General features: G+C 42.7%; 2 protein-coding genes across 3 annotated transcripts; one reads left to right on the top strand and one right to left on the bottom strand.

Moving 5' to 3' along the window:
- The first annotated feature begins 312 nt into the window (after positions 1 to 312).
- Positions 313 to 68,295, top strand: PPIL2 (peptidylprolyl isomerase like 2). The gene is made up of 20 exons (XM_039724491.1): positions 313 to 422; positions 515 to 564; positions 925 to 970; positions 1,595 to 1,657; positions 1,819 to 1,870; positions 14,912 to 14,963; positions 17,125 to 17,216; positions 18,675 to 18,764; positions 27,247 to 27,322; positions 28,114 to 28,274; positions 29,813 to 29,888; positions 31,082 to 31,188; positions 42,751 to 42,840; positions 44,222 to 44,255; positions 52,285 to 52,402; positions 54,874 to 54,930; positions 64,388 to 64,460; positions 64,599 to 64,661; positions 65,142 to 65,281; positions 66,926 to 68,295. Exons 1-20 carry the CDS (start codon positions 391 to 393, stop codon positions 67,017 to 67,019), a joined length of 1,566 nt encoding a protein of 521 aa, XP_039580425.1. The 5' UTR covers positions 313 to 390; the 3' UTR covers positions 67,020 to 68,295.
- Positions 68,296 to 84,670: 16,375 nt separating this feature from the next.
- Positions 84,671 to 106,693, bottom strand: YPEL1 (yippee like 1). 2 transcript variants are annotated; one of them, XM_039724265.1, is made up of 5 exons: positions 106,254 to 106,693; positions 102,541 to 102,823; positions 91,528 to 91,571; positions 90,022 to 90,130; positions 84,671 to 89,089 (listed from the first exon to the last, which is right to left on the bottom strand). In XM_039724265.1, the coding sequence occupies exons 2-5, from the start codon at positions 102,655 to 102,657 to the stop codon at positions 89,000 to 89,002; spliced, it is 360 nt and encodes a 119-aa protein (XP_039580199.1). In that variant the 5' UTR covers positions 102,658 to 102,823; positions 106,254 to 106,693; the 3' UTR covers positions 84,671 to 88,999. The 2 variants fall into 2 exon arrangements, with proteins under 2 accessions (XP_039580199.1, XP_039580200.1); XM_039724266.1 differs by lacking the exon at positions 106,254 to 106,693 and adding an exon at positions 105,247 to 105,270.
- Positions 106,694 to 121,896: the final 15,203 nt, after the last annotated feature.

The raw sequence follows: 121,896 nt of genomic DNA, 5'->3' as shown, positions 1-121,896 counted from the left end.
AGGGACAGTAAATTCTATGTCGTTAAGTCTTTGGAGAGACACTGAAGTGCTTTTTTTGTGAAGAGCTGTACCCATATTAATACACCAAGTATGTTTTTCTACCCATTTTTTCTTGGGAGGTTCCGTCACTGCCCAACAGACCAGACACACAAAGATTTTTAAATTCCAGGCACGAAAACACGTTTTAGTGAAGCGGCAGCCCTGCACGGCTGCTCTGAGGACTCGCCATTCTCGAGGCTGAGCGTGCCCGGCCTGCGGGCCCGGAACGCGCCTGCCGCCGCCGGTGTTTCCGCGCCGCGGCCGTTCCGCGGCGCACCGGCGGAAGGCGCGGGCGGGCCTGAGGCGCGGCGCGGGCCGGGCGGGCCGAGCCGGGCAGGCCGAGCCGCCGCCATGGGCAAGCGGCAGCACCAGAAGGACAAAATGTGAGCGGGGAACAGCGCGGGGGAGAGCGCGGGGGGCCGGGCCGCGCGGGGCCGTGTGTGGGCCGCGCCTCAGTGACCGCTCTGTCTCGCAGGTACATCACGTGCGCCGAGTACACGCAGTTCTACGGCGGCAAGAAAGCAGGTACGGGGGGACGGCCCGCCCTCAGAGCGCCGGGTGCCGGGCTCCGAGCCCCTGGGCAGGGGTGGCGCAGCCCTGGGCCGGGACTGTGCCCGCTGCTGGGGCAGAGCCGGAGCCTTGATTCTCGCATTTAAACTCAGCGCTGGCGGGCTGTCAGAGTTCTGTTTTGAGCTTTTCCCGGCAGTATAACATCAGTTCGGAAGTGTTAGTTACAGTTTTGCAAGCTTTAGCGTATTTATCCTTGTCATCAGTAACTTGCCATCGGTTATGTAGCAATATGTAACTTTCAAATGTTTCTTGATTACTTAGAATACCATGTGTTTATTAAAATCCGTTGTGTGGGTTTTCTTGTTCCGTAAACAGACCTTCCACGAACCAATTTTAGACGTTTATCATTTGATCACTGCAGGTAAGACAACAAATTTACGTTATCATTATTTAATGACACATCTATTTATCAGGCTGTTGACACTGAACTAAAGCCGTGTTCTTTCTAAAGTAACTAAAGCAGTTACTTACATTGCCTTACGCCTGCTGTGGCAGTAGTGTAGCAAGAAAAAAGTTGAATGAGAGGTAAAACAGAGTCTGCATGACCTGTGATCAGTGTCTGCAGAGGTTGGAGCTGATGGCTGAAGGATACACAAGTGCTGAAATAATGCAGAACAATTACTGTGTACGTCCCAGTCTTTCAAATCTGTGTCCTCAGGGCTCAAATCTGCTTGTCCCTGCTCAGAATATGCTTGGTCAGTCGCTCATCTTGCTAAGATAGAGATTAATAGATTGAAGAATATTTCTGCTCTTTTCTTCTGTTTAGAGTTTACTGCTTGAAGTGCAGGAGTGAAGGACAAGAGTTGGTAGAAGTGGGTTAGAAATCCTTGTAAGTTGGGTAGTTGAGGAAGTTGCCTCCATACCTATGAGCTGGGAGGTGCCAGGATTGTGGAAGCATCCCTAACAGGGGATGCTGGGTGTGATTGCCAGTCACATCGTGATTTCCACCTGGTTTTGCTAACAAGGTTTGTTCTCTTTTTTCTAGTTTGTCTCTGCAGCCGTTTGAATACCCAGTTTGCACACCAGATGGGACAGTCTTTGACATCCTGTAAGTTCCTGTCTGTACTTAGCTTTATTTTCGTGTTGTTGAACAGGTTACAGCTATGTAATCATCATTTAGTCTTAGCAATTTGTCAAAAACAGTCATGGCCATCAGTAGAGGTTTCTGATGGTGCTTGTCATGAATTACTTTATCCCTTCTCTTTTCAGGAGCATTGTACCTTGGATAAAGAAATATGGAACCAATCCAATCACAGGAGAAGTAAGTAATGATGGGTGGATTCACATCATGTCTCTGTGCTCAGTTTTTTATCAGTTTTTTGTTTAATGTGTTAGAGAAACAAAAATAAAGACATGTGGAAGAAAGGAGAGCACTACCTCTATTTATTTTCTGTAATCTGATTGTAAATGGGGCAGAGGTGAGTGGTTCATTTACATGCACTCTCAGGGTATCCTGCCTGCCTTCCAGCTGTGGCATAATGAACATCTGCACAGATGGAAATACAGACTGTTGGTAATGCTGGTGCTGCCCAGAAAGCCTGACTGGTCATTGATGGAAAAGATTCTCCTGCTGCCTCATATAAGCACAATTCTGGTCCCTACAGGGCAAGGGGCTCACACCTCTCCATGTGGAATTAAACTTGCAGCAATGTTTCCTAGCCCAGAGGATATTTGGCATCATGCAGATTAAGGAGATTAATAGATGATGTTAGGGATGGTAAGCTTACACTACAAAATCTTTTGAGTTATCCTGGCAGCATATTTCAGAAAGCTTCTGTCATGATGGTTCACTGTGAAAGAAAGCTTTATGGGTTTCTCCTCCCTTTTTCTGCATAAATGATAATTATGAAGGGATTACTTTCTGTACCAGCATGAAATGCTAAAACACTGAATAAACATGAAGTACAGGAAGTATTTCCCTGTTGGAATTATCATTTTTGTAATGTCTTAAAGTGCATTGTTTATGAGGGTATAGAGGTGGAGCCGTTGCCCGAGCGACTGAAATTTCCTGTCCTTCAGTGTGTGCAGTCACTTTTGCAGGCACTGGGTGGCAGCCGTTGCCCAGGATTGGGGAGGTTTGCCGCTGCTCTGGCTGAGATTCCTTCTGAAATACCTTGCGTTCGATTAAAGATTTTCCCCTCACACGGGTACGAGGGAAAGCTAAATACAGATGCAACATTCCAAACTCTAAACATGAACAGCCTGTCTGAGACTTGATATCTTCCTGCAGGTGTGTTTGTGCAATGGTGGGGTGATTGAAGGTCTTTCTTCACACTTGATCAGGCCAGTGTGTTGTTGAGAAGGAAGTAAATTGCAGCTATTTCACTTGTTTTCACCAGCCTCTCACCACCTTGCTGCTCTCTGCATTGCTTGGGAGTTTTGGGGTGTTACCAGATCAATTTTTTTCACTCAGAGCAGCTCATTGCAGACTGTGAGCCATGATGTTGTTTAAAATTGCTTCAAGTAAATGCTAAGCAAGAAGTGTAATGTGGCTGTGTTGTGTAATGGAGAGAGAGGGAGACTGTGCATAATGTACTTGGTGAACCATAAATGCTTGAATGAAGTCAGGCCTTGAGACCTGTTAGTTCAGCAGACTTGTGCTTCTGTAGTTGATCTGCAGTGCTCTTCCAGCTCCTCAATGTGATACAGAGCAATGTGTTGCTCTGTATCAGTGTCTGGGGAGCCCTTTCTTCCCCCCCTCTTGTTCTGTGGTGGGCTGGTGCTGTACAGCTCTCTCCTCCACAGGACCAAGGTGTTCCAGATGAGCTGGAAGAGAAAGGAGACCCTTGTTCTCCAGAACAGCACACAGCCCTGCTGAATTCAGCTCTGTGGAGCTCGAAGTTGAAGAGTGGGGTTGAAAGAGGGATTGTAATTTAGACTTTGTTTCCCAGAAGGGTAGCTCAGGTTTTTGGAAGAGTAGAGTGACATTGGTCAGAATTGGGATAGGAGTGCTGGGTGGGTGGCAGAGGAAGTCAGTGAACTGAGCTTGTGCATCTCTGGACTGTTCTGTCCTCTGTTGAATCTGCCACTCTGTGTGCACCCTCTGTTCCCTGTGCAGCTTGTTCATGGAAACCAGAAAGAATCTTTTGTAATGAATTGGTGACTTGGTGAAACTCAGGACTCTGGGTTTATCTAGAAAGGAATTGAGCCAGATGAGCTGCAATGCCATGTTGTGTACACTAACTTGTGGAGTTACTTTGCACAGGTTGGTGATGAAGCTCTGGAGATTTTTTGCATTTATTTGAAGTACAAAATAGTAATGAAACCCTTTGTGGCTTGTACTTCTCTAATTGTGGTTTGCTACAGGACAGATGCTTTAGAGAACTCGGGAGACTACTTGGAAATGAGGGGTTAATGGTGCACTCCTGGCACTCACTAGTTCTGTCTAGCTGCCTTATTTCTGAGGTGGACCCCTCAGTGGAGAACTGGAGAGCCTTGCAGTCATTAAGATATTTATCTTTGCTGTGCTCCAGGGGATAGGACCGTTAGTCTTTTATTAATTGGAAGTCTGTGAACTGATCTACAAGGGACTTCTCTGATTCTTCTGAATACTGAATTATTGGACTAGTCTTTGTTTTTCAAGAAATGCTGCAATTCAAATCACTTGATCTTTGTCTAGAATTTACCATGAGCTATTCTAGAAAGTAACTTTAGATTTATTCCTACCCCCTCCCTTGTTAACAATGCATTGTGGTAAAAAATGCTTGTTTTACTGCTACACCAGTAATTTTGGAAGAAGTGTTGCATTTCTCACAGCCGAACTAGAGTCTGTCAGTTGGCATTGTCTCACTTACTTTTTCTGTCAGCTTTGTCAGGACACTGCCCTGGCTTATCCTTACACTAAAATTGCATAAAATAAAGTGGAAAGTGATAGTTAGTTCATTCCTTTTTACTGACAACAGCACTTTGGCTTCTTGGGCTTGCAGAGAGTTGCAGGCTTGCCAGGACGTTTCATCAGTGACGTTCTGACAGCCTGACCAGCATGGCACATGAGGCAGCCAGCTGGGCTCAGCATACCTGTTTCAAGGAGTGAGATTGGCCAGAGCATGTCTGCTTGGTTGGAATCTCAGATATGAACAGATGATAGATCAGCATGCCTTTTGACAGGAATTTCAAGGAAAATTGGTTGTCTTTGTTGCATGGATATGTTCTATGTGGGCTGAGCTATTTTTCCTCCTGTTCATTGTAATGTGTCTGATGTCAATACCTATTTTTTCCACTCTGGTTCAGTGACATTCTGACTGTGTGGGCAGGCCAGATTGTTGTGGCTGTACTTTCAGACCCTATCAAGGCTCTGTAACCTTGGGCAAATATCTCTGTTCCTTTGTCTCAGAAGTAGCTACTGTCTTTGTCCCTGCTTCCTTCTTTTCTGTGGGAATTTAACTCTTTTGGACAGTGGGAAGCCAGTTAATTTGATTCAGTTCAGTTAATTTAGCCTGGCCTATGAGTCAGGTTAGGAGACCTGAAGATGCCATGTGGTGGATTTATGAGACTGAGGGTCCCATTGGTGGTCTGAATGAGGCAGAGCAGAATTTGTGTTGTGCCCTGTCTTATGCAAGGTTGGGATCCAGACCTGCAGGCCAGAGAGGGCATTTTCTTAAGTGTCACAAGGTTTTAGCTTCTCACTATGTTAAGAAGGAAATTTTTTATGAATTCCTGGGGTGTTTTACAGGTTAGAAAAGCCTTTTGCTTGGTCTGCCTCTGAAGATAACCATAAAGAGGAGTCTGGTGCCTATGATGAAGTAATAGAAGGCAGAGCCACTGACATGGAAAATGAGAACCAGCTTTGGAGTCAGAAGGCTAAAAATCCATGACTTTTCCCAGTGAGACATCTGCCTTTTAAAAAGAGAGAGCTGGACACAGAGCAAAGCTCTGTGTACAATATAAATATTTGCTATTTTTCTCCCACACTTTAATCCTGTATTTACCAAATAAAGCTGACTTGGGGTGAAATTATGACTAACATGATCAAATAATGGCAGTACAGGTGCCTGGCTCCTGCAGTAAGCCTGTCTGATCCAGGCTTTGGAAGCACCAGAGAGCTTGTACCTGCAATGCCCTGCAGCAATGACAGCCTGCAGTGGACACCTCCTCCCTCCAGCAGTGCTCACGAGGAATGTAAACAGTGCCCTTTTTTTCAATCATTTGTTTGAAGTAAGGTCAGTGAGATGATGCTTGTCATAATAATTACAGGCACTTTCAAAACCTATAACTTCTTACCCACAAAAGAAAAAAATTGCAGCTACATCTGTTATTTCAAAACTTGGAAAAGCATTCTCAAATACATTCCTTAAATATATTTATCTTCCAAATGCTGATGGGTATTGTTACTTAATTTTGTTGTTGAAATCATGATTTTTTTTCAATTTGGACAAGTAGATTTCAGTGAGTTTCATAGATCCCATAGAAATCAGTTACTGGTTTTGCAGTGAAGCTCGCTGACCAGGTTTAATGAAGAGGATCTGAAGAAGATTACTTCTTTTACTTGTTGACTTGTTAATTCCACTTAAAAAGTGAACAAATAACCTCACAATGCTTTTTTTTTAATGCACTAAAAAAGTCTTTGGCTATCTAAGTAAGGGAAATCCTGTCTGAAAAGGATGCAGAAATTGGAGCAAAGGTGAAACTCCTTAAACAGAGAAGTGTTTTTACCATGTTTGTGTTTTGAAAACATAGAGATAGAAATAGAAAACATTGATAACTGTTTCTTCACCTGGGGAGTGAACATAATGAGAAACAGGGCTTAGGTATTTTTTCTATTTTGCAATATTCTGAATGAAGAAACTGTAGTGTGTGAGCAATGTGGGAAATACCAAGTAGGAACAGGTGTTAAACTAGAGTTTAAGTTCCAGCCAGGACTTTATGGTTCACTACAATTGCTTTCCAACTCTGTCACATAATCAGTGCAGGGTCCCTGTGTTTCAGGAGTGGATTCCTGAAAGTGGGTTGGATGAGCTTCACACATTACTGAGTCAGAGGTGTTGAGATCACATCACAGGCAAAACTCATCCAACCCTGAGTCAAGTGGGACGAATCTCAGGCCTGGGCTGGGAGGAGGAGAAGTTCCAATTTCACGTGGCCCTTACTGGCTAAATCAACAGTGACAATGGCTTTTAACTCAGTTCATATGGTCTGTGAGGTAATTTACTGCAGATTGCTGCTTTAATTGTGTTGTTCCAGGTGTGTTTCTAGATAATGAGCAGAAAATAATGGATGTCATTAGACAAAACCCTGTGGTTTGAAGGTGCCCTCTTTCAGGGCAGTGTAGCAGTGTACACTGTCAGGAAAATGCAATGGCCATAGATAATGTGCAGTGGGATGCATTTTCAGAGTGTTTGCTGAGACCTTCCTGTAACCTGGTGGTAATGTTACCTCACGACTCTGATGATCTAAAAATGGCACATTGAAGCAGGAGTCAAATTTTCCTTGTGCTTTCTCATCTTTTTGTCTTGAGAAGTTTTCTTTGCCTACTGCTTCCAAAGAGATTGTGCTTACTTTGAGCATTTTCATCTTTTGTCTGGGTACAAAATACCAGCAGGAAAATGCTGTGGAGACTTCCACAGGCAGGCTGTGTCCACATCAGTTTTCCATATTTAGAGTGCTGGGACTGTCTAATTAAGAGCTAAATAGTTTGACCAGTTGAGATAATTTTCATTATGTAGAGTTCAGGAGTGAGTCATATCCCTCTCACATTGTTTTTTCCTCAACATCAGAGCACAGCACCTGAAATCCAAGTAGTCTGCTGTGTTTCCTCCTCGGGGCTTAGGAAATGAGTGATCATTTAGGTGGATCGGTAACTTCAGGTCTCATTTGGATGTAATGTGAGTGATGTATAAATGAGAATTGTAATTTTTCTCTAGAGAACTCCTTTCATGTACATGTCACAAGAAGTCGGCACATCTTCAGCTTTGAAATTCAAAGTATATTTCTTAATTCGTCTGATGCAACTCAGTCAGGTCTTCAGATATTGCAGAAGTTTAAATGTCAATTGCCCCCTTTTTTCCCTTTTGTTTAACTTAGCATATTTTTCCTATATATTTGAAATGAGTTTTTTTTCCTTGTTTATTTGTAAGAAAAGTTTCAGTGTGGGGTGGGAATACAGTTTTGTTCTGGGTGAGTAATAGCTTATTACAGAACAGAGAACAAAGCTTACAGAAATAAAGCCAAGGGAAGCTTTGTTGTTGAAAAATGATTCAGACAAATCCATCTTGGTTTTTGTGTGCTGCAGAAAGAGGAGTGAAATGATCAGGAACAGAAAACTGGGAGACTGTCTGAGGTCTTCAATTCTCTCAGTCTGCTTTGCAAACTGCGTGCTCTGTCTTGAACCAGTGTTTGCTTTTTTCCTGCTATGGCTGCTGAGAGCTTCTGCTGATGGTTTTTCATCTGATACATATCTTCTGTAAATTTTGGGTTTGACCAGCTTAGTCTTGTTTGTATTGGTGCCAAAATTGCGCTTCTCTCTGTTAGTGTTTACAGCTGCGAGTTTTGCACGGAAGAATTTAATGCTTTCTTGACATTCTGTTGTTGAGATTTGTATTTTCCTCTCAGATGTTCTTCATGCCTTTAAGTTCTCCATACCCTACATGGTCACGGTTCTCCTCCACATCTGTTAAATTTTAATATATCTTCTTTGAACAGAGTTAATCTTAATCATGCACAGTAAATGCTGTGTGAATGCCTGGTACAGTGGTGGGAATATTTTCTAATCTCTTCCTGAAATACTTTGATAATATCTGATGTATTACACATGATAGTGTAAAACCAAAAACCATTTCAGTGTATGTGTTGAGACAGGAAGGGTGCTTTGAGAAAATGAGAATTTGTTGCATTTTCTTTTGTTAGGCTGGGTCATTTCAGAAGCAGGTGCAAGTTAGAGTTAGCCAGGATGAGCAGTAGTTCTTCCTTTTCTCTTTGTTTTGTTGTTTCCAGTTAGATGTTGCTGCCTGTATTTCTGTGGGCAGTAGCAGACTCCTTTCAGACACGGGTGGTTACAGCTGTTGTCATTAAGCATCTCTCTCCAGGTGCATTTTTGTCTGGGGCAGCAGACACAGGCTGCTGCTCAAATGCCCAGAATCCACTTTGGACGAGATGAACTCTTCAATATGCGTCAACTGAGCCGTGTCGTCTTACCTCACTGGCCTCAGAAATTATTAGCTTTTAGTCAACAGTCTAAATGAGTTAATATTTGACTAGTGATCATAAATTTTCAAGGTCCCTGGATAGAAACATATGAGGACATGGTTTCTGCCCTGAGGAATGACCACGAAGTCACGTGTCATAACGAAATGGTCATAAAACACAGGGGCGATCAAGGGGATGAAAATCCCTCTGAGTTGTATCCTGACAGATAACTCTTTCTTTTGGTGGGTTTTCTGAAAATTTCCCTCTCTCCTTTGTTGCTGACAAACATGGATGGCTGGTTCTTTCTTACCCAGAGGTGTTTGTGTGTTTTACAGTAGTGCACCCAGCACTACTAAGAGTTAGTAGCATTTATCTCTCCTAAAAAGGGGATTTATTTTTCAATTCTCTGTATCTTTGGGAAACAGTGAGGGCAAAGAAGATGAGATTTGCTTCTACTTACTGTTCAAGTGCTTTATCAAAAAAAGACATTTAAAACCCTGCAGTGTCATGAGTCACTGGCCAAGCTGCTGTTCCTCCTTCACACCTTGCTGACTGTGGTGGTGGTGGGCAGCGTTTGGTTCAGTAACCCACCTCTGGGCACAGGCAGATAAAGGGGTCTACCATTATTTCTAATGCATTATGTCCCTTACAGCAAAAAAGTATTTACATCTAGGTTTTACAGACTGAACAGATGGTCTCTTCTTTTCCTTTTCTGTGTTTTGGTGTAAGTGTGCACATTGGATGGGATTTTGTGACTGTGACACTTGAAAAACTAGCAGCTGTGAAGCGCTCTAGCCTTAAATGAGATGCAGCATGAGGTTTCCCACAGATCTTTACTTGCCTGTTTTTCACTAAAATTGGAGACTAGATTTTTGGTGCTTCTGCAAAGCTTTATTTTCCTTGAGCTGTGCTGTTTTTGGCTGTGGATCTCTGGATTGGTAGACTTTTGACTGCATTAAGACTGCAGGTTTGATCATGCAATGCAGCTACATGTCTTTTTCTCATGGTAATTTCTGTTAATGTGCTCTTTGATAGAGCAGTATTATTGCTGGTATCTGTGAACCATGTGTGTTTTCAAGCCTATCTTTATGGTTCTCTGGACAAGGCTTTGGTGACCATATGGTGTCAGTTTGATTAACTTTTAAATATGTAAATACAGTGGTTTAGAAGTGTGTAATGAAGGATCTTCTATGTCCATTTCCATTCTAGCTCAGCAGTACATGAAGACTGCTGTTAAACAGCAGCTTCATCCAAGAATGTGAATTGAGGGTATCTTTTTAGCATTAGGTAGGCAGCTGTGGTAAATATTGAGCATTTTTTTGTTGAATTAAACATAGAAATGATACCTGGAATTGTGAGACTGTTCAATTTGGCCTCTTGCTTGCTGAGCCCAAATTTTTCGTGGAGAGTTAAACTACATATAGATGGCTTATTTTGTTAAAACAGTGCTGCTGTTTCCAGTTGCAAACCCAAATTTTGGCTTGAGGATTTCCAATGCCCTTTATTGTAATTAAATCCATTTACCAAATCTGAAATAAGTAACATTATACATGGAATTATTCCAGTACTATTCATTGAACTCATGCCCTCATTTTTGGGGAAGATTTTATAGCAAGGAAAATTGTAAGAGGGCTTCTTAAAACGGGAAGTTGTATTTAAGGTTTATATGTAACAGGTCTCATCTTTAAAGGAACCAAGGAATGTAATACAAGATTCATTTGCTGTTGCTAAGCTGAGTTTGGTGCTTGGTAGGCAACACTGCATTTCAATATTAGTATTTGTTCTGCCTTTCTCTTCTGCTTGGGGTAGCTCTGTGCTTCTTGTTTTGGTGGAATGAAAAACCATCAAATGGCCATGCAAGCTCTGAATTATTTTTGACCTCATGTTATCAGCCAGTTCAGATGTGACAGGGTAATTTTTCCCCATGTAGTGCGTTGGTCCTGGCTGGACCCCAGGCAAAGCCCCTCTCTCACTGCCCTTCTCAACTGAACAGGGGAGAGAAAATGTCACTGGGGGTTCATGGGTTGAGATAAGGGCCAGGAGAGATTTTTTTTCCTAGATATGTTATCCCAGCTGCCTTACCCCATTTCTGATTGTCCCAGCCTTGGCCGGCAGCAAGTCCATCCTGGAGTCAGCTGGACACAGCAGAAGCTTCCAGCAGCTTCTCACAGAAACCACCCCTGTAGCCCCCCATGACCAAAACCTGGCCACAAAACCCCAACCCCAGCTTCCCTGGATTATTGTGTGTTCCTGACAGAGGCCATTCAGTGTGTCTGGTCAGGGGGTTCAATTCCCAAGTGCTGAACATTTGAACACTTACTCAGTTGTTGGTAGGGTGGGAAAGTCTGTCTTTACTAAACTCAGCTTTTGCCGCACGTCACCAACTCTGCCCATGTGTGGGCAGAGAATCAGTGGAGCCCTTTTTGATTGCTTTTCAGGCTGGTGCATATCCAACAGGCTCAGAGCCTTATTAACAAAGGAACGTGCAGCCACAGACCAAAGAGATCCAGCCAGTGTAACTAATTGCTGCGTGGGGATTGTAGGTCATATCTGCATGAGACACGCAGCGATGACAGAGAATGATTTAATTGGAAACAATCGGCGTGTTCCACCCGCGAGCTGCCACAGTGCCCCACTGACCTCCGTGGCGTCACCACCTCTGCCCGGGTAGCCGTGAAGGATGCTGCCCTTTGGGATCCCGCAGGAGCCAGTGCTGTCAGCTGACAGATCAGAGCACGCGGGGCGCTGGGGCTGCTCGCTGCCACAGGAAAGTAGGTCATGGCCAAAAGTAGCCTTGGCTGCCTTTGTGGAAGTGTGCCTGTGAGAGAGGAGTCAGCTGAGAAAAGAGCTCGCACGGTTTTAGCGTTTGTTTTTTTTTTTTAGCCCTTCCTTGCTGTGGAGCAGCTGGCACTACGTGCCATGAAATGCGTCTGCTTTCCAGTATTTCTGCATAAAATATTTTTAGAAGGGAATATGCGGCTCTTGTTTCTGCTTCAGGGAAGTGGCAGATGCTTGTGGCCTTTTCATTGTCATTAGGAATTTAGAATTTAATTAGATCAACTGTTTTTAATAAACACTTTTTTTCCCTCTTGCTTTCTTAACTGGAGCGTGGCTGAAACTGGATGGTGGGTGTGTGTCAGGGAAACTCAGGTTGAAAATAATTTTGAACTTGAGCTATGTATGCAATATTTGTTCTCTCTTTAGCATTATTAATAATAAAAATACATAAAAACAAGTACTTTAACTCATTTTAGGATTCATTCACTCCTGCTGTCTCTTCCCCTGAAGATTGGTGCCCATTTGTGGCGTAACGGTCATTTCCATGGCAACAAACTGTGTGATGGTGCTTGGAAAGCTCTGACTTCTGATGGAGAATAAATAAAAGGAGATTCACCCACATGCAAGATAATCCTGTTTTCATGTGAAATGAAGAACTTGAGAGGAAAAAAAATGATATTATACAGTTTGCCTCTATCCTGTCCTTTTACAGTTTCCTGGGTAATGTGTAGGTGTTTCAAAACTAAACCTCCTGGAAGTCCTGGCTGTGGACTCCCTCCTCTGTGGCTGCTCTGTGTGCAGTTGGCAGATCCTGTAGCCTGGTCTTGGGCACTGAGCAATCCTTTGTAGCACATCATCATCTGGTTTTGCTGTTCTGAGGCTCCAAAGATTTTCTTTGACAAAACACTAAATCCCCCTCTTACCTTGCCATGCAAGCTGAAGGAGCTGCTCCAAAGGGCATGAGGTGACATGCCAAGGTCACCTCTTCAAGAGAGGCCTGATAGAAGTCCAGCCTGTGGCCATAAAAGTTTGTAATATTCATACAGCACTTCACTAGGGTTGTCACTCCAGGCAGTATTTCAACTCCTGTATGACAATCACTGTTATTTTATTTACTTTCGTCACAAGACTGGTCTCTGTGGGGATCAGATCCAGCACGAGCAGCTGATGCACCATGAGTAACTGAGGCTGAAAAATAACCTTTTTCCGTGTTATGGAAAGATATGACCTGAAATACCATACTGTTTCCCTGGGCATGGAGTGAGAGTCCAAGGACTTGACAGCAGATGAAAAGTGCACTGCAGCTTTTGCTACCTTTAAAGTCTGCACAGCAGTTTAGTCTGTCTTTTCTGTGAATTTTCTGTCAAGGTATAAATCTGAATCTTCAGTCACACAGACCTGTTTCCATTTTTCTTTCAAGATGCTCATGTGTTTCAGGCATAGCTCAGATCTGCCAGGAGGATAATTTAAGGACCTTTCTTGAAATTATCAATGTTTCCAGTGGCTGTATTTCTAAAGAAGCTTTTTCTGAAACATTATTTTTGGGCTGTTGCACAACATGTGCACAGATGGATGCTGTTTTGTGTTAATAGTTGTTTAGGTTGAACAGATCTGTCCAGGATCAGATGTTCATTTTGGCAACTCTGCAGTTCCCCTACTACTTCTTTGATAAATTTGTTCTTTTAAGAAGATAAATAAATAAATAAACTCTGCATTCACTTAGTAATTTCAGACTGCCATTGCCTTTGTTGTCCTTCTTTGTACCCCAGCAGTGGGCAGATATTGGAGTGGTTTGTGTGGTTTTTTTTGAGAATCCACTTAAGGAAAAGCAGTGGTACTGGTCTTCATCACATCATTAAATATAACCGACCCTGGCCTCTTTTTTCCCTTCCCATCTTATTCCTACTACCTCTCATTGCTCTTCCTGCTGATGAGTTAGAGAGATGGGTACCTTTCTGCAGCAATGAGCCTGCTTGTTGGTTGAGAGCAACTTGAGAAGCGCCTTCCTATAAACGAATGAGTCCAGCTGTCATAACATGTACTCTGTAAAGCAGAATATGAATTTTGATTAGGCACAGAAAGCCCACTAACTTAGTTTCACACTTTATTGTTTCTTGCCATCATGATTGAAGCAGCAGTGTTGGCACCAGGGCTGGCAGATCTCTACTTGTAGCTGTTTATAAAGAGCTGTCTGTGTTATAAAAACCTCCCTAATCTCTTCAGGTGTGTGTTTTGAGAAGAGAACTGATTGTTTCTTTTAAAAGGCCTGTGCTGTGTGTGCTTTTAAGAATCCATTTGGCTGTGAAACTGTCTCTGACAGCTGATACAATCAAAGGCTTTGTTTTTTAGAAGTCTCAGCTCCCTACTCAGCCTTGCAGCTTGTTTCATCTCCAGCTGGGTGCCACAGTCAAGCACTGCCTGACCATCCCAGTGGGCTGTGCTGGTGAGGTCACCCAGGTTGTGATGTGTCCTGTCTTGCCAGTGATGTACCCAAATCACACACTGATCCCATGGGATGGCTGGGGGCCTGGCATGTTACTGAAGGCTCAGTTATTTTGGGTGTGTGTGCAGCTTCCATGTCTGAGGGAAGGCTGCAGGACAGGAGCAGCCTGATTGTCCAGAAATGTTTGCCAGCCCCACAACTCTTGTCTTCCCATGTCAGAAAGCCCTTCCAGAGAGAGGGCAGCAGAAGAATGCCATAGACATGCTTTGATGAACTGTGGGAAAGCAGGAGTAGCTTAGTTTGCAGTGTCCTCTCCAGAGCTGGAGAACACTGTCCCAGCCTTGGCTGTCACCTCGGTTCCCTGTTCAGTGGAATTGTTACCTGGGGGTTAAGTGGCTGAAAATCCCTCCTGGGAACTCCCTTTGTTACCCCAGGTGCCTCCAGAGAACTTGTGCCTCCATTTCTCTTTTTTATTGTGGCTGTCATGTGAGCTCTGCTGCACGTTTCCTGAGTAAAAGGAAAAGTACAGTTATTTCAGAAAAGGCATCAAGCTTGATTGCCAAAATGGTTTGCTGACTTTATGACTTTCATCAGAGGTCCCTGCTGAATTGTCCCTTCTGATCAGTGGCAATGATCTTTGCCTCTTAGCTTTTCATGCCAGCTCCCCGTTCAGTCTGTGCTGAGAGTTGTGCAACTCCTTGAACTGATTCCCCATGGTTAGCACCATCCTGTGTCAAACAGAGCCCTGTAAACAAATGTATCCCAGTTCTCAGGCTCCCTGAGCCTTGTTTTTGTGGCCTGTGACTTGAATTCCCAGGATTCTGATAATTCAGACAACCTGCAATAGATTATCAATAAATTATGTACTCTTGAAGTTGTAACAGTGATGTTACAGTTTCCTTTTATTTCCATGGTTACATTCTGTTGTGATTAATCTTTTTAATGCTTTATTTTCTTTAGAAACTAGATGCCAAATCACTTATAAAGCTGAATTTTGCTAAAAACAGTGAAGGTAAGTGCAGTCATTTTCTGTGATGGTGTTTTGTTGGGTTTTTTTCCTTAATGAGTGCTTTAATAAATTCTGGTTTGTCTTACTCATGGTGAACTTAAGTAGTTTGTGTTCTCTATCATGTTTTTTTTGAGTAGAATAATTGCTTCTTGTGAGTGATATGTTTACCTTCAAAGTTCCATTTCTGTTTTTCTTTACACTGGGGAGCTGTAAATTATTCAGCAATTTCACTTTACTATAGCTGCTACTGCACTAAGGTACTGTTTACTTTAAGGAAAGAATCAGAAAAAGTGGAATTTCTGTAATGTTATCTTATTTCCAACTTGCCTGTGGCAATATTTGCTGTTCACTTGGTTTTGAACAGCTTTTTGTTTATAAAAGGGATTAGACTTAAATAAACACGTGGGATTTTATGAATAGAAGCACACAAGACAGCTGCCTCGAGTTTTATTTTTGCAAGATATAAAATCAGCCTCCTAAGAGAGCATGGTAGCAACACAAGAGAAAAGTGGAGATGAATTTATCTTCTACAAAGCAGATAATGATTTCTTTGAAATGAAAATGGCTTAGGTTAGGTGGGAATAAAATTCTGGAGTGTCTGTCTCCTTATCTTACCAAAATCTATGGATTACAAGTTCTTTTCTGTAGCTGATGGATTTCTTCTGTGCCTTGTGTTCCATCTGTCTCAAGAGCAGGGTGTTAAAAATTGATCAATAGTCAGTGTGGCCACGGCTTTTGAAAGATACCACGACATTGTGCTTTCCCTAAAGAAGTCCAGCTCACAATGCTGGGGTGGAATGACAACAGCCATAGGGTGTTAGAAGCCTTTTCCTTAAATAGATTCATTCTGTGTCATTAACCAATCAAGGGAAAATGCAACAAAAGACAAAAATTAAATGTTGCATTTCTGTCTGTCAACAAGTTTTCTCTAAACATGGAATGGTTGTAGGATCCTCTCTGTTCACACATAAATGTGATATAAAAGATTTGGGCATTACAGTTTCTCACATTTAGTGATCAATTATGGGTTGAGTCCTTTCTATCCAGATCATCATGTGTGTGCCCTCAGCAGTTGTGCTTTTCCTAGGACTGGGAATAGGGTGACTTGTTCTTTTGTTCAAAACTGGAACAAGGCCTCACATTTTACCAGTGTGTTTATGTATCCAGCACTTGGGCACTTGCAAAAATCCCTTTCTAAACTTCTTGAGTTTCAGTCCCTTGTGGCAATGGCTTTCCTCCAGCCCTGGTGACACTAACACGTGTCCTCATTGATTGTGCAGGGGGGCAGAGCTGCCTCTGGTGGCACAGGGAGGGGTCAGTCTCTGCAGGTGTTTGTCTCCCCTGTCCCCACAGGTGCTGAGAGCAGCCTGTTCTGGCCTCCCTGCTGGTTTTGATTTTCAAATGGTAATTAAGAAAAAAAGAACTAAATAGGCCCAACTTATTTAAAAAATCTCACCCAAACCCCCAGGTCTAGCAAACTGATCAGGTATTAATAACCTTCTTCTAGCTGCTTTCTGTTGAGGTTATCCAGACTTTTTTTTCCTCCTGTCTTGCCTCCCATCAGTTTGCTTGCTGTTGACTTGCTTAATATTTATGCTGACCCTCCTGGGAAAATTCACAGCTTGATTAGAGCAGAAGCTGGGTTCCTTACTGAGTAACGTGCTCAGATTTAATGGCATTCTGCTTGCCACATTTGAATACAAAATGCTCTCCTCTGCTTCAAGCACAACAGCCGTTGTGTGTGTTTCTGTAGGCTATAAGCTAAACTTTTATTCCTGGGAACAAGAGTGATACAGAGCAATGGACACACTACAAGGTTCATGTTTTCAATAGATCTTTGATTACAATAGTAACAATTACATTGTGGTATTTCATAAATATCAAGCAAGTTGGACAAAGTTCTGTGTTAGGAAATTGAAGGCAGTAGATTTCAAAACTGCATTGTCCTTGCTTGGTTTTTAGCTCTCCTAACTGTTACTTTTTCTAGCACTTTTTCTGTCACTGTAAAATCAAAATATTATTAAAACACCATTAAATACCCACTGAAGTGGGTATTTTATATTAAAAATTAATGTAAATATCATCCACAGAAATTAGGGAAATTAGGTATTTCAAAACAGTTGCAGGTCTTCATGTGCAATGTATGCTTTTTCCCCTCTGTCAGGCAAGTACCACTGTCCAGTGCTGTTTACTGTATTTACCAATAACTCCCATATTGTGGCCATCAAGACTACTGGAAATGTGTTTGCCTATGAGGTAGGTTCTCTGTTGCATTTCATTATTAATATTTTGTACTTGATGTATTTCAGTCAAAATCACAAAATGTTTTAGAAAGACAAGTAAATTTTTTTCTTGTTTTACAGCCAGGGAAATTAAAGGACAGGAGATAGACTGACTTCATAAAGTGTTGTCCATCTTTAGCCTTCAAAATAGGAACAATTTTAGAATATGAATTAAATTGTATTTCTAAAACCTTTTCAAGTTAATCTGCATGTACTGAATCTTGTGTTTCAAAATTAGTAGCTTTTATATGCTTCTCAGTTGAATTAATAGATAAATTTTCTGTTGTCTTCCTTCTGATACAGTGTCATCACAAAAACACAAATTGACTCATTTCTATTCATATCAGTGAATAAAAAAGAGCATTTTAGCTGGAGCTGGAGGAATAGGTGAAAGAATGCCTTAATGGACACTTAAACTGCATTTTTATTCGTGTTTTGTGAACATTTATGTAAACCCAAGTGGAATTTTAATCATGACTTCTTTGCATAGTCCTTACTGTAAAAGCAAGATTTATTTATTTTTTCAGTAGCAAATAAATCCTTCAATTAATGAATCCATATCCAGTATTGTAAAAAGTGAACACTGGAACATCTTTTTGAATTCTGATGGGATATTCAGATACTGAGGGAGGAGCAGAGTGAAACCATTGCAATCAAGGAAGAGGTTGGATTCATCATGGTTTTGAAAACTTGCTCTGATGTAGTGGAGCTGTCCTTTCCTGTGACAGCAGTCTAGATCAGGTTAAAATAGAAAGTATTTTCTGTTCTTTCTGCAAGCAGGATTCTTTGCCTGCAGGGGTTACCAGGCAAGGATGAATTTAAGAGTGGTCTTTGTTAAACCCTGATCAGTACTGCAGAACTCTTCCTCTCTTTGCTGCAATTTGCAATTCTGAGCTTCCAGAATGGGCTGTGCCCGGAGGGTTTGTGGCCCATGTGGTACCACATGGAATAATTGCAGTTACTGGTTTGTTATAAGCATGCAATTAATTTATGGACTTCTGGAGGTTCTGGGACATTATCACTGCCTCTGAGAACAGAGGACATTTGGGTAAATAAGATAGATTATGGGGTTTTCTGCAGGTAAGAGCTTAGAAAACTGAAAGCAAGATTTATTTTTTTTTAACTTTGGCAGTACTTTTATGATTAATTTGGTTTGAATGATAGACATAACTATGGAATGGAGACTGCAAGGTTCTTCTTAAAAAACAACCCAGCAAACCACACAAAACTGTTAAGTTTTGTAGGGATGGGAGCCAAAAGCTTCTCATTTGTTAAAGCCCCCATTGAGAATATTGCAGCTGCCATTTGAGAATGAGAGTGAAATTGTTTTCTTTATGATTTGGTCTTCAGCATTTTATTGATATCACCTCTTTACTTGTAATAGTTATACACAAGAATCAGATTGTTGATATCTGTGTCTTTTGCCTGTTAGGCAGTTGAGCAGCTGAACATAAAACCAAAGAGCTACAAGGATCTCCTGACAGATGAGCCCTTCACTCGGCAAGACATCGTCACGCTGCAGGTGAACTTTTCTCTGCTACACCTTATCCCACACAGGGTTTTATTTTGCAGAGGGTGAAATGCTGCTGTGTACACTCTTCTAGCAGGAAACCAGAGTAGCTGAACAGAGAAACTTCACTGTATTGTCTTTGTTGTCCAGATGAGCCACAAAGATTCTATGTGACACAATCTGGATGAGTAGTAACACGTCTGTGGTATCAAAAGAAACAATGTTTAGAATGTAAAGTATTTAAACTTTTAGGAATTTGACATGTTACATTAAGACTGAAGTGGATTGTGCATCCTATTCTTCCAAATAGATATACAAGAGTCAAAGGTTCAGAAAGGTATTTTCCATGGAATGTTTCTCTAAATGTAGAGTAAGGCAGCAAATCAGAGACTTTCTCTAATTGCTTGTTTGGAATGTTTTGTTTCTTAGTAGATACCAATGTTGGTTCCTTGCTGATTTTAAGAAAATCAAAACCTAAATTAAAAGAGCATTGTGAATTTTACAGTGTAAAGATAGTTATTTACAGATGAAGTTTAGCATCAAAAGATCTAAAACTTTTGTTTAAAAGTAGGTGCTTTGAAGCTTACATAATTTCAAAACGGGGGGAAAAAGATTCCTGGTTCATTATTATTGAAATCATGGGTTAGTATGCATCTCATGAACACTTAATTGCCACTAGCCAAGACCAATACAGTCTAATTCAAATAGAAGAATATTTTTCATTTATGTCTAAATTTAAATAAAGTGTTACCCTTCTTCCCTACTCCCCAGTGCTTAACAGCATGTTTTTAAATATTTTTCCTCTGTTCCTTTGGGCTTGTTGGTGTTTAAGCTAATGCAACAAAGTAAAATGTTTTTATTCCAATGGATGCAAAAAATACAGCTTTTTTTCTGATTGAAAGCTCCCAACAGGATGTTATTTCTGTCTAACTGCATGGTTTATAATGGATTTGGAAAAGTAAAAAAAGACAAGTGTCTAAAAATGTGTCTGTGCACCCATATGGAAAACCAAGTTATTTTGAACAAACAATTGAAATGTGCAGTCACTAAAAAATATTTTGGTGTGTTTTGTAGGATTGGAATTGAATGTATGTATAAAAAGTGTGTTCTTGTTACTTGCCTAGCTTTGATTTTTCACAGCTGCTCTATTCTAAATCTCAAAGTGCAACATCTAAAAATTTAGTTGTTCCCTATGTGAGTTTTTATCAGTATTTTTCATCTTCATTCTTGACATGTTGCATTCCTGTCTTGCTTGGAGGAATATGTCTAATATGAAACTGAGTAGATTCTGATAGTTGTGCAGTCCAAGGTCACAGCCACACCTGCCCTGCACCTCTCCCACCTCCATTTAGGGTGGCATTCATAATGTGAGAGTAGATTTCATCCTCTTGAGTATGAAGTTCATTGTGGATGGGTGTTAACTGCTGCAGTGTACAGTCTTGTGCTACATTCAATGCTTTTCTTAAATAAGTTTAGAAATAGCAAGGACACCCCCATCTTGCAATTGGACTGCAAGAGATTTGACCATCTGAATGCTGTTGACCAGATACAGTTTGACCTTTTACCAGATCAGTTTATACATATTTTTAACAGTCTAAAATGGCTTCAGGCTGTTGAAGGAGAAGTAGGAGCCATTGGCTGCCCTGCACAACACCCACTGCAAAGCTGCACGTAGAGCTTGATTCCTCCTATTCAAATTCTGCCCTACCCTGGTTTGCTTTGTTGAGGCCAGGATTCAGCCTGAAGAGGCATGACTAGCCTGGGTTTTAGAATTGCTTAAGTAGATGTGGTAGAGAAATGAGTTGTTACTTTCTCAGAGTGTTTTCTTCATATCAATTATTGAAAGACAGAGCAATGTCTCCTCTATGAGCTCTCTTGTTGACAACACTGCAGGCGGCGTGGTGGCTTCAGGCTTCACACTGCCAAGCTCCACCACCTGTGGCTCTGTTTCTTAGCCAGAGTTCATGACTGCAATCTGTTGTGTTTCAGCTCTACCCCAATTCCTCCTTCTCTTAAAAACCTGTCAGTTCTGTGTTGAAATTTATCACTTTGTTGTTTTCTCATTCCCCCATGTAAATTGAGTGCTGTGGTATCCAAGAGAGCTGGAATTGAGACTGAGTTGGTATCACTGACCCTGCTGTTTGGCAAAAAAATAGATATAAAGGAAGTTGCTATAAAAAACATTCTTTGCTTTGCAAATAACAGCTGAATAGGGCTGTCTGTAAAAGCCATGTTCAGCAATAGAAAATAGCATTTCCAGAGGCTGACTGAGTGTCCTAGGAAGCAGAGGGGGTACCTGTGTTTGGAAGTGAAATACAACGTGATAAGTGGAAATTGTGTATGATGTATGTTTACAGATTATTTGTATGATCAGATTTTTCCTTATTGATACATAAAGGACAAGCCTACGTCTGCGTGGATTTTACCAGAATAGTAATTGACCTCAAACTTGGCTTCTCTCTCCTAACATATATAAATAAAAACAAAACAAGAAAGATTTGCTCTTTTCAGAGGAGGCAGAATTGCATAATATGCCTTTCCTGTTCTTGGTGCTAAGCATTATTCCAGCACAAGTTGTAATCCACCCTGTTATCTTTTCTGCTAAGCACCATCTCATCTGGTTGCTTTGAATCTAGTAGCAGTTATTTATGTGCTATTTACTTGACCAAAAGGACAACTTTTTTTTTTTTTTTTTTTTAATTCTAGACTAAAAAAAGCAGAATCACAACTTCAGTTGTTAATAATACTGTGTTAGGTCTATGATGTGCTTCTCTTTTAAAGGAATCCGCAGTGCTTCCTACACATAGTCCATATACAGCAATTACTTTTTCCCCTGTTGAAATGCAAATGTCCTGGGGTGGAGCATGGCAGTTTTTCATCAGCATATGGCCATATTATCCAGCCAGTCAGGGCAGGAGGTAAAGAGTAATACCATATCCTGGTGTGCAAGACACAGTAGCAATACTGGAATGGAGCTATTCAGGTGGAAGATGTCATGGATTCTAGTTTAGGATTTTGCTGATGATGACAGAAATGCACATGACATTATTCCATATGGTACCCTCCCTAGATACAGCACTCCCAGTATGACTGGGTTTTTAGACTGTAGCTCTTTACACTAAAGTTTAAATTTCCTTGTCTTAGCTTTGTGATCTTGCTACAAACTCAAGTCAAGTTTTCCATCTTCTGCAGTGCAGGTCTTATAGTTTTCTAAGGTTCTCTCTCCTTATCATTATTTCAGATAATTTCTCTCCCATCTGTACTGGTTGATGTCTCTTTTAAATAGAATTTGCTGTTGCATGTTGTCTATGTTTCTCAACTTTAAACCCACTTACATTCTTTTCCTTGATGATGATCAGCTCAGCCTAACTCAGCATCCCTTGAAATGTCATGAGTGTGTTCCCAGCTGACAAACAACTTGAGTACTGTAGGATTAATTAGTTACTCTTAATGGGAAAGGCAGGATGTAGAGCACTTGGAGATCTGGGGGACAGGGTGTGTGTAATGGAAAAGCTGATATTGTTAACACTTGTTTGCAGTGTTCTTACCTCCCTCTTCTGCTTGGTACATTGCTGTTCACCATTTCAATTGGTTCACCATTTTGCAATTGGTTTCAAGGTAGGACTGAGCACAGCTTTTGAAACAATAGTGCATTAGACCTCAATTCAGATCTAGGTAGTTCTTCCAGTCCTATGTTTTACAGGTTTGCAGCTAGTATTTAGTCTAAATGTTTAATCTAAATTGAGATTATCTTCCAAGTAAATCTTTGGGGGATTTACTGCTAGATCTCAATGTCTTCTGTCAAGTCTTTATGACAAAATCTGGTAGAAATTACTGTTAATTAGTCTGAATGTAAATTCCATGTGTTTTTCAATCCTATATTATGCAAATTATTCTTTGTGTAATAATGTGGAACTTAATGATGAGCACATAAATACCTGCATTCCCTCTTATAAGACCAGGCAGGCTGAAGCAAGTGTCTGCCCCAGCTCAAGGAGGAGAGAGGAGCAGGGTCAGGTAGTGCTTTAATGCTTTGCTGGATACAGTATGGACTTCCCATCCCAGCAAGTGTGAGAGGTCCTGAGGAGAGGAAAGTAAGAATGCTGAAATACCCAGCTTTCACATCCCCTTTGACAGCACCCTGTCCATTTATCATCCTCCACAGTGACTCTGTTCACAAACAAGAGACAAACTTCAGTTTGTGAGGATGCAGCAGAAATTACTCCTGCTCTGGAAACTCTTCAAAGCTACTGCTGAGCTGTGTGCTGGCAGGGGATTTAATGAGAAATGTGGCTGTGCTCAGTGGCAGTGCTGCAGGTGACGCAGAGGCACACGTGGGGGTTCCTCCTTGCCTAAGGAATGGCAATAAAGCCCTGCCCTGCTGTGCCAGGGGTAGCAGGCACAGTGCTCTGGTGGCAGCCTGCAGAGAGCCTTCCCTGGTAGATGCAGGCTAGCAAATGCATCTTTGCACTGCAGAAATGGAGGGGGGAAGAGAGGAAAACACCAAGTCTGGGTAAATGCTAACAGGTTTGCTGCTGTTAAAGGGGAAAAAAGCCTCGTAGTGTTATGTGCTTCCTTCTGTCAGTTTTATTGTTTCTATATAACCTAATCAGCTGTGGACAAGACATGGCTCCCAACAAGCTGTTAAACACTGCTGACATTTGTGGCAGGAAGCACAGCTAATGAGCAGAACTGGGGGTAGCTGAGCTGCACACTGTTAATTGATATTTCACTCCTCAGCTATTCCTCATTTGCTCTTTGCATGACAGAAGGTCAGAGCAGATTTCCTCACGGTTGTGGGTGAGGTCTCTGTGAGGGAGAATCCTGCACCAATGGACGTGCAGAGTAGCAGGTAAAAAGTGGGACATGGTTGGCATGTGAGGCTGACAGTCCTGAGCATAATTAGGGATGCAGCATGGCCAACCAAATGGTGAGAGAAATCAGAACTCAAAGAAATCACACAGTCTAAACCTGCTGGTTTTAACCTGCTTTTTGGGGGCTTCTATGTGGTGCATGAGTAACAGAGTTCAAGCTGTTTCCCTAAGTAGGTAAAACCAGAAAATGACTAGGAAAAAACAAGTGGAATAAAACTTGAGATTACCTGTTTTCAGAGCTCACCTTTCAGGAAAACATTAAAAACGAGATTTTTAATAGTGATGATAGTTAGCAACCCTTTGAAGTCTATAACTGTGCTAGTAATTTGCTAAACGTAAGTTTATGGTTTGTAACCTTAATAAGAAAAACCCTGAGACTGCCAGCCATGGTGTTTTGTGTACATATTTTTCAACATGCTAAGGCAAACAAAAGTAGGCCATGGTTCATCTTCCTTTCTGGTTTCTGTGCACTTAACAGAACTTATTTCTTTAGGTCTTTGGGCTCCAGGCCTTAATCTTAACAGGATTGGGAACATCCCCATGAGTCCAGCCTTTGTCTGACCAGGAGAGTCAATTAACTCATTAGAGCTTGAGGCTTTGACAATGTGTGTCTGTCTGCCCATCTCTGTGGCATCTTGTTTGGACTGCTCTGATTCTGTGCCCAGTAGCTGTCATGGATGCAATGAGAGGAGCTTGGCAGGCTAATTATTAGTGTTTAGACAGTTTTCTTCCTGAAGTGATATGTCTAAAGACTTAGAAAATTTTCATAATGTTACCTTTAAAAAATGTGTATCTTGTGTTGTAGGGCTCAGTACCACCAGTAAGGAAATGGTTTGTGTCTTCTGCAGCACAGGTTGGACTAGGCAGATGTGTTTCTCCTCTTGGGTGCAGGTAGAAGGAACAGAAGCAGGTGTCTTGTGTTTGACTTAGTATTCACTGCAGTATTTTCACAGTATGCTAATTCTGATTCACACTAACTCTAATGAAACTAATTATAATAGAACTTCTCTTAGTATATCAAGATGCAATATTTTACAGGCAGGAATAAACATGTCCTAGGGATCCTGTACAAGATGACACTCAAATTTCAATTTGAGGATCTAGTTTTGAGGAGCTATTCTACTGACAGAAGGAAATCTCTTCTAGGGTAGGAGTGTGAGTTGTCCCCCTTCTCAAAGTGTGCTGAGACTCTTGCTTTGCAGAATCAGGAATACGAGGGACAACACTGTGAACCAAACCTTTGTGAAGGTTTCCATTGAAAGAGATGGCCCACGTGGTTGTGATGGACAGAGGACCTGAGTTTGGGACCCTGGATCTGGGATTTGGAGTTCACATCTGCCAGAGGGCAGGTGGACAGCTGGGCTGCAAGGGGAGGGAGCTGCCCCATGGCCTCTGCTGTCCTGCACACAGTAATAGCTGCACTGCCAAAGAGGGGGCTGCTGGTGATTTGGAGAGCCCAGAGAAATCCCCTGCAAGAAGAGGCTGTCAGCATTTTGCTGGAGTTGCTCAATGCCTGTGATTAGGCTGGTTAAGCCACATAGATATTTGAATGGACTGTGGCTGTTAAACAGTGTGAACTAATCTGATTTGTGGTGCCCTGAGCACAAGGCCCTGGGTTTTGTAAGGCACTGGCAGCCGTGATGTCCTTTATTTATTTTTAAACAATCAATAAGTCAATAAATGAAGGTGCTTTATTTAGAGGAACATCATGAAGGTGTTTTCTGTTTCATTTTTACTGCTGCCTTCCCTCCTGTCTGTGAAAAATTGGTTTCAGGAGTCAGTCTTGCCCTTCACCTTTGTCATGAACTGCAGACATGGATTGCTATAAATCTATTATTTCTATTAATATTAATACACAGATTTCTTTTTTCCCTTTCCTGAAAGGGTAAGCAGTCCTTCCTTCCTTCACCTTTTGAGGTAGTACATTTGTGTGCAGAGCAATGATTGCAGTCTTGGAAAGCTGCAGCTCATGATTGCTGCAGAGTATTTCAGAGTGAAAATGTCTTGTGAAAACACACAAAGTTCTTTCTCCAGATTTTCTCCATGCATCTTGTTGACTGTCAGAAAGCAGGGCTCAAAATCATCTCTATTCACATATATAAATATGTATGTAAGGTAATAAATAGTACCTCTGAGTTCTGGTGTCAGAGGAAACAAAAATTACTAAAAACCAGATTGCAATTTCCTATTTTTTCCTTGTTTTATTTAAAGATTGTCTGTTTCTAAAACAAAACCTTAAAGATGTAACTTTTTGGGGCAGTTTTTTTGTCTCAATGAAGACCTGTTGGAGGGATATAGTGGGACAGAAAACAATAGAAAATTGTTATCTGGTGATTAGGAAAGGGGACAGCAGAAAGCCAGGAGGTCTCATTAAGGTGCAGAATTACACAGCTTGATTTCATAAATGTGTTTTGGTTTTACTACCAGCAATAAAACTAAAAATGCACTCTCTGGTGGAAGCATACCATTTCAGGGATGAATGAAAGGCATAATTAGATCCTTTTATAAATTGTGGAGCTAGCAGCTCTGCTTGTATTAAGCATTACTTCTGCCAGAGATGAAATTGTCAAACTTTTTGTCAACCATGGTGGTCTGAGAAGCTTTGTTAAATTTTTTATGATAATGTATTTATTACTGTTCATGTTAGGTCATAGTTTTTTGCATAATATGTTGCATTATTTTTATCCTGAACTAGAAAACATTGCATATTATTTTGTTAGTATGGTATTTTAAAGTTTGAATTGTTTTCTGTGAGATAGACTTTCCGTTTGTGACTGGGTGTCCTGGGCTGGTGTTTTGACCTTTCTGTGCTGCAGAGGAGCTTGAGGAGAAAGCCTTGAAGTCATTGTAAGGAGAGGATTAAAGACTGTTTAATAATAGTATGAAGTAACCTAGATCACCAGTGGGCATTCCTTGTCCCACTCTCTCTAACAAAAGGTCAGAGTTCTGCAGAAAGTTGCCTAGAGATAGCATAAAGGATCACAGTTAATGGACTGTGTGGTTTTGCTATTTTCCACCAGTGGTCACTAAATTGAATTTTCATAATAGCTTTTTTCTTTTCTTTTTTTTTTTTTTTCATAATTTTTAAACATAGTTCTGTAAGGACTAGTAAAAAAAAAACCAAAAAACAACTGTCAGTACAGTTCTTACTGCAGAGACTTGCTCTGAGGTTTTTGTATTTTGAGATGCATTGCAAAAGTTCACAGAGCATGTGCAAATCAGGCCTAGGATTATAAATAGCAGGATAGCTGATGTGCTTTTGCATAGATCTTAGACCACAGCTCAGAACAAAGGGGATTGCATTATTCTTCCTTCTCTAGGATAGGGGAGACTCAGCTGAGTTCTGGTCGTAACTTCTGTAGGTGATAAATGTGTAATATTGTGTTTGGAACTGAATTGCAGATCCCTGAGGAGTCTGCTGTGAACTGACTCGTTGCTGATGTTGGTTGGGGTTGATTGCTTTATATTTTTTTCATCTTTCTGTGGTTTGGGGAGTATGGAAGTTACTCTGTCTCCCTGTTTATTTATTATGGTGTCTGCCCTTCAGTCTAGTCTGTTGCTTGGAATATGTGCCTACTAAGGTCTCTGATATTAGTTTTTTAAATTATTTTTATTTTCAGGATCCAACAAACCTGGATAAGTTCAATGTCTCAAACTTCTTTCATGTTAAGAACAACATAAAAATAATTGATCCAGGTAAGGATGAATTGAAGGTAGGCTGAGAAAACACCAACCCAAACATGCAAAGTCTGAAGATGATTCCGTGCAGTTGACTCAGTTTTCTGGAAGGACATCTCTCAGTGCTTAGCTTATTATGCTCATATCTGAGTTTTGGGTTTTTAAAATCTACTGTTGTGCAAGCAAGCATCTCTTTTATTTACCCAATCAGAATAAGTGAGTATTATCTCAGATATTGAATATCTAATACCCAGCAAATAATAAGCATACCAAGACAGAGGATGAGTTAAACTTGTTAAAATTAAATATTAAATTAAAATATTAACTAAATCAAATTCCACAGTCCAGTCCAGCAACCTTCTTCCCCTACTGTCACATTAAATATCTGATCCTGGGATTTGTGTATCACAGGCCTGGCCATTAAATGAAGAGATGAAGGAGAGAAGTTTATATTGTACCCAACTGTATTTTGTCTTTATTGTTCTATAAAAATTTTACAAGACTTGAGTGGACTTAGATGATTTCTAGTGGTTACAAGTAAATTTTCATGATAGTTGGCTTGGGTTTTTGTTTTTCTTGTACATCATATTGGCATTTATTGTGCTATATGTTGGGTTTCACTGTCATTAGTGTTATGCTATTTGTCACTGTGTCTGGAGGAATATATATAGTTGCTAGACCTCTTATTAAAAAACAAAGTAGTATTAATAGCTGGAAAATTTTTGTGTAATTAGTTATGTAATAAACTGAAGGAGAACAAAATACAATGTTTCTTTCAATTCTGAGTGATTTAACTTTGTCTTACCTAGATGAAGAAAAAGCAAAATCAGATCCATCTTACTATTTGAAAAATACAAATACAGAGACCCGAGAGACTTTACTGGAGCTTTATAAGGAATTCAAAGGTGATGATATTTTAGCAGCTACTATGAAGGCTCCTGAAAAGAAGAAAGTGGATAAGCTGAATGCAGTAAGTTGATTTAATTTGTAGTTTGGTACTGATTGACTTCTTCAAGAATGGTAATAGTTGTTTTTCTTCTTAGAGGCCGTATTGCAATATAAACAGGCACTGCTCCTTCTGTTTCCTCTCACACAGAAATTTGTCATAGATTAAAAAATCAGATTCATATCAGGATTCCTTAGACATGCTCTGTATGTGCCAGTGAGTTTCTATTTGTTAAATCATTGCAAATGAACCTAAACATTTGAGAACTGAATGACAATGAGAAGGAGGAATCCTTCTGATGTGGTTATGCATGTGTTGGCAGAAACTTTTTCCCAGGTTATAATCTCTCATTTTGAGTTTGTTTATCATTGCTTCCTGCATTTATTGGCAGAGAGAGCACACCTTAAGGGTAGTGCAAGTGAATCATTTCTGGTGTGGACAAATGCATAAATCATCCACAGCTGCTCCTCCATTTTCTTTTTCCACTGGAATGCAGGTTTAGTGGGGTATTTTAAAGGATGTTCTTCCAGGTGCATGTTCATGGTTGTCAAGAGAAACAATCCATTTGCATCTAGATTTCCTACATCAAAGGCTGTTTCAAATGGGCAAGAGAGAGTATTCTTCTGCCCTTTAATAATTCTGGGATGTGTGTGCCTACTTGCTTTGATTACACTTACATGAAAACTAACAGCAGTGCAGCAAACAGCTTTTATGAGAGGGCTTAGAGACAGATTAGGGAGTGTTTGTGACCAAGGAGTAAGATCACAAATGCCCTCTTTTTTGGGACATTGTAGTGTTAAAAAAAAAAAAAGGAGAAGAAAAAAGAGGGCAGAGATAAGGATGAGCTCTACACATGTTGAGGAGTGGGATTGTCAGCTTATGACGTGGGTGGGCATAGCTGTAAACTTGCTTAGAATGCAGTGAAACCTTAGGGAATGAGCAATGACCTGGCTGGACTCTTTACAGGCATTTCCCTGGAACTGCTAAACATGTCTCTGGCTTTATTAGATCTTTGTAATTTACTACAAAATCCATGTGTGACGTTAACATTTCCCTTCTGCAGAATTACAGAGCTCAAAATAGACCTTGGGAGCCATGGGACAGTGCCTCTGCACACTGCAGGGCCAGCTGTGGGAGGGGCTGGCTTGCTCTCCCCTCCAGTATCTCTGTGATTCACTGGATTTTCCTTCCTCTCAGCAGCACTGGGGACTTCTACAGATGTCTTGGCAGAAGTACTCCTTGCCTGTCTGTACCCATGGCCATGCAAATAAATGGTGATAATAGAATCTCTGCACAGTGATGTATTAAACTGTACTGGAAGCATTAAGCCCCTTTGGCTCAGCACATGAGCAGCCTTAACTACAGCTTCATCAGAGCAAATGTGGGCAACAGATGGAGAATTATCACTGCACTGGGTATTTGTTTCCTTCAGTAGGAGCTAGAGCAGAAAGTCTGCCTTTAGAAGGATAGCATTTATGTGTTTTGAATGCTTATATAGTATCTTTGGTAGATAAATTCAAAGATCTAATTTTTTTTTCTCTTGCTTTTTCCTCTGCAAACAGGCTCACTATTCCACTGGAGCTGTAAGTGCTTCCTTCACCTCCACTGCAATGGTGCCTGAAACTACCCACGAAGCAGGTACCAGAACCACCTCCCTGCAAACCATTTCTTTATTTCTGAGTTTCAAAGTGTGCTCCTTAGCACACGTACATTTATGAGGACTGAAAGAATGCATTGGTAATTGGTCAGTGCAGTGCTGATGCCATGGAAATGTATTCCCTGACCAGATATATCCTTACTTTCCAGTGAGGTTGTTCTGGAAATACTGGGGCAATCATGATCAAGCTTTGGCTTTGAATGACTGTTACTTCTTTTGAACCAAAATTAATAAGACATTTTCTATGGCTAGAGATGACAAATTGACATATCCCCTTTTCTAAGTTAGGAATGAAATATAATCTCTCCTCAGATACCATACAAAACTTTGCCCACCTTTGTGACCTACCCCAGTATTAATTAGAACAACAGCAAATTTTGTGATGGTAACTTTTAGTTTACTGCTTCTCACACAAAAATACATTTTAATACAATAAAGTTTTCCTCTTATTCTCCAACATAAACACAAATGAGTAAGATTTCTTTTTTATTTTGGGTATGGATTAAATAGCTGAGTCATTAGTATTTCCAGTTGAGAAAGTTGAACACTAAAATTTAGGTTGCAATTACTTAGACAAAGATTGAAGGCATTGCTAGAACTATGTTTACCAAATTCAGTTCCTTTACTTGGTTAGTTACAGTGATATGAAGGTGACTGAGTACAGAAAATATCTGACTAACTGGACATTTTGACAAAATGGGAATGGAAACATCATCGATTGATCCTTTGGTTTGACTTACCAGTAATGTCCCCAGTAACAGCTCCAGTTGTTTTCTGAACTGGGTAGGTCTCTGCATGTCAGCACTTTGTGGTTGACTGATGACTACCTGCTTGGCTTCCAGGACTGACAAGAAGCAATTCGGGTTCAAAGTAATGTTTGTGGTTGGTAGACATTGCTTGAAAATTATAGTTTGTAATACTGAATGCTTCTGGGGTTTAAAATATACATTATTTGGTTGGTTCTCAAAGAGCTGGTGCTTTACTATAATGGAAAGTGTTTTGCACAGAGATTAATGCAAGGTTATCATACATGAATTGCAGAGTAGGATCCCTCACGACCCAGTACCATAGGAGAAGGGGTCAGACAGTAGGTTCTGTGAATTGTTTACTGATGAGTTCTAAGGATCAATGAGCAAGCTGGCAGATCTAATTACTGTCTTTTGCTTTGATGCAGCTGCTATTGAAGATGATGTTGTGAGGTACCAATACGTGAAGAAGAAAGGATATGTGCGACTTCACACTAATAAAGGAGACCTAAACTTGGAGCTGCACTGTGACATGGTACTGTGCCCCATAAGATGAATTTCTGTAGATGACAACCAGAATTGGAACTGGCAGTGGAAATGTTTATATGTATATATATACAGATTAATTAACTGTATATATTTACACTATAAGTGTAAGTGTTCTCTGTGAGTAGTGCCATCATTTTAGTGGACTACCTACAATATGCCAGGGTACATGTTTAGAACTGCAAAGGGTCAGGATTAGTGCCCAGGAAGGAAGAGAGCAAAGAAAGGCAGAACACAGGGACGAGGGAATAATCCAAGGTTCCACAGCAGCTTACTGACAGAACCAGGAAAAGAACCTCACTGAAACCAGGAGCAGTCTGTCAGTCTGAGTCCATCTAGTTAAGATGCCCAGAAATTGTTAGATTTGTTTCTAAAGCCTAAGCTTTATAGAACTAACCTAAATAAAAACCTTAGAATATTTTTGCTTCCTGTTGTCCCAGTTCTTAAAGCTCAAGTTTTCAAACACCTTCCTTTTGCCGTTAAGAGAAGTTGATTTTAAAGAACAACAGACTGGAGATTTTTATAGTCTATACAGTCTGATTCTGGGGGAAATCAGTGGCTCTTAAAATAATAAACATGGCAAGACTTCTGATAGACGAATGAGTTGTGGCGACAGTGATGTCTCAGACGTCACTGCTTGGGTAGTGTGTTTGCTTATTTATTTGTACAGCCACTTCTATAAAAGGAAAAAGGTTTTCAAAGCTTTGATGGCTTACTGAGATTTTTGTCTCAGGATATCATAGGCCTGAAAGTTGATATTTTAAAAAGTTGAAGGATGTGAATAGAGGTTTAAATGGTAAAACTTCTTTTTCTAGTGAGCCTCACAAAGCACAAGGGCAGTGGTACTGGGGTGCCTGGTGTGAAATCCTGATGTACTGGGAGAATGCATCCATTTTTGTGTGCAAGGAAGAAAAAGGAGCAAACAGCATAAGTCTTCTGGCTTTTTCTTCTCTTCCTTTCTCTCACATGAGTAAGAAGCAAGATATGTGTAAACATCTCAAGCTGATCTATGCAAACAGCATGAGAATCTCCACAGCAGTGCATCGTGTTAGTAATTCTGTAGGTCTCTGTCATCCCTACAGGTGTTTTCCATGCTATGAAATAGTAACACTGTAATAAGGCAAAAAGCAGAGGATGTGAGTACAGCAATATTTAGGGGAAGCAGCAGAACAAGCAGATTGCATTGAATCATTTGTTTTGCCATATGTTCTCAAACTGGCTCCTGGCTAAAGCAGGCTGACTGCAGCTATTCTTATCAGCGTGGGCTTTTTGGCCACATGTGTGACCAGTGCCACTCAGTCCTGAGGACCCAGGCTCAATTGCTCATTATAAACTTCCTGTATGATATCCATTATGTTTCCTTTTTTTTTTCCAGATGAATTTCTATTCATCCACCTTTCACACACAAAGCTTCTTCATGTGCACCCTGGAAGTGTGTGCAGTTTTACACAACCAGACATGCTCCAACGCTGGCCTCCAGCCATCTGTTCCTTCATCTCGATTAAATCTGTGTGAATTCAGCAGACCTTTGGCACTGCAGAGAGGAAAAAGATATATATTTAGAATAAATAAGAAAAACTTGCTGCTGTAGGGAGGTTTTCACAACATCCACCTTAGGTCATCATCCTAGGTCTGTGAAATCAGCTCTTTCCGGGAGGCACTTGTTTTTCTCCCTTTACTAAATAAGGAGTTTGTGCTTCTAACTTTGGTTTTCCTGAATCACACTGAGGTCAGCTCAGTGCAGACAGAGCAAACATCTTGAAAGCATATAGCACATACATAGGTCACAAACATATACACAAATCAGCTACAAGGAGTCTATTGAGACTGCAAAGATAAAAAAAAATCTAAGTATTGTTAAACACTTCCAGTTCACCCTGCTTGTGAATATGTGTGGCAATAGCCTTAATTAATCTATGCCAAGTTTTTATCAGCTTTTCTGCCTTATCCAGTGCACAGGCTGGACCATTCCTGGAAGCTATTTGGAGCTGGTTTATATACAGAATTTGGTTTTCCTGTCAAAGTGTGGGTAAGGTCCTTGAATGCAGTCAGGGGGAATAGGATTGCACCATAATGCTCTCCCAAATTAAACTGCACAAGGTTTTTTTAATTGCTGAGGGATATCCTGTGCATATCATTATGGAAGCCACCCTAGCAGTAATCATAATTTCACAGTAGTGCAAATATATGATTGTGAAATGTTTAAGGAAGCTTGAGGATGAAGTTGCTATATAAATATGACAGATAAATACCTGTGTCTGGAGGCAAGACTTGCAACATTTAAATTACATTTTAAAATAGTCTTATGGTTTAGGTTTCAATACATACTTTGAGGTGAAATGTTCTCACTAAAATAGAGAGCAGCAAGTGACATACTTGCTCCCTTAGATGGTATGTGTACTGACTCTTCAATTGGATTTTCATGCCTCTTGTCTGTATTTAAGCAAAATGTTCTTGCAGTTGTGCTGTCAGCACTCTGCACTGCCTCTGAAATCTGCCCAGTATCTCTTGCCTTCAGCACTCTCCTTGGGGGCTCACTCCCTGTCCCTTCACAGCTCTTTCCTTTCTTTCCCATTTTTTGAGAGCTATTTGCCAGTGTGGATTGTTTGTGGCTCAGTCTATATGTACATGTGGAAACCTTTGTTTAAAAATAAATATAGGGTGCTTCATATACTGGTACTTTAAGGTGCCAGTCAATAAGATTGATAGTGATGAAATTCTTCCTAGCACCAAAAACCTAATCAAGAAATGTTTTGTATTGATCCAGGGCAGGAAATCAGTGTTGCAGTGTGATTGAAGTCATCAGTTACTTTGTGACAAGATTCAGAAAGAGCATGATATAGGACTAGAATCCAGATAATTTCAGTGTTTGAAATCACTTGTTCAGAGCACCAGAAAACTTCACTCAGGTTCCAGAAGGATGGTGTGTGGTTTCAGTCACTGACCTGAAAAAAGCAATAAAAAGACTTTGGAAGATAAGCTGGATTTTCCCCCATCCTTTTGAAATTGTGCCTCAGATGAGCAAAGGTACTGTTCTCTCTTGGGATCATAGCAGTGTGCCTACTGCATTTTTTGGTCATTTGTTTTTCTCCCAATCCTCCTATTCAGATACAGTATGTTCCTCCTGATGGGGACTAATCAGATGGCCATTTGTAGGGATGTTTTCCAGGAAGCTGAGTTCAGCTGCACATAAGAAACATTTGTTGTATACACTAATTGGATAAAAATTTACAAAAATTCTACTTGCCAGAAGTAATTCTGGCAAGTACAGAAGATTTAACAATATCCAACAAGTGTTATTCTTTCAGTTCTAGTCCCATGCATGTCAAACACATAAATTCTGGAGAAATAACTGATGAAAGGCAATGAATATCACTAAATTTCTTGTATTTTAGTTACTGTGATTTTTCTGGTCTCCTCAAGTTCTTTTAGTTGTTTAATCAAGTTGCTGCTGGGAACAACTGCATATTATCCATGTGTATTCTGCTGCATTAGTCACTGTAGTGATGGAGTTTTACCTTGTAGGTGGTGGAGCAACCATTTTAAAATGAATATATATATATATTGATATACATATATATAGCTATACATAAATAGGTAAATATAATGCTCCAGAAGACCCTGTCAAATGTATGAACTCGTGGTTTGATGTTCTATCTCCCTTCTCTGCTGGGTGAGTCCTCTGCCTACAAGTGGTCACTGGGCTGATGATCTGGTGGTTCAGCACATGCCAGGAGCTGTAATCAAATACTAATCTGTAGCTGCCATGGCAGGTTTTATAAATTCACTTGTCTGTCTCAGGTTTAGTACTTTAAGGTTTAAGGGCAAGATGGCAAAACAAAGAAGAATGTGAGATGGATTTCAAAGCTCCATCTGACACTCCACAAATGCTTTTTGAGGTTTTAGAGCCTGGCAAACTCTGCTTGATGATGATGTCTTGGCATAGCTTTCCCAAGAAGCTGTTACTCTACAAACATTGATGTTTTAATCTTTTTAGGCCCTCTGACCTGTTAAATATGCCTGTGATCTATAAATGTGTAATACAGCCCCTGTTCTTTGAAATCATCTCACCTTTTGTGTGAGGGACTGTTCTGAAGATCAGAGGCCTGTAAACGTCTTATCCATTTCCAGTGGCAAAGAAGTGAGTTGCTGAAAAAATCCTTTGACCTCCTGGCATGATGAGGTTCTCCAGTCTTCCCAAATCTCTCATTTTCTTTCTGATTTAAACCTCCATTCTACTTGTTTTCTGTCAACATGATATTGGCACTGTCTGGGAAATAACTGGCTGATGTTTTACCAGTATCTGTTCATTTGGTAATAGGATTGGAGGTATGAAATACAGTGGTCTTGGCATGGTTGTAATGGCTTATTTAATATTTTTTCATCAAAAGAGGCCACTATAGGAAGAGCTGCAACTCTCAACTTTGAGAGTTCTTGTCAACAGAACCTAAGAACAAACAAAGCTGTGTTTTTCCAGTAGAAGAGTTAGATATGTTTTTAAAAAATGTTTGTTAGAGAGGGTGTTGTTACTGCTTAGTGTGTTTTTTCCTCCAAGGTACAATAGAGACAGATCTATTGCTCTTTGGGGCTGAGAGTAGGATGGCTCTGCACAGCCATCTTGATGAACAGGTCACTTCTAGTTGTTCTGAGTGCTTGGAAGCTGATATTTTAATAGTTTTAACTTTGGGGGCATAACACCCTGTTCTGGTTTAACTCCAATCAGCAACTAAGCTCCACACAGCCACTCACTCACTCCCTGACCAGTGGGCTGGGGGAGAGGATCAGAAAAGGGGAAAACTTGTGGGCTGAGGTAAAGGCAGTTTAACAGGTAAAGCAAGAGCTGCACACACAAGCAGAGCAAAATAAGGAATTAATTCACCACTTCCCAAGGGCAAGCAGGTGTTCAGCCATCCCCAGGAAAGCTGAGCTCCATCACCATAATGTTTACTTGGGAAGACAAACACCATCTTTTTGAGTGTCCCCCCTTCCTCCTTATTCCCACAGCTTGATATCCTGAGCCACCTCTCCATGAAGCTGTCCCTGCTGCCCTGGGCTGTCTGTGTGTTTTCCTGGCAGCCTTTGGCACTGAGTAATTGGTGAAAAGGCATTTGCACATTTGCCTTTCTGCCTTCCCAGCTGCCCTGGCAAGCTGGTTCTGGGAAGGGAATTGATTGTTATTGGATCATGCCCCTTGATTTCTGACATTTGCAGACATGAGGTGCAGCCATCCCATACCAGCTGTGTCTGCCACTTTGTGATCCCAAACCCGAGCATGAGGTGGGTGTTTTGGAGTTACACAGCTGCTGCTCTTCATCTTTCTCTGACGTGTTTCTTGTTTGTACCTTGGCTGCTCTGATGAGAGCAGGGTGACCTTGGGAGGTTGACAGCTACCAGAGCTTCTCTGTCTAGCGTGGAGATTGTTACAGGTTGCATCTTCTGAAAAGGTGGAATTTATGTGCAGGCAGCTGCAGATTGATGAAATGCCAGGGAGCTGCCATGGGACCTGCGTTACTCTGAGTTTTAAGCTGCTGGAGGTTGCTTGAGCAGTTAAAGTTGCATCCTCATTTAAACTGTACCCACTTGTGCTGTCCTGCTTACCAGTCCATCCTCAGCAGCCAGCCCTGCACTGTGCTCTCTGAGAAACTCCTTAACCCTTGTGGGATGACAAATTTGGAGGGGGCAGTGAGGTGGGTTTTCTTTTCTATCACTGCAGTAAGTTGGAGGAAAAGTAGCAACTGTGGCTGACTCTGTCTCTGGAGAGCTAGTAGTTAACACTGAAAAATTAGATGAGTGAATTAGATGCCTTGTTTAATTTGAGTTGTGCTCAGCTAAACTGATTGATTGTCCCTGTGTTTGCAAGAATGTGAGAACTAAAACTGAAGTGTGTCATCTTTTTATTGGCATCTTGTCTAAGCTGAGCATCTTGCTTAGACTTCAGAAAAGTTTTTGGTAACATCATGAACGTCAGTGTTGTGGAAGAAATGCCTTTTAAAAGTGAAATTTAGCTATCTGCTGAAGTCTTCGCTAAATAGCTGATTAAATTACAGTGAGTTTCTGCGTAATGAGAATGCATTAATTCTGCTCTTTGTTCTAAGCAAACTTGGGGGCTTTGAGGTAGCAAAATAGGCAAATGTTTGCTATCAAGTCAGCAATCTATTTCCCAAGGCATAGTTAGCTTGTTCTGATTCTTTTTTATTGTCGGTAGGAGTCTGGCTGAGTGTTTTACCCCACAGTGCCCCAATGCTTTCATGTCTCCCAGTGCTCACTCTCTGGAACTGTGCTCTTCTGATCATGGATCACAAATTGCCTGAACACGTTTGCTCTTGATATAACCAGTTGAGAATTGTGTCCCTCAGATGAACTGTGGCTTTCTTGAACTGCACCACCACAGGCAGCTGTTGTTTGCCACCATCACCTGTCCCTGGCTCGGTCCCTCTCTCTCACTGGGGAACTGCTAGCAGGAAAGTGGAGCTGGCAGGGAGTGGTGTTTAGGTCTGGAGTAAATGTTTCTCCTGCAGGAAATGTCATGGGCTTCCCACAGTGAAATTCTTCCCATGCTCTTGCAGTGGGCTTTGTGGGGTTTTGGATTTTCTTGTCCCTCTTCCTGTGAAACAAAGGGAGTGTGCTCATAGTTCATTGGTGCAAAGTGAAACGGGGTGGTTTAAATGGCCTTCCAGAACAGTATTGGACACTGAAACATTTACATTTTTCTTTCCATGGCTTGGAGGAGGGAACAGACACTTGCACCTGAATCACCAGGTGGTGATTCCTGGAATGGTACTATTACATTTAGCTCTGACTAAGCCCCAAATAAAGCCAAGCTTTTATTGCTGAATTCTCTTCTGTGATGGGTAGGCTGAGTACTACAGACTGAAAGGTAGGGGGGAAGCTGAGTTTAAACCTTACCAAATCACCTTGTTATGGGCTCACGCATTAGAAGAGTTGCTGAATGAACAATTACAAGATAAAAAATGCTCTGTGTAAAAGTACAAAAAGGGATTAAAGCAAAAAAAATCCACCTTGCATTTTAAAGGAGATCTATGTTAAGAAAATGGAAAGCTTCGTTTGAAGCTTTAGAAATTTCCATCACTAGTTCATGCCTTTTAGTAGCAGAATTCTGGCATTTGTGTGATAAGATGAAGGCTGTGGAATGCAATTTTAATTTGAGAGGAATGAGCTTTTCATTATTTCCTGCTTTGAAACATAGGGTTAACGAGCATATAGCAAGGCTCTGTAGTTTGGTGCCACTACTACGGTTCATCCAATTTAGAGAGAAAAAAAGAAATAAAAGGGAAGTGGAATTAGCACAAGAAAATTATACAGATGTGCGAATGACAGCTTCTGAATGCTTAGTGTGAAATTTCCCTTCAAGGTTCATGCACATCCTCAAGGGATGGAGCATTTTGAAATGATTAGCTCTTCACATAGTAAAGCCTTTTTCCTTGCAGTCATGGCAACAACTCAGGAGCTCTTCCCTCTTTTCCCGTCTCCCGCACCTTGGCAACAGGAGTGCTGCAGGTTTTTCATCTCCTCCTGTTTGGCTCTTCGCTGCCCAGTAGAGATTCTGAGTTAAGGTAACTTTTACAAATGTAATGAACCATTGTGACTGATGAGAAAGGACAGCTGCAGACTGGGAAATCAGATAGGGACCTGGCTTGGTTGGTCCCACCCTGCAGGTCTCGGGATGCAGCAGGAGAGATGAATTTTACCTGGCATGGAGCCACCCTTGCTGGCAAAATGGAAACTGAAATTGGCTTGAATAAAATCTGCATTTATCCTAGGGTTTGTAGTAAGCAGTCAGGGGTTTTTTTTTCTGTTTTCCTTTGGTTTTCTAAATTGTATATTCCTTTCTTCAGTGTTCTCTGAGACTAATGATTTCACAGTCTCCTGTCACTGCTATTTTTGCCAGGTCATTCTTTGTAGCAATCTCTCATTAACACTGAAATTTGTCTGGGCATAGTAACTGGTAAAGTGCTGGTGTTTCCACACTACTAAGTGTGTTAGCTAAATGGAGACTTAAACCTACTTAGAAAACCATTGGGCTGTGGCCCATTAAATATGTATATCTGTGAGCCAAGCAAAGCATTTGTGGCATCTTCTGGGATAAGTACTCTTCTGGATTCCTGTCTCAAACATTTATTAAAATTTTACTGCTTGTCTTGGGTGTGAATTTTCAGCAGTTGAAAGACAGTTATCTGGCATCTACAAAATAAATAGAGAGCACAGTTGGAGCAGGTGACTCATTTTTGGTATAAATAAAATTTTTCTTCTTACTATTTGTCATTTGGAAAGAGAAGTGTCTTCAGCTGAAGGACATTATAGAGACACTGCATTCACTTACATGGTCCCAACTTGACCTAAGAAAAGGAGGATTTCTCACGGCTCTCCTACCACACTCTTTGGTCAGAAAAGCCTTCCACAATTTTTAATTTTCCTTTTTAGGACTGTCCCTGCATCATTCTGAGAAGATATCGCAGTAGATTTAAAACCATGTTTAGTGTCAGTGGATTTCAGATCAGGTTAACATGGTGGCATTTTTCCCTTGACTTGCTTACATATAGGTCTAAGTCATAGTCAGTAGAATAAAATAATTTAAGTAATCTCCTGCTGAATGTGAAAGGGATAAAGAGGGAAAAATTAGCTGTTGCTGTTGAGGCCAGTTTAAGACAAAACCAGCCAGAACTAAAAAGAGAGCCTGGAGCACACAGTCAGTGGTGAGAGAACAGGACACTGGCATTGCCTCCTGCATTTGCAGGTGCCCTGACCATCCCCTCCTCCTTCAGAAATGGTGTGAGGCAAGTGCTGTGCAGCCAGTTTCTGAAGGAGGAGACAGCTTTGCATTCAGAGAATGGGAGTCTGACATCTGCCACAAGATCTTACATCAAATAACAAAGTCAGGTTTGTTTATGTGTATTTACATGTCATCAGTCTTTGTAGCTGGAACAAAGACTTCAAAGACTGGCCTTGTTTGTATGGTCAGTGCAGAGCACAACTTCATTACTGAGGATCTGCACCTTCCTCATAAACCTCAAGCCTTTTTCTCCTGCTTTGGACAGGATGCTGCTTTAAAAAATCCCTGAAATGTGCTTGGCAGTGTGAGATTTGGCAAGAACATTAACTGCTTTGAATAAATCAGATAATCTGAGCCAGATATTCTAGATCTACTGCATGACTGAAACTGGGGTTTATTACTGATTGAATGCAAACCTTATTTGTGTCTACTAAAAAGCACTATAAAAGGTAGTGGTAATGTTGCTAAGGAACTGTTTACCTGCCAAATGTATCTCTGTGATGCATGAGGTGACCATGGGAACCAATTTGGTGGCAATTATTTAAAGAAAACCTTGCAGTGAAATGACTATTATATGTATACTAAATATTTCTGAAGTTGCATTTAAAAAGCTTATTTCTGGGAAAGGGTATAATAGCTAGAAATCCATTTAGAGACAAGGGTCAGCACGGGTCCTGCATAAAACATTACTAGAGCCAGTTTTTCTGATGTATATTTTACAAATAGTGTTTTGAAAATAAATAGGAAATCTGTTTTGGGTTATCAACTTTGTGCAAATTTAAGATTATTTGGTATCCATTCCTAGGGGACTCAGTCTTTTGCCTGGTTTCATTTTTTGTGAAAAATTAATTACAGGTTGCTGTATTCCCCCTTGAGAACTTATTAACTATGTCTCTCCAAAGAGTGCTTGACTCCCATGGCATAAAGTGCCTTGGGCTAAAAGCTGCTGATTCCATTTCTGATGCATAAAGAAATTTTTAAACTTATTTTTATCCTTACTGACATTTTCCACAAGTAATAACTCATAGTAAAACGCTAGGATCAATGCTGTTCTGGTATTTTCTTATAAAGGAAACATGTGCTTCACAAGTGATTCCTCAGGGGTTGAATTCTACTACAAAGATTAAGCACAAAAATTATTTCAAAGAATATATGTTGAATTCAAAGGAAAAAAAACCACATTTACTATAAACATTGAAACTGTAGGAGAATCTCCTGTTGCTTGCTATAATTTTATGGAATATAGTTATATACTTATGAGTTGCCCTCAGGATGCCACCAAAGTACATATCTTGGTGACATTCTACCATAAAGCCATTATGGTATCATTACCATTTAACTCAGTAATTAATTTCTCTAGTAGAAAATCTGAAATAGTGGCTGGTGTAAGATTAGATTTGCTAATTTTTTCACTCGTGGCCCAGCTGACAACTGTCATCTGAGTAATTAAGAAGGAATCAATATAGAGAATTTATAATGACAGGTAAAGTTTGTTTGGAAAACTAAGAGACATTTCAGTGTAAATATAGAGGGGTGAGAATGATTGTGTTTCAAATGAGAAAATACAGAAAACTGAAGTTCTCTAGGGTTCTGGATGAATACTTCTATGGACTGGCTTTTCAAGAGACAGAGATTATTTCATTCTTAAACTATTATAATCAGGCTGGCCTTGGTTTTTGGGGTTTTTTTCTGCTTTTAAGTCACTTCAGGTTGCACGGCTCAGTCTCTGTCTCAGCAGCTCCCAGACCAAGAGTGGTGTCACAGCAGTGCAAAGTGACTTGGTGCCTTTCACAAAGACAGGTCGTGTGTGTGCTCACTTCCAGCCCCTGCAGCTCACACTGGGCCTTTACTTGCCAGCACATCCAGCAATAAGGATATTTCATTTTTAAGGTCTGTAGGAACTCAGTTAGATGTATTCTTTTGTAAAACTGAAATAGATTTATGCACATAATCCACAGTGGGGTTGGAAAACATATCCAAGTATAGAAAACAGGCTGTTTCTGTACTTGTGTTTGTGTGTCTGAAGGTATTTTAGTATTGCAGAGAAGAGAATCCATACAATTACAGTGGAAGGATGATTAGGTGGAAAGTAAAGTTTTTCAGAACGTACTGTTTGAATATCATGGCTCATAAATTCACTAAATAACTTTAATTTGCACTGTAAAAGTGAATTAGAAGTTGGCAATATATTTAGGATCTTTTTCTTTTATTTAGAATTTTGAAAACAATTTTTTTTTTATTTTTCCTGTGTTCCAGTGGCTTGGGTCAGCCCCATTGTTATTTCTAATTGGTGAAGAGGACCAAATGCTTCTCTCTCTTCAATGTGCTCACTTTGAAATAGTGGAGCAGAGAAGTCAAGGTTCTTTCTTATTCTGGTAAATTAACATTTTTCAGTGCCAGAAACCCCCTTTGGAACAGGATTAGGATGCACTGCTGGAACTCAGTTACTTGCAAGTCTCTGAGCTTACCTGTGTTCACCATCAGGATGTCAGCTGGGAACTCCTGTTATCTGAGCTGATGTTGAGCACTTCTTTGTGCTAATTGGAAGGTCTGGGTTTAATTTATTTAACACAGTGTGTGTCTCTCCAGTGTGCCTTAAAAGAAGGTATATTACAGGTTTTTCCTGCAGACAGAGCCTCCGTCCTCTTCAAGTTCTGCACGTTTGTTTCTTTGTAAGGCACAAGTGAAGAGTGATTCTTGTAACCACTGTAATGATTGTTTGAAGGTTGTGCTTCATTAAAATTTCCTGTTGTTTTTCAGACACCACGAACATGTGAAAACTTTATCAAACTGTGCAAGAAGAACTATTATGATGGAACAATTTTTCACCGATCAATTCGGAATTTTGTGGTGAGTATTACAAAACTCCTGTGTAATGCACAATATGTGATATACTCAAAATATCCCATGTATTTAACTTACCTCAGGTTTAGGTTGTTCCATGCATGACAACTTGCAATAGCAGTATATTAAATATGCCATCAGAATGAGGGTTGTCCTCACCTATGCCGTGTGTACTTACAGGTGTTGCTAACAGTTGTCTCTGACTAACACTGTCACTCAGAACATCACTGCATCCAGCACTGCATTTGCTGGCATTCCAGACAAAGCTTTGAAGAGTCATTGCCTTGGCTCTTGTTATCTTCCCAAGATTTGGGTGGGTGGTTAATGAACAGAAAGAGAGAGAGGGAAATGCTAATTTGGATAAGTAATACTGTGGCCTGTTGTAATCCCATTCAGATGAAACTTCAGCAAGCATCTGAATTTCTATTTCAGGCTTTGGTACTAGGATATTATCAGGTTATCCTTTCCTAGTGTGCTCCAACAATGGGTGCCCAGGCTTTCTTGTAAAGGAGTTAAAGAGCACCTTGTGTTCCTGAACTGTGTCTTTGGTAGTCAAAGATCTTTATTTACAGAGTTACAGTCCAGGCAGCTTAGGATATTGTAGCTGCCCTGTAACTTTCTTTCAGAAGAATGAACAACCTGATCCTGAAGGCATAGCACATCTCACAAGGAACATCACTGGATGTTACATTCTGTTCTGTCATTCTACAAAAAGCTTTTTTCCTTTTGACAGCACTGTGTATCTCAGTTCATAGTTAAGCTCACAACTAAAATTGTGCTTGTGTGCTGTTACTTTGAAACCAATTGTGTCACGCTCCCTCCACTGGCATTAAAGAATAGAATATTATTTCTGTACATCCTGCATGTACAGTGATTAATACACAGTTTTGTTACTCAAAGATTAGTTTCACATGAGGATTTTTTCCTACTGGAGGTAGTGAGTGGGATACAGATTCAGATACAAAAAATATTCCATATTCCCCCTTTTCTTGCCTTCCCATCCTATGGAGGGTTGGTAGCAAAATGTAAAGCCTTTTCAGTTCCAAAAGCAGTGCATCATCAGTTAAAAAGCAGGTTCTGATTCAGCACATAATAAAAAGAATGATCTGGTTAACCCATTTCAGATTAGTTATTTTTTCCATATTTACCCATAAAAAGACCCATTATTTTTATGAAACTGCCATTCTGCTTATGGATAAGCAATGTCAGGGATGACAGCCAGCTGATGATAAGCTCCAAATAAGAAGTAATGGTTTCCTTGTTGCTGACTTGTCAACACGGCACAATATAGAAGGCAGAAAATTGAACACAATTGGCTTTTATGGTTTGTATTTAATGTCTTTCACACAGATGCATATGTAACACTGATTTAATTTTAATTCTGCAGATCCAGGGAGGTGATCCGACTGGAACAGGAACAGGTAAGGTTGAGTTTGAATCAAGTAAGTTGTTCTCACTTCATGGGCTGTGTTGTTACATTACTTCCAGACAATTTAAAATTAAAATTCTCTAAATGATGATAAGTGGGACTTGTGTTTACTTTAAAACAGAGGTTTTCTTGATATATTTTTATGGCCATGTTGACTATTTTCAAAATTTCATCTGATATATTCCCAGTCTAAAGCTTAGGCAATCTTCCATGCAAAATTCTTGTGGGTTTTGCTTCCTTTTCCTTCAGAAAATAAAAAAAAAAATTATAATGATTTTACAGCTGGTCTTCCAGGGCAAAGAATAAAGAAAGAAACACATTCATGCAAAGTTGCTTTCAAATTCAGTGTTAATGAAATACTTGAGACCTGCCTTGGAATTGGTGGTTGGCCAGACACCATCTGTTCTCCCAGCTAGTTGCCTTGCAATGCCCAAGCTGCTCTTTTTCTAACTTTTGGGGATCACTGCTACAAAATTCTTCTGCCTCTTCTCTCTCCCTTGGTTGGAGACCAGGGAACAGTCACAGCAGGAATGGTCAGGAGGCAGAGCAGCTGAAGGTGTCACAGCATTGCCCACCACAGGAGATAGGTCATGGAATACCTCTGCTCACTGCTGTAAATTTGCTCATTTTCCTTGTGCACCTTCTATCTCCCCATTTGTGGCTGTCACCAGCATCCCCAGCTCCTCATCTGCATAAATACTTTAGCTCTATTTAATTTATTTTGTTAATTATGTTAGTGTGAGTTGCCCAACAACTTTTCTTGTAGAGTGTGTGATAATCAGCAGTTGCAGGATTTGAGACTAGTTAAAGGTTCAGTGTTTTGATGGCAAAAACCCATTAACAAGAATTGTTACCATCTATGTTTGGAGTGTCAAATGTGATTTGATTTTTTTATATGGAAAGTTTTGGTTCAAATCCCAAAAGACATAATTAGGAACATCTTTTGAAATGAGAAATTAAAGAGGTGTCAGGAGACGGGAGGGATTTAATAGGTTGACTCAGACACCTCTCACCCTTGCAGGGTGGAGTTCAGATCCTGCTGTGGAATGAAAATTAACTTGCTGGTGTCATTCCTGCTTCTGTTTGTGCAAATGCAGAAGTGCTGTAAGACAGCAGAGTTAGCAGAGGCAGAGGACTGGCATCACTGCTGCACTGAAGGGCAAGGCTCGGCTCCACTGGCTTTGCCAGTAGGAAGTGAAATGATAATGAGCACATAGGATGAGAATCCTCCTACATATATTCTTTCACTTAAAAAAGGAGTCTAATGACCTCTAGTATTTTCCATCTTGTTTTCCTCCTTGTCATTCTTAATTAAAGATGAGTATATCGCAGGCGAGATGTCTCGCAAACATCTGTCAGGACTATTAAAGTTCTAATGAAATGAACAGTGTGCACTCAAATAGACATGAGTCTTGCAGATTTTTAGAGACTGGCTGCAATTATTGTAGAGTCCAAATGGTGCAAATGTCTTCTTTGCACCTGAATGGCTTTTATATTTTTAAGCCACTTGAATTTGATATGTCTTTACCTAATCGCTTATTGAATATGATAATATCACAAGAAAATCTAAATGGGGAGCCTGGTGGGCTGTAGATTGCTCTTGAACTGTCATGCCTTTGTGTTTAATACTTCAGTGAAGCTGCTTAGACAGTTCACAGAGTGCAAGTAGTCTGTCAGGATTTGTTCCTGACTACTGGATAGATGCAGGGCACTTGACTGTGAGGCAGAAATTCCCCTTGTGTGTCTCGAGCTGTAAGAAGGTGGCCAGACCTGAGGCTTGGTGCTCCCTGGGCAGCAGGGCAGCCAGAGGAGGGCTCAGCTCAGCAGCACTGCCCTGCCAGGGCAGATGGACTGATGCTCTCCTGGGCTCCCATGCTGTAAAAATGTTGGTCCATTCGTTTGTGCATTATTAATGTGATCACAGGCATTCACTTTAAGAAAGCTTTGGAGTAAAGCACTGGGATTCAGTACTTTGTACCATTTTTGCCTGTGGCCTGTTTGTTATTTGAAGGATAAATTCCCTTTTTTTATGTCTTCTGCTGGAAGGGATTTCAGTATTTTTTTGACTCGCTGCTTCTTAGAAGGGGAAAAAAAAGATGCACCTTTGAAAGCTAAAAAAAATCTGTAAGATTAAATGGGCTTTAGAAGTAAATAATTTGACTTCTGTAATATCAGAGAAGCATATGAGAACAGAGCAGGGCTTTTTTCCCAGATATTTCAATTGGCAGTACAGAGGACTATTTGGAGGTTACCCTTTAAATGTCAATATTATAAACTGTTTCTATTAGAGCCTTTTGTAGGAAGACTTCAGAACAAAAAGAACATGCTTTGTTTCCTCATTCACACAGAACCTTCTGCTTAAACGGATGATTTCTAGCTAAGAGATTTGGCCTTTTTATTTTTTTTTTTTTAAAAAAAAACCTTTTCTAAACTGATACATGGAAGATGCATTAAGCCTCTATATATTCTTCCTCTACTTATTTAATTATTCCTCTTCATTAGTTCAGGAGCTAGAACAGACTTGTTCAAATATTTTCCCACCATTTGGTTTCTGTCATCTGACATTCATCCCATGTGTCAGGGTGTCAGGTTTGTGGTTGCAGCCCCCAGATGCTGAGATGATCACCCACTCCATTGCTAGCTAAGCCCAGGACTGTTCATCTTCTGGGTGGATTTGGGCACAATTAGTACAACATGACAGAAGGTTCCTTGTCACACATACACAGACTGTAACTGAGCTTTGGCTCACCTGGATTAAGTGTGCTTGTGTTTTGGAACAGGTCACAGAGGTAAATGCCAAGCTGGTTGTCACTGACCGTCCTCTCCCAAGGCTGCTCCAGCTGAACTGTTCCCTCTGGAAGCAGCCCTGAGCCTTGCTTTGTTGTTTGCTATTCAGCTTCCCAGTGTGTCCTTTTTGAGTCTCTTTGGGACTGTTGTAAATGTGACCCAGAGACACGTGAAGGGCAGGTAGTTTCTGGTACTCAGCCCTTAACCTTGGAATGGAGAAGGGTGGAAATTAGCATTGTGGCATCTGGGAGTTGAGATACCACCCTGAGCAAAGAGTGGGGAACAGAGTTGTACCTTAGCATAGCTGTCAGACCTGTGCTGCCAGAGCAGTCAGATACTCAGTCCTGCAAGGATGACCCTGATTTGGAGGACCAGACTAATTTTCCTAGAGCCTTCACCTTTATGTTTCATAAGACTACTGTGAGAAATTTTATTGTGGTAAAGCAGCTTATTTCTTCTCTAACAAAATAACCACCCATAGAGGCAGTATTCAGAGCAATAAGCTGAGTCATGGTCATTCTTTGTAATGATTAATTATTTGAAAATGAATTTTAGATTTGTGATGTATCTCTTTTCCTGCTGTTCATAACAAGTAAGGGGTTGAGCACTGTGAGTAATTCTAACTCACGGTCGTGCAAGTGGAGCAGCTGCTCTGTATTTTCAGTGTTCCAAATAATAGAAGAAAATTTGCATGTAGAAAAAATAGGTTTAATATCCTAACCCTTTTGTATGAAAAAGGGAAAATATATGCAAAGCATTACATTTTCAAAGCAGCACAGGCTTTTTTCAGCTACTCTTTCTTACAACCTGTTGGAAGGTCTCATGAATCAGCCTGTGATTTATGAATCCAGGAGGGCACAAAGGAGGCACATTATAGCTGTAAAAGTCCAGGATGAAATCCTACTGGTAGATGGGAATTGCATTTTGTTTGGCAGCAAGAAGAGCTCCTCTGAAATGTCAGTAGCAAAGGATTCTGGACAAACTTCATCAATGCAATGTGATTTCCTAAGATGGCAAGTTCCTTAACTATATCAGTTTTAGAGCCCCTTTTCTTGCATGATTGAAGTGCAGCAAAAGCAGGAGCAAGACCTTTTTATCTAGAATATACTCCTTTTAATCTGCAGTCCCTCTGCACATCCACTCTCAGGTTTGTGGGGTTGAATACCATGTCCTCTTATCTGAGAGGAGAGAAGCACTTACTGCCTGAGCTAAGGCTTTCATATTTGCAAAATGATTCCAGAATCTCACTTGGAAAGCTCTACAGAAGTGTCAGATGTTATTATGTGCCTCGTTGTTCCAAATGACAAGAAGAAAATTACAGAAAGTAAGCCATCATTTTTGTGAATCAGAACCCTCCTACTTCCTTACCACTGCTTAGCAATTTTTAAGCCAGAAAAAGGAAGGATTTATTTAAAATCACAACTGTCATGAATGATGATTCCCAGCCCACACCTGGCTTTTGGAATGCTACATTTCTGAAGCTTTAGATGCATCTCTCAGCTCTTTGCAAGAAAGTTGCACTAATTCTGTGATTGTACCTCAGAAAAACTTCTTTCATGCTTTTAGCAGGAGCAAAGACTACCAAAGAGTAATCTGGTTTAGTTCAAAAGACAGTCTGAAAATGTGACTTTTTTGCTGTGTAGTTGCTGATGTGTGACTGCTTCAGATGTCAGTTTAGATCTGTTCACCTGTTTACTATCAGCACAGGATGGAGATACAAGACTGAATAACTAACCATGCTTCAGTACAAGCTAAATATATCTTGCCACTCTGTATAGCCACAGACATTATTAATGTTCTTTTCTAAGAGCTGTGTGGTCTGTTTCATTTTATCTCTGTGTGAGAATGAGTTAAACACATCTTTAATTTAAGAGAGTTGTTTTAAAAAGAAGAATGTGTGGAATTGTCTCCCAGCTTTCTGCAGCTTTGAATCATGTGTACCTGAGTAGGCATGTGATTTTTATTTTACAGAATTGTACAAAAACTCTTTCTGGCTTCTCAAGGCATTGACTCTGTACAGGTTAAATGCTGCTGAGTGGCACTGTAGTTCTGTGGCTGATCCCAAGTACATTTCCAGCTTTGTGCAAGCAGGAGGTTCCCATGTGCAGGCTGTGATTATTCCCAACACTAATCCAGCCAGTGGCAGTACATGCTGGGACCATGGCTGCTGCTGTGTGAACTGATTTTTAGCACAGAAGCTCAGAATTCTTTTCCAGCACTTTTGTAATAGAATCTCAGAAACATTTACAAGACCAGTGGGCACACAGCTCCACTTGGACAGAAGATAGGCTGAGAGGGAGGTGGAGTGACAGCAGTGCTGCCAGCTGCGAATGCAGCACCCGGAGTCACTTCTTGTTTTCCGTGGGCTTTGCTTGTAGGCTGGTACATCAGCACTGGGGTGAGGGCTTTGCATCATCCTGACTCCAAATATAGCCAGCAGAGATCTGTGTGCACCCTGGGGAAGATTTGGGCAGTGTCAGGAGGAGTCTCCTCTCTTTTTGGACATACTCACATACAGGGAGTGTAGCATAAAAAGGCTGGAGCCAGACACTGCCATGCTCCCATCTCCTCTGTCTGCATCCATTCTGCTTTCAGAAAATGTACAGCCACACCTTCCAACTGTGCTGAGAATAAACACAGTAAAATCTGCTAGATACTTACAAACACCTCATAATTATTAGCAGGTTTGGAGCCTGAGTGGTTTTCCCAAGTTTACATTGAGCTCTAATGTGGAGAGTAAATGTAAGAATGTAAAATTCCTGTCCCAGCTGAGCATTAGGCACTGTGCTGCCATGGCCATAGACTGATGAGGGGTCTGTACTTAATCTTCACAGAGAAAGTCATGCTGGGTTTCAGTAATTAAAAAAATGTATAGATGTGATTTGCCATCTTCTGACTTGTTCTGTCTAGTCCTGCTTCAAGCAGATACTTGAAGCCTGGAACAATTCCAGAGGTTAGCTGGAGTTTGATGAAAAGCACATTCAGGCTATTTTTAATTTAAGGAGAACACTTTGGGGTTCTCCTTGAAAAAGAAAAAAAAAAGTATTCCCTTTAAATTGTTTTAAAAAACCAAAATAAAACAACAACAACAAAACCCCCCAAGCTGTGCCTGCTCTGCTGAGTGCCTTTGCAGTGTCTCAGCTGCCCTTTGCCAGTCTGTGCTGCCAGGTCTCCACAGACACTTCAGTTATGTCCTTCACAGGACGTCTGGCCTTTTAGGCAAATGCTGCACAGGCCATTCCCTGCCCCTGCTGCAGCTCCCAGGCAGACAGAATTAGCCTTGGGAAGAGCTGGATGGCAGACAGAGCAGGGCTGTAACTATCTGCTAAAATATTAGTGCTTGTTTCCAGAGAAGCTGAATGAACCAAACTTAGCTTTCATACATATGAGATTAATTCTGACCTGCAGAGTGTGATCCGAAATGAAATCATACAAAAATAAATATTCCAAAACCTAAAGATCATGGCTCATTGCTCCTGTCTGCAAGCTCTTGGGTCTGGTTGTTTGCAGTGCCAGACAGAGAGAGTCTCTCTGTCATTCACAATTTTTCTCTTTCCTTTTGAATTATTTTTCTGACCAGTGAAGGCTTCAGGCTTGATTCCACTGTCTTTCAGCAGCTTGGCTGTAATTCCAGCATCAGCTGGAAGCACATGAAGGGTGTAGCAGGCTCACAGGTTTGGCCACTTGCTGCTGTGTCCCATCTCAACAGACTGTGCTCATGTTCTGTGTCCTCTGAAAACTTCAGACAGCACAAACTCCTCTAGAGCTGCCTGCAACTGTGCCATATCCCTGTCACCCCCCTCTGGAAAAGATTGGCACATGGGATCAAGCTGATGTAATGTTGCTGATCTTGAAATATTCAATAGGCAGAGATTGCTGAAGTAACCACTGCTGAACTCCTGATTACAGAAAATCCCTACAGGCTTTGTCCCCTTTTGCCACCTCTTGTCAAACTGCAGAGCAGGCAACACTCAACTCTATTAATAGGTCTTTTGAATATGATTAATTGGGTTTTTAAGTGGGTCAGCTTCTTCCAGAATTTCTCACTTAGTTCCACTTCAGCTGTCCATATGTGATGCTTTGTTTTCACTGTATCATCTGAAACTCTTTCCTCATTTAAGGCACTCTTGTGATTTTTTTGGGTAAGATTTTCAGTAGGAGCCTGAGTCATTCCTTGTTTTTATTTACTGCTTCTGTGTGCAGCCATATCATCAAATTGCTTTCTGTGCTATGTGTGCACATGGCTGTGGAGCACTGCAGACCCCTTCCTGACCTGCTGCTTCTCCTGTGATTACTCTGGAGGGCTCTTGAGCCAGTTCTGCAGATGGACCAGCCTTGCTGCCTGTTTGGATAGTTTTGTTTGTTTTATTTTTAATACTGTCCTAAGGTGAAATATTTTTTCATGGTTTGTCAAACAACATTATGGATTTGACTGTAAAACTATGACTCATCTCAGCCTTCATTTTTCTTATTAAGAATGATCCTGGAGGAAAGTGCAAATGAAAATGTCAGGTCTGTCATAAATAATGTAAAAATGACAGCCAGGAGGAGACCTCTCACAGACCCCCTCTCTGTCCACAGTCAGAGAAAAGAAATCAGTTTTGGAGGGCTGGGGTTTGTGCAATTTTATCATTCTTTTACCTTCACTGCATATACATCATCCAGGTATCTAGTCCAAATATCTAATTTTTGCCTTTTAATTTGGATGGAGCACTATATATCATAATTCTTCATTGTTTAGTCTGGGATTAAGCATTTGAGCTTATAGCCCCTGTTCTTAGTTGATTCTATGAATGTGTTTCATCTCCCTGATATTTTATTTCCAGAAGCAGTGCTATATCCAGAGTGCAATTAAACGGGTAAATCTTTGCTCTGTGTTTTGTCATGAAGCCAATTTTAAAGATTTAATGTCTCAAAAGAGGAAATTTATGGTCAACCAGGAGGAAAAAATTAAATCCTTGACTGTTCTTCAGCACAGAATACATAAAGCTGTTGATAAAGTGTGGTCTGTTGCAGCTGATAGTGTGAGGGCACAGAAATGTGTTGCCAGTTGCAAACACCAGATTTCAAGGTCGTGCTCAAATACTGGCCTAGAGATAGGGGTGAGGTAACAATGTATTAACACATAGTGACTGCAAGTGCTGGAAACCTTGAATTTAATGTCAGTGCCTGTTGCAACACACGGTGGGAAACTAATAAAAACAAACATTATTCTTCTATTTTTTTTTTTTAAGGAGGAGAATCTTACTGGGGAAAACCTTTCAAAGATGAATTCAAGCCCAATTTGTCCCACACGGGACGTGGTGTTCTTAGTATGGCAAATTCAGGACCCAACACAAACAAATCGCAGTTGTAAGTAGTCATTTGCTTTTTTGTGCTTTATTGGTTGCCTCTGGACATTGTGTCTCACTCTGTTAAGAAGAAAAATTACATTTTATGAGCTACTCTAAATGTAAAGTTCAGTAAAGGGAAATATTATATTGAGTGGTGCATATTGCAATCAGGGCTAGATATTAGCCAATCTAAGAGCAAAGAGAAGCCTGGCAAGAAGAGTGGGTTCATTATATCAGCAATAACTTGTCTTTTTTGTTGTAATGATTTGAAGTTTTTGTTTGTTTTTGTCAGTGTGTCTCTCCAGTATTACCCCTGTGATTATCTTCATTCATCACACCTCTTCATTCTGTTTAAATTTAGCTCCATATTGAGCTTTTTGAACGAATTAGATGAAACATAAACTCTGTGGGAGTATAACTTCTTTTTAGTCACCTGATTTTAAATAAATGCTCTGTTGAAATGTGTAGACCCAGACATGACAAAGTGTACAACCTGGGATTGGGAATAACTTGGTTTCCAATGTACAAAAGTAGAATAAAGACTAAAATGAGGGAAAATTTAAAGATACTGAAGTTGTAATGGCCTTGTTCATGTGTAGCAATAATATGGGTGTTTGCTGCAGTCCTTTAAAAATGTTCTGTGTCACTTTGAGCCAACTATTTATTGGTTTCTCTGTAAGTACTTCAGTATAAAAAATTGTCCTTTTATTGGGAGCCCCAGGAAAGAGAGTGTGTGTGACTTGGCACTGAGGAGGGAGGGAGGGAGCAGGTCTTGGTGTTCATGATGCTGAGTGTTAGGATGGCTTGTAAACCCTGCAGCAGTGTGCTTTGCTTTAATTAAACACAAGGGCTTCTCTCAGGGCCTCACATTCTTAGGCTTACTTGCATTCTTAAGCCTAAGCACGTGTGGGGCAGTTTGCTGGATCAAGTTGCTGTACAGCTTATTTTGGATTTGAATGTTACTGCCAGCTCTCACGTGCTAAATTAGGGGAGAGTAGAGGCTGCTTTCCTTTTTTTTTTTCTTTTAAAGGGATTCTAATAACAGAAATTACAGAGACCATAAGTGATGTGCCATTTTGAGTCACATCATCTGCTGTTGTGAATGTGATTGTATGTGCTCCTAAAATTTGCAAATGAAATATGAGGTTCCTTTATATGTGAGTGCTTAAGAGAGTCCAGCTGCCCATATTTGTAAAGGTTCCCAGGCAGCACTTAGATCCATCTCCTCTAGCTTTGGGAACTCTGTGAATAGCTCTCCCCATAGGTGACAGAGGGAGCTGTGTCCCCCCTGCAAGACGATGTTTGAATAATGCTCAGGACTTCTCTGGGACCATCCTGAGTTATGTTAATTCTGTTGTTTTTAATTTATTTTGACTGTAGTGACAGATGAGAAGCTTTCCCTATACATTTCTCAGGGGTTTTTTATTACAGTGCTACATAACTGACCATGTGATGATTTTAAGTATTGGATAGCCAGGAATAAAGAGGTATCCCATGTAGGAGTTTGCATTCTGCACAGCATCCCAATGCTTTCCTAGGGCAAGCTACATCTTAATAGACTGTCTGGAACATCACAGCTGCTCCTTTCCAATCATATAACTTCCTGAGGCAGTTGCTTATATGGAAAAGTGCTTTTGGAATGCTTATATATTTTTAGCTGTCTCCTATGTAGTGTAACAGATGGAGACAGGGAGGAGAGCCAGCACTGCATGTCCAGCCAAGACAGGCCATCGTGGTCTGCAGACCACACTGTGGAAACCTTTGTCTCATACATTCGTAGTCCAGGGCTTCCAAAGAAGTATCAAGCTTTAGAGTAAAGCTTTAGTAGTAAAGGTTGCTTTGGATTAGTGTTTTAGTTCCCATGTTTAAGTTTAAAAGTACAGCCCCCAGAATTAAAAGTCCAATTAATTACTTTTGACACTTCAAAGTATTCTTCTGGGATGTTTGTATCTGGAGCACAAGTGTGCTCTGTCCAGAGGAGAAATGGATCACCAACAGGACGGTTTAAGGGAAAAGAAATGCAAAAAGTAAATATCCAGAAAACAGAAGTTTACACTGGCAGAGGCTGTTGTGTCATGTAACTTTATTTGCTGGATACCAGCTGCCCATCGTGCACCAGAAATGTTCTTCCCAAGCAGGACTCATGTCTGCCTGCCCTGCCTGAGCTTCCCAGGGCCTGCCTGGCCAAGGAGGCAGATGCTCAGATCAATTTGGGACTTGCTGCAAGGCCCTACTCTTAGAGTACTGTTTAAAAATGTTAATGTGATGAAAAGTGAGAAGCCAAAACTCCAGAAATCCAGGTGGAACCAACAATACTGAGGAGTTAAAGGATGTTTGTTCCACGGGCCTTGCAGAGAGTAGCCAGAGAAGGAGAGGGGCTGGGCTTCTCTCCAAAAGCTTTTGCAGACACTTTGTGTTTTTAAGCATTACTGGCTGTTGCTGAGGGTCACTGGGACAATGTGCTAACTGTTGTATCTTTATTCCTTCTAGCTTCATCACATTCCGCTCTTGTGCTTATCTGGACAGGAAGCACACAGTTTTTGGAAGGTAAGTGAAGGATATTTTGGGCAGCAGCATAGCAGACATTCTCCCTTGTGTGTCTGGAGCCTAAAGAGAAGAATCTAGTGTAATCTTGTAACTGAACTGGAGCAAAATCCCAGCTCACAATCCAGTTCTCCTGGTCATGGGTAGGTGGGCAACACTGCACCAATGCCAGTCACCAGACTCTGCCTATTTTTCCTCCTTTCAGCAGTGTGAGTTGCCTCACTTCCCTTCTGTGGGTGGCCCTCCAGGAGTCATGAGCAAAGTAATCATAGTCATGTAATGAACCATGTTAATATTTGTGCATGTTAATTGCTGGGACACAAGAGATTAGCTCTTCCATTCTGCTTTCATCCTCTTATGAGCCATCAACTGAAAAATTAGTCATGACAGGACTGTTCATCATGGCATAGAGCTTCTGCATAGATGAGGTCTTTTGGCCCTTCTTACTATTTTTTATTTTATTCTTATTTTCTTTTATTCCTGACAATTATCACTGGTATAAAATCTGTGTATTTATGCACACATATATAAAGATACTGTCAATGCCCAGACAGTGAGAGAACTTCATTCCTTATAAAGAAATCTCTTCTGAAAGTCTTTTCCAGTGAAGTTTTCACACGATAATGATTGAGGTATTTATTGAAGAAGATACAAAGTCTTTGTTATGGTTTGCTCTTTGCTTCCTCTGCTGCAGGTACTTGGTATTTACCAAGTCCAGCAGAGCTGTTCTCAGACATCCCTCATGCATGGCAGGAGTGGGAATGTTGCTAGCCTGCTGCACTGGGAATTCCTGAGAATCTTACAGTCTTTTTTACTTGTAGATTTGGGGTTTTATTTCTTTCATGGTTCTATTCATTTGGAAGTGGGCAATGGAAAATAGAAGCATGTGCTGTGTACCTTGATTGAATGTCATGCAGCTGTACAGTGAAAGTGATATATTTAATCCATCAGCCCTGCCTGCAACTTTTTGAGGCAGAAACTGCTTCATTTTAATGGCAGATTATTTTAGTGCTGTTAGTTCCAATACTGATTCTTCAATAGTGGCAGTCCTGGAAATATATTTCTTTTTTCTTTCTCAGGTTTGTCCTGGAAAAATTCAATGTTCCCTTGTCCTTTTGTGAAATCAGATAAATAAAACAAATTCTAATACTAAAAGCTGAGAGTCAGTAATTCTTGGAGGAGTTACCTTATCCAGATCTTAGGACTACTTCACTTCAGCAACAATTTAAGTCCACCTTGCAAAAACCCCTTCAAATCCCTTCCAGTAATGCTGTTAACCTGAGCTGGCCACCTCATCAAGAAATGTCTGTGTTAGGGCAGCTCAGCTGAAAATGTGCCTGCTCTTCAGTCCTGGCTGCAGCCTGGCCTCAGTGAGCATCCTGTGCAGTCCTCCAGTGTCTTTGCTGTGCTTCCCCAGTGTGCTCCAGTTTTACCAGAACTCACCAGGAAAGGGTTTGGAGAGAAGCTGAGCTTTCTGTGGTGCAGGGAGTGTGCTCCCCAAAGCTTCACACTGTGCTGAATATCTCAAGTACCTTGGAGCAAAATAGCTCGGATGGTGTTTCACACTGTATGTTGCCCTTTAGAGAGGAATTACATAGTCCAGGTAAATCTGCTCAAGTATATACAGCAGAGATTTTTGCAGTTTTAGCAAAGACTGTCTTGTCTTTGCTGCAACAGAAATCTGAGCTTAGGTCCCAGAGGGAAGGAGTGGTGCTGCTTATATTTTCAGCTGAAATACAGTGGAAAAAGTTTATTAAAAGTGTTGGTTTAGAATCATATTTGGCTTCCTGCATGCAAACTGAGTGACATCTTCATATGAACACAGAGCAGGGAAATTTTACTCTGATCTGTCTTGCATGTAAATGAAGATCAATCCAAATAAGGTAAAAATTAAGATGATGGGTTATAGGTATCCCAGTCAGTCTGTATTAATCTACAAGTTGAATTATTGAATAATTGAATTTACCTACAAATTTAATAATAAAAGGTTGATGTGTAGCTTTTGAGATCTGTATTTTGTCATCAAAATCCATCAGCTGTTTTTACCTGCATTGTTTTTAAAAGTCATACAAGCCAGAAGATGCCAGAGATTGTACCTCTAGTAAAACTCCAACTTCAGTTTGGTATTTTAGATCCTGGGTGATTCCAGGATTTGGTGACTATATCTGATTATAGCACAACAATATCTGGGAAGCATATCTGGGAATACTATCTAGGTTTAAGAGCAGAATGAACCATGATATCAGGATTCTTTGTTTCCATCAGTGGTTAATTGTATTGTTAACTGGATGCTTACTGGCCTGTTGTGACTTTCATATAGATCTGAGGATTGCTTATTTCAGTTAATATAAAAACCTAAACACTCTGATCTGAACTGTACTCTCAGCTACTCCTGTGTGACTCTGGTCCATGTTAGTGTCACACAGGTATCTTGGAGATCTTGTTTGTAATTTGTATAGAACTTTTCAGCAGGCTTTGCATACTTAGGAGAACAAAAAAGAGTGAAAGGGCAACGATTCCCTACTCATTTCTTTGTTTCTTTGGGCCTTTGTGGGATGCAGCATTGAAAAGTGCCTTTTCTGGAAATGAATCTTATTCACATCCCCACTGGTCTGAAACACAATTTTTATGTAAGAGACTCTATAAATGCCCACACCTGGGCAGTGGGACAGTGAAGAGGTGACATGTGTCTGCCTTGGTGCACTGGAATTTTCATGTCTCAGGAGAAAGGTGTGGCTGGAGGACAGGGAAGGGCTCGTTGTGATTGTGCTGCTCACCATGGCAGTGATGAGGATGTGGGGACTGAAAAGGAGATAACCTGGCATGGCTGGGGAGCCAAAACAGAGAGTGAGAGCAGAATGCCTTCCCTTGGAGGTGTATTGCAGGCTGCATGGATTTCCTGCTCCAACAGAGCTGCCTAGATTAAATTAGTAATTACCATTTCTAGTAATTACTATTTCTTCTGACTTAGAGAATGATGTAATTAACATGAAAACCAACTGGTGGTTTTTGTGGGCTTTTAGCTTGCTGGTAAGAGGTTTAATTTAGAAACTGAGATAATATCAGCCGACGTGCCTTTGCTCTGCACAGAGGGGATGAGAAGCATTTGCAGGGGGCTGCTGCCTGGGGAGGGTCCTGCCTGCTGCTGCCCTGGGCTCTGTGCCTCAGTCTCCTTCCTACCCGTGCTCCAAGCTGGGCCTCGGCTGTGCTGGGACCTGCAGGAGCTGCAGGAACTACAGCCAAAACAGCAAATCAGCTCAGGTTCCTGTTTGGTGTTCTTTATGAAATTTAGGTGCAAGCATATCCCATCCATGTGTTGTTATGTTTCCTGTGGCAATGGTTTACAGCTCTCGTGGATCAGAGACCTGGTACATTTGCCCTTTATTAGCAGAAATAGAAACACAATCTCTGTCCCTGAGAGCGGGGTAAGTAGAAAAGAGATTGCATGTAGATACAGGGAAGTTGTGACAGTGACCCTCTTCAACCTACCTTCCACCACCTTTGGAAAAAGCCTCAGGAAAAAATTAAATTCTTCATCAATGTTTTTTGGGAACCTGTTCCAAAGCTAAAGACACACATAAAAATGTGCATATTTAAAATAGTAGTGGAAAGTGATCAACAGAAGGAGAAAAATGCTTTCAGAATTTTGGGTGAGATTTAGGACAAGCAGAGCATGGTGGGCTTGAAAATGAGGACGTGTTGCAGATACATAATGTGATGTGATAAAAGGAAGGGCAATAGAGGGAGCAGAGAGAAAGGTGTTGTGGTCACAGTGGCAAAGCTGGAAATTATCTGTACAGCAGTTCTGTGTGTTTATTAGAGCATCACTTGTGTTGGTCAAGAGCTGAGAAAAGAAAGTGGCATCTGAGACAGGAGATGGGCATGTCAAGGACAGTTTTCTCTTTGCTATGAGGCTGCACACATGTGCTTATGTGCATAACTTTTACTGTCTCTCGAGGTTTCTGCTGCTCATTCTTCAATTCTCTTGTTCCCAGAAATAATGAACAAGGTGGTTTGGGAAACCTCAGGTTTGGTCAGATTGGAGGCATCAGCCAATAGCTGACATGCAGCTTGTTCAGCTTATTTTTATTCTTCTCCTTTCTTCCCTTCTCTCCTTGCCAGATGGTTTTGTGGAAGGGAGTTCTTCCCTTGGATCAGTATCTCTCTGTATCAAGTATTCCTTAACCTGTTTAATGCTTTCTACTGCAATTCTGTAGACTGGGGCAATGAAAGTAACTCTTGTCCTCTAAAGTAATTAGCTACATAAAGCAACTAGCAGGCATTATTCAGTTAGCCAGGTACTGTTGTGTAACACATTGTCTGTTTCCACTTGGAACATTCCCTGTATGATTTGAATCAGTGAATCCCAGTTGCTTCTAAGCTGGAAAACTCATATTCTTGTGGCTCCTCTGCTTTAGTGTATCTGAAGATTGGAGAAACTCTGTGGCAGCAGAAGAGCTGATTCTGTGTAGGGAGACTGACCTAATTTTGCACTGCAGAGTCTGCTCCCCAGACACTGGGAAAGGAGCAAAGAGCAAGGTGGGGAAATGAGCCAGGCCTCCCTGTGGAAGCCATGGCTGCACATGAGCACTGGGCTCTTGGAGCTGCATGAGGGCTGCTGTTGTTTCCAAAACAGTTGTATGATCTCTGAAGAGGGACCTGTGCCAAGGCAGGGAAGTCCTTTCGTGCCAGGTTCATCTGTTGAGTCTAGTTTCAATAAGTTGTTTTATTTTCATCACCCTTTATTACCGTGTCTCGCCTGCTAGATGAAGCCCTTATCTAGCAGAGAGAGGGAGATGTTTTGGCTGCATCCTTGTTGCATTTGAATTGCTCACTCCACTGCAGATTGGGTGTATGCATAGAAAACATTTTGTCCTGAGTGTACGTGTTTGTGCACATATGTGTTGTTCCCTCTGTGTGTGTATATAAATGTGTGTTCTCCTTTTTATAAAAATAACCCTCAGGGCAGAATGTGTTTACAAAAGAGCAATTTTTCTTTCTGTTTTCTGTTTGTAGTTTAAAGCTGGTTTAAAAAAAAAAGTCCAGACATTGTTCTTGTATCATCTTCTGACCAGGAAACTCTATCATGTTGGCTCACTGCCATCCCCAGCATTGCAGAAGGCTAAATTCCTACAATTCTTCCAAACAAAAGTATGAGGAATAGATTCATGTTCATGTGTGAATGTCTCTGGGCCTGCAGGGGAGATGCAGTTTTCTTTGGGGCAGCACTAACTATTATACAGTGAGACCTTTATTGGCATATTGCAAATGGACAGAGCCTGCTCCAGATATTTCACTTCTTCATCATGCAAAGGCATTGGCAGTGGTTTTGAAGCAAGGTTACTAGTTTACATAAAGGAGCCTTACCAGGAAGTAAGATTTTAATAACACATCTAAATGTGAAATGCAAAGATTTCCAGTGCTAACTTAGCCAGCTTTCAAGAAAACAGAATTGCACGAGCAAGGGCACATTCTTGTTTTCATTCTTGTGCTCACAGAAAAAAAACCCATAAATGTACCTGCCTTGTCGTTCATGCTTAAATGTAATGCAACATTTATCGAGCTCCTCTAAAAATACAAGCTGTCTCAGGGTTGCTGAGCTAAATATATAGCTGAGATCATAATTTCTCTGTTCAACATCTACTGGAAGCACACAGCAAACTCTCAGTTCCACTGGTTCTTCTGATGTGAATGGCATCTTGAAAGAGTCACCCTTTTCACTGCAGGGTGTCATCTGAAAACCTTTTTAAACCTCAGTCAGTTTAGGACAAAGCATGTATGACACCTTAAAAAAGGAATCGAGCCAGAAGCAGTGGAAAAGGTTAAACTTGTTTATGCCCTTCTCCCTTCCCTGCCCTGCTGGCTCCCTACTTGGCAGGAGTGACATTGCACGAGACCAGACAACACAGTGTGAACAGGCACTGCCTGTGCCTCACGTTTAGCACGTGTAAAGGCTGTAAAGGGATGTGAGTCTGAATTTCTTTTACTGAAAATTATGTACAGGTTTCCTTGAATATTAGAATAATATTAAGTAGTGGCTCACTCTTTAGAGGATTTTTTAGATGTACTGATCTGATGGTCATTTCTACATATAGTTTGCATGGGCTTTTTTCTTGGCCCAAAATATGTGTTGTTGGGCTAGCAGAGTCCCCAAAACTTCTCTGGTGTTTTGGTTTCCTCGTTCACTGAGGAGCAGTTGCTGTGAGGGATGTCTGTGCATGGGCTTTGACACATTATATCTCATCAAACTGATTTTAGTGCTGCAATGTAACATCATGAGATTTGACAATAGCAATGTGTAACATTTCAAGGGCCTGCCTATACCTTGTCCCTTAGATCAGAGGAAAGCTCGCAAAAGCCTTCACAGTCTGGAATATGCAATTTCTTTTGCATCCACCTCTGACTGCCAGGTTAGTGTGCAGTTCAGTTTTTACCGGATGGGGGAGGTTTGCAGTCAGACCTTGTCCTTTCGGATGTTAATTTTTAGTGGTCAGATACCAGCCTCAGCCAGGCCTGACCCTGACAAAGCTCCCAAGTGCTCCCTGAACTAAAGTGACTTGTAGGTTATTCTCTGTCCCTCTGGTCAGAGCTGTCACCTCTGAGCTGGTGGTCTGTATTCAAATTAGTTTTTATTTTTTATCAGTATTACAGCAATGTGTTTATAAAGACAAAAACATATATTGAGAGCTGACTGTGCTGACAGTGTAGTGCACAGAGATACTCTGTGCAAAATGTTGGAGAATGCAAGGGATAGAAAAGGAAGCAATTTTCCATTTGAGAGACAAGAAGTGAAGAAGAAAAGAGAATGACATGCTCTGCAGGCATAACAACTTTGTCTTCTTCTCCCTTAGGCCTTAACAGTCATGTCAAAATAGGCTATTTAGGTCATTTACTGATGACCTGTGAATGCCATGTCTATCGCAGCCTTTCAAAATGTACAAGTGACAAAATATTACCAATAAAGTTTAATTAGCAGAGCAGCTGAAGATCTGGTAGCATCAGTAAAATGCATTAGGGCTAATATTGTGGGAGGTCTAGCTATGGGCTAAGGGATTACTCAGCTGAGATTGCCAGTGCACAGCTGATCTGGCCATTTCAAATTATCAGAAACCTAATTAAATGAAAACATACAAGCAGATAATGAGTGAGCTGTTGGCTAGAAAATCCTCCGATATTAAATCAGAAGTTTCCTTTGGGGCAGTTAAAATACAGTGAATATATCTTGGGCTGGGTGTTAATCACCAGTATTATAAGTCAATCTCATATTGGCCTGGAGAGAGATTTTAAAATTGAGTTTTTATATGAACTTTCCAAAGTTCATACAGGGTCCTCAAGCCCTGTGCAGCCTCCCCCAGTCTGCTCCCTCCAGCCACAAATGACTGAGGCTGTTCTAGCCTGCATCCATGGCTTTTAATTGCACCTAAAAGTCACAGCCTTATTACAGAATATCAGCAGGCCCTTGGGGAATAGAGTTTGGAGAGCACTGAAACATGAGCAAGCACAGCTGTGCTGGGGCAGGTGAGACACCCCCTGTCTCAGATCATTCTCTGTGCTGGGGTCTGTCCTTTTGGTGGTGGTTACAGCCTGTCCCAGCCCACGGGGTGGCACTGAGGCCACTGGGGAGTGCTGTAGGAAGTGGATTTCTCCACAGGATCAGCTGAGACCATGGCAGGTGAGAGTCAGAGGCCTCTCCTGGTACTGGTCAGGCAGACTCTGCCCTGCTGGGACTGGACAGATGTCTGGAGAGGGAAATACCCTGCTATAGGTGTATAAAGTGTATAAAGGTGACTGTGAATATCACGTGTGTTTATTTTTTTGATATGAAAGCAGAGTTAGGTGATAAAATGCTCTACATATTCTATCAGTTTGGTATCCTTTTTCCCCACCAGCTTAATTTAATATGATTTTCCTCCATTTCATCTGCCCATCCCTTGCCAGCCTACCTGTGCTGGTGCTGTAGTCCCAGTAACAATCAAGCTTCAAAACAGTTACCCCTCTGTGGAAGCTGGGGGATTGCTGGCTCTTGGCCTGCCCTGTCCCATGGGCAGCCCTGGACTCCTCAGTGGCCAATTCCTGCCCCTGCTGCTGATCTCCTGACCCCAAACTCCCCTGGCTCCTGGAGCAGTGTTTTTGAGAATTACAGCTGCTTCTCATTGTCCCACAGCTGTTAGTATGGGCTGTATTTTTGGTTCCTGGCCATGTGGCTTGGCTCTATTAAAACAGATGTTGTCCAGCTACAGCCTGCTTTGCTAATGGATCTGGATCACTCAGCATCAACAGCCTGTCTTCCTCTTTATTTACTGCTCTTCTAAGAATAGCTGTTTTCAAATTTAATTGTGGATGATGAGGTGGATAAAAGTGTTAAATACCCTGGGACCAAGAGCTGATCCCAGCAGGACCCCTCTGAAAACATACTGACTCAGTGGTTCCTGTTTAAAATTAGATTTTGACACCTGTCAGCCAATTTTTTATTTAATGTGTACTCATTCTGGTTCCTCAATCAAAATATCAGCCGCCTTCCAGAAGTCTGTTCCATGGACACTGCTATCCCTGCTAGCCACATCTGTTGTCTCAAAGATAGAAGGTTGTTTGACAGACACTGTTTTCCACAAAACCTTGTTGATTGCTGTTACTTATTTCCTTTCTTTCTTAATCATGTCCTGTCTCCGCTATTCCATTATTTTGCTGGGATAAATGACAGGATGGCAGGATTATAATTATCTGGATTTCCCCATTTATCCTTTCTAAATATGCTTTTCTAGAACGTTCCCATTGTTCCACACATTTTTTTGAAAATAAACATGCAACAGTCCAGAAAGCCTTCAGCCTTAAACATTTTCAAGCAAGTGTTTGGATATATTGACTTGAAAAGTGAGAGGCCAGGGGCCTAAGGCCCTCCTAGGTGAAAACTGCTTTGAGAAGTGTCCTGGCCTTACCCTGTGGCTGTGACTTGATGCTCTGCTGCCTTCCCAGAGCCTTCAGGAGCTCACAGTCACGATGTTCTTCTGGAGGAATCCTGTGCTCTCAGGGTTAGTGGTGTTAGTGCAGACAGCTCTGCCACTGCTCTCCGTGCTGCTGTAGTTACCATTCTCTGCCTGATAACACTCTTAGGTCTCATATACGGTTTGAAAACAAAGAAGAAGAAAAGTCCTGTTCTTCATCTGGCTGGTTTGTGTGGCTTCTAGGTTTTGGGCTTTGCTTTGCCTCTGAGTGTTGGACTTTTCCATGTTCTGTTTAATTTTAAATTCAAATCCCATATTTGAGGAAAAAATTCTTATCTTCCACACTAAATGACATTATCTTAAGTCTTCCAAACACAGTTGCTGACTCCTCTCTCCCCAAACATGATGATTTAAAAATCTGCTAGAGTAATGGACATTAATGATATATTAAAGGTAAGGGTGTAGGAGCATTTTCAGTATGTTGTGCCAGTTGAATAATCATGTCTTTGCTCTTTTAGAGTGGTTGGTGGCTTTGAAACTCTGACTGCTATGGAGAATGTGGAAAGTGACCCCAAAACAGACCGTCCCAAGGTATGTGTGAAGCACTGGGGGCAGTGGCCTCACATGGCAGTGCTGGTCACTCTGCTGACACTTCTTGAAACCAAAATAGGGGGAGATGGCACAACTTAATTAGCAGATGGAATTGCTGTTCTTTTCTTCTGCTTCCAGGAAGAAATAAGAATTGAGACAACAACAGTTTTTGTTGATCCCTATGAAGAGGCAGATGCACAGGTGAGGTTGCTTGGTTGGTTGGGATTTTCTGTGACTGGCCAAAGCTTTTCTGGAGAGAATTTTGCAACTTAATGCCTTTTCTTTGCACATGGGCAGCTCCTGGTCCATCTGGTTGCCAGCTAAGATTAAGCAGCTGCCATTCAACATTAACTTTTTGCCAGGATCCCAGTTGCTCTTTCAGTGCAGAGTTACTCTTGTAACTGAGTCTGGCACAGCTCCCAGTCTATCAGGCTTCTGATGGTTTCCTTTCAAATGCCCCCAGTAGCTGTGGGTGGCTGCAGGTGAGAAGGAGTCTTGCTATAATGGCTGCAGAGAGCCTGTTTGTAGTGGCCCTTGAGGGCTGTCTCCTAAAGCCTGCCCTGTAATCTCAGCAGTGCTGATTGCTGGTTTAGAGTGCTTTAAAGCTTCAAAGAATTGTAGACATTTTCTCCTTATTCTGCACTATCTCTTGCAACAGATTGCACCCTTTGCTTCCCACAGGTCGCTGCTGAAAGAGAGAAGTTCCAGCAGGAAGAAGAAGCAGCCAAAATAAAAACTGAAGTGGTCCCAACAAAGAAAGAGGTTCAGACTCCTAAAACTTACCGTCAGGGGATTGGAAAATACATCAACATGGCTGCAGCGTGAGTTCCCTGTCCTTCTGATTTTTGCTGAATTTTTTAGGTGCCTCTCCTGCTGGATGCTACCCCTGCCCAGTGCCATTGTTCAGATGTTTGTTTTAGGCCAGCAAAGACACCCTCATATAGTCCTAACAGTCAAGAGTTTACTTCACTTCTGTTGTTTTTCAAGGTCACACATTAACTGAGCTTCTCCTTTAGCCCTTGAACATGACCAAGCTGGTCTTTAAAAGCATTTGCTGACTTCAGAACTGTAGATACATTTCCAGAACTCAGAAGTCTTTGAGGAACTATACTGTGTCACTTCTACACCATCCTTTATCTTCTTCCTTTTCTGAAGCTATTTCTGAAGGCCACAGTCCCACAGATGTTTCTCTTTTAGCAACTTCTGCCCAAAGTAGCTGCCCCAGGCCCCCATCAGTTTGCTGCTCTGGTTCCCAGTTCAGCCACACAAACAGCTATACCAGCACAGCTGAAATGAGAGGAAAGGGGAGCAGGCTCCCAGGCTTGCTATGGGAGCACAGGGCAGCTGAGCAGCTCCAGGGTGCCTGGCTGGTTGGACAGGCTTATCCTAAAGCACCCTCTCCCAGACACCCTTTGTACCCCTGTCAGGATTGGCAGCACTGCTTTCTTTCATAAGGACACCACAGAATCCTGGCTGAGCAGCAGCTTAGCATGTGTTTTGGAAAAATTAAAATAAACGCCTTCCACTTGATTTTTAGCAGACTTCTCTAAAAGCATTTGCAAAAATACTGTTGTCTGTCTACTACATAAAGGCCTGTATTTATGCATACACAGATCTGGGCAGCCATTTAATCAGCCTGTGTGTGCCTTTGTGACTTACAGGCATTTGCATAACTGTGAGAACAGAAATATGTTAGCTCAGGTAGGTCAGTCTAGTGTGTCAGTAAAATTTTTCCGTTGCAGAATATTGTGTGTCCATTAAAATACTATGTCCAGCTTAAAACTGCTGACACACTGCACTCTTATTTATAGAGGAAATCAGCAGTTGTGGCTCTATGGAAAAGACCAGGTAGTATAGAAAGGACCTTCAGTCATTGCAGCCTGCTCTGGCAGATTTAGAGTTTGGTGTTCTCCCTATCAGCTACTGATATCTGACAATAAAACTACAGCACATGAGCTGTGGCACAGCATTCCCTGGGGTTGCAAGCTCTGCTCAAGAAAGGCTGATAATAATAGCAGCAACTGCAACAGGCTGGGCTCAAGGAACAGGAAAGATCAGAAGAGCTCTCCCAGCTGCTTGATACCAAATTCCCCATAAATCCTTTTGCTGCCACAAGTGCAGGTGAGAAGGTGTGGGGAAAACTCATGGCTCATGTTCTCCTGACCATGTTAAAAGTACAGCTCCAGGCTCTGGCCTGGAGAACTTTCTGTGCTTTGAACACATTCCTGGGAGTGCTCAAAGCCTGATCCAAACCATTCCAATGGACTCATGCTCCCTGGTTTTGGGCATGCCAAAGGCTCCCAACCCATGCTGGCATGGAGCTTGCACTCCTGTCTAGTTGACAGGGGATGGGCTGGCTCCAGTACAGCTGGTGCTGGGAGAGGACAGGCAGAACAGGCACCCAAGCTGCCCTGGTCCCACTGGCAGTAAAGCCTCCCTCAGAGCTGTTTTCATTCTGGCTGCAGGAAGCGCAGTGTGGAGGATGATGGGCCTTCAACCAGCACAGCTGTGAAGAAAGAGAAGAAGAGCACAGGCTTCGGCGACTTCAGCTCCTGGTAGCAGCGTGGGGAGCCCAGCACTGGGGCAGCACAGCGCAAACAGGAGCCTCCCACGTGGCCCCTGAGAGCCCAAAAGACACTCTGTCCTGGGGAGGGAAGGCACCAGCCTGCCCTTCCACTGGCAGAGAAAACTGCTGCTTTGTTGAGGCTGGTTAATGTGGCTTTGTTTTCTAGAGAGCACATTCCCCCACTGCATCTTCCTCGAAGGCTGTTTTGTTGTTGTTTTGCAAAGCAGGGAGCAGGCAGCCCAGCTCCCCGGGGATCAGCTGGAGCCTTTCTCTGCTTGGCTGGCAGCAGACCAGGCAGAGCCCAGCCTTGCAGGGCACTACTGCAGTGAACAGCTACAGTGGTGAAAGAGCTCCTTTTACAGGTAATCGTTCCCAGACCAGCCAAGTGTGCCAAGTGAGGGAATGAATTAATGTGCTGGGAAGCTCCTGTGCTGCTGGAGAGCTCTGTGGAAGGGCTCCAGCCTGTCCTGCTCTTACCTTCCAGCTGCCTCCTGCTGGTTCTCAACAAGGACCAATTTTGTCTGGACTGACTGCTGTCATCTGAAGGGCCTTGCTCACTCCAAACGAGCTCTCTCTGTACCTGTTAAAGCCTCCAGCAACAGCCTGGGAAGATGCAAATCTACATGGGGAGCCCGGGGCAGCTGCACCACTTACTTCTCCCAGTGGCTGCCCTTCCCTGAGCCACTGGACAGCCAGAGGTGCCAGGATGCACCAGCTCACACCTGCCCTCAGGTGCCAGAAACTACAGCCTTGAGCAACTGAGCAGGAATAGAAACAATTCTTTTGTTTGTTTTTTTTTAACACCCATCCTGAAAGCCTGGTCCTTGCAGGGTAATGCACCCCATAGTCTGCTCCAATGTCAGGCTTCCCATCATTAGGAAAAACCACATAATGTAGCTGACAGGCATCTCAGATATTTCCATTACATAACCACAAATCATTAGGAATCTTAATAAAGGCCTTATGGGGTAAAGATATATCAGCCTGTGAAGTTTTAATCCCAAAGAATCTGTGTGTTACCATAACTTAGACATAGCAGGCTAGATCTTGAATATCACTTTTCACTTTGTCTTAGCTGTTTTCAGATAAGAGAAATGCCCTCCCTACCTCCTGTGTGGCTGAGGAGAAAATTTTGTAATCCCCTTTGGAACAATACATTTGTATCAGTGGTTTCATTCTTTAAGAAAAGACTCCATTTATAGGAAATTGCTGTAAAAACTTTTGGAAATATTTTGCATTAAATGCTTTTATTTTCTTTTGAGTGCTTGACTTAGACTGTTCAACTGTTATTTCCAAGATCACAGCATTGCAAACTTGATTGTTTTACAAGGAAATGATTCATTCCTGCTTTTTAAGATGCTCATGAGGAATTCTGGGATCTCTGCGGATATGATTACATCTTTGTTAAATTATAGGAAGTTCAAACTAATTTGAAAGAATAATAGGGGGAGTTTGTTTTGCAAACGTCTAAGTTTGAAATAACACATGTTTGATTACTGGAATAGGGGATTTGATGGTACTTTCCTAAAGCTGAGTTTTTTCTGTCTTATTGGAACCTCTTGATGGCTGGCCCTTTCATGATAGATTGTTATTGATCCCATTAACCTAACTCATACTTCAGCACACTTTTGAGTAGTCAAGTTCACAGCATTGCTAGAGCTGGGATAGGCAATTTTATTAATCCATAAGGATAAAATGCTGGTTTTGTACTAGATTAAAATGGAGATTATTATGAAAGGAAGGAGATTTTGATTACAAGGAAGGCAGCAGAGGTGTGGCAAGGGCTCCCATTGCAGCACGTTCTTGCTGCAGATTGATCCGAGGGGCAGCAGGCTGTAGAGATAACTGCCCACTTTCCTGTTCTGTTCCAGCTTTTTGGCAGAGCTCACTGCAGTCCCTGAAGGACCACTGCTGTTCACAGGGCAGAGGGACTGCTGCCCTTCCAGGCACTGCCTTTGCACTGCCCCTTTGCCCACTATTTCCCACCATAACATGGGACACAAAAGAAAGAACAATTTCCTGGCTTGTGGGAAGGGCTGAGTGTGAACCTTTCAGTTCTGCTCCAAGCAGGGGTGAAGCTTTCCAGCCGTGGTTCACCTCTGGGCCTGGATCCAGCTCTCTGGGCTGCTGGTACTCCGTGCAGGCTGGGGGACACTGGCTCTGCCCATGCCCAGGGTGCTGCAGTGGCCCAAGGGTTTGGCCAGTGCCCAGTGTTGAGTCAGCAGCCAGACACTGATGAGAGCTCTGTGGGGCCAGCACTGTTCCACCACAGCCAGACCCTGCAGTGAAGATTTCTCCTGCAGAGCCCTATCTCTGCTCCCTCCCACACCCCTAATCTTGGGTATTCAGGTAAATTTCTTTTTCATTTCAACTTCACTTCCAGTCATTGGAATCCACAGGGCCAGTGTGACACAAGCTGTTCTCTGAAGGATGGCAGGGGCACAGAGAGCAAGGCAGTGGGCTGTATCCCTCATTTTTCCAAAACCTGGCTCTTCGCAGGGTGACTTGTGGTTTCCACTACCTGAGCCAGGAAAGGGGAGGAAGGAGACTGTACTGAAACCTTTTTTTTCCCTTTCATCACTTGGTTCTCCAGCAAAAATGGTGTGCTAAGGGAATACCCAGCCAGCTCCTGCTATGGCCAGAGGGATCAGCAAGAATTGTGCAGCCTTACTAATAGGAACTCACTCCTGGGAACCACTGTGCTGTTTGTAAGCACATTTCTACATTCTTTGACACTTTTCCAGTAAATGTGCTTAGAGAGAAAAAGTAGGATTTTAACCAGGGGCTGAAGAAGCTTTTGTCTGGCCTTGACTAGAACAACACCAGCCCTCTCGTACTTTGCACTGCTCCATACCTGAGTTGCACTGCTGAAAGGCACTGGGTGACCAGTGAATTCATTGTTTCCTGAGATCTGGCACCCTAGCAGAGATCAAAACACCCTTGAGAAGGCCGTGGTGTGTGGTGGGGCTGGCAGCTGGGGCCGATTGTTTTCATGCACAAAGAGGGGCTCATGGGGGACTCAGCTCTTCACCTCTGCTTTTTCTGGCATGAATTCAGCCTGGCCCCTCAAGGAGCAAAGTATTGTCTGTGTGGGAAACAGCACAGATTGAACAGTTTTTCAAGCCAAGTAGCTGCAACTCTGTTACCATATTTACCAAGAGAAAAAGCCAAAAGTATTATTGTTTGGTTTAATTTTGCCTGTTCCCTGCTGATTTTGATGGCTGCAGCCCAGGAGTTCAGACTACCAGTCTGCTGCTTCAGCATCACATGGTTGATCATGGTGGTTCCCATCTCATGTGGGGCCACAAACTGAGAAGTCAAACTGTGTTTGAAGGTCTCCAAGGAAATCCTGCTTTCCCTCCACTCCTTTTGAGACACGGCTGAGCCCAGCACGGGGGCTGTGAGTCCCCTCAGTGGTGGAGTCACAGGCATGGCCATGGCCGCCCTGCAGGTGGAGAGAACCCCTGGGTTACAAGTATCAAATACTTCTGGGATCCCCCTGCCACCGATGGCCAGCAACGTTTGGAAGGAACAGGATGTCAGAAAGCTGGCACAGGAAGCATCTTTTATAAGCAAGAGGAGAGGGTTTGCCAAAACACCCCCCCAAGTTTCCACACTGTTTGCTTTGGAGCGGGCAAACAAACCCCCTCAGCCGCCACAGGAAGAGGCGGCAGCGCCGGGCCCGGCCGGGCTGCAGCACGGCGGCGCGGCCGGGCAGCTCTCACTTCCTCTCTTTCTTTGCAAGTGTATTTGTTATCACAGCCTTGTGGAGGATGTAACCAGCCTGTGCTGGGACTGTGGGGAAGGGGCCAGAGCCGGAGCCCGGGAGGGACATTCCCACAGAAGGGGCACGCAGCTGTTCGGGACAGAGCTGGTGGTGGCGGGCCGATGGCGGCAGAGCTGAGGCCACGGGAGCCCCTGCGGTGAAGCCGTGTGGGGCTGGTGGCCTGACGCCATTTTCTTCAGTGCCTGGAGCTGCTCGGGACAGAGCTGGTGGTGGCGGGAGGATGGGGGAGAGCTCAGGCCCACGGGGCCCCCGGCGGTGAAGCCGTGTGGGGCTGGTGGCCTGAGGCCATTTTGCTTCAGTGCCTGAAGCCCTCAGCCCGGGGCACGGCCCTGGGGGCTGCTGCGGAGTGGGGCCGCACACGGAGCCTCGGCAGGGCCGGCACTGACTCAGCCTCCGGGGAGCTCAGGCGCTGCAGCCCGGTGACTTCATTCTCTGGAAATAGCAACCGAGGAGGAACCGTTTCTGTCACTACAGTACCCGTACAAACACTTAGCCAGTAATGGCTCCTTGGCTAAAATGTCTGTTCCAGAAAAGGCACCTGATTCCCTGTGAGAGCTTCAAGGGAAAATGACTCCTGCAGTTCCCCTGGTTGCAAAGTAAAGCAAAGCCATGGCAGCAGCTGGCTGTCTCAGGTAACAGGGGCCCTCTTACCGCCGGTGAGTTGAGTCTTCCTGAGGTTTCTGCTGGGGCAGCACAGAGCAACCCCTGATCATCCAAACTACGGCCCTGCCACAATCCCAGGGATGTTGGAGTTCCCATGGAGGCACCCTGGGGGTGTCCGGTTGGGTTTTTCCAGGGGAACAGTGCAGGGACAGGACTTGTGGCACTGGGGCCACTGTGAAGGCTGGTGTGGGCACAAGGCTGGTGTCCCACAGGCAGCAGTCCCTATCTCATCAGCCATGGCAGCCCTTTGCTGGCCACTGCAGGACAGGCTGGCAGGAGCTGCTGCTGCCAGCACAATTCCTCAGCTGTGGTGAGAAAAACTCTCCCCAGCCCCACATCCCCAAGCTGGGGCAAGCCCATGGCACAGGGCCAGCCCTTGCCCACTCCAGCATTGTTGTGGACCTTTCAGGGGTTAAAGCATCTCTCCAGGCAGGTTTGGAGAAGGGCTGTGGGACTTCACTGCTTTGTGAGGGGCAGAGAAGGCACAGAGGGCTCCACAAGAGGCTGGGATTGATTGATCTGACCAAGGGAGGAAGAAGCAGAGTGGGGATCAGGGCAGCTTCCTAGGCCCCTCTGCCATTCTTGACGTCACAAAGAGGCCAAATTTTCCCTTTTATACAGAAAAAATAGCTCATCAGCAATCACAGCAGGCTGGGTTTGACAACTCATAACTTAATGGCTTTTAAAAAATAGCCACAGCCTGTTATAAACACTGGTCAAGGTCTCCTCTGCCCTTCCCCCTGGAAAGCCTTCCCAGCTCTCACTTTTCTGATATTAGATGCTTTCCCTAATCTTTGGCCTTCATTTATTAATGGCTAATTATATCTATTTGCTTTAGCGCCAACATTGTCCTTTAGCTTGAATAGTTTTTTTGCCTCCCTAATGTTTGCTTCCCAGCACTATTTATAGGCAGCAATTGTATCCCCCTGCAGCCACTGTTGTGTTTGGCTGCATGGGCTCTGGCCTCCTCAGACAGCCCTCCTGCCTCCCTCCATGTCCCATTCACAAGTGAGGGGTCAGACAGGCCCCCAGCCAGTGCCTGGCTCTGGGAGAAATCACTTTGGTGTCAGCACTGGCCACGATGCTTTTGGGAAGGAGCCTGGGGGCAGAGCCATGTGTCCCTAGGGAGTCCTGAGGGGTTATTTTTTTAGGCAGCCCCATGGGGTTATTTTTTTAGGCCAAGGCAGGAATTACTCCAGGCTCCTGGTTGCCTTCCCTGTCCCTCCTTCCGTTTCTGTGGGAGAGAGGAGCGCCCGGCAGCACGGCCCACCAAGGCAGCACGAGAAAGCTTGTGATTCCTTGCTGCACTTTCATCCCGGGATGAAAGGGATGATAGAAAACATTTGTTTTTGTGATAAAAGCAATTGACCCGGGAGGAATCCGCCTCCCCAGGGTGGCCTGCAGCAAATCGCAGAGATAAGGCACAGCAGGCAGCAAGCACCAAGTGCTTCCAAGCCTCGGAGCAGCTGCAGAGCAAATCCCTCCCTGCGTGGAAGGAAACCCTCACTGGGCTCCCACAGCTGCTCCCAAGCCCAGACAGCATGGCCAGGGATGGTTTTAGTGGATTTTGTTGGGAGTGGGAAGGTCTGCAGAGAAGGACACTGTTTTGTTTGTTTTTCTTAATGAATGGCCACATTTTTTTATTGGAGACATCTTCACCACAGATCTCAGCCGAGCTTTTAATAGATGGGTTCCTCGCCAGCGGCCATTGCAAATTGATTGCAGCAGAAATGGCAAGTGAAGACAAATATAGTGCAGGCTGCCTGCAGGGAGAGTGCGCGGAGGAAACTTCGGATGCTATTTTTGGTGTTTTGTCTCACTGCTTACAGTGTTTCTAATCTTTGGTTTTCCTTAAAAAAACTGGTTGGGGTCAGGAATTTTTTTTGTTGTTTTAAATTTTGAGATGTTAAAAAAAGTTGTGTTCTCTGGAGAAAATGTTGGGTGCCATGTCGATGCCCAGCTCTCTGGAGCTGCTGTGTGCCATGGCCCAGGTTGGTCTGGCAGGAGGGTGAACTGCTGCTGCTGCTGCTGCCTCCATCCCCTCCACTGGGACCAGACCCAGGCCTGTCTCACTCCCAGGCAGTGTGCGGGGGCTGACATGGAGCCAATCCCTGATTTCACCCCAATCCATGGGAACTTTGTCAGGGGAAGGAAAGTACAGCACTCTGGCTCATACAGAAATTAAATTCTCCCATGCTGCTGAGCCATGGCTGCACCACAGGGGCTGGCAGCAGCAGCCCCAGCAGTGATCTGCACTGCTCAGGACCAGTGCACTGAGTTGCCCTTGGTCCCAGCCAGCTCCAGGAGCTGCAGTAACTCCTGGGACACAAGGAGACCCAGGAGGGTGCTGCAGGTGAAGCGCTTGACCTGGAGGGTGTCAGCTCAGGCCTGCAAAATCATAAATCCAGGTGTGACCAAGAGTGTGTGCGCTGGAGTCCAGCTGCAGGGACACCGGGAGGAGGGCGCTGGGAGTCACTCAGGTTACTTGGCAGAGCAGGAAAACACTCCAAGTTTTTGCTGGGCTTGGGGAGCCACAGCTGGGTGACACTGGAGTGCTGTTAGAGGCTGATACTCTAACCTTCTCAGGCCCAGAGAATGGTCAGGATGTGGTGGCAGGTTGAGGCACAGTGCCAGGACAAAAAGCAGAGGTGTCTCACTGACACATTATGTCCATGGGTGTGAGAGATAAGGCTGTGGCTAATTAGAAGTAAAGGAGCAGAAATGCTCATAAAAGTGACAAACAAGGATGGGGAAGATCTGGGTTTAACTACAGAACAGTGAAATAAAAGCAGCTCAGAGCAGGGCTGGCTGTGATGCACTGCCAGTGTCCATCTGGCAGTCTGGGGTGTTTGCAGCAACAGCTCAAGGGAGACCATCAGCATCTGGCAGCATTTTAGACCATGGGATAGAGTTTATCTGCTGCATAGGAGGCTTTCTGGTATGAGAAGCCCCAGATGTTCTTCTGCCATCTTTTTAAACATCCCTATTTGTGCAGACCCTGTTTTGCCGTGATTTGATCAAGCTGCAGTCTGTCATTCACTAAAATATCTCTCAATTTCTCATGCTTGCCTTTAAATAATGTAAAAGGCCCCTCTCCACCAGCATGCTGGACAATGCTGGCATTGGAAGAAAGACAGCAAAAATGGGAAAAACAAGTTGTTTATCAGTGGCTCAGTCAGCCCTTTATTAGCAGAGGACACCTGTGGCTCTGTCACACCTGGCCAGGCTGATGTTGTACGTCCATCACAGCCCAAGGCTTGTACCTGGCTGCTCAGCATTGTTCACCATGAGCCAGGGTGGGCTGTGGCTGCTGACTACCCCTGGGAAGAAAAGAAAAAAAATAGGAAAAAATAATGTTATAATGTTTTTAAGGCAGTCACTATCATCCACCTCTGATAACTCTACCAGCCATCCAGCCTGCAGTGCAGGACCAGGACCCCAGTGCCCCACAGTGCTGATTGAGCTGCCCCAGTGGGCACCTCTGGAAGAAGAGGCTGAGTGCCAAAGTAGGCACATACCCTGTGCCTGGGGTTTCCCAGCTGGGAAGGTTTTCAGCTGGCCTTGCTGGGGCTGGAATGTGCAGATGTACCAGGGAGAAGCACAGCAGTGCTTGGGAGCAGTCCAAGGTAAATGGATTTGGTGCCACACATGTCTGCCTGGTTCCACCACTGGCACAGCACTAGCACGGGAACTGCACCACTGCAGGGTGAGGCTGCTGACCAGACAAACTCCCTTTTTGGGGCTGCAGAGGTCTCAGGGGCAGCACACGCCAGCTCAGCCCCCCCAGGAGGTTATTTCACAAGAGAAGGCAGCCTGTGGAGGAGGTTTTTGTGGCTGGGGATCAAAGTCCCTGGCAGCCGCCCAGATTCCCAGTATTTAGCTGTTGCACAGCCCGGTCTGCAGCCGGGTTTGTGTGCCAGGCCGCGGCAGGAGGCGGCAGGGAGGGGGAGGGCTTGGCTATCCCAGAGGTGGCATGCAGGGGTCAGCCCTCTTGCCTCTTCCCAGGAAACAGGGAAATAGGGGTCAAGCCCCATGGCCACCCGTGGGAAGGGCGGGTGGGAGGTAGGGATCTTGGGAAAGGGGCTGACGGTGAACAGGAGTCCCAATCTTTAACAGTCACAGGGAAGCAGCTTTTCTTTGTCCAGCAATGGAGGCATTGTGTCCGGGTCCTGCAGCATCCCAGCTAGTGGGAGCAAGCTGGACCTTCCCTGTCCTATTTGCCAATACCAGCCTCACCCCAGGCAATAATCCTGCTTTTTCCATCCTGCTTCATATCTGTCAGTCGTGGGCTGTCTCCTGGTCCCCAGTGCTCACGAGGTCTCAGCTGAATAAGCACATTTTTCACTTTCTTTGTGGCTGCAGACCTTGTGGAACTCTGGGAGGAGGCAGGCAGGGACACAAGGAAGACGTCAATTGACTTTTACAGCTTTGATTAGTTAAGAGCATATATTTACATAGTGAATAACCTGGAGGGTCACATTTTAGGACACTGATGTATTTCCCCCTCCCAGGCAAACAGCGTGCTTATCCCCGCCGGCTCTGTGGGGTGGGACTCAGAGCTCGGTTCCCTTGCCAGCCCCACTCCCAGTGCAGACAAGGAAAGCAGTAACACCACCCACCCCACCTTGCCAGGGCTAATGTTCCTGGTTTCTCTTTTGCCCGTCACAGGGAGGCTTTTCCCAGGTCCGGTCTTGCAGGGGTGTAGTCGGTGCTCCCTGCCTTGTCTCAGTTGGTTTTCCATTTCATCCGGCCATGTTTCCATAACCAGCTATTTGGGGGGGTGGGGGGTGAGGGGAGGGGTGTCAGCTGTCACCTCACAGTGACTGTAAGTGGCAGCAAAGGGCTGGGTGTCACCTGCCATTCCCATCACAAGCCAGGGCTGAGAGAGCACGGATTGCCCTCACTATCGTGCCCACGTCGCTGCCAGACACTGTCAGCAGACACTGGGCTGGCAAGAAACCAGGCTGGACTTGCCACAAAAAAGGGTAGAGAGCTGTCAGGTTTGGGGCCAGGAGCTGTTCCTGCTGTATTATTATTGGCAGGCCCTGTTATAAGGAAAAACAACAAAATTAAGAATAGATGTAAAGAGCTACGTGGTTTTTCTTTGTTCAGCTGAGCTGTCAAGAATAAATCACTGGGTATTTTTGCAAACGCTTGGCGAGGCTGGGGAAATCTGCTGGGAGCCGGACAGCTCAGGTCAGGGCTGTCCTGCCAAGAGATGATTACAGCCCGTCCTGGGGACAGAGGAGCGGGGAATGGGGCCAAGAGGTGTCTCAAGTCCAGGAGTAAGATTACAGGCTGCGGGGTCAGCAAAACCCTCCCATGCTCTGGGCGGCACCTGAACCCTTTCCAGAAAGGAAACCACCCGGAGCACTGCGGCGCCTGGCAAAGGGGCTTTGGTGGGGGGCAGGGGGCCTTCAGCAGCCCTGCCATGAGGTGGCAGATGCTCAGGGGTGAGTTGATCGGTCAATACGTGGCATTTCTGCCCAGCATTAAGATTAAGTGTCTTGATTTGTGCCATCACACATGTCTTGGGGATGGCAGGGTGCTCCCCAGACCCACACCGAGCTGTGTCCCACTGCTCTGGGGTTGGATGCTTAGGAGTGGAACCCCCTGCTCCCGACCCCCTTCCTGGAGTTGCACAGAGGCAAGGTGAACATCCTGGCAGATTGTGACCTCCCTGTCAAAGCACAGATTACATTTGTAATGTGCCTGTCTTAAAAAAATAACTTGCTAGAGTAGGTTAAATATCCAGCTCAGCACACTGCCTGTTGTCTGTTGGAGCAATTAATCTATAACAAAACAAGCTGCACATTTCTAGAGCTTGGCCTGTTAGGTTTTTTTAGCATCCATGTGTTTTTTCCAAGGGAGGGGGCTTGCACACACCCCATTTGCAAAGCACAGCTGCTCTGTCAAGGAATTGGTGCCAGCCTGAGCTTCGTTCAGCCCAGGGCCCAGCTCTGCCACCTCTGCACCCCTGCCACACTTTCACCTTCCCTTAAAATCAATCCCACAGAGCAACAAGGCCACAGGGAGCAACAGCAGAGCCAAACCAGAGCCACTCAGAGCTCATACCAAAGGGACACAGTTGGAGGTGGTCGCAGAGTGCTGAGGAATGGGGAGCAGGGGGACAATCCTCAGCTCTCCGTCTGTGCCCATCCAGTAAGTCCAGCATCCAGTGCTGACCACAGGGAGACTGCCCTGGATGAATGGCAACAATCTTCACTTCTCTGTCCAGTGTCCGTGGGGATACTGTATTTGTATTTGTGTATTTGTGTAGCTCAGCTTCTTGTAAATGTGGGGAAAAGAGAGGAAAATGGGGAAAAAAGTGGGGAGGAGAGGTAACTACCGGTTACTGATGTTGCTGCTGGTGGCCAGGGCAGATCTCACTGACCCGTGATGTGAGGGCTGGAGATCCTCGCACAGCCTGGCTGCTGCCCTCACCTCTTGGACACAATTCAAGTGTGGGCCCTGCTGCCTGGCTTGCAGGAGATGAGCTTGGTTTTCAGAGCTGACGTGCAGAAACCAGAGAAGTTTCCATGAAGCCCTTCACACTGACAGTGTTGGGTGAAGCCCTGGCTCTTGTTACAACTCCTGGGGTTTTGCAGTGGCAGAACCATGGTGTGTTAATGCTCACAAACAGACACCAGAACAACAGCTTGTGTGGGCAGGGGGATAGGATGTTCCATCTTGAACCAGCTCAGCTCCCTCCTAGGCACCAGCACCAGTCCTGCCCTCAGGAAGGAATTATGTCCCAGCCAGCATAGTCAGGCCATGGTATTGCTGGACATGAGCAGCTCACAAAGCCAGTAACTTCTCCTGGCTGTCAGGTTTTGTCTGATTGTGGCACAGCAGAAAGGAAGAGCCAAGGAGAAGAGAGGAAAGGGGAAAAAAAGGAAAAAAGAGAAAAAGAAAATAGAGAGAAGAGGAGGAAAAAAAGGACAAATAGAAAAACCAAAAGATGCAAAGGAAAGCAATGTCAACGGGCAGCACTGCTGCATGATCAGGAAAAGGCTGGAAAAAGTCTTGGGGGGCTCCCATCCCCTGAGAAGGACAGCTGGGCATGCTGCCCATGTCCCATTGCTGCAGCTGCATCTCCCATTATGCTCATTGCACCAAAATAAGTTTTCCTTTCAATACCAGGAGCCTGAGCATTGAGCAGGCCCAGCGCAGTGCTCAGCAGTGCATGTCCCTGCACTGGGGCTGGCTTCCAGCAGGAGCTCCCAACTCCATCGCCTGCTGCTCTGGGTAATGCCTGGCAGCCAGGGAGCTGTGCCCAGGCACTGCTGGTCACAGGCAAAGCAACCCCTGGGCTCTGTCAGCTGGACACAGCTCCAACACCTCACCTGTGTGTGCAGGCTGTGTCCCACCTCGTCATTCTTTTACATCCGTAGTGCAAATGGGAAAAGCAAAGATTGCAAACACTCCCCCCACCCTCTGGCATAGCTGCAAATGTTTCATCATGCAAAAGTCTGTGTGATGGTCACTGCTGTACTGATTTGACTGGCCCCGGGGGCTGGGTGTCTGCTCGCCAGGCCAGCTGCTGGATTTCTGGGAAACCAAGGGGTGAGGCAGGTATCTTTAATGCAGGTTTGTGGCCTGATGTGACCAGACACAGAGCAGCAGACCAGGACCAGCTTGGCCACCACCCTGTGCTGTGCTGGGCAGGAGCAAAAGCCCTTGAGCAGGAGAACCTGCTGCTGCCAAGATGAGACGTGAGTGAGACATCCACACCCAGAGTCCCGAGTGGCAAAATGAGTCACTGCCCTGTGCTGACAGCATCGAGCACCAGGACACGCTGGCTCCACGCCCCCGTGGGTCTGCTCAGTACAGGATGGGCGGCTGAGCAAGGTGGGGACTCTTCTCTTGGCCACACTGCTCAGGATTTCAGCCAGCAAGACCCATGCTGTGGGGTGAATTATGATGCCAGCCCCATGTCTGCCCTGCTCACTTAGCCTTTGGATAACAAAGTGCTTTCTGGAGCACAGAAAGCACTGCCCACCACCCTGAGCTCCCCACTCCCTGTCTGTCCCCTGGCACCCTCTTCCAGCTTGGCAAGGACACTGAGCTGCATGGCACAGCCCTACAGACCAGGAACCACCAAGGCAAATCCCCAGGTGGGCCTCAGCCTCAGCATCCCCTCCATGAGCTGTCAAGACACTACTGAGCATCAGGACATGCCCCCACCGACCCCACAGCGTCCTCCAGCCAAGCCCCGTGGGAGCTGGGTCTCTCCAGCCAGGGCCTCAGTGTCTAAATATCACCGTGGGCCGCAGGGAACCTCTAGAGCTCCGGTGGCAGGAGGAGATTTAGCAGCCCATTGCCTCGGTAACACCCCCTGCTCGAGCTCGGCGTGCCCGAGGATGCTGCAGCACTTTGTGAGCAATGGGTTTGCATTTGTACAGTGCCTTTTGCCAGAGGGATCTCTGTTAATGCTGCAAATGTCACATACTTGTGTGGAGGCTACACACATCAGTCACATCCCCCACCTCCGCAACACATCAGGTCCTCTGAGATAGAATCACCCGGGGAATGGTGGAGAAGAGGCAGATGCAACTACCCCAGCTGGGGTTTAGTCAATACCTGGGCAAAACCTCAGCTCTTGTGAAGCTGCCCAGAAAGTTTTGACTGTCACACATCTTCAGGACATTCCTTCATGGTCTGGAACTAATCAGACAGGACAAGGTATTGCATTTGTCTCCAGAACAGCAGAGATTACTCTTAAATCTTCAGGAGTTACCAAATTTGAGTTGACGTTGGGATGTATTTCTATGCAGATGAGCCTTTGGTAAGTCGAGCACTCACAGGTAAGGTGCAGCCAGGTCTTGGCATTAACCACTATCACAGATCTGTCTCACAAAATACATGGGCAGCTATTCCTGTCAGACAAACGTGACAATCAGTCCCCTGACCCAGTAAATGCTGTGACCAAGAGGGGTTTCTAATAAAGGCCTGGGGATCACAGCCTGTACAGTACGGACAGCTTTGCTGGATTAGAAACCTGATTAATGGCCTCAGGGGAGATTAGAAATTGCTATTTTGAGAGGGGGTTTTCATAGCAGGCTCTGTGTAATCACCAGCGCCAGCAGGACAGCCTTATCCTGGTGGTTTTCTGGGGGAGCTGACACTTCTGGGAGCCCCGGGAGGCCAGGCCAGGGAGAAGCATTTGTCTCTGCTAATAGCTGTGTTTATGTTTGCTGCAGAGCTCATCGCTGGCTGACCACAGCAATTACATGGGGGAGGCATATTTACATGTTTTAACTCTGAAACACTGAGCAAACAAGGCAAGATAATCATTAACTTTGGGAACTGTTAACCTTCAGCGTGAGTTTTGGCCAGTAAAGGAGAGATCTGCCAGAGCAAGGTCTCTATTTTAGTAAACATTGAAAGAATGATGTGAGAAAGCTTTTGGGTTTGTATATTATGAGTAGGTAATTAAAGGGCATTAATTTGTCTCCAGCCTCGATGCTGTGAGAAACTTTTCGTTACAGAAGAGGGGGATAAAGGCCTGAAAAAAGCACTGATTGGCTTCATCAGCTTGGGAGCAGGAAGAGCAGGGACAGTAGAGCACAGCATTGCAGGGAGGCTATGGGTCTGCAGTTCATACATGCTCTTTTGCTGTTGATTATCATGCCAAAGAAATTGTATTTAGACCCAAAACTTGCTACAGGAGCTTAATCAGTAAAGCAGCAATAGTTTAGGAGCAAAGAGCAGCGCCTTGTCCTCTGCCCTTGAGGTTCAGGGGCTGGCCATGCTGGCTCCCAGCTCAGGGCAGCACACGCAGCAGGCAGGGTGGGAGCACAGTGGCTCCCTCGGGTTGGTTCGGCACTAGATCAAACATGAAATATCTGTCTCAATAACAAATCGTTATTGCTGCCCCTTGGGTAACACATTCTGTGGGGGAAAGAAGAGGAAAAACAAAAAAGCAAAATTCTGCAGACTTTGGACTGTTATGAGTATCATAAAAATGTGGGGAATTGAGGAAGGAGGAAGATAAAAGAGGAAGAAAGGAAAGGAAGATAATTTAAGTGGACAAGCAGAAGCAGATTTTCAGTCTTATCAGTTATAGTTCATAAGAAAGTGGAGCATGCCAGCCAGTCAATAGTGCTTGTTTGACCACCAGTGGGAAACAGATGATGAATTCATCTCTAAGGAGATTATGGCCAGAAACAGGCTCTGGCCCCAAGGAGCAGCTGCTGGGAGCCGTGGGTTGCCAGCCCAGCCTGGCCTCGGGCAGTGCACAGGAGGCTCCGCTCGCTGCCCAGCACAGGCTGTTCGGGCAGGGGCACATCCCTCTCTGCAGGGCCACAAAAAGCAGTGTCATTTGCCATTTAACACAAGGCATGGAGAGGGATGGTTTTGGGAGAGGCCTGAAGTGTCACAAAATGTCACGTTTTCCCACGGATTTGCACTTGTGCTTGTTCTGCAGGGCAGGCTGTCAGAGCCGTACGGATCCAGCTCTTTCCTGGGCAGAGCCACCCTCACTGCACTCAGCAGCTGGTCCTCACCTCCTGTCCCAGTGCCCCACATACCTTTCACACACGGGCTTTATGGCACTCAGCACGTGCCCCTCTTAAGTGGTTGCACAGTGTTCAGCAGTTCCAGTTTAACCGAATAAAGGTTTGCTGTGATAACATCAGCAGGTTTTCCCTGTGCATGGCAGAGAATCTATTAATATTTGTTTAGGAAATATATTTGTTTAGGAAAGCCCCCCCCAGTCCTCAAAAGCACGCGCTTTACAGCTTCAACCCAGCCCCCAGATGTAGCAATTTCCCCAGGGCCCAATTGCAAAACAAGCTGTTCTGGCCCTTGGCAGCCCTGCTCTCTGTCACAAGATTCTGGACTTCTAGTGGGCTTTTAAAGAAAGTTTTGGAAAAAGTTTGTTTGCACAGGCAGTGCAAGAGCTCCTGCAGTTGGGGTTTGGTTTTTTTCCTTTTAGTGTTACACCTCTGTGGGAGTGGTTTTATATGATCCCATACTGAAACATTTTGAATAATCTTTTCTGCAGAATAAAGCTTATGATTTCACCTTTAAATGGACAAATACCCCACAATTCAAAGTTATTATTATAATATTATATATTATTCACAGTTATTAGTGCCACTCAACTAACACCTAAAAAAATCCCAAAACTTTTACCGTAATCAGGCAGTTTAATCCACTGGAGTTTTAACTCTACAATATTTGGAACATAAGAAATAACATTTCAGACACTCAATACAGCATTGCTGCTCTGTCATCAGCTCTGGGTCCCAAACTGAGAGGTGCTGTTCATGTTGTAAAACTACTTTCACTTCTGTCAGGTGTAAAAGAAAGGTGTAAAAGATGATCATAGCTAATCACGTCAAAAAATGTACTGAGAATTAAATAACATTCACAACCCTTCCTACAGGTACAGGTGAGCCATGATATTCCATGCCAGAATGGACTTTGCATACATGTACATGTTTTAATGTCAGAATGCAAACTCCATTTTGAATAAAGGGCTAGTTTGGCCCTGCCAAAAACTAGAAATCACTGGAGTCTATTTGGGCAAGAAAGAAAGTTAATGCTTACTATTCAAACACAGAAATCAGACCATGAAAAATCTACTAATTAATTTATTAAACACTGAAAAACCTGTATTGTTGCTTTCTAGAATGATCTTCACTAAGTAACATCTTCAGGCAATCAGGTTAGCATAGACTAAACTGCTACCAGGATCACAGAGCACCTCAGCTCAAATCTTATTCAGCAATACTACAGAAGTGAATGAGCCAAACCCTGAGAACAGCTCAGCCTCTGCTAGAGGAGAAACAGTTAATGCTCATCAGTGCCATGGCTCAGCAGAGCTGCTTCACAGCCAGGAACTACTTTGTCCAGCCTCAGTTAATCCACAGCTGCTGTGCCTGCTGGAGGTGAGTGCCAGCAGCAGCACAGGTGCTCCCTCCCTGCTCGGACCCATCTGGGGCAGAGCCAAGGGCAGGGAGCAGAGGAAGAGACAAAAGTGGAAAGACTCTCACATGGGCAGTGACCCAGTTGGAGTCCTGTGCAGAGGATAAGCTCAGCTCTAGCTGTGGCTGTTTTCCAGTTCAGGCTACCTGGACTCTGGCAGTACAGACCTGCTGTCCCCAGTCAGAGCTGCAGCACTTGGGGCATGGGGGAGAACCCCAAACTGCACTGCCCAGTTACTGAAATTTTACAGGGACAAAAAGGCATCTCATAGAAGATTCTCAAGCTTTAGATGAGGCATCTGCCCATCCTTGTCTATCTGGAAGTCAGATATCCTGGTGTTTTCCAGCTGGTAAGACAGAACACTGGAGTTCACATTGCCAAAATTGTTCTGGTAACCCAGCTGCTGACAGTTGGTGTTTTTGTAGTCCCTCTGATACACTAAAATGTAATGGGATGTTACTATGAACATCTCAAATCCCAAAGGTACTTCTTATTTGGATCTTTATTACTTCAATTACATCCTCTCAAAACATAGGTTTTGTACAAGGAAGACCATACACCACATAAAATGCTATTTTATCCCTAAGGTTTGAGGTTTTTTTCAGATCTGCAAAGATCCTTATTTCATGCCCCTAAGACAGCACTTGAATAAGGGTGGCTGGCTATCTTCCATTTTCTCAAGATGGAAATACTATGTGTGATTTGCATTTATCTCTTTGTGAGATGAAATGATGGATTATTGAAGACGGCACATAAGTGTGCACTGAATGACTTCATTCTGAGCCTCAGGCAGTCCAGAGGGATCACATCACTGACAAGACCAATAACCTGGTCAGAGAAGCTACAGGAGTTCCTCCCAGCCAAAGCAGAATGAACAGAGGGAGTGCTCAGAGTGTTCCTCAGGTCTGCAGCTGATCCAACTGACACAACAAAAAGCACACCCACACTTCAGTTCCTCTCAGCATTCATTTCAGGGCTTGTCCAGACTGACTCTAACTATGCAGAGGTCCCACAAAAAAATTGGCTTAAAATAGGCAAAAGCCCTAAGAATAGCAACACAAATGTCTGTGTTTTGGAGAGATTTCTGAAAGGAAAAACTCCAAATGGTTTGTGGCAGTCCTAAAACCACATAAAAATCAGATTCAACCCATTTATTGGTTTTTAAGAGCAACTAAGAGCACTGTCTTCTCTCTCTGGCCGTACCAGAGGATAAAGCCTGAGAACTCAATTTGCAAGAAAAGATAGCACAGAACCAACAGGTAACCCAACAAAACAATTGAAAGCTTTTATTGTGATACCTTGAATAGATACAGTATAGTGAAACAACAAATGATGTACAGTATTGCAAGGACAAAACAGCAACACAGCCATGTCACCTGTAAAAGAAAGCGTTTTTAAAGAGTTTAAGAAACAATGAGGCACAACTCAACTGCCATTTATGACTCATGCTTTAGACCTTAAACCACTTGTAACAGTCCTTTTAAAAGAAACCTCTGAAGCATCTGTTCCTTTTCCAGTAAGTGTTTATACTGCTGGTTGGCTTAACATGAGTCTCAGTGAAGTCCAATAAAGTGTCCAAGAAGTTTAACAGTAATTTGACAGCTTCTTCCTCTCATGGCCAATATCCAAGGCTGGAGATGAGTGAAGTTTGGTCTGTGAGTCTGGAGGTCACTGCTGCTGCAATCTGGCTGCTGAGATGAGCGGGCAGGAGGAGCCCTACGAGCGGCTTGGAGGGAAGTGCATGGCCACCAAGCCTGGCCCCCAGCCTTGGGGACACCAGCAGGAAATACAGATGGCCTTTGCTTATGGGTCCAGTGGGGACTCGGTCAGAACCTCTGAGGCCAGTTTTTTACTCAAAGAAATGTCACAAGCCATACTCCTCTCCTCTCCCAAGGACTGCAAGCACAAAGGCACACCACCCACACTGGTCGCTCTGCTGGGCCTTGCTACTGGGACGTTAAGATGGAGCCATAACAATCTTCCTTCACACAGTTTGCCATTGTACAGCTCACAACCAACAAGGGAAATTCAGATCCTGGCCCTTTTAACTGGCAGATAAAATTAAGATTACCAGGCCACTAAAAGCATACAGCAGGAGTGGTTAGGCTGAGCAATCCCTCACCAAATTCTGCAGCTGATTTCACAGCAAGTTTGCAATGTGACAGGATTTTTATACATGGCAGCACTGCCTTTTAGTAATCAAAAAAGTACTTAAAGTAACCGGCCAAAGAAAAACTCTAGGGTTTGGAGGCAGACTCAGTCCTGGAAAACCATTGTTACAACCATTATTTTGGACCTAGACAGAGAATGTGTGGTCAGATTACTAAAGTCACACCAAATTATGATTAATTACTTTAGGACAGGCATGGCGCTTTAGAGGTTCAGTGAAAAAAACTTTCAATACATGTACATTTTTGCTAGCAAATTCCTATGCATCCCAATGAACATTTCTTCTAAGCCAGCTCATAGTCAGTTCATTTGGTCCAAGAAAGAGCCAGCAAGAAACAAAGGTTCACAAAAGCTTTTTGTTACAATTTATAAAAAACAAAATACAAAATAAATGTTAAGACCAAAAATAACCAGTACAAGTAACAAAAGTGCTCAAGTTGGAGGGGAAGTAAACTTGCCCAGAGCAAACACATACAAACTTTAAATATAATCTTTAATATATTACAAAAATTGGTTAGAGGGAAAATGCTTTAGTAAAATTTTTTTTCAAGTAAGTTTATTTTTCTTTCAAATGACTGCTGGAGGGTTCAGTGACCAGACTGACCCCTTCACATCAGCCAGCAGTCATTGCTATCTGGATTCAACTTTCACCAAAACCAATAACAAGAATTCTCTGTATCTTTATGAGGGGAGAAAATAACCATTGATGCTGCCAAACAACATGGGAAGAAAATTCACATATTCCCTCAAAAGAATAAGCCTCAAGAATTGTTACATGGCAGCATAAAATAGTGATTCTGTACTAGTTCTACTCTTTACTCCTTCTAAGTATCCACTTTTATTAAAAGACCAAAAAGAATATTGCTTTGTTTGGTTCTCTTAAAAGCCATAAACATCACATATAGGTCATTAACTCTTTATGCCAGTAGTCTGAAGCTCTATGTGCTAAGCACTTGAAGTCCCAACCTTTGGCATCAAAGTTAATTAAGGTTTTGGTGAAAATGTCCAGTTTGAAATATAAATAATGCACTGAAGAAAGAGGTTGAATTTCTACGAATAAGACTGTGTTGCAGACAGCATTAGCTTACTAACAAGAGATAGCCAAACCCCCAATTTTGGAGAGAAAAATCTTTAATACTTTACATATTTTCTTTAATTTCAACTCTCTCTGGAAAAGCAGCCATTACTTTTGCCTTCAGTCCAGTGTACTGCTTCAGCAAGTCTGCAGCCAGGAAATAAGAAAAGCCCAAAGCTACACAAACCTCACACAAGCTGTTCACAAGTATCAACACTGCAACAGGACTTGGAAGCCAACACAAACTTTTTGCTGATAGAAGTTTTAATGCCTTCCTTGTTGGCAACATACATTGCAATGGTGGAAAACAAAATCCCAAGAATTCCAGGTCAAAAAGAGCACGAGACAGGCAACATCCAAGCCCATCTTGCACCAATGGCATTGCTAAAAATGAGACCTGATGTGAACACGAAGCAGCAATGTGCAAGCCACAAAATCCAGGTTGAATGTAACTGTACCACCTCAGGCCTCTGGACTGAAACCCAACAGCTTGAACTGCTTCCCTAATTCTTACATTTTTAATTCATGGGTATCAATCATGACAACAACTGGCAGGCAGGTTAGCCAGCCTGCATCACAGAGAATGTGTACACCTGGGAGAATGCTCCTCTCACTCCTCCCCACAAAAACACTGGAAAGCTGGTTTTAAAGATTTGTATTGCCCCTACCCATTGGCGTAATTTTTCTTGTCTGACAATTTCTAAAGTGCAGCAGAGTTCAGAAAGCCTATGAGAGATTCCCAAAAACAGAACAGCAGCAGCAGCACCTGTGATTAATTTCACAGGTGCCATATTAGAATTGTTATTGAGAGAAAGGGATTTCATATTGCAAGGCTTCTGTATTGTTCGGTTATAGGACTTATGTAGTGTTAAAGGGGTTTTTTTCCAAACAGTTTGTCCTCAAGCAGTAAAAAGATTTAACATACAAAAAGTCTGTAGAGACTATTTAATTTGAAAATCAAGTTAGCAAATTTATGTCGAGCGTTTCTTTCACAGTTGCTCAGTTTGCATACACAGATACCAACAGCTCATATTGTGCATATAATTTCCAGAAGTTTCTCTCATTAACTGATTCCATTAAAGAAACAGCATGAGAACAAAAGAGAAGGTGAGCTTCATATAAATTTTTATTATAAAAAGATACTTGGGGATGATTTAGCCAGCAAACCGGGAAACCCTTTCCCCACCCCCAAATTTTAAAAACTATCTTACTATTTTATTTTATGAAAAAACAAGTCAAACTTCCCTTGCCTCTTATTACTCTTCCTTTTCCTACAGGTACTATATTAATTTTCATGTCATAGGCTCTGGCCATTTCTCACAAAAATAAATATTTTTGTTCAAATGTAGCAGAAGCAGAAGACTTCAACAAGTTTCCTTGACATCAACCTCTTTGTCCAGTGCATTAGGACTATTCAGTTACATGGAACCAGCCATAAAACTTTACTGATGCACAAGTCCCTGTTACTGGCAAAGGTACAGTACCAAAACTTTGTTTTTTCCTAATATACCAACTAATTTTTTTTTTCAAAATAGAAGATGCATATATTTTTCTGTCTTTTTAATCTTGCAAGCTATAGTTTTATAAATTTTTTATCCAGCAAACTCCTTAGGGAATATGTTGGTCTTAAAGGAACATATTCTATAGCATTATTGATTTAAAATCTTTCCATGTTATTTCATTAAGATACCAAGCCTCTGGCATAACTTTTCCTAACAACTTGAGACCTGCTAACTTCAGTCAGTGCAATTGTAATCTTTTTGAAGTGAGCACTGTACCTTTAACCAATTCACCTACAAGATGTACATAGGTTGTGGTACACTCAATTTGAAAAAAGAAATCAATAACTACAATACTGCATCCTCTTCACTGCCAAACACATCAGAAATTGCTACATATAAAAAAGCACCCCATCCCATACATTCTTTCAGACTGCTCAGGGACAGAACTTCTACAGGACTGGAGTGTAGGTGTTTAGGCAAGAAGCATGCACAGCAGAAGTAGCATTAAAGGCATAGGTCAGAGAGAGATGCTAACCAGTAAAATCTGTTTTCAATTAGTGAACTGTTTCTCTAGTCTGAGAGAGTTTAGAAAAAGGTCATTCAAAATGTTCCAAAACAACTGTTCACACAATAATACACGTACAAAAAGAGGGAACTTACACAAGGAGAAAAGGCAAACATGGCCTGAAATAGCCACTTACACTACACTACTCATTTGTGAGGTTTCAGAGTTCAGTGATATTCTCAGGGCCACTCTAGCCAAGCTCTTCCTTTACTTTGCATTAGTCTTTGTAAAGCCTGTTCCACAGAATATAGTCCAAACAGAAGGAAAAAGGTTGTGGTTCACTCCCAGCCATTGTCTTTTATCATGTGGGCAAGTTCAATGATAAATTTTCCTTCTTTGTATTTCTGACTGCTCTCAAAAGCATGTTCCTGGAAAGGAAAAAAATAAAAAATCAAGACAACACTGAATTAAGTTCAGGAAATTAAGTGTTTTAAATATCAAACTTACAATAAAAATATAAACCAGGAGCTATTACAGTTAACAACCCATATTGGTTATACCAAGTAAGGGGAAGGAGGGAAAAAAAGAGAGGTTGAAAAGCACTGAGAAGGAAACAGAAGCAAACTTCTCCTAAATGGAATCAGCAGATCCACTGCACAGATCTTGCTGTAGAACTGATCGTGTTCTCTCTCTGCTTGGGGAATTTTAATGCTTTTAAAAGTGAAGGTTAGGAAATGGAATGCTATAGATGTTATTTATTTATTCCCAGAAGTAATGAAAATAGGGAATGCAAACCTCTTCAAAAGCTCTTCTTTATATTCATTATGACAGGAAATGCATTAGGAAAACTTCTAAGATCTGAAAGTACACTGAATCAGTGAAAATCCTACCCAGAATCTAAGATTTTCAAAACCTCAAACTTGCAACACAGCTGCAAGTGCACAGGTAAATTTTCAAACAACAGAATTGAGTCCACACTATTTGTAAACAGAGTAACATGCTCAGTACTGTTTATTGTAATTCATATTTTTACTGTATCACCAACTTTTTCAGTCCATGACACTACAGACTCACTTTGACAATTTCTCCCACCTGGTTTTGTACACATGTGCTTGAGAGTCTTGCAAAAAGATTATCAAATACAGAAATTTTAAGACAGCTGTAATAGCACATATAGCTCATGCTTGATTTGCAACATTTCTGCAGATGCAAGGAAGCAAGGCTACATTAGAGCTTGATGTACACAAAAGCACCAGAGCTAACTCACATAAACCATCAGCAAAGGTGCTACTCAATGGCTACTCAAACATCTGTGCTTCAACATGCAAATATTTATTGAGGATTTAAGTATATTACTCACATATTTCCATCCAAGAGTGGTTTTACAGTTTTCACAATAGATATCTGCTACAGCATGTAAACCTGTCAGAAGAACTCTCTCCTCTGCTGGACCACAGCCCACATTTACCCTGAAAAAAGGGAGAAATTATGTTAACAGATGAGTGTGTTTCTTTTCTTACTGTTCCCCAGCTTTTTTCTGCAGACAAAAAGTAGTTTAAAAAATGCCTAAGTTATTCAATGCTGCAAAAGTAACTTCCTCTGTTACACTGAGCAGAAGGACAGAAAGAAAAAAGGGGTTTGTTTTTTGTTTTTAAGTGGCTGTGGTGTCACTGTTGGTGATACCCACTTACTGCCAGCAACAAAGATAAGCTAAATAGTTAAACTTCCAGAGAACAGAACACTACACAGTAACTGGACACTTCTACAGTTTCAGGCTTTACTTCAAAAACTATTTGAGACCTCTCTAATGGAAGTCTGTACCAGTGAATCAGCACCAACAGCTGAATTTAGAACCAGCTCCAAAATAGCAGCAAGAAAAAAGCCTCATAAATATTTCTTTGCTACTGATCAGCAGACTAAGCTCTGATGAACAAACAGCAATTTCAAAACAAAACATCTCTTGAAGTACTGCATCAAGCCAGTTTTTCCACAAATGAGTCTATGCAGAAAACATCAGGCAAGACTAAACCAAGTTTTTAGACACTTTTAAATATGAGCAAAAATTTTGCCATTTTTGCTGCTGTAGTACCAGATTCATCCTATTGGAATTATAGCAGAAATCCCAAGTCACCACAGAAGGACTACATATTAAAAGAATTTCAAGGATCTGCAATCAAATCCTTTGCAGTTACAGTTCCATTATCCTGGTCAAAAATAGACCAGGACACTCAACTGTATCTTTTTCAAAATGCTGCAACACAAAACACTGCTGAAAAATTAAGACAAAAAATGCAATCCTGCATGTAAAAAAACTTAAAATACACCCATTAACAAATGCAAAGAGCCTCCTATCAAGGGAAGGACGTGCCTAAGATTGCAAATATTAGCCTTGATAAGATCACAGAGACCTCTTGCCTCTAGCACATTTGCAATATTCAAGGTCATTAAAGATGTACCAAGTTTACTGAAACATTAACCTGTAAATGTATCCAACTGTCAGGCTGGGAAATTCTTTAGACCACAGCAGAGTTGTCTAAAGAAAATTTACAGTCACTCAATATCTTGTGACTTCTGGAGTATCTCAGAATGGCAGCTCCTCTCGAGACAGCTACCATTACATGGACAAAAGGAATTTCACATTAACACACTCCCCTAATCCTTCAGCTCTTAGCAGAATTACTTAAAACATAAGATAAACTAGTATATGTGCAAAGGAATGCTTCAGAACCAGCCCAGGAGCGCTTTAATTACTATTGCTGGTGAGTACAGTGCAAAGTGCAGCTATGTGAATTCCAACTGTTTTCCCTTTGGGAAGCACAAAGTTACACTCTGCAGGTGCTGTGCAGAACCATAACCACATACTTACACAGAATTGAAGAGGTAGGCTCGTCCCTGGCTTCCCTGGAAGGACTGCATAAAAAAAAAAAAAAAAGAAAAAAGAAAAAGAAATTGCACATGTTAAAAACACAAGTGCCACCAAAGAAAAAAATAGTTCCACACAGGTAAGTAAACATATAATGATAACACAGATATAAACTATTTCAGGTTAATTACTTTATACTAGTTCTTTATAGGAAAGTCTGGTCAAACAAGTTTTCATCTACATTGGATTTTTAATAATGATTTTATTTTACTTTGTCAAGTGTTATTGCTCAAAATTCAACGTCCATAATGCAAGCAAAACATAGATTTTCCTACCCCTCTGCATGATATCAATACTAATTTTCCTAGACATCCTTCATGCTAATTGAAATAATCTGCTTTTAACTCAAAGGGAATTACTCCCATCTCCTCTGTCTTCCCCTGCTGCAGCCAAAAGATTATTTATTTCAATTTCATTGCATCATTTGATATAAGAGCAGTGAAATTCTGGACCAAGCATAAAACCAGCATACTGTACTCAGGAAATGCATCTGATCAGTTTAAAATTCACAGATAAGCTCAGCTTCATTTCAGTAAGACAAGCATTACCATTAGAAGCCTGACCACAGGCATATGCCTTCCAATCTCTCACATTCCTGATAAATGATGGACAAACGATGGCACTCAGACTTTCTTGGCTGGTTCTAAATTAATGTTTTAGTTCAGAGCAGTAGCTCAGTTTTGAATTAAAACCCTTAATCAGCCACACTTACTGAGGGCTGGTTTGGCTTGTGGAGCAGTTTCAGTGCCTGGGAACTGCACCCTTGGTCCTTCTGAACCAACTGAACCAGCAGTTCTTCCATGCATTAAAATGTTAATGCAGACACAGAGCTGAAGCTGTGCTCAGGATGTGAGCTGCAGACATCCTGGGATCCTGCAGACATCCTTGTGAGCAAACAGAGCCAGGCACAGGTAAAACATTCCAAACCTGTGTCAGACACACCACTGCTTTCATCTGGCTCCTTCTGCAGTGAATGACTTGGTAATTTAGACACAGCCATTCTTCCTGTCCAAACAGGATCACCCTGGAACTGAGTTTTCCTTTCTTCTCCCTTCCATACTGAACTCCATTTTTAAAAAAAATCTATAAACTGTCTTAATTTCTTTTTTCTTTGAGCCTTTCCATTCTCTAACCTACTTTCAAAGAAAATTAACTACTTTATCCATGATGCAAAGAAAGTACAATAGTTTTTAAGAATCCCTGTGGTTCTAGTGTTGAATATCACAGACCAACTTTTCAGAAGCCTGCATTAGATCAACATGGAAGGTTTTTGGAAGGAAAATATCAACCTGAATACTTTAGCATGGTTTTAGTAATACCGAGCATGAAATCATAGGCAGAAGGTCCTTTCTGCAAGGGATTCTTCTCCTGACATGTATTTAGTTATACAATTACAAGTCATTTGACACTAAAATAGGTATTTTGCCACTCTACCAACTAGTAACACAACAGCAGTAACTGTTGTCTTTTTATTACTCAGAATAGTGTGCAAAAAAATCCCCCCACCTTGTAAAAGGAAAATGCATATAAATTAACCCTTTCTGATCAACACTAACCAGATTATACTGCAATAGAGAATGTTTAAAGAAATCCCTGGACTACTCCAGGTACCAATAGTGCCAGAGTAGTTACATACAGCCCATACATACTTGTAAAATCTCTAATATGAAAAATTCTACCTAACAGCTAATAGCACTAATATTTTATTATTTTAGCAACCATGTAAAAGAAGTATTGAGAGAACATATTACTGTTCACCACAAATACTTGAAGGGAGGTTGTAGCAAGGTGGGGTCAGTCTCCTCTCCCACCTAACAAGTGACAAGACCAGAGGAAATGGCCTCAGGTCGCAGCAGGGGAGGTTTAGGTTGGGTACCAGGAAACATTTCTCCAGCAAAAGGGTTGTCAAGCATTGGAACAGACTACCCAGGACACTGGTGAAGTCACCATAGACACAGATGTGGCACCTGGGGACACAGTTTAATGGTAGACTTGTCGCTCTTGGGTTTGTGGTTGGACTTTATGACCTTACAGGTCTTTTCCAACCTCAGTGATTCTAAGGAGGTTCTACCTTTAGCAAAGACAAAAGAAAAAGCACTGTCTCCACCAGCCAGAACTACAAGTCTTGTTTTTCACCAGGCAAGGAAAACCAGACAGGCTGTGCAGGACAGTGAAAGCTGAAACTTCAGGCAGGACTGACCCTGAAAAGAGGAGACTTAGCTGAGAACAGAGTCTGAACAGCTCTGGCAGAAAGCAATTTATCCTTACAGCTGCCTCTAAAACAAACAAACACAAACCCCACCACTAGTTCAGTTCTCCTGAGATACTTAAACACACATGACAAAACCGGCAGAGCAATGCAGACCTACACTCTGCAGTTCCTGCAGAATAACCAGGACTCTCTAGACCAGAGCCAGTAACAAACAGAGAGATTGCTTACTGCAGGTGAAAACAAAATCTCTTCAGATATAGACTCTTAAAAAATTCCCATTAATAAATGAGTAACTAGGCTGGGTAAACAACACATTAATCTAGAGAAAACTACAGATGTGCAAATGCAAAATTTAAGAAAAAGTAAAGAAAACACTTCCAAAATCCTCTTATTCAGTAAGAAGTAAATGTAAAACCAGAACTTCCTTGTTTCATATACCTGAATTTATTAAAAAGAACTTCCAAAGCCATGATGACCATGATATTTAAACTACTGTAAAAAGTCTTAAAATTAAAAAAGTTGCAGCCATTTCCCCTTGCTTTAAAAATTCCATGTTGCAAATTAGAATTCACAAATTCTTTTTCAAACAGCACCAAGAAATACTCTCCATTATCATGTGCTAGCTTCTCTATTTATATGTAATTACACACACCAATCACATATAAATTAATGTGGTCAGTTGAGGTTTTTTTTTGTCTGGTCCTATACAACAATTTTTAAACTACTTATATGCCATACCTGAAGTTCCCCAGCAGGCTGGGGAAGAAAAAAAAAGACTCCAGAAAAAAACAAGAGTCAGGAGATCTTCTGAATGATCTTACGCAATTATCCCTGCCAAGTTTATGTTTAGTCTTGACTTAGTATCACCTAACAAAAGCTCTCCTTTGACCCTGCATTTTTCAAAATTAAGCAGAGGGCAGTAACAGGATGCCAGGAATAGCACAAAAAGCAGCTATTCCCCTCTCTTGTTTCATAAGCTGAAAAAAAATTCAAGCCAAATGAAATACAAACCACCGGTTGGAAAGCACTGCTGTAGCTGTTTTTCTTTTCCTAATATATTTTTAAAGATGACTTGACTTTTCTTGCACCCTTTGCTTTGTTGCCCTAGATATACTGTACTCTCCTAGGCTTATTTTCCCTCAGAAATGGCCATTTACCTTCTAATTTTTAGGTTTATCAAGGTAGAGTGGAGGGAGAAACAACACAGAATCTTTTCCTGTGACACATTTTAGAAAGAAAAAATGTTCACAAACATCTCACTGTGGAAAGCTCCTCCATTCCAGCCTTGCTTCCCATTCCCAGAGTATGACTGATGCATTTGATACCATCTTTTCTTACCTACACTGGTGTTTAGAGGCTGAGGATTGTATTTACATGCCACAGAACATTTGTTTCCTTGCCCAGCTGCAAAGAGCAAGTTCCTCCATGTTTACATCACTCAGGTAACTCAACAGGAACCTGCAGCAACTTGTGTGACTGCATTCTGGAACACAGAACGTGGGTCCAGGCAGCTCAGACTTCCCTTTAAAACCAGTGCCCAACCCCATCATGTGTGTTCCACTGGGCACTGAATGGTGTGCAGCCCAGCCATGCACAACTCCTGTACACTGACTGCAGTAAAAGCACTGCAAGGACATCCAGTTTAAATTCCCATGCCTTTGAATTATCATTATCAATCTCTTGTCAGCACTTGGCATTCAGTTTCTTATTCACATGAACAGCTGATTTTTTTTTCCCCCAAAACTGTATTGAAACACCACAAAAAGGTATACATCTGTCATGGATGCATTATCTTAATGGTGTAAGAAAGATTTATTATCAGAGTTCTACTTTCTGATGCATCCTACTACTAGAAATGGAAAGAGGACAACTCAGTTTGGTGCTTGAGCTGCTTGCTAAGCTTGTAACTTGGCTATAAACAGAATGTTTTGCATAACCAGAAAAAAATTAGTACTGAACATTTGTTTTTACCAGGACTACGTTTCTCACACTCTGCACTGTATGATGCAGGTATACTGATATGAATTTTAAGGGACTGACAAGTTGAACACCTTGTGTGTCAACTCCTCCAAGAAAATGAAAAAAAGTACTTTGAATGGCAGTGTCAAGGACTAACAGGCACAACTGTTCAAACCAGTCTCCAGACAAACCACTTTTCAGTAGAATAAACATCACCGATGCAAACACAAACTTTAACTGTGCAACATTTGTTCAGCACTCCCAAGATCACAAGCACTATACATAAATCAAAACTAAAGCAGAACATTCCATTCAAACTGAGCCTTAAATATGTCGTACCCAGTAGAGAGGAATTAGAAGAAGGTGGCAAGTGTGACCAACTCTCATCAATAATGACTCACAGCAACCAGGATTTTCACTTAGAAGCTGGACAATTTATCAGTTCCACTAATATCTGCAGTTGAACTTTAAACTTGCTATTAGGCTGCTTTTTCATGGTCCTCAATTAATAACACTGTATTGATTGATGAGTTAAATTATTCCTCAGAAAATCTGTATCTTTGACCAGCTACCCATTAATACAAAGGGATGTGTAAGACCTATCATGTTTTCTTGTTTCAGCACAGCTGAAAGTATCCAGAACATCTAATAGTATCAGCAACAATGTCCAACTGTGCTTACAAACTGCAGTGAAGTCACCTGCAAGAACAGTTTGGAAGGAGTGACAGACCTCTGTCACTGCTACATGATGTAGTAAAGAAGCTTTATACGTGTTTCACTTGCACACACATGCAGAATTAGGTATGATCTGTGCTTGTAAATTAAACCCACCCTAACCTCTAACAGCAGGAGTAGCTGTTTTACCCAGGAGGAAAGGAAATATCAGTCAAGCAGAACATGTATTTACTGCCCTAAGGCACAGCTGAAGGCATGGCTGGGGGAAGGGATGCTACTGAAAAGCTCATGGCATCAGTTATTCGCCAGAGATGGGATTAGATTGCATGGCTAGAGATCATGCTCTGCAGCAAATATCCAGGGGAGCTGCCATCTTAGCATGGACTGGGGGCAAGGCAGGCCTTGTTCTGAGCAAGCCCAGGGGCATTGCCACTGTCTGCAAGCTACTGCAAACACAGAAATAAAATAGTAAAGCAGGAAAATCAAAGAAGTCCATAGGTTTTCATCTGGTTTAATTTCCTTTCATCTGCTGGAGTTCCCTTTACAAGCTAAGATAGATCAAGCTGAATCAGTTCTCTAGACAAATAAGCAAATTTGGGAAATACAGAAAATTGTACTTGTGAGGGGCAGCATTCTTAAAGTAAACCACAAACACAAGTGCTCTGATGTGTGAAATTATCTCCTCAGCAAAATGCATCAGAGAGTGTAAAGATATCCTCTCATTTCAAGACTTGCAACATAAATTCAGAAAACTGAATTCAACATAAAGTAGAGACAAAAAAAATTATCAGAGGAAAACCCCCACATTTGTTCCACTTGGTGTTTCCCTCACATCCAACTCCTAAATAATGCAGACCACCAGAGACGCTGCTGCCCAGCTGCTTCCGAGGCAACTTCTAGAAGACTCCATGATAAATACTAGTTTATTTTTAAAGTTTATTTCCATTCAAGTATTTATTGAATTTGATAAAGCAAGTTACAAAGTTCAGTATGTAGAGAATAGCCTTAAAAAATTCTGCCCAAAAACGGCATGCTTGCAAACCTGGCAAATGATATTTCCCCAGAGTGAAGACTTTGTTATGCAGGACAAGTTATCTTGACCTATGCAGCTTCTTGAATGGATTTCAGAAATAATTATGTCAAAATACACAGAGTAGAACACTTCCCTTGCACTTTCCAACTCCTTTAAGCCTTCAAATATACTCTTGGATTTTTTCCAAAGATTGCTTTTCTTTCAAAAACTAGGTTCTTCCCCCAGAAGAAAAAATGAACCCAAAAACCTAGAGCCTCTTGGAAAAAAATTATCACCAGAATATTTATGAAATTAGTGAGGGAGCAAAAACAGCCATCAAACATACATAAAACAGGCCCATCTATCTTTCTAAATACTCATTATATCATAAGCAAAGGAGGATTACAAATTGAACCAAGCTAAGCACAGCATATTTACTTAAAGACAATAAACCCTTTAAAAAATTCCTCTTGATCTCATCAGTTAAACAGTGGAGGACAAAACCACAGATTGCTAAAGAAGGCTAAAAATGTTTTAGCATCTATTTAGGCTTAAGACTCTTCCTTCTCATCAATATTAGAAGAGCAATCATACTGAATGCCTTGGAGAACTAAACTGAACCATCGAGACCATTCTTTCACTCACAAGGTGCAGGATTTCCCTGTGCTGTCAATAACACTTACATATATATATATATATGTATATACCTTTGTGCAGAACTCATTCTTGAAAATATTGACACATCTAGTCTTGTCTGTGACTTCACATGACTTTTTCCCCTCTGGTCAGATATGCTTGGCAATGAATGAGACAGAAGGAAGTGACAGTATTTATACAGACATCCATACAAAGTAATCCAAATTCTCTCCATTCCCAGAATTAAGGCACACTGGAAGATGCTCCAACAGTCTTTCAAGCAGGTCAGCCTTGAGTAGCAAAACATTACCCTTTGTAGTATATTCAATAGATTCCAAGATTCTATGAAGTATTTGTATTTTTTTGTAATTTGTTGGATCATACCTGAATTTTTAAACTTTGGAACTTAGCAAGCACAAACTACTCTCAAGTGCTTTGGAACTTATGCTCTCCTATAAAATTAACTACTCTTAATAATCACGGCACATTTCCTTGTATTACATAACAAACCAAAAGAAAGCTCCTTCAATCAGGCCTTCCATAAAATTTTTTCCAGAATTGCTCCAAGAGCAGCACATATATAACATTTTATTTAGGCCACACAAGTGGCAACCTCCCCTATACTTCAAGAAGTCTTGTAGATGTTCTCTCAAAATTAAATTATGTTTGTTTGACCAAACATATTTGTTTGGTAATTTTTTTATGTGCTGTTTCAATATCTTAAATCTACAAAGTATCAATTTTAAATTAACTAAGTGCTTCCTATACAGCATCAGCTCCTTGCCTTACTCTTCATTAAGAGCTGTGGTTATTTGCTCATAGTTTACTTCTCTTCTGTGCCTACAGTCATGGTAGGATATGATTCTAAAAACATTTGCCTCTTTAAAGAAATTTTAAAAAGCCATAGGTTCTTCCCCATCTTGTGAACATAGCCTAGTGTAGTGATGATTGGTTTATTCCTTCTCATAGTATTTTAAAAAATACTTTAACATCCTGACAGACTCTGAAGCCTTCACCAAAGAAGGAGAACATCCAGCACTCACAGACCTGCTGGCAACACAAATCAGTCCCCTCTAAGGTGCACCTGACACCACCTCAGACTTGCACTGACTTCAATTCAAAGTCACACACAGTTTGTTAGTTCTCTTACTGGGTATCCTTCAAACCAATGGTTACCCCAAGATAACCTGGGAGTTATAAATCGTTATGGTAACACACACGTGCATGTGTTCAGCTGTACAGAAAAATGTTTGTCATTATCTCTACTGCCAATGACCTCCCAGTTTGGGGCTCCTAATCTCAACCAGTCCTCTTCCACACCCTCCCCTTCCCCAAGCTCTGCCCCAGGTGCAGAAAACACAAGGTTATTACAGAGTGAAAACCTCTAGAAGTGTATGTTCTAACCACTAACATCATGTTGATTTCAATACTGAGCAACACAGCATCCTTTCACAGCTGCAGAGAAAACCAAACCCACAACTGAATTCACTTGAGCAGGTAACACATTTTTGTCCTGTCTCATTAATCTGTGTTCTTATTTCTAAGTCCTTGCCAAGACTCTTGGTTGCCATTTTATCACCAGCAAGGGCACAAGAAAAAGAGAGCTTTGTGATTCATTCCAGGGCAAGAAAGAGATCCTGCTGCTCAAACAGAACAGAAATAAAATGAAAAGGTGATTCGTGTATGCTGCCATCCTTGTCAGACAATTGGCATCAACAGTTCTCAAAAGCAGAACTGCAAATCTGTATTGAAGTCAGAGATTCTTAGGATCAGAATCAAAGGGATGATTGACAGAAATATGCAGCACTTTTTGCTTTTCCATGACAGACCAACATTTAAGAGAAACACCACTCTGTCACAGTATAGCTTTATCTTTTAATCTTCAAGTCAAACACCACTACAGTGTCAGGTGTAATAAATTCTTATACCTCAAAGCACATTAGAAAGCCAGCTGGAGCTGCTTTAAATTAGAAGTGCACCATGCATTTTGTTTCTTTTTCCCTGACCACACATGAGGAAGAAAGAATCAGCATGTACCCAGAAAAGATGGGGTGAGGGACAGCCCCCAAAGGAAGCAGCTACAGCCAGGCATTAAGTAAAAACTGTTTGTCTTTTATCTGCTGCAGAGAACCTGAGGCACTGTGTTCTGACATGAGATGGTACAGGAAGCATTTGGAGTGAAGTGAGAATCTACAAGCAAAAATTGTATTTAGAGAATGTAACACAGAGCGTGGGCTTTGAACTAGGCCTTCGAGGTAAGGCAGTGGGGGGAAGTCAGGTTGAACAGTCTATCTTACTCCAATAAATCCAAACCAGCCCAGGAACCACACTGTTCTTTAACTTTAGATGGTACAGAACACTACAGGTTGGTTTATGTTTGTTTGGGATTTTTTTCCTGCATCTGAAAAGTTACAGTAACTAGGATTCTAAATATGTCAAAAAACCATCTCTCCCACTTACCCAAGTTCATCGCATATAATGTGCTTCAATGAAGGCACTTCAAGAGAAGTTCAGGAAATAAAAAATCAAATTTTATTTGCACTCCCCATCCTCCCCAGGGCCAGCTGTACTTATTTTTAATGATCCAAGTCTATCTATTGCTTTGCAGTTGTTCCCATCAGAAGAACATCTCCCATGTTGGGATTATGTAAAGTTTCAGCCTAAGGAAGATGGGTTTTCCAAAGCTATGTCCCAAATACAAGTACAATAGATGACAAATGTTCTTTTTATTTTAAAAGCATACAAAAATATACCACACATTTAAATGCATTTCTCTTTTACCATACAGATTTAGACAATAAAATATGGTTAAGAAATCTTAAATCAACAAAATATGAATCAGCTGTCAAATAAGTATATGGTCAACCTGCAAGTACAAATGTTTTTGTAAAGTATCTTCATCAAAAATTAAGGAAGCCAGAAATCAAGCAAAATCCACCTTTAACACCTTTCCCAACACCATTAGAAACTATTTAAAAGTAATTCTTTGTATTTACTACAGATTTTTGAAGAGTCCTCTATGTTTTCTTTGAATTGAAAATTTGATTCTTAACATTTGAAATTATTTATGAAGCTCTAAAATGAACATGATTTGCTTAACATATTTGAAGTATTTTGCTGACCAAAGCTCCCGAGCCCTTGGAGAAAACTGGCTCATGTAGTGGCAGCTTAGTTGGCATGCAAAAATCTAAGTCCACAAAAAGAAGAGCTTCCTATTAACTATGTGCTTGGATTGCATTTTCTCAATGAATTAATACATGCTAAGAGACACAAAAAAAAGAGTTTCTTTCTTCTTGTAAGTACCTACAACCTGAAGCTCAGGAAAGATTAACCTCTCCCAGTATTTTTTTTTTGGCCCAGAACATGAAGTGAATAATGAAACCCTGAGTGCCTGTAATTTAGAATCCAGTGGTGCCAAAAAGGCCTCATACTCAAATTCTGAAATCATCATGGGAAAAAAAAATTCAAGTAAAAAAAATTAAGTGGAAAACCCATTACTGCCTGATAGCCCTTGGATAAGCAAGCAGGTATGTTTTCTCCTCACCCACAGAAAACCTAAATTCAGAAGTAGCAGCATTGTCAAGCCCTCCCATCTCTTCAGCACAGAAGAGCAGCATCACCTGAGTGCTGCTGAACACACAAACAGGCAGGAGCAACAGACAGAACTTTTTTTTAGTGTCAAACCCTTTCGAACTAACTTTATTTGACAAAACAGTTATATAGAACATTTTGTATTAAAAAGTTTAAAAAGCAACTTAAGTGTTTTCTCCATGACAACATAGAGAGTAATTTAATCAGGAGTTTGTTTGAAGCAAATAATAAACCAGTCTGTCAAGTATTTATCCCAAACTTCAAGCTTTCCTACGTATTTCATACGTTACAAGTCTTTGTTTCTTCTAGCAACAGGGAAGAAGGGCAGGCCTAGCCTGTTTCAAGGTTCCACCTATTCTCCAAGCTCAGACACTCCAACTACTTTGAACATCTCTGGCTAATCATATTCCTTAGGAGCTGGTGGACAGCAAAAGTGTGTTTACAAATTCCACAACACAAGTGGGACACCCTGGAAACAGTTTTGTGACCTTCAGTCCAACAGAGTCTAAAGAGATCCCTATCTGGAGTAACCATAACCTGAATAATTTCCCTACCCACAGATCCATGCTTTCTTCTGACATTTTTCCTTAGCAGACTTTCCAGCTACAACAGCTCACACACAGCACCCACCTGACAGCAGCCACAGGCTGTTCACATGGGGAATATATTAGATCAACCTTGATGTCACATTCAGAAGTTTTCAGAATACATCCAGTTCTTTGTACACAACATGTATGACCCAAGAGTGAACCCAGGGAAGATACTTTGAAGTATGTATCAATTTGCATCCCTTATCTACTGGCAGTGGTGTCACAGTGACAACCATTTTGGTTAAGAAATAATTCATGAGGTCCCTAAAGAAACCACTTGCCTTGGAGATCAATTCATCGTGATTGGCGAGATGGGCTCTGCAGTGGATGCAGCTGTAGGTTCGGTGACAGTTTGGCAGGTAAGCCTGGAACGTTTTTGACTTTGTCATTTTTACCATCTCTGCTGGTGGCTCCTCACTCAGCTCAGGGCTGGCACTTGAAGAATTACAACTTTGCTGAACTCGCTGACAAAAGAAACACTGGAATATGCAAGCAAAAGCCGTTGTTGTTCTGGAGTGTGTGTGGCACTTTCCACACAAATGACAGAAGAGAAACAGTCACAACCTGTAGGTGAAAAGAGCAGAACAATTAGCAGCTTACAAGACCAGAGTTAACTTGTTATTCAACAAGTCCAGCCATAAAGCAAAGCATTATTTGGAGCAAATAACTGGAGCCTGGCTGCACTACAGGCCCCTTTTTCTAAGGAACTGCACAGTTCAAGTTCCATTCAACACAGCAAAAAGCAGTTCTGTTCCACTAATGGCTTCTACTCCATCACACTTCTAATGAGGGACGAGATTCCAACAGTTCTCCATGAAACACAAGCACTTTCTACAATACACCAGGTGTACTCTTTAAGACATCCATGCAGAAATTCACACTAAAAAGGTAGAGAATGAGAAGAAGTTAATTGTCTTTGAAGTTCTAATGGACAGTTCCAATACAGCAAGCAACTAGGAAAGCATTGGAAACCTTGGAAAACACTTGATCTGTCCAACAGTCAATCTATTTTATATATTTGCACTTTGGTTTTCAGCAAAAATCTTGCAGGATCTCATCTGGCTCTAAGTCAAATACCAAGTAAGACGCTGCCACCGTGTTCAGGGATGGTGTCTGCTCTTTGAAGCTCTGCAGAGTTATGCCTTTAGGCAAAGGACCTGATCAAAGCTAATTAGGTACTTCCTCACTGTACCAGAATAGCCTCAATGGAAGCTACCAAACCCACAATCTGATACTGAAGCTAAATTCTGCACAGAGAACACCCAACTGCATCCCTAATCCTCAGAGTGCCTTTCAGAGACCGTACATGTCAGAGCAGGCCAGAGCCTTCTGCTGGGATGGAAACAAACCTTTTTCATTTGCCTGAAAACGAAACATGCCAAACACTGATAACATCTCCTGGTCTGCCAGAGGCCAGCAGCTCCAGGCTGTGCATGCACCACGCCAACAGTGCTCCAAACACTGCACAGGCAATTCTGTCACAGCTGGCAGGTGACTCCTGAGCGGGTCAATAGCACAAACAGAAATGAGAGAATATAAAGAACTCACAGTTTGCTGATCCAGCTAAGAGCATGCAAATGCCTTATCACAGTTGTAAACTGTGTGCAGGGCAGCACTAACCACTCTTCTAGCAGGAGGATGCTGCTAACACAGCTAGAGCAGATAGTGAAAGCCACATAAACTAAAGTCTGTTTACAGGAAGCAGTCACTGCTTCAAAAGAAGCCTTGAGAAAGTAATCTGTACAGCAGGCCTAGCACAGGAGACAACCACAGCAAAACTTAAAGGAGTTTCAGTTTAGTTTTTTTTTAATCCTAAGCAGGAGAAAACTCAAACTACTGAAGGACTTGCTAGCAGAAAATTTCTTACATAGAGAATTGCAAAAACAGAGATAAGCCACAAACAAGACATGTAACACATCACAGGCAATCAAAAAAAATAAAGCAGCAATAGGAACAAGCTGCCATCCAAAGCATGGATCTACACATCAGAGTGATTGAGGAAGCACCTGATAAAGGATACATTTACATATTCAAATATTAATCATCTGGCATGAAGAGCAGGCCTCAAATATTAATAGTAATATAAACAAATATTATATACTTAGTGTCCCAAGATAACTTATTACAACTACACAGGGAAGAATAATTACATTATTTGCAGAAAACAGTTCACTCTTGTAGAAGTTAGATATAAAACCACATTTATTAGAAGATATACGAGAAAAGTGATCTAAGAACATGAGGTTTCTGTCAAATTCCCTGTTTGAGCTCAATGCTAGATACAGATCCTATTTAGGTTAACAGAAGTTGACACAGCCAGAACAAAACAGGGTTTCAGAATGAAAGGCACCACATGCTAAGATGTTTTGCCTCTGGCTTCAATTAAAGCCTTTCCATCAGTAATTGAAATGGAACTGAAAGGAGTTCAATCCCTGCAGAAGTTCGGTAGGTGTGAATGTGGCACTTGGGGATGTGCCCTTGGCAGTCCGGGGTTAACAGCTGAGCTCAATGATCTCAGACCTTTTCTAACCTTAGCAATTCTGTGACCCGGAATGTAAAAGGAAAACATTTTTCGTCAATGCATTCCCAGAAGTGTTTTAAACACTTCTAAAGGCAATCTGGACTCTTCCAGATTCAATGTACCAAGCTCCTCAACTACAGAAATTAAATTAATTCCAAGGCCGATTTTACAATACTGTATTTGATATTGCTCTCTTCAAAAAGACGACTCTGTCTGATACACACCACAGGAACCACAGACTTGTTGTGCCTTTACAGGCACAATTCAAAACAAACCATTTCCTAGCTGGCTCTAACAACGGCGAATAAACACAGAATCACTTCCCTCTCACAGTTCCGAGCAGTCCCTCGGGCTGCTGCTCCCGATTCCGCACAGAGCGGCGCAAAACCCCGAACGCGCCGTTTCCCGCTCGCTCTCCGCCGGGGCACAGCCCGCGCTGTGCCGCTGCGTGCCCCCGGAGCGGTACCTGCGCTCGCACCCGGCGGCTCCCGGCGCTGTCCCGGCCGCGGGGCCGCGCTCGGCGCTCCCGCGCTCCGCCCGGCCCCGGCCCGCCGCCCGTGACGTCACCGGGGCGGGGCGGCCGATGGGGCGGGGCCGCGCGGGGCCCGGATGTGTAAACAAACACCCCGGGAGCGTGGCGGGGGGGCGGCCCCGCCGGGCCCGGGGATCCCGCGGGGCACGGCCGGCCGGGGCACGGAGCGGCCTCTCCGGCGATCCAAGGAAGGAGCGACCTGAAACACCCTCCAACAGTCTCTGAGCGGCTGCAAAGAGCCGGACGCAGCCTGTGCACGCACTGTCAGTAACCTGCGGTGAGCTTACTCCAGCAGGGTAAAACCGCCAAGTTAAAGACGGAGCCACAGGAGCCTCATTTGCACCTTCACATACCAGGAAACAACAGGAGAAAATCAGCGCGGAGAAAGTTACGGGCTGACACCCCGCTCCCGCGGCGGGCGGGAGCCGCTGCCGTGCGCCTTTAAAGCCTTTCCCCTCTCACCCCGGAGCTGCCGCGGCGGGTGACGCCGTCGCCTTTTCTGTCCCCCCGCAGCGATGCCAGCGGGACAGCGGCTCGCTCCCCGCTCCGGGCAGCGGCACGGCCGCGCGGCCACCCGAGCACGGCCCCGCGCAGGCACCCACGGCTGCCGGCCCCGCGCGGGGGGACCCCACCGGCTCCCGGCGCGCAGCTTCGCCCCCCCTCAATTATGTAAACCGCCCTTACCCGCCCCGCACCGAGCAGGCTGCGGGCAGACAGCGCTGCCGTCATTTCCAGGCGCTATAAATAGCGCCCGAGCCTCCTCCCGCCAGCAAAGTTGCCTCGGCGGCCCCGCGCACACGGGAGAGGCGGCCCCCCGGCCGGGGCGCAGCACGGGGCTCCTCTCGCAGCCGCCTTCCGCCCGTACCCCGCACTCCCCCTCTCCAAAAAAACAAATCCTAGCACAGGGAAGAGCGGCCGCTTCTCGCCCGCTCGGTACTCACCGCTGCGCCGAGTCCGCTCCCAGCCCGGGCTCCGAGCAGCCCCCGGGCCCCTCTCCCTTAGGGGCCACGGGTAGGAGGGAAGGCGGGACCCCCGGTCCTTGCGCGGCGGGCAGCGAGAGCTCCGCGCCGGGCCTTCACCGAAAAACAAAGAGGGGGGATCAAGGGAGGGGGGCGGGACACGGCGGGTCCCTCGCCTCGAAGGTACCGTCTCGGCGGCGGCCACCGAGGTGGGAGCGGGTCATAGACGGGGGCCGGGCGCGCGTGTGGCGCGCTGAGGGCCGCGGGGCGGCCGAGGCATCGTGCCGTGCCGTGCCGTGCCGTGCCCGTGCCGTGCCCGTGCCGTGCGCTCCGCCCGGGCTCCGCTCCCGCCGCCGCCGCCTTTGTTTTGCTTTGCCCCGGCCGGGGGCGCAGCGGCCGTTAAACGCGCTCCCCCCGCCGCCGCAGCCCCGGCACCGGCACCGGGACAGGTAACGCACCGAGCCCCGGCACAGGCTGCCGGCTCGCGTCCCGCCCGCAAAAAAGCGGTGCAGTCGGCTATGTCGGATTGCTCAGAGTGCGTGCTCACAGCAGAAAGCAGCTGTCCTCCGCGTTTCTGCAGGAATTAGTGAAACCCTGGCAGGTGCCACTGGTCCGGTAAAATTAAACTGTAAGTGCTGTAGAAAAAACATTAAGGAAAAAAAGGCCACTTAGAGGCTGAAATACAAGGAGGATAGTTTGGAGCACTTGATTCCAGAGAGAGAGTTTGGAGAAAGCTCATTGCTTATAGAGAAGAAATACACAGGTGTTATGGTGTAAAAGAACAAATTTCAACATTAGAGAGCCAAAACACAACTCACATACAAGTAGTTTCCCAAGTGAGGTCTGTTGGCAATGATCGTGTTTTTCTTTAAAGAGTCAATAAAAGCCACCCCCTGGTTTATTTTGGCTGTACCCTTTTTATTTCCACAGACAAAGAGGAGCGTAGGGACACAACCTGCTGGAGCCCATGACGGGGGTGTCATTTGCTCTGTACCCGCAGGCAGGGCTCTGCTGTCATGCCATGAACACACACCATCAGTAACATGTTTGCCGCTTCCTTTTCTTGTCAGTCCTGACATAGTTTTCTTTTTTCCATAATCTTTACCAAGTGGTTTGTTTTCTTTATCCAAGGGGCTTTGGTACTTTGTGGAATACTAGAGAGAGGGAATCCATTACAATTCAGCTAGCGGCTATGATCAATAAACCATGTGCTAGTTGATTTTATCATCCATTTTTAAATATAATTTAAATGTTGATCTTTTATTATAATATAATTCAGGTGTTTTGTCATGTCCTTCTTCTTTCTTAATGGCAAATTAACAGCCAGTCTGGAACAGTACAAAAAAGCAGAGTAAAGAAGAAATATGCTTTGTTGAAACAGCAGGACACAAAATACTATGAGAGTATTTCCAGTAGGGCTTTTATTGCAATTTTCCCATCATCTCCCTAGCTCTGGTGCTGGTAGCTGCAGTCTTGTAAAAACAGGAGGAAGGTGATAATCCTTTGGACTTACTTAGCTACACTTCAGAGTGCACCAAGTCCAGCTTCCTAATCCAGTCCCCACAAGATGAGTTAGATGAGGCAAAAGCTAAAGATGAACAAGATAATAATTGGAACAGAAAAAGAAGCAAGGATGCAGCATAGTTTGATAGAGAAATTACATGGGATGTGGTACAGTGACATTCAGCAGTGAGCAGAGAGTCTGGGCACAAGCAGTGCTGATCTCTGAATCTCCTCCCAGCCCTCCCAGGGAGGTGATGAGCCGTGGCTGACACGTCTGGACTGCCTGGAACCAGAGGTGCCAGTCATGGCCTAATGGCCTGGCACCCCCTGCCTCTGTGGGCCTGGCACAGCCCCAGCCCCGGCCCTGCAGGTGCCACCTCGCAGGCTCCTCCTGCTGCCCTGCCCCTCACGTCAGGGCAAGCTCAAAGCAGCACAAACCTGGCACTGCTGGTGCTGCCGTGCCTGCTTCGCCACAGCCATGAGCACAGCATCAGGGTTCTCTCTTCTGTTTACCTCAAGAGACCTGCTGCAGTCTTGGTGTAGGTGTTAGGAACCGACCAGGTCACACGAATCAGGGATTAAAGTCTACATCATGAATAAAGAACCACCCAGCAATCCAGTGCAGAATGTAGAAATGACTCTCCTTTTCAGAGATGACAAGATGGACAAGGGGGAGAAAGAAGTGTCTGTCATTCAGCAAGGACAGCACAGGATCCTGAAAGCTGAACAGTGTTTCCATTGTTTTAACACAAGCTCTGCTTCTCTACTGAAAGATCCAAATGACAAGGACACTGAGGGTTTCTTTCTCTTTGCTGTTTGTTTCCCTAGTAACAAATACACAAGCTGCACTGTTAGATACCATCCTTTCATCCTTTTCTCTTTCTTCTTTTTTTTTTAAGATAAAGACATGTCAAGGATGTAGTCAGTGGTAGCAGGTTAAGGTTTCTTGTATGAATGAACCTCCAATACAGCACAATGGACTTGAGGTCACTACGTGTAGTCAGTGGCTGACACAGTGAAATAACTTAAAAAGCATGGAAGAAATGATAGAAGTAGTGATGCATCTCAATATTTGCATCATTACTTCCTTTGCTTCTTTAGCATACGTTAAGTCTCAAAGGTTTGGAAACTTTAACCAAATTTTAAAAATCAGTTGGTCTTAGAATATCAAGTTAGATTCTATGTGTTAGCTGAAAGAAAAACACTGAAAGAAAACCACAGAAAGAAGGAAAGACTATTTTAAAAAAAAGTAATTTAACTACTTTCCTATATGCTTGCCACATATGCAAGCTTAGTAATGAAAAACAAAAAATCTGCTCTTGTGTTCTCAGTTACTCAAGTTTGTAACATTGTGTTCTCCAAAGTTCTTCAAGGAAAAATAAAATGCATCTTTTTTTCTTGGGACATGGCAGCAACTGGCCTAAATAGTGTAATGTAGAAATAACTGACAACATTCATATCAAACTTCTTGTTATATAACATGAAAATACAAAATTATGCATTAATTGTAAACCAGCTTGTTGCTAGGACATGTTACACTGGTATTTGTCACAGTGTATTTTAGTTACTTGTCTGGAACTGCCTGTGTAGGGAGGTATTTTAGGTGAACAAATAAATTCCTTTCCCTTGGGACGCTTTCTGAAATCAGTAAACTATTAAATTGTACCACTTATGCCACCATAAAATCTGCAAATCCCAAAAAGATGCAGAGAAGCTGCATCTCCAGTGGATCAGGGACTCCAAAGCGATGTGATCAGCTGTCCTGAAACACTTTGGTGTCTCAAGCTCTCATCAAGTGGAGAAAGGCAAAGGAATTTGTTTGGGGGCTGTGAATCAGACAAATCTGTATCATGACTTTATGTGATGTAGACATCTGCTCATGTACATACAAATGGATGGGATGTGGAAAAAAGTCAGAATCACCCAGAGCTCCAGACACCTAATCTAGGAGAATATGTGCTCTCTGTCAGAGGGCTGAAATGCACACCACTGGAGGGCAATTTGTCATCTGCAAAACCTGAATTGCTCTCTTAATGCCCACCACCACTGTGGCAGATCTACTTTATCTCTTGGGTGACTTTTGAAATAGCAAAACCAGATGTTAATTAAACTTTTCTAATATTCAGACTGACAGATATACAAGTGTCCTACCTAGAGGAGAGAGGTTCATCAGGGAATTAGCCAGCACACATGCCCTTCAAGCATCAGCATGCTTTAGTGGCTAGGTTAAATTTTATTCTCTTTCCCCCCTGAATTTGTTGTTTTAATAATTTAATATCAACTTTCAGTAGAATATCTAGACCTTTCTCTACATGATAACAGTAAGCTGAGTTTTGTTTTATACTTTCTTTAACAAAGTCTTTAAACAAAAATAAGGCCCACAAAAGAATCATCATGCTATAAGCACAGTAATGAAAATGGTAATCATAAGAACAAGTGACAGCTGTATTTATTGTTCAAATAGGGGTTTTGTACTAACCAAGCTGTGGAGAGATGAAGTTTTGTCTGTCCTCAAAAGCAGAGGCAACTTCAGGGACTGTGACCAGGCTGTGTAAGTGGGGAAACCTGGTTGTGTCTCCATTTCCTAATGGCTTTGGTTGTTGGCTTTGTGAAAGTCTGTCAAGAGACTCAAGAGCAGAGCAGACAATTGCAGTGTGGAAATAGCCATGTGTATCTCTAAAACTTACAACACTGTTTTTCTAATGGGAGAATGTGCAACTGTTCCATTTGTGTTTATATCTGGCACAATCAATTACAACCCCTGGAAGAGCAGGATTGACAGATCCTGTCTGTTAGTTCTGTAACTTCCCCCTCATCTCTGACAAAGAAGCAGCACTCCTTTTAAGCTATCTCAAGCTCCTTTGCAAGGGGTGATGTCTAGATCGTCTCCAGAGACTGAAGAGACAGAACTGACCTAGCCCCTCCCTGGCAGTGGCTGTGTGATTCTGGGTGCAGAGAGGGCTGGAGGCTGTGCCTCCAGGTGAAACACTGAGATTGTGGACAAGGACCAGACTGCACTTTACCAGGAGACTGGAAACAGCATCGTCAGTTTTCCAGCTGTTCACTCCTGGCAGGTAAATTGCACAGTACAGTGGAATATTTAGCATGCAAACAGGAGTGGCAACACAGTAAACCAGCACAACAACACAGAGAAGCTAATTGCACTTAATGAGTACCATAGCATTTAAATCACAAAATCAGATGCTAGCAGGGATTGTCTGTATTTAGCAGAAGAGAAGACAGAAGATGTATTTTTCTGAGGGAAAAGGAAAAGGTAGTGGAATAAAGAGAATTAGGTGAGCTTTTCAATGTATACATACATGTTAAAAACTCCACCCTCATGTAGGATTGTCATATATTTCATGCAGCTGTCAACTCCCTGGCTGACTATTGGCCAGCTGTTGCTTATCTGGGAAGTTAAATTTGTGTTTTGTGAGCCATAGAAAAGCAGAAATTAAATTTCTGTTGATATGTGTTTTGTAGAAACACATTCTGCATATGCTTGCCTATATATGCAAAACAGTTGGCTAGAGGCAGGGATTCAAGCTTTTTCTGCATTGGGATTGTTCAGTTTCCTTTTTTATCCTTTCTTCTAAGAGATGTGTTTCTCATCTTAAAATCCAGACTTATATTTCCATCTTCATTTTCTATCCTGCTCAGATTAGAGCATCCAGCACAAACATATTCTGCCATTTCACAGATAAATAGAGCCAGAGGATTATTGTAATCATGTAACTCACCGTGGGACAGAAGCCATGTGACTGCTGATATCACTTGTCATTTAAACCAGAACATCCCTTAGGGAAACATGCCTTAGAACATCCTGTCTCCACAAATTGTTAATTCCTTGTTCCAGTCATTAATTACTCTCATTGACAGATATATATATCTTATTTCTCCCTTGAATGTATTTAATTTTACCTTTCAGCTGCTGTTTCTTCTGTCTCTGTAAGATGGACGAGGCTGTAGGACTCACTATAGGCATGAGAGCATCCTCTGAAGTAATAGTGTTTGATAAAACACATTCTTCAATTTCTAAGTTGTTTCTGTATCTCTTCTCAGATCTTTTTCCAAGGTATCAAATGCTGTCTTGAGCTGTGGATTCCAGCAGTGGATTCCAGCATGGGACTGTCCTTTTCCTGTTCAGTCAGATGATCACATCTACCTGTGCAATTGCCAGTTCAACTGATTTGTTATTGGGATCCCCAAAGGCATTTCAGAATTGCTGTTCCCACTGCAAAACCAGGAATATCTTACTATAAGGGGCAAGCAAACCCAAAGTTAGTTAATTGATGGTAAAAATCTTTTCAACTGGTTAGTGTTTTCTCATGAATCAGGCTAGACATACTGTACAAATTAAAATCTTGGCCACATTCAGAGGCATCTGCTATCAGGAATGACCAGCACCTGGAGTTTTTCACAGAAGGTGAATTTAATTTCATTTCAGAGGCGAATTACAGATTTCCATAGCAAAGCAATACTCTAGCAAACATTAAATTGGAACCAATTTTTATTAGGATTGACTTGCTGCGGTAGCCAGCCTATTGTTTACAGGGCAAAAGTGCAACAGGGCATCAAATTATTCTCTGGAATTAAATGAAGACAGATACTAAAGAACTGATTCTTTTTGCAATGTTGAGAAAAATATACAAAGTAAAGAGTAATGTTGGCCATGGAAATTTTCTGAGAAGAACAAAAATAAAAGCTTTTATTGTAATTAATATGAGTCTAATGTAACTTTGAAACTGAATGAGAAGGAAACTGAAGAGAAGAACAGTAATAACAAGAAAAAGCAGATGTTCTGTGACTATCAGAGCACAGGTTATACACTGTAACTTGACACACATTAAAAAATATACAAAGTAAAGAGTAATGTTGGCCATGGAAATTTTCTGAGAAGAACAAAAATAAAAGCTTTTATTGTAATTAATATGAGTCTAATGTAACTTTGAAACTGAATGAGAAGGAAACTGAAGAGGAGTAATAACAAGAAAAAACAGATGTTCTGTGACTATCAGGGCACAGGGTTATACACTGTAACTTGACACACATTCATTTTAGTAACTTATCTAAAAAGTGTCTACAAGGATTGCTGGAAGGAGAACATACAAAGCAACCCCTGTCTTCCTGCCCTTCACACTGGGGTTTTTAATTCACTGTGGCAATTGCTAGAGCTGCCTCTGCTGATTTATTACTTGTATTGATACGCCCGATTCTGTGAGATGAACTCAAAGGCCTTATTTACCACCTTGTAATTTTTCCCTCCTCTTAATCTTTCCTTCTTTCTTTCCCTTAGGTAATTTAATTCTGTAAACCCCTGGAGAACGCAACTGAGTCTAAAGACTAGTTTTATTTAGACTCAAGAAAAAGCTTCACTGATTTTTATGTTTTGTGATCAGATTACCTGTACATTTCATTTGTAGGTTGGAGCAAACTATATGTGATTTCTGTATCCTAAATACTAGATATTTCTGATTTTTGTTTTCTCCAATTGATTTTTATTTTCTCCAAGGCTATCTCAGTAACTGAGAAGTGAACAATCCTGTTAAAACTGCTGAAGGATTTAGAGAAAAAGCAGCCTAACACTTTGTCCCACTGGGAAGGTGTGCCTGGTACTGTACTGGCTCCATCTTGTGGCTGGACCTGCACGGATTCTTCACAACAGGCTGACCCTTCTTGCCATCATTCTTATATAAATATTGATAAATAAATGTGTGAACTTCCTTTATAACTTTTAGGACAAATGGCTAAAATTTTTCTGGTGATAGAGAAATAGGGAGAGAGGTTGAAGACAAGACTGGCCCCAGCAAGCATTGCCCAGTTCCCAGTGCAGCAATGTCAATCCCAGTGTTGGGTACATTCTCCTGCTTACTGTCAGAGCAGCCTCAGCCAGGCACAGGGAGAACAAGCAAATACCAGCACTTTTTGATTCCAACCTGCACTAATGTTGCTGTGCATTATTAACCTGCTGTGGCCAGAAAAGCAATTCACCATTTACCTTCAAGAGTGGCCTCGAGTTTCTACCAAAACATAAACACAGATCAGTGTAGTTTATTTTGGCAGCATTCTTTTTTTCTAAAACAATTTTTTTTTTCAAGTGGTTGTCATTAAACAAAATGCTAGCATTTGAAGGAAGAAAAAAGCAGATACCTTTCAATTAACCCTTTCCTGCCATCCCTGGACTGTGTTCAGTAAATGCCTCAATTTGACTGCTCAACCACCCAAACCATGAACTGAGCACAGGAAAGGACAAAACACACAGCAGGAACCACAGAAGGCTGCCAACACCTTGGCTTACTGACCACATGGCTCAGCTAGTGCCTGCTTCATGTCCCAGTCATGTAAGTTCATCCTTTACTTGGTGTATAGCACAACTAGGTGTTTTCTTCAGACTGCAGAAAAGTAAATAGTTCACTTTTAGCACCTTCAGTGTTGGCAGCAGGAAGGCAGTGAGCTGCCAGGGCGTGCTGGATGTTCTGTTCTGTTGTGTATCAGCTTGTGTGTTACAGGATAGAGCTTCTAACAGGCACATAGAAACAGCATTCATCTCTAAAGATATTGCCACAGTTGCAAGATTGCAGAGATCAAGAGAATACAAATTACAATTGCAGAAACTGGTTGGTTACTGGGTATGAGGCAGGATAAGACTGGCTGCACCCATATTTTGGCAGTGTTAATATGAAAGACACATCCCCTGATCCATATGATGTGAAAACAAAGAAAGTCCCTGTTTCCAAGGAGTCACAAGCCCCAGCAAAATGTGCATGGCAAGAAAAGTCTCTCTTGCTATGTCATACAGAGCATCCCTGCTATCCAGGCTTGAGTGACAAAGCAGCTTTACCTTGTAGTGTTGTCACTGCAGGCCCCCAGCTGGGTAATAATTAGCATTGACTCCATGATCCTCAGAAGGCTGATCAATCTCTTTACTATACTATAGTTATTAAGAAACCCATCCCCCTTACAGCAGCCACGACACAGGTGGACCCCATTGGTCCTTCAATCTAAACACCATCACCATTGGCCAATTAAGAAAACCCTTTGGTAAACAATTCTCCATAACACATTCCACATGTTCACAACAACAGGTGCAGCAAGTGAAGATAAGAATTGTTTATCATTCTTTTCTCTGATCTCTTCACAGCCTTTCTCAGGGCAATGCCTGGGAAAGTTGTGCTTTGCTCTCTGTGGCCAGAGAGCTGCTGCCACACAATGTAGCTGCCAATCTGGAAAATATTCTAAGTCTAAAATTCCATTTTGTATCCCCTGCAGACATGCTCAGAAATCTGAAAATAAGTACAGATTTGCAAGACTGCTACAGTGAGTTAACAGTGTCAAAGTCTCACTCTCTCTGCTGCACATCATACCCACTGCATAAAGCAAATCCACTCAGAGCTGCACTGCAGTTTTATGTGAAGGATTCCTTGCTAGATTTTGTACCAAGAAAAAAAATCCTTGCATTGCGACTTGGTGAGGATGCACTTTGCACACTGTACACACCTGCTGTGCTCCGTGCTGTGCCCCACAGCTGCTGAATGCCCTCTGTTCTGCTCTGCACTCACAGTCTCAGTGTTTGCTGGGCCTGCCACAGGCACTGCTGCAGCTCAGCCCAGGGAGGCAGTGCAGGAGAGGAGCAGGGTGGCCAGGCTGCAACCACAGCATGAGCTGTGCTTGAAATGACTGGAACAAGGGTGGGAGGAGGCCATAAAAACTCTCTTACATCTGCTCGAGACAGCAGCATCCAGCACTACACACAAAAGTTACCAGATGTGTGTCATAGAATGTAATAACAATTACTTAAAATAAAGGCAGAGGTAATGCTGCTGCTCCATGTTCTGCAGTGTGCCAGGTTAGAGGGTTGTTGTCTGGTAACAGAGGTGAAATGCAAATATTGCAATGACATCTGAGCTGGTATCTAAGCTCTAGAAAGGCCAGTGCTCAGGTGGGCCTTACCCACACCAGCTGGGGGTTACAGTCTTCAACATCCTTCTCTGCATCCATATATTCCAGGAAAGTGGTGCTGATGTTGGCATACCATGCAAAGGAACTGCCACAGGTGCCTTTGTCCTGTGCTTTTCTGAAACCCACTTTGCATCCTAGGTTTTGTTTTTGTAGTCCCTGCTGTCCTTGAGAAGACCCTGCTCTGCCAGAAATATCCACATTTCAGTGCCTTTCTGGGGTATCTCAAAAGAAAAGAGTCACCTGAGACTTGCTCATGGCTCAGGGACACAGGACACAGGACACAACCAAACCAGCTGCTCTGGCAGCAGTGCACCAGCACAAGTCAACATAACTCACATTTGCTCAGGAAACTGATACTTGCTCTTGTGAGAGCTAAAGAATTACAGAGCAGAACAGGCAGCATTAACTGTGTGGGCAGGGTGCAAAGCAGGGCATGGAAAGTGACAGAAAAGCCATTGGAACCAGCAGAATCCTGAGCATCAGTATCCAGAAACTTCCTGTGAGACACTTTGCTGCTGCTACAAACAAGATTCTGCAACCCCTCGGATATTGTTACAAGAGGGAAATGTGTCATCTTAGCAGGGGGTATAAAACACATCCACAGGCTGCTGAAGTTACTTTTCATGTTCCAAGCTATATACTGTTCTCTCAGTCCTCTGTCTTGAATTGTTCTTTTGATACTTCTGCCAGTATGTATGGAATGGGTGGATGGGAACAGAGACGAGAAGAACAGACTGTACAAAGTTTGACAATCATAACTAGCATAATCATAATCATTAATATTCATATTAAGTTCCCAATGCCTCACCTTGCTTCTGTGCTTCATTCCATAGCACAGTGGTGTGCTTTCTTCGTAGGTGGTTGGAATTGCTTGGACCCACACCAGAAACGGGGGAAAAAACGGAAGAACGATCAAATCAGTCCCACACACAAAAAAAAGTCTTTAATTCCTCATTTCTACTGCCTTGACCAGTCATACTGTACACCCACTGTGAGACTCAGACTGCTTTAAAATAATACAACTAAACAACCAAACCCAAAACAAAAATAACCCCCAAACCTACAGCATAAAAATAGAAATGATTCATTTACAGTTCCAGAGATATGTTTGTGTTGTAGCCTGTGACTAGGTTAGCCTTTGACAAACACTGGAGCTCTACATCTGCAAGACTTATATGGTATCTTTCTAGACAGTCTGGCTATTATTACAAATTCTGCTGTTTAATGAGCGCAGTCAGCAGGGTTTTTATGTGTGTAACGCCGTTCATGGCAGCTTTCCCCCAGCAGATGGCACGAGCACAGCCCTGAGCATCCCGACAGCTCCGCAGCTCCGGGCTGGGCAGCAGCTTTGAGCTCTCACCTACGGCTACACTTCTCATTTCCTTCTGAGCTTTTATTTGGGTTTTAACGGAGGCAAGGTTTCTACTACGAGGCTGAATAAAAAGTGGCATTACGTCATTTCTAGGACCGGTTTTATCTCTGTCATTTTTGCTTTCTGGAGAATAGAAAATTCACCATTGCTGAAAAATTTGACCCACAGACAAAATGAATAGCAAACATTACACAAAATGGGATTTGATTTGCAGAAAGTATGTGTAAAATCCAGTATCTGAAACGTGCAAGGTGGCTCAAGATTACAGCTGAGCCCTGGAGCAGGAGCAGCACAAGCTGCGGTGGTGCCAGGACTGCCTGTGCAGCGAGGGGGGCTCAGCCTCTGCATCCCTGCATCAGCTGCAGGCTCTGTACAAACGGGGGTCGTCCTTTGCTGCCAGTGTCTTCAGCCAAAACAGAAAAAAGGATGTGAGGGGTAGCTCCCTTTATACCCTACACCCAGTGTGACTGAAGTAGGGGTGAAAGTGATTCAAGGATAAATTCCATGCCTAAATCTGTCTTGACCACTGCATTTCTTAAAAACGGCAAAGTTTAGCTAAAGTGTTAGCAAGTATGAACTAAAGATCTACTTCTCCCCTCCCTTGAGCTGGTCCTCTTCAGCCCAGAGGTGTCCAGGTCACCACATCTGCTCTGTCAGTGGGGTTGGGCAGAGTGACCATCAGAGGTTCCTTCCATAGGATTTTTCTATGGTTGCCTTCAGGAGCTTGGTGACATCTGACAACAGCTACATCTAATGGCATTGAATTACAGAAAGTTCTTGAGATGGTCTGCCCGTTATCCAGGAAGGCCAGGCATTCATCTGCCCTCAGCACAGCCTTTAAAGTGTAAGAGGACTAAAGAGAAGAGTAAAACAAGAAAAAAAAAATGATTGCACAAGACAACAAATGGAAACAAAATCACTGCAAGAAGATACCAGGCAGGACACCTCTGGCAGCACCCATTACTTCCTGAGGGAGTACTGGGTACTGGCTGAATCCATTTTGGGGCTGGTTAAGAAAATCAACATGGCACTGGAAAACCCACCCAGCAGTATTGTGGCACTGCCCTGGAAGGTGCCAGCCCGTGGTGTAGTCTCCAGCAGGGTATGGGAATTGTGCTCGCTGGAAGAGCTGTTTCCCTCAAGCTTTTCAGAAATTAGTTAGCTCTTCACTGCCTGAGTAGGTGCAAACAGATGTATTTATTATCCCTAAACAGGCCATACAAAGAGTTTTTAATTTTTACTCGTTTACCTGAAGATTATTTTATTCCAGGGCATGAAAGGCTTCACGCCCCCTGCTCCAAAATGCAGCAGTTAGCAAGCAGGAGTAAGACAGATCACTGAAAGGCAATCACACTTCTTTTCACAGTGAAAATTACCAAATATTCAAATGATTCATACATTCAAGTAAAACCAAAATATACACATGCAAAATTTCAGTAATTGAACACAAACATGTCATCATTAATCCATTCTCAGTGCAAGTGAATGCCAAGACAATTCCTGAATATCCTGAAACGAGCACCTTAAGAGCTGAAATAGACTCACCTGCTTAATTAATTGCTACCTTTGATGAGGAGTGTGGCAATTTGCAGATAGCAATATTTATACAAGAAATGCCATGGGCTTCATTGTTGCTGCCCACCTCTCTACCCACCAAACCCACCTGAATTATAATCACCACCTTCAGACAACCCCTGTTGCACACATAGATTTCATTCATTCAAGTGCATTGATTTGGAGATATTTTTGTTTCCTAGTCCCTTTTCCTCCCCAAGATTTAATTCAGTAGCTATTACAGACGTGGCACTTTATTCTGAGGATTGTATTTGTATTTATTCTTTGAGCTAAGTGTTTTGTTTAATATGCTTGTTGTAAATAAACTCTATTACCCCTTGTGGCAAAAGGCCACAAGTTCCTGCTTTGAGAAATTGTTAAGTGAAATTGTTTCCAGATAAATGTTTCCATGTGGTATTTGCCTCTTAATTCACTTGAATACCTTTGAAAGACTCAGGCTCCCAAAGACTGCATGCAACAGTTGCAGGGAAGGAGGTTTAAAGGGAAGAAAACAGTGAAGAAATACAGAAGCACTTAAAAGTTGGGAAAATTATTATATTGTCATCTCCAAAAAGTGAATTTTTCCCTGCATACACGTAAGACAGCTGACTGGAGTCTCAGGTAGTTGGGAATTGCAAGCTGCTTCTCTCTGCAATTGCAGAAAATCCAGCTATTTGATTATTTCCTAAAAGTATTTCATATTCACCCCCCCAAAGGAAAGACATGACAGCTGCTGCAGTGCCCCATGACTGCCTTCCACAACACACGGACGTGCATTCGTGAGGGCACATTGTTCTGCAGGCCTTCTCACCTGGCTCTCATCCCACCTGCCCGGGACCCATTTCTAGGGGAGGGAGCGCTGTCCCTGAGCACATCTGCCAGCTGCCAGCGTTCCTGCAGCCCCTCTGCCCAGCCCAGCCCCTGCTGCTCCCCTGCCAGCACAGAACACGTCTGGATCTGACCTCCAGCACAGCACTCCGCGTTCTCCACACAGGTCAGGCCTCTCCCACTCTTCCGCCCCTCTCTCCTTGGACAGGAAACACAACAGGCTCCAAGGACACCACGCCCCAGCAGCAGCTTCCTCATCAGCCTCCCACTGTAAATAATCCTGTGTTCTGGACTTGCCATACAAATGCTTAGAGGTATTTACATAAAACGGCATTATTGCTGCACTGACAATCAGTCTGACACAAGGGTTGATTTGCTGTCAGCTGGAAAATAATGTGGCAATGTTCCTGCCTAGCAATAATTGCTGTCAATGCTGGAGTTGCCTGGAACTTGTTAACAGGACCAGATTGCTGTGGAGGCTGGTCAGCAAAAGGTTCCTCACACAAAGCACAGGCACAGCCTTTGTAATCCCCAAGTGACCCTCCAGGGAAGTGCAGTGAGGACTGACAGCTGAGGCAGTGTCACACGTGTACAGAGCAGCACCACAAATGACTGTGCATTTACAGTAATTTTATTTACAAGTTACCATGACACCTGTAGTACTACAGTTTTTATAACACCATTAGCAGTAAAGTAAGTCACATCTCAGAAGAGTAGGAGGCAGCAGAGAAAAATGTGCACAGAGAAGGCAGAAAGGCTATTTAGATATGACTGAAAGTAAGTCTTTCTACAGACTTAGCAAGAAGGAATATATGTTGAGAAGAACAAGCTCTTCAGCCCTCTTATTTCTACAGCATGAATTTTTTTGTACATGACAATTTAGTACAATGAGTACTACACTAGCAGTCAAATGCAAGTGATAGGGAGAAAACTGTCTTAGTATCTTGCCCTTTTGAGCATCCAGAAATGAAACCCAAAGCTTCCCTGTGAATGGGGTTACCCAGGGCTGGTTTATTTGCAGAGCCAGTAGTGCAGAATTGCTACTGGGGGGCAGGAGGGAACAGAACTTATGTTGGGAACTCTAGTTCCCAAGCATTGCATATTGCCTGTGAGGTCTTATCTGGTCTTAAGGAGTTGGTGAGCAGAGACAGTTGCAGCATTCCACGTCTTTTTACAGTGCTGTGCTCTAAAACTGAGTACAGTTTAGCAGAATCCTAAAATCAAGCAGACAAAAAAAGCCCTTCTCTCTTATCATCATTGGCTCTAATGGTGCTGGTGTTGAGCCTGGGCCTTTCTCAAGAGGAACAATGTGGAGGAGCAAATCTGGAGAAACACTCTAGACTTGATGTATTCTGATGACAAGACTCTGAAGAAAATAAGCTTAATGCAGCATCAGGTGCAACCCTTTTCTGCTTCAAAGTACAGCAACAGCTTCCAGAAAGCAAACAAGTGTTATCCAGGACCTGGTTTTCCCCCAGATGTCTTTAACAGCCTGGAGTGACTGTCAGTGCACACAATCCATGCTAGTGGCTGCAAGGACAATGACAAAACAAGCTGCACAGTAATAATTATTTCCACTAGTAACTACACACAGCATGTATTGCTTTTGGTACAATGCCATTTATTGTCACAAGAAGAAAACCAGTGATTAAGTTGAGCACATGAATTATGCAGACCTTTGCCATGCTGGAACAACAGCATATTTTACTTACAGAAATGTCACCAAGTCAGCTGTAAAAACAGCTTAACACAGTTCCTCCAAAATACCAAGCATATCCTCAAATCCAAATTTGTATTACATTTAGCTACAACAGAATGATTAAGAAATGGTTTTGTTTTCAATCCCCACTTTTGTCTGGAGTGCTGTGCTTATACTGCATGGAGGCAACAGAATCAAACCACGGAGCTCCAGCCACAGCTGCAATCCTCCTGAGTGGGCACACTGGCCTGCACGTTTGTGTCCCCTCCACACCTGTGCAAACCTCCTCTGAAAGCCTGCAAAGCTACACATGTGTACAAAAACTAACAAAAAGGTTTTTAAAACAGAGAATGCATTAGAAAGTCTAAAGTTTAAACTCTTGAGTCTGTGGTGCCTCAACTATAAGTTAGAATATCTGAGTTTTAACACTTTCAGGAACAAAGAAAGAATTTTTAGTCCAAATTTCCTTTTCAGTACTGGCTATCAAAATTAAAGGTGACCTAGGAGAAAAGCTTGACTAAAAACCTTCCAACTCTCTTGCAGTATCATCAGTTCAGTGAGTCTCAAGCCAAAATTCTGAATACTCAGCATTTTTGCATTTGCAATATTAAGGCAGAAAAAGATGTTCACAGCAAGCCATTTAGTCTTGGATGTTACAAAAAAATCACAAACAACAAACCAACGAAGACAAATAAAGAAACAATCCTCCT

Source organism: Passer montanus, unplaced genomic scaffold (genome assembly GCF_014805655.1).
Source record: "Passer montanus isolate IOZ18808 unplaced genomic scaffold, ASM1480565v1 scaffold53, whole genome shotgun sequence".
Classification (NCBI taxonomy): Eukaryota; Metazoa; Chordata; class Aves; order Passeriformes; family Passeridae; genus Passer; species Passer montanus.
This window is presented reverse-complemented; position numbering and strand designations above follow the sequence as displayed.

Bases quoted from the DNA above. Each gene is read 5' to 3' on its own strand.
- YPEL1 (XM_039724265.1), bottom strand. From the start codon at position 102,657: ATGGTAAAAATGACAAAGTCAAAAACGTTCCAGGCTTACCTGCCAAAC. The intron at 90,131-91,527 runs GTAAGTATGTGG...CCCTTTTTTCAG, and splicing joins GCCTACCTCTTCAATTCTGT to GGTAAATGTGGGCTGTGGTC. The intron at 89,090-90,021 runs GTGAGTAATATA...TTTCCTTTCCAG, and splicing joins CCACTCTTGGATGGAAATAT to GAACATGCTTTTGAGAGCAG.
- PPIL2 (XM_039724491.1), top strand. From the start codon at position 391: ATGGGCAAGCGGCAGCACCAGAAGGACAAAAT. The intron at 971-1,594 runs GTAAGACAACAA...TCTTTTTTCTAG, and splicing joins TTATCATTTGATCACTGCAG to TTTGTCTCTGCAGCCGTTTG. The intron at 64,662-65,141 runs GTGAGGTTGCTT...TGCTTCCCACAG, and splicing joins ATGAAGAGGCAGATGCACAG to GTCGCTGCTGAAAGAGAGAA.